This window comes from Alternaria hordeiaustralica, assembly GCF_023758085.1.
Source record: "Alternaria hordeiaustralica strain BMP 2776 chromosome Unknown scaffold_8, whole genome shotgun sequence".
NCBI classification, from domain to species: domain Eukaryota; kingdom Fungi; phylum Ascomycota; class Dothideomycetes; order Pleosporales; family Pleosporaceae; genus Alternaria; species Alternaria hordeiaustralica.
This window is the reverse complement of record NW_026056780.1, coordinates 14,828-136,723: the sequence shown is the minus strand read 5'-3', so window position 1 is coordinate 136,723 and position 121,896 is coordinate 14,828. Positions and strand designations below refer to the sequence as shown.

Here is a 121,896-nt window from a genome sequence, read left to right as displayed (position 1 = left end):
CAATGAACTTGTGTTTCAATATTCACAAGATACACCGAGGTTTACCCATACGTGATGCCTGACCGGTCACCTCCAAGCGTCAATGTATGCATCGCACCACCGCGGCGGCGATTGACAACAAGGGCTTGCTAGCTCGGTGCCTTGCTGCGCGATGCTGCACCGGCGCTGTGAACACCTGCATGTGCGCAGTACCCTGTCAATCGGTGAAGGAATATATCGAACGGGCGCGAGTAATACTCCGGCGCAGTGAGCGTTGTACCGTGCCGTCGCCGCATCCCGCCTTTTCGGTGCACTGTCAGAGAGGCAAGAGGCAACAATCCAGGAGCCCGGTAGATGGTCGGCCGGTTTCGAAGCAACCGGCTTTTCTTGCTGCTTCTGTGTGTTGCATAGGATCTCGTGCGCCGCACAGCTGTCAAGTGTTGATGACGCGCCAAAAGCTGTAGCCCACAACATAGCGCGATGCGTGTGCCAGCTCCGCCGCCAACGGCCCGCAAATCTATTGGACGAATGTGAAAAATAGAAAGTGGAGTCGTAGCCAATAGTGTCGCCGAAAGTTGCTTCTTTTCGGGTCGCCCGTGAGGCGAGGTACATAGGCTATATGCGGAGCTGATATAGCTCCGCTTCCCACAACGGCAGAGCATGGTATCTGCGCAAACGCTTGGCAAATTTCGCAAGACCCATGGAAGATGCCGTTCGTATCTTTGTACGTAAGCGAGCGCGGATGTTGTTAAAGTTCCGCAAGATAATCGTGAAGGTGGGATCACATGATCAAGGCTATCGTGAGTGTGACTACCATCATAATATGACACTTTGAGGCGCCTTTTACTAACATCATCCGCGATTTCATTACCTTAAAATTGCGGGCGACTGTCTTTTCGCTGTTTCAACTGCCGTCAGTAACCCAATGTTTTTCACCTTTAGCGTTGCTCGCGTATGCGTAATGACAGTGAATTCTCAAGGGCACGGCGACAGAGATAGCTTCTTGACCAGTGGATGTAGCATTGTTACTTCGTGCATGAGGCGTGTTGTCGCTGGTTTTACCCGATACGTGATCTAGATCACAGCATGGTTTGGCTGCCCCGGTGACGCTGAGTGATAACGAAGGGTTACAGTCTGGCGGGTGTCGACGCCGCATACATGGAGGTCGGTTGGAACAATTCGTGACAGTCTCGCTTATACATGTTTTGAACAGATAGCTCGAAGATTTCTAGGTAGGATCCATGAGTACCAGAGAGGACAGAAGCTAGACCGGCGCCTCAGGACGATTTGCTGCTTATCGCTGCGAAAAGGGGCAGCATCGCGTTCTCTCCTGAGTCTTCCAAAGTCCAGGTAAAAAAAGCGAGTACCGAAGCAAATCCAGGTTTTCGTTAAGGCGAACCACTTCGCCAGCCAAGGACATCTCACTGCCACACCCTCACCCGGAGAAGCTCGCGGCTGGTCATCAAGGGCGCGTGGGTACGATGTAAGGGTCCACGCTGACTGGCTTCAGGATTATCGGGTGCGCGTACTAGCAGACAGCGGCGTCGTGGCAGTGACGTGACGCTATTCGAGGGTACCCACCTACACTGCAGCAGCGCCGTGCCAGCAGTCAAGCCGCGGAGACCTCGCTCAGCGTCTCTTGTTCCCTATGGCACATCCGACGGCAATGAAGGCCACCACTGAGCAAACGCGCGTCCGGGTTGACCGAGACATCACTCACCGGCGGGACTGATCTGGTAGCGAGCGATCCAACACACTCGCCATCCAGTTCAAGCCTGGTCGATAGTGGCCCAACGCTGACGATAGCACAATCACGATGCGCTGTCATATATTATTCGCCGCGCAATAAGACAGCGGCTATAGCCAGGTGGCCATTCCCGTGCACGCGCTGTTGGCTGAGAGACTTAGTGATGGGGTGTTATTGGCAACGCTCGCTTCCCGTGCCAGAGTCCCAACGGTGTTGGGCTTGCGACGAATCTCCCGAGTTGATCGGCACTGTTGTGCATGTTGTTCTTGATGCGCTTCTTACAGCGTAGACTTTGGTTCCGGGGACAGCAGTGAGAGCCTCTTCATCCTTCAGGGCATCGATCATGCTGACAAAACTTCGCCTCGTTAACATCCTCTTGCTCGACTTTGGTCGCGCCCCTTCTTCCTTCTCTTTGCGATCCAGCGTTGGCTGATGCGATAGCTACCAAGAATATTCAGCCGGCTGACGGCTGCCAGAGTGGTTCAAGCGGCTCCACTGCGATCCGCGCCTCTGGTGGTATAGCCATGGTGTCGACGTACGGCTGGTGGTCGACGCCGGTAGGCGAATAGAATCTGGCATGCCTGCTGTTAGTATAACCCGCCATTGCCGTGATGCAACTGAACACCAGTTCAGATCGGCGCACACTGCTCACTCCAGGCGCAAGTCCAACTCCGTCTACAGAGACACTTCTCCAAGTTCTTTGCTCTTTCCTTTCGGTATATGGAGTAACTCACCAGGACATGTGCGAGACTTGGACATGTGCGAGACTTCCCAGTGTTCAGCTTTTGCCATAAATTATCATGGGCCGACCTTGATGCCTGAGACATCAGGCCAAACGATGGCGCGTTTCAGAAGCGGTACCGCCGGCCGATGCTGCCACCGGAGTAAGCACCCGCATCGCCTCGCCCTCTGCCCAGATACCATGTACCTTCGAGTCGCATAGTTCATCTATTTGACAAATCGTCTAGGTGCAAAGCGCTGCGCTGTGCAAAGCTTTGCGAAGAAGTTTCCGAGACGTCATGTTGTCTGTCCAAAATTTCCAGCTTGATCCGAGTCATCTCCGGATGATGTCCGTGCTTTGCATGACGTAAGAGCGGACATTGTTAGCCACTTTCTTCCAGAATCACGTTGAGGAACTTTCTTTATACGTGCGCTTGCATTTGACTATAGTCCTCGGTGTTGCTATGGTCTCCTCCACCCATTAAGTATATCCACAACATTCTTTTAAAACTGCTTATTGGTCTGTTCCTTGGCCAGCGGACCCATCATCGTGTTCTCCAGATCAATATTCAATCTCTACGGACGCGTCGTGACTTCAGAGGACATAATCACGTACGTAGAGCAACTAGCGGTTGCCTATAGTTGAGGTGCTATCTTGAGTTATTGAGCCTGAGTCTCAACACAGCCATCGCGAACGGCGAGTATTATCCGTGTGTATCTCATGGCTTCACCTTATCTCATCGCGACACCTTGCTAGCTTCCTGAACATGGCATCTTTGTCAAAGAACCGATCTCTTGAATATGCTTCAAGGCCTCGTCTTCATCATCGAGTCAACCGATCTCGTCACTACCTCTACCTCCTAAACTCTGTTCATCTTGCTACAAATCTCGTCTTTCTGTATCTTCATTTCACTATTGGTTAATTGCCATAGTACTCTCAGCATCCGCTCGACTTTCCTTCACCAATGTCACCAACGCGATCTTCCTCCTTCTTAAGCTGTGCGGCAAGGGTAAACGGGATGGGCCGCAAAGGCAGGAAGGCCTTGCTAATGCAGTCGCCATCAAGGAAGCAGTCATTTTGCAGTCGCGCTCGACACTTGCGACGCGCAATGCTGAGCCGGTGAGTCTGGTGGAAGGAGTGGCTGCACATCACCAGAGCGTACACTACCGGCATTGGTTACGATCAGCGCGGTGCAATAGCGGACAGAGGAAGACAGGAAGAGGCGGTCGGTCCTTACCTGCGGGGTTCGTGAGGATACAAACTGTAAAGGTTGCTGGACCCACTGCGCTGCTCCAATCATTGCAATGCCATATCAAGACCCTTATCTTGCGACCTTATCTCTCGGCGCGTTTCTACCACCTTCTTTAGCCGAACATCCTCACAAGACACATATTCTGGCACACAACGAGTCCGAAAGAAAGAAGATACTCAAAACCGACATCCGAGGCCGTCACCGACAGCGCGCGATGGACCACCAGCATCACCAGCCGATATGGCCTTTACTGGAAGGCGCTTTCGACTACACGATGAACCTGGCAAGCGAGCTCTGGACGATGATCTGGAAACCAGCCGAGCAGCCGCGTACGCAGCCAATGAGCGCGGTGGCTGCACACAGCTCACAGATCGAGGTCGCCAGAGTGGGTGGTTGTCTGCGCACGAAGAGGTCCAGAGAGATCGCGAAAGCTTGCGCAGCTGCGCAGAGAGAAGTTGAGCGATGACGAATTCATGCAACACGCATGGAGAAAAATACATATTTGGTAATGTGGAGCGCCTATCAGACCAGGTGAGAAGCTAATGCGAATATCAGCGAAGATTTGGCGTTACTGCTACCGACACGTCGACGACCAGAGCTGACTAAGAATGACCGCGAGCCGAAGGTGAGTGACCATGTGATCAGGAGCGGTTGATGACCGATGCGCTAATTGCCTTGCCATTATGAAGGTCACCGAAGTCGACGTCCCATGCGAATGCAAATTAGGTATCCCAGCCAGGCGCCAAGGGCAGTTGCGCACAATGAGCATTTGGACGGGGATATACAACCTATGTCTGGAGCCCGCATGCGATAGCATTGGATGTGCATACATTCGAGAGAGGATATTGGCCGTGCAACATACAATATCACTCCTCTTGTCGAGTAGAACCAAGGTATGCCGAGTTGCTCGACTTGTTCGCTGTTTCCACTGCAAAACTGGTCAAGAACCATGGTTCAGAGACTATGCGGCGACATCAGATGTGACTACTTCTTTCGGCGCACACAGCCATCTCCTACAACCATCTCCCACGTCCATCTCCCACATCCATCTCCCACATCCATATCCCACATCCATATCCCACATTCATCTCCCATGACCATCTCCCACAACAAAGTCGCCCGACGCGGCAGCATACGCGCAGTTCATCATGCGGCTTCAACCGCTATCCCCACAAAGTCTGATGAAGACCGATATCACGCCTTGACCGGCGACCTGACAAAATCAATCATGAATTCCGGCTTCGCCAACTGGGATGCATTCACAAAAGCGACCAGCCAACTCTTGGCAGACATCAACGCCGCAGAGAAAAAGTACGCTGCAGCACACCCAAAATCTACACACGAGATTTCCAGGATCATGGATCTTCAGCAACGAATTCGCGAAAACAAGAACGACGCCCTCCAAAGCGTACGCAATGGAATCGACTTCCCTCCAACGCTACTTCAAGCTCATCGCTTTGCTGCGTACTACAAGTCACCGGAAGCGTTTCTGGAAAGGAACAAGAACTTACGTGGATTTGAAGAATGCGCTAGGAACAGCAAGAAGAACCTTGCTTCCGCACTAAAGTTGGGCATACGCATGAAGAATTTCGACATTGCTACATTGGAGAAGTTCACGAAGTTGTGCGAGGAGTACCAAGTTCTCATTCCCGGTTTGAGTGGCTAGCCGGAAGAAGAAGCCCGACCCAAGGAGTCTGCCATGCTTGAGGAGGACCTTATTCCTCTTTGCGCAAAGAAGATATCTGTCGAGGACGTACATTTACAGGGTCATCGTCACGGTCGCGCGATCTGACATTCGCTCGGCGCAATATGCCATTCTGCAATGTGCATCATTGGAGTGGGTCTATCACTGGGTGGCACTACACAGCCGAGCTTTAACAGACTACGCGGTGGTCTAGACTTTGGGTACAGGCTGATATATTTCGGAATCCCCGAAGGGTTTGACTACAAGGACGTGTAGTAGTGCTTATGTATCGCGAAATCGAAGTCTCCGAACCGTCTATTTCCTGCACGTGACTAGCGACTCGGCATGGCGGTTGTGTGCTTGCGCATGGAGTTATTTCTTCCCATTCTGCTATCAATCTTGTGACTGATGCTCCAGAGATCTCGAAGGCAGTAGCTCGGCTGGTCGAACCTCCTCGACACCCTGGATAATAGCAATAAGCTGCGCTCGCCCTTGTTCAAGAGTCCAAGAGCTTGGAACATGATTCGGGTCAAGTCCGCGGAACAGATATTCGAGCTGGTGATCTACAAAAATGGCTGGTCAGCTTCGTACGTGTCGATAGCCCACGCCACAGCTTGTCCTTACCCCCCATATTGTCAATACATTCCAAAGTCTCGGGAAAACCACGAATGGGCTCATTTGTCCTCGGATTGTGGATAGATAGCAGAATCGTATGTCGGTCGGCTTGAGCATTATAGGCTGTCGCGTGTGTGTTGTGCTCCCTATCAAGTTCTAGTATGACAATAAAGCATAGCTTTATGCGCACTCACCTCGCTTTTCTGACCAACAAATCTTTGTACACAACAGACAGTGTGCGACTTTCGGCATCCATAGAAGCCCGGAGACGCAACACATTGTCGTGGAGACCTACAACCGTCCTTTCGAGGGACACAAGGCGTTGATTGAGGTTCTTGATATCGGTGCGGACAGTAGCGGACTCCATAGCAGCAGTCAAAGGGATGATGGAAATGGCTTGCAGCTGACCGACTGTAGAGTGTAGCTGCGACTCGAGAAAGGCGAGCTCAGCTTGTCTGTTGCGCATTTTGGAGTTGGTATACAAGAGCAGATGATGTTGGAGAGACCCTTCAGTGGATGTTTGGTCGACGTGAGGTAACGATTATGAGGGGATCGAAAGCTTGAACCACCCAAGAGCCGCGAAGAGAGAGAGAGCGCGTAATATTGAACATTCTGGAAAGCCCGCGAATATCCCTTCGCAGATGCACAGACGTTGCGAGTTGCTGTTAAAGGCTGATCGACCCCTCGGTGACTAGAGATCACTTCGAACTCGCCCATCGAAGACGCCAACATACCACTGCCATCATGGAGAACAACCCCTACGACATCGCATTGCAGCTTGAGGCAGCCGCTGCCCAACTCCGCGCCATCGGCACCCTCCCAGAGACTCAACGCGATGGACCCATCAAGCAAGCTATGGAATATATGCTGGGGCAAGTCTGCGATGTATGCGAAAAGGTACGACAATTGAATCACAACTACGTCGCTCTCAACAAACAGGTTCAGGCACAGTGAGTGATGTCGGAGGATTCGAAATAATCGAAACATGTATTAACAAGTATATGTCAGTATCTGGAATACCGCGATGCGCCAATATCACAGTACATACAAACTTTCTGAGATGAGAATGGGTCATATGCGCGACGTCAAGACGAATGAGCCCATCGCCGACTTTCCATTACGAGCAAAAGACTTCCGCAATCTGGATTGTACGTATGTCCCTGCATGGAACATTTTTTCCCACGCTAATCAATGTTGATATAGCCTTTGAGTGTGAACGTATCGCAAACGCGTTGGGAAGGGTGGAGAATTTAGGCGAAATTGGAGAGAGGCAGCAAACAGTCATCCACTTGGTCGGACTCGATACTGCCGCCGTTTACCACTGGGTGTAGTCGCCACTTAAATAATAAACTGTAATTCTGTTGTAGGGCGGTCGGTAGGACACTATCGTCGTAGCTTTGGCGTGGGATACGAGGCTGGGTTGGTGGTACGCGTACCATAGTGACATGTTGATCATGTCGTTAGAGTCAAGAGTGTACGTCGACGTGTAATTCACGGTGTTTGAGTCGACTGAACTCCAAAGAAGCAAATGGCTGATGCAAATTTCGTAGAGTTGATGAGACGTGCCGGCAAGAGGGCGGTCGGATGACAGTCAGCCGCATTGCTGACGTAATTAGCGTATTGTACGCGTCATTTCCAGCCCGCATCGCGCGTTGCTTGCACCTCGGTTCTCAACACTACGGGCAGACCTCGCAAAACTCATTCGAACACTGTACGGTTGCGACGTTCAGCCAATGGTACAACACCTGTTGCAACACTCCTCAACCGTGGATGAGACTCCCATAATTTTGGGCGCTGATCAATGCGCGCCTAGAATGGGCGCGTTGAGCGTCCCGAGGTCACGCGTCACCGACGCGGCGCATTTCTTTACAGATCACGTACGACCGATAGTCATGACCTGAGTCCTTGGTCAGATATCCTCGACTTTACAGGTCTCCTTCTTCCAGAGAAAAGAGATGTGAGCCACCTTGCAAACACACATCGCGCACTCACTACTGTTACCATGGTTATGCATCGATGCGTTCCAAGGTTACCACCTCAGACGCCTCCGGCAGATTAGCGTTGAATGTACACAACGATTCTTGGGTAGAGATCAGAGTCATTGCAATGTGATCAATGCGATGTGGGCGGATGCATCAAGCTCATATGAGTCATCTCAAACAATGTAAGGCGTCCACTCAGTATACCTAGGTGCATTGCTCAAAGGCTTCACTATGCATTAACGGCATACCCAACACCATGACGAGCGACGCATCTTCCACGGCGGAAAGTAGTTTCCATACCAAGGAAATGGCGACTGCGCTCGGAGAAATCGACCCCAACCCGCCCCAAAACCCCCAGACTTCATCATCTACCAAATCGAAGGCGACATCAGCACTTCGAGCGAAGCAAGAGACGCGCAAGTTCCGCGGGACTTCCACCCCCGATCCGGCGCTTGACATCGACATGGACGAGTTCACATCCTTCACACAGTACCTGCGATCATCGAAACGCGTTCTAGCCCTCGTGGGTGCTGGCTTGTCGGTTGCTTCGGGGCTTTCGACGTTTCGCGGCGATGATAGAAGATGGAGAGGTATAGAACCTCAGGAGCTTTCGAATATCGAGGCCCTGGTGCAAGACCCGGTGAAGGTATGGTGGTTCTTCAGCGATCGGATGAAGCGCGCGCATGAGGCAAAGCCAAACCGGGGGCACATCGCGCTTGCGAAACTCGCAAAGGAAAAGAGTGGATTCTTCGCAATCAATCAAAACATCGATGGTAAGCAGACCTCTCAAGGCTAGGGCCTGGAAGAATGTCGATTAACACAACCTAGACCTGTGTCAACGAGCGGGCATACCCAACGAACAGACTGCGCAAGTACACGGCACTCTGTTTGAGATGAAATGCAGCAGATACGCCTCAGACTCTACCGAACGTTGCGACTACAATACGCCCGTCTCCTATCCTGCCACCGAGGCGCTCACGATCACATCCGACATCAGCGACGCGTCCGTCCCTCTGCCTCCTCTCGATCATACCCAGCTCCCTCATTGCCCCCGGTGCGACAGCCTCATGCGACCGAGCGTTGTACTCTTCGGCGAAAGTTTGTCGAGCAACCTCACCGAGGCTATACACTCTTTCGTCTCTTTTGAACCTCTCGACCTCTTGCTGGTAATTGGTACGAGTGGCGTCGTCCTTCCGGCGGCGATGTATAAACCCAAGGCTCGGAACGCTGGTGCGAGGGTCGCATATTTCAATATAGAAGAGTATTATGACGAGCCTGGATGCGTTTGGGCGGGCGACTGGATGTTTCAAGGTGATGCCGCGGTCATGGTCCCTGAGCTTCTAAAAGGGATCGTGGGAAATGTCGGATGCGTGTGATAAGGAGTAAGTTGTCAATCAGCACTAGGTGAGAGATGTTCAAGTGATATGAGGTCTCACTTGGAGTGGCCAGGTAGCTGAAAAACGAATTGAACGTGGCAACGCATACATGGAAAAAATCCGAACAGGCCCGGAGCCTATATCAACGTTAGGTCTCTGCATGTTTCTGTATTAATGTAGGCTGCAGACCTGTTCAGTCTTTTCCCAAGGTTGGCATGACACCGGAGCTGTTAATCTCACTTGGCGGTGGATATTGTGTTTGTTTGCTACTGGCGCACGTGCCATGTGCGACTGCCTACTTGGGCCACGCAGCTCTCTTGCTCTTACTCCGAGACGACGTCACTCGGGTACCTACCTGATTCCATTTTGCACTCACTCCCGTCTTCCTCTTTCGCGCCTCTGCAATGCGGAAGTAACCCCAAACGCCAATCGAACAGACGTACCTGAACCATCCTTTCGACGAGGCCAGACAGCGCAGGCGTGCTCTACTGCGATTGCGACTGCTTCAGTACTCTCCACAGTCTTAAAAGCATTCAAGAAGGCTTTGTGCGATGTCGTCAGTGCAGCAGACAGCGCAGCGCGCCTGGACGCTACCGCCGGCGGTATCAAATGTCACTAATCCCCTCGCGGTCGCCCTGGCTTTGTATCCAATACAGGAAGTAAGGCATACTTCCGTGAGCCTCTTACTCTATGCGCCTTGCTAATTATGATCTGCAGGCCCTAGTCTCGCTCCTGGTACCGGAGAGACTCGTCACTCTTACCCAGCTCTGCCAAACTGTTCATGGCCACATTCGCATGGACAATGCGAGCGCAAAAGCCAATCTTCTTTCTAAGACACTGTGCTCCGGATTCGGTTCGTTCGTCAGGATGTCTACTCATTGCCCCTGTCCAGCGAAGACATTCCATCCTGTGATGGTTTGCTCGAAAGGTGGATTTGGAACAGAGTCACACCCGTGTGTGGGATGTGGTGTCAACACTTGCGACGAGTGCCGCATCCATGTTTTCTACAACTTCATGACAGACGATTCTGGGCTCGATCAGCGTCGATGGTGGGCAGGCTACTACTTCCTCAACCCCATGGCTGTTGCAGTATGTCCACCTAAGAACTCCGATGGCAGCGCCTGGCATCTACCTGTCAAGGAGATGCTACCTCGCCATGACCAGGGCCGCCTGCACATTCCCCTAGCGATCGGTGCTCTAGGCGATCCCGAGCCGATTGAGCCGATTCTCGATCTGAATTTGGGTACCCACCAGTTCATCAGTCCCCGTGGGCGTACACAATTCCCCTACTCTGGCAATAACATCGTCTCATTTCTCAATCTGACTGTCAACAAGCGCAAAGACCTCGCATGCCCTTCCTGTTACCTGGAACGCCAGAATCAAGGTGTGGCGCCTTGTTCCTGCACCCTACGGAAGCGCTTCCTAGACCGATGGTTGTGTATGCACTGCTACATCGAGGAGGTAAACGTTGATGAACAGCTGCGCCGCCATGTTGTGAAAGCAAGCGAGGTCGGACAAGGCCACATACATGTGTGTGGCTGCGGAACGGAGTTCACACCAGACATCATGCCAAAAGTCATGTGCAACTGGTGCAAAGGCGAGATCGCAGAGCTCGAGCAGGGCACCGAGGATGATGCCACCAGTGCGAACGCCGAAGACGACAGCGAAGAAGAAGAAGAGGAACTCGAGAACGGAGATGACGAGGAGGAACATTCGGCGGCTGACTTTGCGGGTCTGCCTCTGGACGAGTTTGGCTACGCTGAGAACCGCGACGGGTCTCTTTCGGTATACGTGAACGGCGAGTGCATCCGCGGAGAACGTTTGGGACGAGCTATGATCCGCCAGTGGAAGAGAATCCAGGGTGAGCACGTTGAATGTACTTGCTGTATCTGCGACGAGAAGGACTCTATGCATGCTCACGCGGGGGATGATTCAGGGGACGAGGACGGGGACGAGGACGAGGGCGAAGATGGCGAGGATGACGATGACGATGATCTACCAGATCTGGAAGACGTCGAGTCAGCTGCTGGCTTCGAAGATCCATGGGGACTGGACTAAAAGTCCTGAGTCTACTGCACGCTTGTCCTGGTAGAATCACGCAGGGCACCACCGGTGAATGCGTGAACTTAGTCCCGTTCGGCAAGATACATACCAAGATGATCGCCGTATGCGATGTACATTTGCTTGTTGCGTCCAGTTGTAGGAATTCTCCGTGACCGCTCTTCCTCGGGAGAAGTCTCTAGCCTATTTACATACACAGCAGCAGATCAAAGAACGTATTCTAGTCGATACACCAATAATTGAGCCAGCGATAGCTTCATGTCGTCTGTCAGTCGAACACCCAGATGACCAGGTGACGAAACTGTTGGTTCCTCCCCGCAGCGCGCACGACCACTTGCTCGAAGTGGACCCCTGAAGCTTGCCGTAGTGTCGTGGCGTGAAGCTTGGCACTGACACATGGACCAGAACACTGTTCCTGATCGCTTCGTCGCCGCATCCCCATCATCACCTGCACCTCCTCACGTCCCAACATCGTCCAATTGCGGCTTTGCCACACCGACTTCCGTTTTGCCAAGATGTGTTCGTGAATCCGCGGATCTCGCCAGACCTGCCGGCGAGGTACCGATTTGCACGCGTCGCGACTGGATATATTCACCACGCGCAATGAACGTATGAAGACGTCAAAACACTTCGAGAGGGACCCAATACTTTCGAAATGACCGAATCATGGCGTTTCAGACGCGTATCGCGTTTCGAGATGGCAGTGACAGCGGTGAGTTGCAGTATCTTATCGGCGCGACTTTTGCCAAGACCTCTCGCCCGAAGAGAACTTTCGGAACATCGGTGAAATGCTCCAAGCACAGCGCATGACTGTGCGTCAATTCAATGGATAACACGTCCCGATTCCTACAGAAGCGCTCGGTCCGTCTACTCATAACCTGGTGATTTCCTCTTTTCTCTTTGCAAACAACTTTGTCATTGTATTATATCCACGACCTCCCAGATTGGCGTACCAAGTTTGACCGGACGCAACTGCCACAACCCTTATTCTTGTTACATCACTTTGACTCGGCGTACATGCGCCTACCAATTTAAGGTCGCAGTTCTTCTCTGGTAGCCTGGTTGCATCCACACACATAATTACGGACGTCAACAGCAGGATAATGAAATATCTACCCACCTTTTCAGAAGACCGCAGCGCGCAGAGGACTTCCCTTAAAGACATAGCGCACGAAACAGTTGGCGAGACGTACATCGAAGAGGATCCATCGGTAGCAGAATGGTTCCGCGAATTCATTCCCACCTCACATGGCGCCGCACAGTATGTACGCGAACTATTTCCGAGCGCACGGTGGCTGAGGCGGTATAACTTACATTGGCTGGCTGGAGATGCTATCGCTGGTATTTACAAAACACCTGTACCCCTTGCTGGCTATAGCTAAAGAAAATGAAGGTATCACGGTCGGTCTCGTCGTCGTTCCACAAGCCATGGCATATGCTTCGCTTGCGCGGCTGTCACCCGCCTTTGGTCTTTACACTACGTTTACAGGCGCGTGTTTATATTGGATCTTTGGTACATCTAGAGATATCGTCATCGGTGTAAGCTATTCACGTCACTTTGGGGTAACCAGCTAATCCAAGAATAGACGACAGCAGTTGGGTCCTTGCTGATTGGAAGCGCCGTCAGCAAAGTTGAAGCGGAACACCCAGGGGTGTATCAACCTCAGGAGATTGCACATGCGCTAAGCTTCCTCGCTGGCGCCATTATTCTCGTCTTCGGTATCCTTCGTCTCGGCTTCATCATCGAGTTCATCCCGTACATTCCCATCTCAGCATTCGTCACCTCGGCCAGTATTACTATCATCTCGACACAGCTGCCGACTTTGATGGGCATTACAGGGATCAACACGCGTGAGTCTCCGTACAAGGTGTACGTCAACTTCTTGAAGGGCTTACCCACGGCAAGACTGGATGCGGCGATCGGTATCACATCCATCGTACTCCTATACTTGATCAAGAACCTATGCGCTAAAATGGAGGTGCGACAACCTCGGAAGAAGAAGATGTGGTCTATGATCTCCTCGCTGCGTCTCACATTCACTATCTTGTTGTACACCCTTATCAGCTGGCTGGTACATAGGACGACACCTGCAGGCGAAGAGAAGTTCCGGATCGTAGGTCATATTGAGAAGGGTTTCAGCCATGCAGGTGTACCAAAGATGGACGGAAAGCTCTTTGGCTTGGTGGCTACAGAACTCCCGGCGATCATCATCATCCTCATCGTCGAACACATCGCCATCGCCAAGAACTTCGGACGCAAACACAACTATACCGTCATCCCTTCACAGGAGATGATCGCGCAAGGCGCTGCCAACATACTGAGTCCTTTTGTGGGTGGTTATGTGTGTACAGGCTCTTTCGGTGCTTCTGCTGTTCTCTCCAAGGCTGCAGTGCGCACTCCGTTATCCGGCGTCTTCAGCGCAGTGGTCCTAGTGTTGGCGTTGTATGCGCTCACAGCTGTCTTTTACTACATCCCGAACGCAGCGCTTGCTGGTCTGATCATACACTCCACCGTCGATTTGATCAAAGGACCAAAGGACTTGCACAAGTACTACCAGCTATCGCCGTTCGAGCTATTCATCTGGGTTTGTGGTGTTGTCATCGCATTCTTCACCGATCTCGAGACGGCGATCTACATTACTGTTGGCCTCTCCTTTGCAATGCTGCTCGTCCGCATGGCGAAAAGCCCAGGCAAGTTCCGGGGTGCTGTTGAGGTGACGCGCATCGTACGCGACGACCGCTCCTGCGATCAGTCCGTGTCGACATCAAGCGCGTCGCTGTCTTCACAACCACACGGGGAACAGACGCATCGTGCTGTAGCTATGCAGGAAGCTCGGCAAGTGTATATACCCTACGACGTCACAGACAACCATAACCCGAACATCACCGTGGAGCCGGCATACCCCGGCGTCTTTATCTATCGTTTCAGCGAGAACTTCAACTACATCAACCAAGCTTATCATGTTGACTACCTTGCCTCTTACATTACCTCAAACACCCGCCGGACTCAAGCGGATGACGGTATCCGCGCATGCGATCGTTTGTGGTGCGACGCGCCACCCACGGAGAAGCTTATCGAAGAGTCGTCATGTCTGCCCGTCTTGCGAGCCGTTGTTCTTGACTTCTCCACCGTCAATATTCTCGACATTACCAGCATCGACGGATTAAAGAGCTTACGCGAGACGCTTGATCGCCATGCAGCGCCCGGTTTGGTAGAATGGCACTTTGCTGGTGTTCACAACCGGTGGACACGCAAAGCGCTAGCCTTTGCAGGTTTTGGTTTCCCTGCTTTCGTAACTGCAGAGTACACAGGAAACTGGTGTCCAGCCTATACCGTGTCGGCAAGTCTCGCAGGCGCGACATGCGAAGAGCAAAAAGAAGTTGAAGCTGCACGGAGGGGAATGGGAGTCAGGGACGAAGAGCAGGGCAAGGACTCCACAGAAACAAATGCACTTGAGGTGCAGTTGTCTTCCACGAGTGAGAAGCAGAAGTTTTACCCAATTTACGGTGTTGATAGGCCGTTTTTCCATCTTGATCTTCACGACGCCGTTGACGCTGCGGTTCGCGATGCAAGGAAGGCTGATGAACACGAGGCGCGCACGAGTTGTACATCGACTGCATGGTCAGGGATGCCAGCGGCCCAAGAAGAAGCATAGATGTCTGCGTCGTCATTTTTTCTTTTGACCCATCTCGGGTAATGGCGTTTTGCACGTCGGGCGTATTAGCGTAATTGGTGTCTAGGTCTGGCGTAGCATCAGCATTTGCATCATCGGCGCTCAAGAATGGCTAGCATTTAGAAGCACAGAATGTTCGTATCGATAATACATCTCCTCACTACCATAGCTTTCACAGACGACTGTAACCCCACCACCCCCATCATGTGCTATATTCCACCTTTCGGATACCTACTCTCGCTACCATATGCTTCACTCCTCAAGCTCCAAGCTATGATCTCATCCCGCGTCATGTTCCCCAGAGTCATTCTCATCGCCTCCCTCACAACTTTGTCGCGCTCTTGCACATCGCCCAATTTTGCATGTAGATCCCTATACTTGGTACTGCATTCCGCTTCCAGATCAGGCGTAGAAAAGGGTGCCATTGCTTCAGTCTTGTTCTTCTGCCGCTGGTACGCAAGCATGAGTTCGGCGTTGCGGCGACGGGTGTAGGCAGCATCGTCCAGGAACGGGATGAATGTGTTGTGAGACATTAGACGGAAGTGTATGTGTATATGTGTGGATCTGTATGTCTTGTACAAGTTCGCCTCCTAGTTGAGAAGCTTATGTTCAGTGCACAACATGGATGGTACACTTTGATGACGTATATGAATATCTAGATCAGTCCATGGACGCTTGCTATGGTAGAATTAGTTTGACCACAAGAAAGTGTATGTGACAAACAGATCTTGCTTCAATCGTCTGGCCTCTCCCATTATTGTTCGACTACTTTCATCGAACAATGAGTGGATGCTAGTGTATACTATAGTTTTGGAGCAGCTCCGATATACATCGTAAGCCGGACCCCTAACTTCCCCGTTACTGCTTCTCTACCTCCAATGGCGGGACCAATAGAAATCGAATTCCTCCTCCTTGCCCTCTTCCATTTTCTTTTTGTATGCTTCCATCTGCAGATGTTGCTTCCGGGTAAGCCACTCGTGACAGACGAAGTGTCGATGCAGACCACGAGGCGCGGCAGAGCCAGCAGCCACGATGGCTTGGTCAATCAGAGTGCCACTCAGATTGGGACGGTCACCATCTGGAAGATGTTCCGGCCAGGCACCCTCCTTGTCTTCGTCCTCCTCATTCGGTACAAAATCCTTCGCCTTTTCCTCTTCTTCAGTGGCCTTCTTAGACCCGGTCACCCGACCATCGCACCACTCGCATACAAGCCACGAATCTTGGTCCTGTGCATCGAATGAGCTCCCACATGGACATTCTCCTGGTTCATCTCCCGCCAGCATCTCCAACATTGCCGCACCACCAGGTTTAGCTTCGTTCTCGAGGTAGCATTCAATACACAGCCATCGGTCGAGAAACCGCTTTCGAAGTGTGCACGTACACTGGTGCTTGACCTCCGTGGCTGAGCACGTCGTGCAGAGTCGCTTAAGACGACCTGCAGTAAACGAAGACAGCGGTCCAGCGACAGGCCTGAAACCGGAAGAGCAAAGTGAACTACCCTTGGTTCTGAGGAATAGAGTATCGCCAAGATTTTGATCAAGTAGATTGTCAATCGGTTCGGCTTGGGCCACTAGATTGGAGTCAAATGGTAAGCCGAGACGGCCACAGTCATGCTGGGGTCGGCCCTTGCCAGGCGGTAGCCTCCAGGGTGGCTGTTCTTCATCGTCTTCAGGTGGGTACCGGTAGATGGGCTCGTTAGGCGGGAGAAGGCGAACGGGAGCGTTCTTCATCATGATGTGGCCTGCCCACCACCTTAATCCGTGTGGTCCATTATCCTCGGTCATGGAATGGTACGTCACATGTAACCTGCATTCGTCGCAAGTGTTCATGCCACAGGTGACACATGGACGGCTCTCCATGTCTGGGTCGTTGATCTCGCTGCCACACGATACTTGCACGTGCCATTCTCCTTCTCTAGCAGGCTTGTGCTTATGCTTGCGTTGTTGAACACCAAAGCCTGGGCACAGTACCTTTGTACGGAGATTGGTACGGCTAGCGGCGCTTGAGAAGTCCAAGTTTGAGTACACCGTCTGTGAAGTTTGAGCTAGCCGGAGAACATCTTGAGGCCGAAGGTGCTCGACAAGACTAGAAAGAATAGTGTATTGGGTGGTGGCGTATAAAAATGGATTGTCCAAGCTGTTGGTGTTAGGTAGCTGCCAGGCATGGTTCTGGGTGGCGTTGTTGTCTCGACGTGGCATTCTAGATTTCTTTTTGGGTTTCTGAGATCCGTCGACAGCGGTGGCTGGGTGGTCATCTGGTGGTTGGGACATGGTTAGTTGAGCGACGGGGCGTAGAATGATTTGCGTCGACGGTGGGACTCATAATATACAGTTCGAGTGCCTTGTCGTGTTGTGTGAAATGCACGCTTTGTCATTTCACCTTGACGTTGCTGTCACATTATGCTGATTACAAACACGACACCTAGGTAATCCGTTGTGCATTTGGCAGTGTGTGCGGATAGGAAGTTCGGCGGGCGAGCGTGCGATGGTGAAAACGTGTAAAGAACGAATGCGCACAGAGGAGACGACAATGAATGGGATCCTGTTGACTTTCAGCACGCAAAAGGAGGCTTAGTCTGGATTGATTGGGCTTAGCTTTGGACCCTGGCCAATCGGCTCATCGGCATTACGTCACCACACGCGAATGCTCCTTCTTTCTTCTCTACATCACGAACATGACCAAGACCTCGATTTCAGCATGCCAAAGGACGACATACCTGAACATTCGAACCGTAATTCACTTCCGACACCATCGCTCTCAATTTTGAGACTCACCTCACCAGCTTTATCGTACCCACCATCCGTCTGACAGTTCGTAACTCGTCCATTCTTCGCATAGCGTCCGGATCGGACCGCCTTCCGTATATCTCCAGCTCCATCAAACGTACAAACTCATGATGCACCAACATTTCCAGACACGTGATGATTTCTTTGGCTTCCCGTTCAAGTCGACTGTTTACTGCTCTTAGTTCCATGTTTGTCAAAGCCGTCGCGGCACCAGCATGAAAGTCTTGAATAGATGATAACGGAGAAGCTCTTCCGGTGGATCTGGAGTTGTTGACGCGTGATTTATATCCGTTGATGCTGGCAGACACGGTACTGACCGACGAAGGAGGATAGCATAAGTCGGGATGTCTGACAAGGCGAACGAGGATGTCGCATACGTAGTCCACGCCGGCACAAAAGGCTTGCTGGTGTGTTTGAACTTCCTTCAGTTTGCTCCACTCTGGGCTCATCACGACGAGGTGAGACCCCCTCTTCCGCTTCATTTCTTGCTTGTTCTTCTGCTTCTGCTAGTCACTATCTTCGTACGAGCAATGCTGGGTTACCTAGGTGGTGATGTCTATGGCGGTTGTGCGTACTAAATAAGATCTATGGTGAGTATCGAGCTGTTATGATCGCGCTTGATGTATTGATGTAGAAGGCAAAGTTTGCTGCAACAGTCATGCTGCAGCCCAATGGCATTCTAGAAGCATCCAGTGGGTCTACTGCACGCTCACTCAGTTACATTGTGGTATAGCTGAATGTGGAAAGCATTTTCAATAAGACGCCCAGTAGTCTGCAGCAGGGACTCTCAACGAATGTAGACTTCCCTTCAAGAAAATGTCGGCTTCAGCCGTATGTACTTGGGCATGAAACCTGTCGCAGATGATGAGCCTGGGGGTTCCAATGACCTTTACAAAATACAACATTACAACATTGCTCAACCCAGAAGCCACAGCACGCCTACGGCACGGGTAAATCACAATATCAGTATCACGGTCAATACGAGCGGAGACGCGGAGAAGAGACCATCGACCTTGTATCTTAGCGATGTACTTACTGCTACCTATAATTTTCGTTTGATCACGCGACTATGAGTGTTGATAAGACCGGCAGCTGCGCTGCGTGTAGGAAATTGGCCGTGACGACCTCGGGAGCCGGACAGGAGGCCCGAGCACACTTCCCACTTACTTACCTAGGTAGTCTTTGGACTTGCCGTGTCGCAACATCATCAATCCCTCCCCCAAGCTTGAAGAAATATTTAGCGCAAGGATCACGACTAAAGGGTCTGTTTGCGACTCCTGTTCGCGCACTGCTTCCCACTTTCCATCCCTATCATCTGTTCCGCCCCGCCTCTTCGCTGCAGCACGAGAACAAGCTATGGATTCTACTCAAGATGAAATCAACGATGCGATCAAAAATGGGACACTTGACGGCATTAGGAGCTTTGCAGAGCTTCACAAGCGCAGACAAACCTTCGAGACACAACTGGAGCTGCTACCCGATATTCATCATCGTGGCCGACTCGCTTTCGACACTGCCATCGACGTAAACGTTCCGGAGTCGATCAAAGCAGGAGTTCCAGTAGTTTCCGTTCTGCAGCGGGTGCTCGATGCTATCGGAGCGCTTTACGACGAAAACACACGTCGCAATGCAGAGTCAGTCCCAGAACGCGAAAGCACTACCGAGCACGAGTCTCTAGTGAAAGATGCGACACCCTCCCAGCGACCTGATTACCAAAATGAGCAGCCACGCGAGCATTCATATGAGATGGAAGAAGTCATAGAATCAAGCGAGCTATTAGACTATGACGAGCCAGATAGCGCGGAAGAACAGCTCTACGAATCCGAGTCGGACTACGGAAAGCCATCCAAAGGAAAAGGCAAGCTCAAGAGAGGCAGAAAGAAGACGAAAGACATCGAAGCCGCCAGAATTGCTATCGCAGTGGAAGCCAGGCAAAAGAGAATGCGCCTGACCCACGGCACGCCTAATAGCGACGCGAAGAATCCTAAGCGCCATCTCTTCGGTCTCAATTCTGAATTGGGAGACACGAGCGCTACGCTTTCACCGACACCTTCATCACCGACAGCCAAGAGTGGGAAACTGCAAAACACTGTAGCAGCATCTTCACATCCTCGTGCGAGTAGCAGGTTATCCAGGGTAAGTATGCCGCTTCTTACATCTAGATCAATCTAGCTAACGGACAAACAGCAAGCCGAAAGTACACCCAGCAAACCATCTGCCGACCTACCCTCGCCGACGCCCGACAACGTAAATCCCACCAACCTGCCAAGTCTCATCGTCAAGCTCAAGACCCGTAAACCGTCTACGCCTAACCCAGTACACGTCTCAATACCCAATTTCCATCCCAAGCGCGGACGTCCACGGAACCCGGAGGAAAAATCGAAGAGGAAATCGAAGGGTAAATACAAGAGTGGGGAATTTGTAGACTCAGATGACGAGGGCGAGGAGATGGAGAACGATGCCCCTACCGACATCGCGCAAGAGACGATGCGAAAGACGCGGAAGGCTGCAGTCAAGCCCGCTGCCAAGGCTATGAGCAAATTGAAGACGCTTGTATTTGGCAGGAAAGAAGAAGAAACCGTGAACGGAGACAAGAACGCCGATGTCGAAATGGCCGACCCAGAACCCATCTCGAGGAACGGTACGACGCGCGAGACCCGGCAGACGCGAAGCGGAATGACCACACGTGGAAAGCAACCTACTAACCTCTCCAAGGCCAAGCAAGATGCAAGGAAGCCCAAACCACCAGCGCCGTCAGTCAGGAAGATGCGGGAAAAGGCTCCGGTAGCTCCACGGCCAAAGCGGAATACTACAACACGGCCGCGAAGAGGTGCCATGTCCTCACCCTTTGAGTTGTTCGAGCCACCTCCCGCAGAAACCGCTATGCCCGCAGAAGAGAATGTCTTCTCGGACACGTGGTCAGACACCGCCGTGATACCAAACAGCCCTTCGCCTCCGCTTATCGCTGATTCACCTGATTCACGCCCGAAATCTCCATCATCTTCCTCGAAAGACGACACTCCATCCATTGCCTCTCCAACAACCCCAATCCCCCTCGCACCCCAAACCTTCGCACCCTTCCCCCCACTGACCCCCCGCGACCTCACCCCCTTCACCCGCGGCGCGCGCATCGCGCTCGAAAACATTCTGTCAGACCACCAGTCCGAGCCCTTGACCTCCCTCATCGACCTAATCGAAGAGCTAGATGACACACGACCGATTGTAAATGATTGGGAGCATGTTACGGTGATGAAGGGCGGGTGCTGGGTGTACCAGGTTATGAGGGATGTGTGGGAGGAGGTTGTGGACGAGAGTGATGAGGAGGAGATGGAGGTGGATGTTAATATTGAGGAGGTGGTGGGGAGGGTTGGGGGATGGGTTGATAAGGAGGTGGAGAGGTTAGGTGGCAATGAGGAGGGGGAGTAGGTTGGGGATGGCAGAGGGAGAGACAGAGGGCTTGTGGAAGAGAGTTGACTGGGAGTGCGATGTGGGAACAGGCAAGGGTCAGAACGGAAGGATGGACGAATTGATCATGATTGTTATACATTGTATGTGAAGGTTGTTCAGTCCAGCTGAATATCTATATCGCATGATGTCTTGTTGCTTTGAGCGCTTCCTTATGAGGCTGCATGTCATGCATCTGCCTGGCGGCTATGATCCTACAATCACATCTCTTTACAGAATCCAAGCCAGCCCTTCCCGGTCTTGGTTTTCACTGAGTCTGCGTTCCCAGCACGATGCGTTGAGTTTTCCCAAGGCTTGTACATCGGAGCTGACCGCTGGCGTCCATGGAGAACTCCAGACTTCTAGCACAAGCTGGACGTCATAAAGTTGACCGAAGTGCAAGGACCATCCCGGGCGACTCAGGATCCCTGGGGCGAAATTTTGGTTCTGGCCCCCAGAGAATCTTACTCATGCAATTGATCTGATTCAGCTGCCACCGGACGAATCTGCTGGTAAGATCGACAAGATCGGCATGCGAGAACCTTTCGTACGCGAATGCCAAGCCGGGAAATGATCCTTCGAATGCGAGAAGGATGCGTCAGATCTTCAACCATCGAGATGACAGCCGACCGGGTTGATGTCCGCTCTGAATCGCGTAGTATGTGTCTTCGTACTCCAATGCGGATAATCCAGGACCTAGTGTGTTTGATGTTCTGGTTTGATGGTCGCATAGCAACAGTGTGCTCAATATGTTTGCTGTAGTTGCGGTGGTCGGAAAAGTTGGTGGCTCTGTTCGATCATCATCTCGATGTTCTTCGCCTCGTTCATTTCAAAGTCGTGCATCAGCTCCATCTGTTGTTGCTGATTGAGCCCAGTACCCCTAGCATCCTGACTCCAGGCCGGGTTGAGATAGTCTGCCATTTCGTAGCCTTGATTCGCTGCGTACGCCTCGTTATAGAAAGGCGATGAAGCCATCTGCATATTTGTCATGTTGTAGTTGTCTTGAGGCGGCATCGTGAACGTTGGGTTCCATGTAGGTAACTCGGCAAAGGTAGTGGGTAGCGGCGCGAATTGGCCTGTAGGTGCGTAGCTGTAGGAGGGTATATTGTTGTCCATTGTGGTCTTCGGGCTCAGCTCGTTGTATGCCAATGATGGGGGCTGCTGAGGCGACGTCTGCAGTCCAGCCTGTTGTGTCGGTGCGCTTGAGAACGGGTTGGGAGGGTTCGATAGGCCGTTGCCAAGGTTGAAGAGTTGCTGATTGTGTTCCGGTAAATAGCCGAAAGGTCCAGGTACTGGTACCTTGTCGGAAGGCGTGCGAACCGATGCTGTAGACGCCGTTGCTGGACTTGTGGTTCGTGATCGATTGATACCATCGACAATGTTGCCAGTGCCGACGGATGCAGTGTCGGAAGGTGAGCTGGCGGAGATGGGAACGTCGCCATCCTTGTCGAAGATCCTCATACAGGCTTGGATCAAGTTATAGTAAAGACCGATGGCGGACTCAACACCAGGCCATCGCTCGGAAGCCTGCCTGATCGACTCCATAGCCACTTTCAAGTGGCCCTCGACCTCCTCACGGCTATGACGTCTCCGCACCTCGGAGTATGACAATGTCCAAAGCATAGTGTTGATGCACATGAAGATGGCTTGTGTGAAGATCCAGGTAACGTCGACGCTCTTTGTCTCGATCTGCTTCATAGTCATGTAGATGTTGTACTGGCAAGCGTCGTAGCAGCGGATGGCGGCGTCCAGGGACGGTCGAGGTACCTGTGGAGAAGGACGGTACATGAAGACGACCATGGTATTGTATCGACCGATGAACCTAGTCGGGTTAGTCGAGGTACTTTGCATGCAAAGAGACATACTCACCAGACCTTGTTAAGCCCTGATCCACCGTCCATCTCAGGGCTCGTGTCTCTCCAAGCTTCTATCTTTGTCTGCATCTGAGCGAACCAAGGGTGCTGGTCATCCTTTGGCTCGGGCTTCTTCCTCTGGTACAGCATCTTGCGTATCTCGAGTTGAAGCAGGCGCATTTTGTAGAAATGTATGCCGATCCACTTCTTGAGCGATGCTTGTGGTGCGGGTTTGATGCCTTCCCTGGTAATGTAGACATCGTCGACGAGCTCGCCGAAGTTGACATCGATGTGTTCCCGCCGTGTCGCGAAATGTGCGGGTCGTCCAAGACTATGCGACAAGCCGTAATCCATGGTAAGTATACTCCAGAACAACCGACGGCGCATGTCGACTTCGAGAGGGTCTGCCTGACGTCCACCAGAGCCCATGCTGATTGTCTTCTCCTCGTGTAGGCCCAAGGCTTGACACAATCGTACGCCAAGACCTATTATGTAGTAGACTGCGGTCCTCGTTGGTGTCAGGAGCGAATAGCCTGCGACTAGGCCAAAACATTGCAGGGTCTTGAGGTTCATAGGCTTGATGGCGGCTTCGAAGTGTTTCAGGGCGGCGAGATAGTAGCTGTCGGCGAGACCTGCATACTGGGTGTCCATCTTCTGCAGGCTGATGGCGATGACCATGCGCAGACAGTAGTTCTGGTAAGGATCCGTGGAGCCGTTGTAGACCTCATCAACATCTTTGGTGAAGGTTGGTTCGTGGAAGATGGGGTACATGGGGTGCACTAGTCAAGTCAGTTGATGTCGGAGTTGCAAGGAGACAGCCTTACGCGCCTTTGCAGTAGAAGAGCTCTACCAGTAGGTTGGTGAGGTCTCTGTTGGGCAGTTCTTCAGCCGCGACGTCGCTGACCATTGGGTAGATCTTGGAGGTGGGTCGCTGATCTTCCTGGGCGAAGGTATCCTTGATGTTCTTCGCCTCGGCATGTGGCACGATCTCAGAGATGCTCTTTGACTCGGTGAACTGCTTCGCCAGCTGCATCACCAGCCGGGTGATGGTGATACCGCTGGACGGCCCTAGGAATTTGGACTCGTCGGAGTCTTGGACACGCACCGTGGCTGCCCCACGCATCACATCTTCAGGGTCCGGCTCCACGTCGTCCCGTTCGAGATCAGCCAGCTGCTTCTCCAGGTCGCGCACCTTCTGCTGCAGGTGCACGACATAGTTCCGGGGTATTTTGCGTCCCTTGGTGGGGTCATAGTATTCGCAGTGGGAATTGGTGCGCTCGCATGGCCCGCATCGAGGGAGTCCGGGGTCGCATCTCGTCTTGCGCTGGGCTCTGGTCAGTGGACATTACGTAGCCAGCCGTGCCCGGGATAATGCTTACCGTCCGACAACGACAGCAAGCTGTCAGAGTGTGGGCGATGCGACTCTGGCCGGTGGTGGTGGTGCCTTCCTCAGACGGGTGCGGGGCCCCTTCCGTCTTGGTGTGTGTCGCAGTCGCGACTTCCATCGCTCGTCTCTCACCACGGGCGGAGGAGGGCGAGGGAGCTGGCTTATGATGCGCCTGGGATGTGGGGGAGATCGACGCGCACGTCCATGCCCGGGAGGTTTGTCGCGCCGGCAAGGTCTGGTCCTGCGCCCTCAGTCCGTGAGGCCGTCGAGATGGCGATGTGGGAGCGAGTTCCTGAATACGGTAGCGGTGCCTGGGTAGAGGAGCAGCCGAGCAGTACCACCGGAGTGTCGTCCGGTGGGTGTATCTTTAACCAGGAAGAAGGAACAAGGCGCGACGTCGACTGGGCCACAAAAAACGCCTGCGCATTACCGAGCGTCCCCAATCAGACGGCGCCAAAAGGAAGTCGAAGCATGACACGCCCCCGTCGCTGGTGCGGCGCAGGCTGATGGTGACAGGCCCGGCCTCTGTCCAAACTCTGGGAGCCGAAGAAAGACGTGCAGCGTGGGCATCCAGCGCGACCGGGCCCTTGATAGGCTGCCTCCTGGAATTGGGCCTCGAACGCTCGGCCAAGCATACGTCTATCCTCATCCCGTCGCTCGCAACCGCGTCACACCCGTCCCTTTCAGCATCGCTTTCTCCCTGGCCGACTCAGCGGGGCAACACCGCCGTCCGCCGCTTCTCCATTCGGCCACAGAGCCGCGGCATTACGAAGTCCAGGGTACCGCGAGCCCGCTACGCCACCCGTCAACCCGCTGTTCAACACCACGAGAGCGCCAAACCATCAAATACATCGCGTGCTGCACCGCCTTTTTGGCAAGGCTGTCCGCGGACCTGATTCTCTGCATCGTCGCGCTAGACCCCCAACGTGCATTGCACCGAGCTGGTAAGTGCCGTCCCGTCTGTATCGATCGTCAGGCAAAGGGCTTTCCATCTCCGTACCGCCTTTGAACATGTAGTCTACATCGATGTTCATACTTCGTGCCTAGTGCCATTTCATTTGACTCCGCTTTCCTTTTTTATGCCAGTCCTCTTCTGAACCCTTCCGCACTGTAATCCGCCCAGCGTCAGGTGACCACGCGATGCATACTTACTTGTCCTAAGATAGAAGGAACATGGTGCTGGAAACGCCGCTGCTCCGGGTGAGCCGACCCGTGGCTGCTTGTTCGCGATGTCGAGCCGCAAAGGTCAAGTGCGATGGAAAGCTGCCCGCATGCACCGCCTGTGAAAAGTCTAATCGGGCCTCTGAGTGCTCGAGCACGAACGATCAGTTTGCGCGCGGAAAAGAACGGAGCTATGTTGCTACATTGGAATCCAGAGTCGAGAAGCTCGAGAAGAAGATCCAGGAAGCACGGGCGAGGCGGAAGTCTTCAGGCGTTCTAATGCTAGACATGTCTGAAAACTCGACCCCGCGTAGAGCCTCTGTCGATACCGTAAAAGCAACTAGACCCATCAGCAAAAGAGCTGCACGACGGAAGGAAGCATCAGAGATTGATGACCTGGTGTCAGATTTCGGTCTTCTGTGAGTGCAATACGTCCACTTTGATGTACTACACTAACTCTCCAAGTGCTGTGAATGCCACTGCGAGAGACTTCTATGGCTTCACAACAGAAATGTCTTATGCCCGCCTAATCCGATCGGCGAGCGCAAAAGAGCCACTACCCGCAGACCTGATCAAAGCACTACCTCCAAAGTATGCAGCAACGCCACTGATTCAGCACTACTTAAACAACATCTTTACTCTTTGGCCAGTCTTTGAGGAGGCTACCCTCTACTCCTCTGTGGATGCCGTCTACCAGCAAGGTGACAATGCAAAACCTTGGGATCGGTGGAGCGTGCGCATGGTGTTGGCCATCGCATGTCTCTCCCAGTCCGAGTCGAGAGGTGACACCCACTACTCTGATGCCGTCGGACACATGAATGCTGCGCTAGAAAACGCTGAAGACGTGTTACATCCAGGCTACGTTTCTAGCATTCAAGCTTTGATACTCTGGACCATCTATGCTACTATGGACCCGCATCACTTCGATAGCTGGACACTCGTGGGCGCAGCTTCCAGAGCCATGGTCGATCTCGGTATACATCAAGACCCTTCTAAGAATGTTGCAATGTCAAGAGCAAAGCTAGAGATCAGGAGAAGAGTGTACTGGTGCGTATACTCGCTAGATAGGTAAGGCCGTGTCCCATGTTTTCTCCCTCTGCTTGCTAATCATATGGTAGATCAACATCGCTCGTCCAGACTCGCGCCTTTTCGTTCTCAGACGAGGCTGCACACGTCGGCTTTCCATTTTACAACGCCTCAGTATCACCAAAGTTTGCCTCGCCTACATCCCAAGTCTTCCAACAGTCTTTTGACACTGCGGTTGATCTCTTCAGGATACGAGAGATCCAGTCTGAGTGGTACATGGATCTCTTCCAATCTGGTCGCGAGCCTTGGCAAGAACCCTACCAATATATCTGGAAGCAATATAACAGGATGTCAGAGTGGTTCCAAGATATGCCACAGAGCACTTTACCCGCCGTAAAGTCCTTCTTCGAGCTCGAGCTTCTTTACAGCTATGTTTACATTCTCTCACCAAGCCCGCGGATACCCCACATCCACGAGTATGCGCAACGGCTGATCTTTGAACATTGCATCGCATATGCTACAAACCTCTTGGCCGTATTGGATAAGCCGTCTCACACAGTCAAACCTCCGGTCACCTTCTATGACGCCATGCGTGCGTATATGACAGGCCGACAGTTTGTCGATGTTCTGTCGCGCAACATGGAAATGATTCTTGACCCAAGAACACCAGTGCCTCCAACACCACTGGCCCCTCAAACGGAATCAGAAGATCCGCTTGCACCGCCCGCGCAAATCAGCGCACCGCCTTTTCCGTCGCCGCTGCTTCCAGAGGGGCAGACTTCGCCGTTGGATCCTACAACTCGGGCGATTAACGCTATCCACGACTACACATCAGTACTTTCTAAGTTCGGGTTGAGATTCGGCTTCACTCACTGGCGCGATCGCTTCCAACGAGAGTCAGCTGCTCTCTCCGCTCAGCTCTATCAACGTCAGCAGACGTCACCACACACTTCACCTCCTGTACAGCAACTCCCGCCACCCGTTGATTATCCTCCGCAATGGCTACCGATGCCGTCTGTGTCGCCACAAGCGCCGAATTTGATGTATCCTGGCGGCCCAACAACACCTCCCAGTCTGTTCCCGCAATCAAGTCCTTTCGCTAGCTCGATGTCTTACACTGGCACTTCGTACGACGGATCTGGTCATAGCCCCCAACCGCACGGTATGACGTTCGATGCGAGCCCAGGTCAGCAAACGTGGGCTACTCCCTCGCCTCAGCCGGTACCCGAGTTGCCACAACCTTCCGGCGGACAGAAGAGAAGGGCGATGGTGTATGGTCCGGGCTTACCGGCGCCACATCAGGGGCAAGGTCATAGTCCTGGTGCGTCGTCGATATCAGGGCAGGAGAGCAATGGATGGGCGCAACAGGAGCATCAGCAACAGCAGCAGCAACAAGATCCAAACAGTTACTTCCAAGTACCGTCTCTACAGCAGCAGCATAGCAATTCGTGGACGCAAGATCCGTCGCAAGGGAACTGGGGGTGAAATCGTAAATGTTATACAGCTCTATATAGTGCTTGATGCTTCGCAAGCTACATAAAGCAACGCCTAATCATCCCAGCTGTTGTATTCCCGATCTTCCACTGGCGCGTCGCCATCTTCATCGATCACCATGGTTGTGTCTTTCATAGTCGTAGCGCATAAGATGCTCTTTGTTTGTGATCGAATAGTATGTATGGCGTACAACTTCCTTGACGTCTCCACTTGGTGGATCTGCTGCCAAGGGGTAAATTGGAACTTCGTTGCTCGATGATGTGTGATCATGTGTTGCCTGAACTCGGCCCCTTTGCGGAAGATGTCTTGGGTGCATGTCCGTAGTTGAGTCCCGACAGCTCTGAGGACCACAATGGCACGTCAGTCTTCTGTAGCCGTGCAGCGATGTGGTGAGATGGTTCATGACGCTGAAATCGAAGACCAAGTGCGGATACGATGTCTGCCTCCAAACGCGCCTTCTGCCCCGGCTATGATTGAACGTCAGCTTCTCGCTGAGATGACATGCTCTGGAATATCGTAAACGTACACTCCTACACAACTCATGCTGTGAAATCGCTCTTGGGTGAGTCGTTTGGATCGGTTGTACTAGTTGGTACTTCGACATCAGGGTATCGAGTCAGGATAAGGTCCATGATCTCTTTCGCGTCCGGTTTCTGAACACTTTGGTAATGTCGCTCGGAGGACACCCGCAAATCGCCTTCGTGAGTTCCGTCAGACTTAGGCTCCCGTCGTTCCAGGATGGCTATGACAGCTTTGACGACGGCGGGCGGTGGTCGTACTCCTGACGCAGACTGTACGGAGTACTTTATTAGATCCAAATCCAGCGGATCCAGAAAGCTTTCCATCACGTTTGCCGTGATCTTGGTACAAGGCCCGTGCTGTGTCAAAAGCTCAAAGTTTTTGAGATTGCCAGCCTTCTTAACCATATCCAGTGTGATCTCGAGATGTGGCGCCCTTGCGAGAAGCAGTCGGAGTGTGTCTGAATCGTGATAGCCAATGCCAGCAAGTAACAATCGAATAGTCTCGGTTGTAGGCTGTAGATGCGTATTGTCTGCTAGTGCCCGCTTGCAGGCTTGGATGACAGATATCGAGGACACTAACCGGTTCAAATCGTTCTCGGTGACGTTCAACTTCTGCTCAGTCTTGAGAAGAGAGTCTATCAATCGCTCAGAAGAAAAGTAGTTGTCCTCTTGCGATAAGATTGAAGTGAGTGGAGTTTCTCCCTTGCTTCCCTGTGAGTTGAGATCAGCACCGTGATCCAGTAGTAGCTGTATTATTGCACCGTCTCCGTTGCCGGTGCAAGCGACATGAAGCGGTGTTCCATGGTTTGATGAGAACATGTTGACATTGGCGCCGTGTTGAAGGAGTATCCTGACTAAGCCGGAGTCATGGGATTTACATGCTACATGCAAGGCTGATCCCAGATCAGGTGAAACGACGTCAATGTCGGCACCGTACTTCAGGAGTAATTTGAGCAATTGTTCGTCTCTTCCTTCGCATGCAATGTCCACAGGTGTCCCCTTGCCAGGTATCGACACATTAACTTCAGCGCCATGTTGGAGAAGACATTCAGTCATTTCGAGATTCCCGTTTTGACAGGCCTTATGTAGCGCGGTCCCAGGGCTGGGAGTTACATGATTTGCGAAAGCCTGTAGCCTCTTGTGTTGCGTCTTGTATGTAGGGTAGAGGGGGGTTCCAAGGTCACTAGCTGCCGTGTTCACGTCGATGTGACGCTGTAGCAGTAACGTAACTACCTCCAAACTACCACCTTCGATTCCAGCGATCAACGCAGACCCGAATGAGTCATGATGCTGGTTGATGTCAACACCGAGCTCAAGACAGACTTGAACAACTTGTAGCATTCCCAGGTAAGAAGCTAGGTGTAGGGTGCCAGCTGATGCGCAGACATGGCTGTCGTCAATCTGCGCAAGCTTCATTATAGCCTCACTGGCAGCAATTCGAGCATTGTTGCATGCACATTCCTTGTCTGGCTGCCCTGGATACGTCCACGCGTGTCGGAAAGAATCTGTGGCCCAAGCCTCGCAGCACAGGCTCCTGGGGAACCTCTCCGTCTTCGATTTTATAGGCATGAGGCCTTCAAGCAGGGCGTAGACTGGAGACTGATATTCTGATGGGAAGGGTTGCGGGATGACTACCATCGGCAAGAGCCTGAAAAGAACGTTGAAGCTCTGGAAGTAGGCTGCTGCCTGAAGCACCGCAGGCTTCACATCAGCTGCATCGGTCGAGCTTTCCAGCAAAAGCTCAATACTTTGTTGAGCACCTAGAGCTGCAAGGTCTGCAAGCAGTCCCTCAGAGATCTGCATGGTATCGACACGGAGAACAAATCTGGCGTCCTCTTGCCAAGCGCGCGTATAAGCAGGCACCTCTTTACAAGCATGAATGAAGTCGCCTGTACCCAGCAGACGAGCAATAACAAAGTCGATGAGATCCTTTGGTTTCTCTCCTACGACAAGTGTCCTTAAGATGTTGACGGCTCGCTCAGCATCGTATAAGGTGGCTCCCGCGGCCAGTAGGATTTTCATTGTTTCGAGATTTCCAGCAGTGGCAGCCGTTGTCAGTGGAGATGAATACTGACCAGACTTCTCTTCGACGTCTACCCCATACTCGACTAATAGTGCGGCGATGTTTGCGTGGCCATACTTACAAGCTTCGTGTAACGCTCTCGAGATGTCCACAAACTGAGTATGCCGCGTCTCTGTCTGGCCGGGCTTCAGAGCGTTTTGTTCCGAGTGGGAGAGCAAGAGCTTTGCTAGATCGATATTACCGTTACAGCAGGCATGAGTCAGCATCGAGGGAGCTCCTCTGTATTCCACCGATACTTGATCAGTGGAGAAGTTGTACGATTGCAGAACACCCAAGTCTAGAAAAAACTGCACGACCGCTAGGTGTTGGCCTTCTACTGCCGCGCGTAGTGGGGTCCAGTGGGATATGCCTGCGGTCAGAGCAATCTCGGTGCCAGCTTCCACAAGCAGTTTGACGCATTCCAGATGACCGAATCGAGCGGCAGCATGCAGTGCAGTTCCATAGTGGTGAGCCACAGCCTTGACATCAACATTACGCTCTACAAGTAATTGTACGAGCTCCATATCGCCGTCCGCTGACGCCATTTGGAGTAGGAGAGTAAATCCAGTCGCAGTGGCCTGTAGGTCGGGTTGTGACTGCAAAAGGTATCGTATGACCGCTCCTGGACCAGTAGTCAACACTTGGTGAACAGATTCAGACTCGATGAAACCCTCCCTGAACGTTGAAAGCGCAGCGTCCAAAAGCAGAGTTGGAGAAGTGCGGGGCGCTGATCGGCTGGTTACATGTGCCTCAGCTTCAGTCAGAACCTCGAAAACAGCGAGTGAGTCGAGTTCTCTGTATCCAGCGTAGAATAGAGGCGTTCTGTTGTCCTTGTCGAGTATATCAATCGCTGCACCACTCTCCAATACCATTCGGACCGTTTCCACAGGACAACATACCACCGCGGAATGTAAAGCACTTCGTCCACGACTGTCGATGGCATTGACGTTTGCGTTCTCGCGCAACAGTAACTCGACCACGGCTTGTTTTTTGCTAAGAAAGTTTCGTTTCTCGTCGTAAAACTTGTCGATTCCGTTTTGCCTGCTTTTATAGATCCGATCACGTTGCGGCGTGGCTTGAAGACAGGCCTGTAATGCTGTTCTCGACCAGACTTCATTCCGTGCGTTGACATCAACTCCGCGTTCGATGAGATACGAAACCACCGCAGGATGCCCGTTTGCACATGCTCGGTCCAGGGCCTGCGACATCAAGAGCTTATAATCGACGAATTGACGTAACCGTCTTTCCCAAGTGATCACTGCGGAGGCGTAGCCTCGCTGCGCAGCTTCCACGAATCTTCGTGCAAATACTGAGTCCTCTTGCAAGTTCAATGTTTGGGTATGCAGATAGGAAATGAGTTCGCCGTGTTTCGTACTCGCTGCACCTTGGAAAACTTTCCAGTAGTCTTGCAACTGGTAGCCGTGATCGCTGTTGTGTTTGAAGAGGAAGTAGAGCACGCGAAAAGATCCATCTTCTTCCGCTTGAGCACAAGCTTTTCTGAGCACGAGTTGATCAACGGCAGGGTAATATCGAAAGAGTACCCCCAGGGCTCGTTCGCTGTCAGACCCAATCGTGATCGTCATAGCGGCCGCCAGTACATTCTGCAACTCTGATTTTGCAGCCAATTGCAGTGCAAGCTCCACTGTCGCTGGTGTATTAGCTCGACATCCTAGTAGAAGCATTCTCATAATATGGCCGTTCTCAGTCGTTTCATTCGTCTTGACCAATTGGTCCAGAACCGGAAAGTAGTTTGACCATCGGCTCTCCTTGTCACTGGACACGTGTTCAAATTGCCTGTAGCCCATTGCGAAGTCTTGTTTACGATACTTCCTATTACAGAGCCTCCTTCTCGTAGGTAAGGGTATGAGCTCCTGTTCGAATGGGGTCCACGGAGCATAATGTGAATCTGGCGGAGGACCATATGCTTCCTCACACTCGAGAAGCCGCTTCGCAACGGCAACATGCCCATACCAAGCTGCACGTTCCAATGCTCGTGGGATTTGTTTTCTTGGCAGTTCTGGTAACAAGAGAATGTGGTCAACGATGCCGACTCGACCAGCCGCAGAAGCCGCCTTTAGTACGATGCCGATGTCAAGTGACGAAAGCCCAATGGCGGAGCGGTGGTCCAACATACTGCAGACGATAGACTCTTGACCAGTCGACGTAGCAAAGAGCAAGGCCTCAGACTCATAACCTTTGTGTTGCTCAAGGTCCTCGAGTTCTGTGACGCTTTTGACTTCGACACCGTCATGGATGCTCTTGTATGCCTCTTCAAAGCTGACATCTTGTCCTTTGATCACCTTCGCTCGATCTACCTGTCGATTACGCTCAAATTGATATGCGGGTTCAAGCTTTGATAGGAGATCAACGTGTAATGAAGGACCAGACCGACTATGGCTTATCGTGTACCTACCCACCTCGTCCTCATCCAGGAAATGTGGGCTTCGGTAGCCGCTTCGTAGAAGCATATTCGCAATGGGATGATTGCCTGCCGACACCGCTGCGCTCAGAGCATCATTGAACAGACCTTTTTGACCGATAGAAGCGCCTGCTGCAAGGAGGGCTTTTACAACGTCGATGTGACCGCGATATGTGGCTGCCTGCAGCGCATTGCCGTAGTAACCACCGGAGTTGTCCACAGCTGTACCACTTTTTATCAGCATTGTGGTGATAGATAAGTGACCTCTCATCGCGGCTGCTTGAAGCGCATCGCCGAACGATCCACTTGCATTCACTGCAGCATTTATGTCGAGAAGCAAGCGCACAGTCGTGCCACGGCCCATCAAGCTTGCTGCACGAAGTGGTGTTCCGAAGGGTCCTTCGTGCTCGATGTCGAGACCCTTGTCGAGGCAAAATTCGATAATCTTGTTCTGGCCGTAGAACGCAGCCGTTGCGATGGCGTCGTTTGGCAGCGCTTTGGTTTTGAAGTAGTTTCGAAACCAATCAATTTTACTATCCTGGAAAACCCTGATCCCATTTCCGATTGAAGATTTTTTGCTCCCGCTGGGTGACTTCGATGTCGAGTGCAGGCAGTCCATGAGTTTTGTGAAGCCCATTCCCGTGGCAGCTTCGAAAACTTGGTCAAGGGTGTCTTGCGAAATCGGCAAAACACGCTTCTCGAGAAGTACCACCGCAACGTCCTCATGGCCGTTACGTAAAGCTGCTTGTATAGCCGAAACTATCGTTTCAGCTGTGGTGTTTTGAGATGGAAACTCAATGATGAGCTGCGCAATGTCTCCGTGGCCATTGGCACATGCAGCTTGAAGTGGGGTCGTGTTACGTCCCCCTTCAATTGCAATATCGGCACCCAGCTTCAGTAGGCCATTCACCACACGGATTTGACCCGTAGCGGAGGCCAAGTAAAGACCAGTAAGTCCATGCGAATTCTTCTGATTGACATCGAAACATGATCTTCCGGACAGGATTTCGATGGCAAATTCTAACCCGTACAGACATGCAGTGAAGAACGGAGTGGCGCTTTCGCTCCCGATAGCAATGAGATCCGAGAGACATGTGTGTGGCCTGGATAGGGCCTTTACTATCTCGTCAACTGTCTCGATCCAGGATGGAAAAGGCGAAATGTACTCCTGATCAGAGAACATGAATTCTTTCAAGACGTCTCCTAGACGCCCATTACGGTCATGTTCGCTCGCGGCGTTGTAGTGGAGCGGCCAGTACATTGCTGCATATACGTCGAAATCGTGAGACGGTTGAACACCGAGTGTCAGATCGGGGAGTGGGCTGTCGATACATCTAATAAGACAGCTTGAAGCGGCTGCGCTATTAGCGTCCATCATACTGAATTCCGGGAGACGCGACAAATATTCTTGAACCGAAGTATGGGCGAATCGGATCGTGTCGAGCTCATCATCGAGAACCACGAGATGAGAGCAGATTCGGAGTAAATCGGAAAGCTCCAGAGAGTTCTGCGATCCGTCTCGTGCGATGGACGCTGCGGCAAGTAGTGTTGCGGGTGACAAGGGTTCGTGCAGGCACATCATTAGCCGAAAAGTTTGTGCTGCTACCTCGTACGCCAGAGAATCGGGTTTGGAGATTTGATCGAATATCTTCGCATACAGATGGTCGACAGTAAGAGTGGAAGCTCCAGAGGGATTTAATATCGCTTGCTCGATACTGTCTTTCCACTTCAGGTCGCAGAAATACCTCAATTGGAGCTCCACCCATCGGAACCTCATCAATATGTTAGTCCATAGCAACGCATTTCAGAGGGGAAAGACTCACATCCCATCCGCTCGGTCGAGAAGATAAGACTCCAGTTTCGATTGAAGGGGAAGGTCTTCTTTACCATCAAGAAGATGCTTGTTGTTGATCGCAGTCGAGACGCAATGTACAACGAAATGTTGCATGTCAGCTTGGGTAAGCGAAGCTTGTAAGCGCATTTCCTTTGCCCCTTCCAGCCACTGGGAAACGTTGGTGTCATCTCTACTGGACAGCAGCATCTTCACCACACGGGCTCGATCATCGCGAAGCACTAACAGCTCATTGAGCAGAAGATGTCTGTCCGCGACGTCGATCTCGTCGATGGCATCAATTATGATGGTTACCTCATCGGTTTGGAGAAGTTCGGCTATCCAGTGTGTGCATTCGTGTGGTTCGAGTTTGTCCATAGTGCCCATGCCAACCTTCCCCCTTGCCTCTCTCCGCTTGAACTCCAAGTGAACTTGCTCAACGATCTCAAACGTTTCCTCGTTCTTGACAGTGAGTTGCCTTAACAGACTTCGCATTACGTCCTTCGCATCGCATCTGCCGCCGTGTCCTAGGGTGTCGCCGCAATAGTAGTACAAAACGAATGATTGCACACTAGTACCCTGCAGTGAATCATCAATTACTGTAGACATCAGATTGGTTTTTCCAGAGCCCAGAATACCGCGAAGCCACAGAAGCGATGAAGATGCACTGGTTTTCCAGTCGACATAACGGGAATCGCTCATAAGCCATTGAGTGGTACCGCGTAACCGGTGTTTTGAATGGCGAGTATGGTGCTCTCTGTATGGAGTCAATGACAGCCATGCAATGAAGTCGCTGAACGATTGCGCTTTTAGCGAAGTCATGATGTTCTCATCGATTCGCATAACGTCCGTCCGTATAAGTCGTTGGATGTGTGAGTCGCACATGCTGGCTAGCTGTCGAATTTCAGTGTCATGCTTAACTATCTGCCGAAGTCTTTCACCCTGCGAAGTTGAAAATGCGCCTTTTACTGTACGTTCTGCTGTATGTTAGAAGTCGGCGCTAAGAAGTCAGACGTGAGACTTACTGGTAACATCATTGGTAGAATAGCGTATGCTCTCCCCAAGGAAGCTTAGAATGTGGACATATAGTCCGAGGACTTTGCTGCGAATCTGGGTATGGAGTTCGAAGTCCGAGTCCATATATAGGGTTTCTACAGCAGCGTATGTAGCAATGGTCTGTGTGACAATCTCAATCCCCTCAATCGTGGCTTCCAGATACTGCTTGTCGTCGATGGCAACTTGCAGCAGGAATCGAACAGCTGCCCAGGGTAGACTAGCCGCACCTGAGTTGAACTGCACGGCGATATCGCCCACGGCTTTGAAATGGTCTATCCACCGGATGATCTTTGCGAGCACGTCACGCAATATGACCTCTTTCCCGCGGATGGTGATCTTCCATCTCTTCGCAGCGAGTGCCCTCTGTTGGGTAACGGCCTCATTCAACACGGCATCGACTACGCGACCGTTGCCTGTGTTGACGGTGGCGAGGATTTTCTGTATTTTGGGATCGAGCTTTGCGTTTGCGGTGTCCCAAAGGGATGAGGTAGAGTTGGTGCTGTTAGCTGGAGCTACAAGGGACGTAGTTCCTGTTGCGGTGGTTTGAGTAGTAGCTGACATGCTGCGGCTCTTCGCTATCGAAGTTTTTCGACGAAGTGTGCGCCTGCCCGGAGTATTGGTTCAAGTAAAACGGAACGCATCTGCTAGGCTTCCAAAGCTTATAAGCAGAAGGTGTATGGGATCCTGGGATGTTGGAGAAGGCGGAGTGCAGAGGTGCATGGCGGGGCGCAGCGTAAGCCTTCATCTAACACCCATGTCATGGACCATCTCCTCCACTGAGGACTGGATCTGAGATAACAGACCCCGAACAATGGCTGTGCAGCGCTGCGATGCAACATAGTTGCTTACCCGTACAACCAATTCTCCAAAGGCTACCGGTGAGCTACCGGTGATTAACAACCCTGCAATCGAGCGCCATTCCTTTACATGATGTGAGCCTGGTTCAAATGTTGCTATGTTGCATCGGCCAACTCATGGAAGAATGACATGAGTAAGGATCTTCAAGAACACGTGAAGCTCTACTCGTAAACCTCGTCGAAGGGATGCACACGGGGGCCATTCCTCCAGTGAACGGCTTAACGTTCGTGGCTTGATGATCGAGGCCAGGAGAGACGGAGCAGCGATGTCGTCGTTGTCCAATCGGCTGAGGCCAGCGCGTCTGCTGACGCGATACAGAGGAACAAGGTAAGGAGAACGCAGATCATGCGCAATGACGTTACATATGAGGCCGCGGAGGAAGTAGATGGAATCGTGGTGATGTCGCGAAGGATGGACACGACGCGTACGCGTCCTGGCTGGGAGGATCGCCAGGGCTGCACCGACAGGCAGGCACGACCCCCACTTGACGCGGGGCATCCGCCGCTATCTCTGCGCAGCGCCCATCAACCAATCTGACACCCGACGAAATGCCTTACATCACTCTCGCGCACGCATCGCAACACCGCGCAACACTTTTCCAACTCCCAAACCCTCCCTAGCCCTCCTTAAAACCACCACCACGATGTCCACCCCCCTCGAACGCGCCCTAACCGCCATCGACGCAGCCCACGCAGAAGACCCAAATAAAGTCAGCATCAATGGCACCGAGATGCCCTACGAACTCCACTACGCGCAGAAATGCACCTCTTACCTCGAGAAGCGCGCCCCCTCCGCCTCCGAGCCCCTCCGCATAGCCATCCGCGCCCAACACTTCCGCCGCTGGGAAGTGCCTCGCGCGAGCTACCCCATGACGCGGCCCGGCTACCACGCCTGGCGCACGTTCCTAAAAAAACGACAAGCCGAGCTCGTTGAGCAAATCTGCCTCGATGCTGGATACAGCGCTGAAGACGCGTCGACAGTCGGCAGTTTGATCCGCAAAGAAGACCTAAAAGTGAATGAGGAGACGATGGTGTTAGAGGATGTGGCGTGTCTTGTTTTTCTGGATGACCAGTTCGAGGCGTTTGAGAAGGAACATGACGAGGAGAAGATTATTAAGATATTGCAGAAGACGTGGGGGAAGATGACGGAGAGGGGGCATGAGCTTGCGTTGGAGATTCCCATGGGGGAGCGGCCGAGGGAGGTTGTTATGAAGGCGCTGGAGGGGAATTGAGATGGGGATGAAATAAGGTGAAATGAAATTTGAATTGAAAAGAACTGTGTGATGTTTTGTTCATTATGTGGGTGTGCCATTTGTTATGTGTCTGGGTATCGTTCTGAGCCTGTGATATCTTCTTCCCTCCTCTTGTAACCAATAAATCCGCGGGTTGAAGCCTAAGCTCCGCCCTCCCTCTTGGCGTACTCCTCCTCCATGGCCTCCTCGTACCGCTTCTCGGCTTCCTTCTCCTGCTCAGTCTTCTCGCCGTTGTTCGCGTTCGCTAGAGCGCGTGTAGCAGCGTTCTGTATGTCGTTTGTCGCCTGCGTAGCAGCTGAAGATTGGGTCGCTTGAGTGGACTGCGAAGTCGAGGACGGCATTGGGACGGGCATCTTGATGGTTGGGGTTTGTGGTGTTTGTAGGGTGTGAGATTGATGGTTTGACTCGAGATTGGAATATTGCTCTGAACTGGGTGTGGGAGATGGGAAGCATTGGAGGAGCGCGTGAGGGGCTATATACTACTATACGAATGACTGGTGTTGCGTCATTGTGGCGGTGCAAGTGTGGCTGGAATCTTCCACGGGCTGTGATTTGCCACTGATCTTCGTTAGGCGACTTTCGCATGTGAAGACCGCTGGCAGGTGCTGTTTGCACAACCACGATGCGTTCTTACTCTAGGAAGGTTGTCTTTAACATCATTGAAGGGCGATGCATTCAATGTCAAACCATGGAGTTGACGTGGTGGCATCGACAGAGAAGGTCGCAATACAACATCCCTTCGTCCTCTTACCACGATCGACGCTTGTTCAGTGCTTGTTCCTTACAGTATTACTGATACTCCATAATCGACATGGTGTCCTATACAAGCATTTTGCTTCTGCCTATCCTGTTTTGCGCTTCGCTAGGAGATACTACTAAAACACTCTCTGAGTCTCTCAAGCCAACACCGACGCGGCTGCACTCCCATGCACATCACCATGCCCCTACATCTACCAGCTCACCCCACGTCATGGCGAAACAAGGCCATCCTACTGAAGGCCCCGCCTATTCAAGCTGGGCCCTTGCAGCAATCTCGTCTGCACATCTCTCCGCTACATCCCAATGCCCGCCCCTCCAATCCCCGTGCGGCAGCGTCGGTTGCTACGATCCAAGCACAGAGCAATGCTGCGGCAAGAGGGGCATTTGCGAAATCACCCAAAACTGTGTCGAGGTCCAGCTAAACAACGGCACTATGGGAACAGGATGCTGCCCCGGTGGGACGTCCGCCTGTAATGGGATCTGCTTCGACGTATCCACATCCAAGTGCTGCGCTGCACCCGGTGGCACGCATGGACTTTGCTCTGCGAACCAAGACTGCTGTGGGAACATGTGCTGCGATGAAGGTGCGGTTTGTGCCAATGGATTCAACGGTCCGATGTGCTGGCAAAAGCATGATAAAGGCACGGAGGATATTGAGGGCCACGCCTTTATTCCACCAATTATTCCCGTTCCGAGTACGCAAAAGAGCGGTAGCGTGAGGATCAAAGCTCCCAGAATCTTCCACACTCTGTTGTTCTTGGCCCAGTTTGTGGCTGGTAGTTCCGAACAGGCCTTTCCCGCGACGCGCCTCCAATCGCTACCAATACCACAGGGAGCGGAAAACCCGGACATGGGCAATTCGACCTCATCCCTCAACAAGCGTTCATCCTGTGAGCCATTGGAACCTTGTGGTAACGGCTGTCAATATAAACCATCAAAGTGTTGCCTGCGGGAGGATGGTACTTATGGATCATGTAACGCAGGCGACGAGTGCTGTCAAGAGTACTGTTGTCCTCCCGATACTATTTGTATGATCTCATCTAAGACGCACAGTACCGGACCGTGGTGTTCGCCGTCAGATTTACCGAGAACATCAGCGAATGTGCCATATGATCCGTTTCCTTGGCCTCACGACGTGGATGGGGCAGGCTTCAAGAACACTCGGATCAAGAACGGCTCCACTGGAATGCGGCCATCTGGTGTACTTTGCGTCATCGTTTTCTTACTGTCGTTGGTGGTTGCAAGCTCCGCTCTGGAATCAGTGTCGATGAATATCACTACAAAGACTGTGGACGGGCTGCCGATGACTGTTCCCGTTACTATGCCGACATATCCGCCGAGTGAAGTGGATATTGACATTGATATGTCCGAAAAGAAAGGCGGTGGTGGACATGGAGGAGGAGGAGGTGGTGGTGGTGGTGGCCATGGTTCTGGTGGAGGCGGTGCAAAACCTGGTGGAGGTGCTCCTGGAGCTGTCGGGCCAGGTCATCGCAACACGGCAGCACGGCCGGCCATCCCATGGCTCTTTCAATTTCTGGTCTGAAAGATACCTTTCCATAATGTTAGCTATTATCCCGCGGTATCAGTAGCAGGCGAGTTTCGAGTCAGATCTGAAGCATGTGCAATGATCGTCACAGGTGTGTTTAGGCTGTCGGTCTAAGATTTCGAGCGAAAGGGTGGCGGATTGTCTTCTTTCTTTCCTCTTGCTGTGTGTACGATGAATGGGCACAAATATCATGCAGGTGTAAGGCTGTGGGTGGATTTGGATAGCCAATTTAAAGGATGTACATACTGTCCATCATGTCAGTACAATCAAAGTGAAGTACGCGAAACTTCGTGAAGACATTGATAGGCTCAGACTTGCCTTTTTTAATATCGAATCAATGGCACCATATGCGTAGAGGATATCCTAACTATTGCTAGATAGGAAAGCCCCGAGGATAAGCATCGGTGCCTCAACCGCTTGCTCGGTTTGTAATCATAGCCAAAGGGAAAAGGAGGAAGAAAGAGTGACTGACCTTATCGACTTAGAACATGCGTGCCTTTGGTCTTGCCCGTCTCCATTTTGGCAGTGCGAGCGCCGAATTGTATCGCACGCTTCTTCTCTGCAGCTACTCTTTTCATGCCCAATTGCCATGCCAACAAACGAAGTGCCCGCTTCCCGGGTTCGAGCAGCTGTGCAGGGTCTTCGCTATCAGTGACTTGCTCCAGGCCGAAATCGCATTTGGACGTCACCGGAAGACGGAGGGCTAATGCGATGAAGTCTTCGTCGAGGTACGGAAATCGGACTTCTCTACTGCTGTTGCTGATCACGCGATCATCACGACCCAAGTTTCTCTTTCCCAGACGACTGAAGTCGAGTTCCAGCTCTTCAATTAGGCCAGGGTACCTGCGCCGAGCAAATGCTGTAGCGTGTCGTTGGTACCCACCGAAGAGCTCATCAGCACCGAGTCCTGAAAGGAGTACGTGCGCGGTTGTGGAGTAGGGCTCAGCTTTGGCCTTGCCCACAACCTGCGACAAGCCGACTCCGCGGGAAGCGAAGTAAAGTGCGTATGATATGGACAGATCCATTTCTGTGTTGTGGGGATGCATCAATGCCATGACGGTGCTGCGATGAGCTTGTGTCTCGGTGTACGGTATGTTGACCTCGACGAAGCGCCACTCACGTCCAGGACAGATCTCTACCAGCTCTGCAAGGGATGATCGTCCAGTGATACGGTCGGGACAGAGCTCATAGGGACTGGCGTTTGGCTCGAGATTGGAGTGAATCCGAGGATTCTCAAACGCGACATTGAGCAGGTCGACAGGTTCGCTTAGTGGTAGGAGGTCGTGACACATGCGCGCGAGAATTGTGCAGTCCAGACCACCAGAGAAAAGAACGGCTACGCGTGTTTCTCCCAGGACTCCAGTCTTCGGTTCGTCAGTCACCGCCTCACGTATGTGTTGAACGCGCAGTTGGAGTGATCTTTCCAACGACGCCCTTAGTTGTTCTACTGCCCCAGCATCTTGTGAAGCAGAGTTGCTGTCTATAGTCTGATTCATGACTGGGAACGGTAGAGTCTGAATCTGTTAGCAGAAGTCGTGTGCCAGATGACTTACCTACGAAAGACAAGTCAGAGTCCTCCTCTTGATCTGAGCGGCAATGCGGAACTCTCGTTCCTGGGAACGAGTTTGACGTTGGGTCTGCCAGCTCTACGTCTACAACATAGATACCATCGGCTTCCACCTCGGCCCAAGACTCACCAGAGGCATTATCGCACACGCTAGAGAGTACAAGGGTGCCATCAGGGGTAGACTGTTGGAGTAGCGATCGCCTTCCTAGGCAGTCGCGTCCGTAGTAGATGCGTTTGTGAGATGCATCGTAAAAGACGAGAGCATATGGGCCTCGCACGACTGACAGCAGCTCGATTACGCGTCGCATAGACGCCTCGCGCGTTCCAGTACATGCGTCCAGAAGTTTGGCAAAGACTAGCTTAGAGTCATTACCATCAACTGCATGTCCAGCAACGCTCCACGCCTCGCCGTTCCAGCAGAAGACGGAGCCGGTCGTATCATCCCTAAGTGGCTGCTCAACGATGTCGTTGCCGCGGAGAGCAAGAACCGTGGACAGGAAAGTCGCGTGAAGACGCGTTGAGACGTCCTTGGCGCTGGATTCGATAATGGTCTGGTGCTGCCCTGTGCTGTCTGGCCCTCTATTCCGGAGCAGTTGCTGGGTGTTGGCGTCAGGTGTCACGTGTCCAGTCCGACTGAGCGAGAAGAAGATGCCGCACATGGCTGGGCTGATGAGATGGCGACGCAGGTTTGGTGTTGGCAGTGGCACGGCTGCAGTTGCTTGACGCGCTAGCGGCGGTGGCTCGGAGACTCGGCTTCTAGATGCCGGGAGACCATGCGGACGATTCACACACGCAGGCGCAGCAGACGTCAATCACCAAGGCACTTGACTTATATTCCCCCTGCGAGAGCTGTTGTGAGCTCTATTCCAGACCCATGGACGCTTGATCAACCACCCACAACCCATCCATAATCCCCGTCGCACTCGGTCTATGTCTCCCCCGAACGCAACTCCGCAACCCGATGCAGCCCACGACAGCCACGCCGAAAGGGAGCTAGACAAGCTGAACGACCAGCACGATGTAGCCACGAGCAACCAGAGCGCGCCTTCCGCAGGGCAGCCTACAGAGTCTGAAGCACCGACGGATGACGCGAACACGGCGACGGACGCGGGGCAGCCTAGCCATGTCGAGGCCCAAGACGAGGGGCATGCTGGCAAGGAAGAGCCGACAGATGGGGTAGAGAAGGCACCTGAAACATCAGAGGAGACGAATGCTGCCCCAACAGGTCTCGAGGAATCCCAAGAGAAAGACACAGAATCTGCGCAGCCAGCATCTACCGCGCCGATAGAGGAGCTCACCACCAAGACAGAGAACACGGCGCTGGACCGAGCATCAACACCACCGCCGGAGCTCAGCGAGAAATCAGCAGGGAAAGCGCCCATACAATCACCGTCGCCTCCTCCTCCACCGCCAAAAGACGACAAATACCTCACAACCAGCAACGTGCCCAGCCGAACCACATCCCCAATGTCGCAGGAACGATCGAGTGGGAGAAACTCGGAAGATGCCGCAGCCGACGACTATGGGACGAACCATGACGGCACAAGCGACGCGGTAGACAATTCGCAGGAGGAGATACAGAGCATCATGGATCAGTTCCAAGGGGATAGTGGGCCTGGCGAGAATGAGATCATGTCGCCTAGGTTGGAAATCGCGAACCCCATGTTGGAGTCGCCGTCGACGCCGTACCCACCGCGAAGATCAAGTCTCGTGCCGCTCGACAAGCCCTTGCCCGTTCCGGCTGACGATTCAGCTTCGACCGCCCCGCTCCAATCACCTCCTCCTCGCACATCCTCCCTACATCGCGTAGGGACGGGCACTTCATTCGCCGAACCGTCATCGCCCAGTGCACATGCCTCCAAGTACAAGCCAGCGCAGCCAGCACCAGAGCCCGAACCAGACCTACCCTTCGACTTCCACCGCTTCCTCGAACAACTACGCCATCGGACAGCAGACCCCGTTGCCAAGTTCCTGCGCTCTTTCCTGCTCGAGTTTGGAAAGAAGCAATGGATGGTACATGAGCAAGTCAAGATCATCGGCGACTTCCTCGAATTCATCAGCAAGAAGATGGCACAGTGTGAAGTTTGGCGGACCGTCTCAGACGCCGAGTTTGACAACGCGAGAGAAGGCATGGAGAAGCTGGTCATGAACCGGTTATACACACAAACGTTCTCGCCTGCGATTCCTCCCCCAGAGCCGGCATCACCACGTAAGGGTCGACGGAGGCAGGAGCCGCCGGGACCAGGCCGAAGGGGGCAGCACCAAGAGGATGTAGAGCGGGATGAAGTCTTGGCGCAGAAGGTGCGCATATATAAATGGGTCAGCGAAGAGCATCTGGATATCAAACCGGTAGGCGAGAAGGGTCGCAAGTTTTTGCATCTCGCCCAACAGGAGCTATTGAAGATCAAGAGCTATCGGGCGCCTAGGGACAAAATCATCTGCATCTTGAACTGCTGCAAGGTCATCTTTGGCTTTCTGCGGACGTCAAACTCTGATCAATCAGCCGATGCTTTCGTACCACTGCTCATTTATACAGTACTACAAGCGAACCCCGATCATCTCGTCTCCAATGTACAATACATTTTGCGGTTCCGGAATCAGGACAAACTCGGTGGGGAAGCTGGCTACTACATATCATCGTTGATGGGCGCCATCCAGTTCATCGAGGGTCTCGACAAGACGTCATTGACAGTGACAGACGAGGACTTTGAGAAAAATGTCGAAGCAGCCGTGTCGGCCATCGCTGAGCGTCACGCAGCTGAAGAGGCCGAATCTTCATCATCATCCGCATTATTGCATCCTACTGCGCCTGGTCACAAGCGTATGCCGTCACCCCATTATCATCATATAGCGGAAAAGACGACACCACTGCGACCAGAGCTTACACAAAGAAACTCCATGGAGGCAGAGACCGCAGGGCCGAGACGGTCAACAAGTCTGAAGGATCGCAAGTCCGAAGCGGAGCAGCCAGAGGAAGAGAACGCAGCCGTTGCAGGCCTACTGCGAACTATACAACGGCCGCTCAGCACCATTGGTCGTATCTTCTCCGACAACGATACAAACCATCCGTCTGGACCTGCAGCGGCCCAGAAACCACAATTACCGCCACGTGCGTCAACAGAGTTTCCCGGCAACATGAGCGAGAAGCAACGCCCGTCGCATGACGAAGACCGGCAAAGGCAGAGGTTGACGGCTGAAGACGCCGCAGCGCGACAGGCTTCAGCTGAAGCAGAGGAAGCGAGGCGCATACAACGGCAGGAACACAAAGTCGTAGTCGAGACGCTGACAGGCATGTTTCCCCAGCTGGACCGGGATGTCATCGACGATGTCGTGCGGCAGAAAGAGGGCCGGTAAGTTCTTTTTCGATTCATTCCATGCATGTTGCCAGATACTAATGATTGTTTAGGGTCGGTCTTGCAGTTGACGCATGTTTAGCATTAGCGAATCCTTGATAGACTTATTTATCTTCTCGGTCGAGTTCTTGGAGAAACTTGGCCTTTTCATAGTGAACCAAGAGCTATTTGACGTTGCTTCATCTACACTATTCAGCATTTCCATATCGTACTTGTGCTCACCGCAGCAAGAGCTCAAACATGCTATCTATTCGTCGTTCGCAGTTCTGTAGTTCGCGTGACCCTTGAGAGCACATGACTCTCCATTGGGAGACATGGCAAACGATGGAAAGATACCCTTGGTACGCATTTCCACAGCTGACGCGAGAGTATGTGATATATCTTACGCGGAAAACAAGAGCGTTTACTATGCCATGTGCTTGTTCGCGTTTGTGTGCTTTGAACTTCTCTGTCCAGTCTTCCTCGTTCTCTGATATCTCTCACTCTTTCAACATTAATTCCACATTCAGGCATTACTTCTACAGGCTACTTCTCATAAGAAAGCCTTTATTCTCTTATCAAGTACAGCGAAGTAGGTTCAGCGCCCTGCCGATAACCATGTTCGGTCACCACTACTCGCTCCTGCCTGATCCGCGCGGGCCACCGATCGAACGCGAACTGCGCGCTCTTTCACTTTCACTTTCACTTCTCCACCATCTGATCTCGAGCTCACCTGATCCAATGACGCAACACCGCCTCGCTTATTTCGCACAGCCGATACTTTGTTCCGCGATAGCAAATTTGGTGTCGCGATCCTGCGACCCTGCCTCCTTCAACACTACCACCCAAAACACCCACCTCTTCTTCATTTCTTGAACTCCTACTACTTCACTCATCTCCTGATTACTCCTGATACACTCAAGTACTTTGTTTGCGCTTCGCGCACCCCACCGCCATCATGTATTCCATGTTCCTGGTCCACGCTCTTCTCCTCATTGTACTGTCCTATCTTCCCGTCGCCCACCATGTCTCTGACGTGTTGTTTCGCCATGTTCTCCACATCAATATCTTCGAGTTTGAGCTGCAAAAGCATCCCTCTGAAGACATCGTTGCCCTTCTGTGAGTAATACCCAAGTGTGAACCATGTGTAGGACGTACACTGACTCCATAAACCAAATTTCAGGCGAATAAACGCACTCTCTGCCTTACTCGCCCCACTAATAATCTACATCTACTCCCTTTACTTTCCTTCTCGCCATTCCGGCAAGGACCGCCCATCAGATTTCTCGATCGACATCACATGGATCGTACGATCTCTTCATGGGATGCGAGTCTGGTGTTTTGGCAAGAAGAAACCCCAGACACTGTCTCTCTCCGACTGCAAGCAGTTCTACAGGAGCTTCTCGAAGATGGTAGATCTGTCAGACGCGAGGAAGAAAGCCTCCAAGATGTCGCGGAAAGACCTCCACCGGATCAACCGGAACAATGTCAGTCGTTGCCTTCATAATAGCAAGATTCGCCTGGACCGGGAAAAACTTGAAAAGATCCAGCACGCCTTGGAAAACAAGAAGCTTTCACTGTCGGTTACTGCATTGAACGACGTCATCAACTCTCTCTTCTCCGATCTCATCAATCCTTCAACCTACGATTCACTACACACTTCAAACCTGGACAAGCTCAAACAAGTACACGAGTCTGTTACACGGTCCGATACGACTAAAGATACCCGGATCCGTACACTTGTGGCCGGTCACAACGACGTGTCGGAAGATCTTCGCCACAAGAATGCGGAGCTCGACATCGCTCGGACCGAAGCATCTGATCAAAAGGATGACTGCCAACGATTGGAGGCGCGACTGCAAAAGCTGGCCGACAACAAGTCAAAAATCGAAGAGTCATTTCGCAAATGTAGGTACGACCTGCGGCAGGCTGAGTTCAATCTCACCGAGAGTTCTCGAAGAGTGGCGAATCTCGAGACTCAAATTGAGCGAACGCGTATGTCCGCACGAGATGCCGACGAGCGCGCAGAAAGTATCAACGACGAACTTCAGGATGCCAACCGCCAGCTGAGAGACTCCGAGCGCGAACGTGCAAAGCTTGAGGCCGAGTGCGATCGACTTCAGACTGAGTTGAAGACAAGCAAAGAGCAGTTGAACGGTGAAGCGGGTCTTGAGAAGAAGACCCACGATCTGAACGCTGCTCACGAGCAGATTCACCAGCTACAAGTCGATGTTTCCCATCTCAAAACTCAACACGCCAACGCCGTTGCCGACAAGGACCGTGAAGTTAGCTCCCTCAAAGAGCACCACGCAGCCATCATCTCCAGTAACGACAAGGACCAACAGGAAGAGGTCAAGAGCCTGCGCACCCAACTCACTGCGACGATCACTGCGAAGGATACGGAACTCGAAGTATCACGCGCTCGACACCTTACTGCCATCAAGCTCAAAGACGCTGAGCTCAAAGCCGCCATCGTCGCTCGAGACAGTATTCAGTCGGAGTACCTTTCCAATCAGCTCGCTCACGTAAACCTGCAAAAAGACGAAGACGCCAAGAAGCTGGAACGTCTACGCATTGAACATTCCACCACTATAACCCGCAAAAACGAAGAGCTCGGCATCGCCGTATCTCGCCATGACGATGCAATGCGTGAGCTCCGTGGACAGTTCGACTTGGTCACTCAGCAAAAGGAGGACGAAGCCAATAAGCTGAAAGACTTAAGCATCGAGCACACGGCCGCCATGGCCCTCAAAGACCAAGAGCTCGACACCATTGCGTCTCGCCATGAAAGCCAGATGCAGGAGCTGCGTGAAGAGCTCCATCTGGCTAAGGAACAAAAGGCCAATGAAGCTAAGAAGCTGCAACACTCACGCTCCGAGCATGCTACCGCGATCAATCTCAAGAACGCAGAGCTGCAGGAAGCACACTACGAACTCGTCATCGCCATCTCTGGCAAGGAATCAGAGATCGGCACACTTCACACAAAACACGCCGCCGCCATCTCTGGCAAGGAATCAGAGATTGGCTCACTCAACACCGAGCACGCCGCTACTATCGCTCGCAAGGATGCCGAGCTCAAGAAAGCCCACGACGACTACGCCATCGCCATCTCTGGCAAGGAATCAGAGATTGGCTCAATCCACACCGAGCACGCCACTGCCATCTCTGGCAAGGAATCAGAGATTGGCTCACTCCACACCCAACACACCGCTGTCATAGCCCGCAAAGATGAGGAGCTTGAAGCACTGCGTAAAGACCTCGACATGGCCAAGCTCAACAAGCAACCATCCTCAACCGATGGTCTGAAAGTCCTTGTCGATTCACAGCAAGAGACAATCCTTTCCATGACAAATGAGTGGAATGCAGTCTACGGCATCATCGAAAACGTCAACATGTGCCTGCCATCCGTCCTGAAGAGGTTGGGCAAGCCTTTGAACGATCGCCTTCCAGAGATAAGGGCCAGAATGCGACGCGACTCTGAATGTAAGCTCAGAATGTTCTTTACCAAAATACCCCTACTAATTAATTGATAGTCAGGCCTGCGGAGCACCTGGGTGACCTTGAGACTGCGATGAAGATACGTCGTGGACGGTATGAGCTGGAAGGAACGTTCGATCACCAGTGGGAGTTCTTGAAGAAGTTTGTTCCTGCACTTGTGGAGGCTCATCCCGACGTCAAAGAGCTGGCTAAGGCCATTGATGACACTTTTGACCGGCTTGAGGAGCAGGTGGTCCAACCCACCAAGGCGCCTACAATCGCGCCCGCCCCAGCGAAGGCGACCCCAGAGAAGCCCCCGAAAGATACATGTGCCTGCAAGTATCGTTTCTTGGTGACGGATAGCCAGGATGCCTGCCGCGACCATCTCGACGGGTGCGATGACTTCGCGAAATGGACCCCCGAGAAGAAGAAAAGCCTTCTGGGTAAGCTCGGTTTGACTGGCTACCAGCAGCCGAAGCAGACAAAGCCGAAGGCAGAGTCGATTACGTGCTGGCACTGCGAGCGTGAATTCGACAAAGCACACGGGCAATGGTTCCACGGCTCTCATGTCAAGGTAACATTATCCTAAACAATATCTATTCAGTGCATTGCTAACATACATGCGTTCTAGGTCTGCAAAAGGGGCGCCCCCAGCTTCGATGATGTCCCCGGCTCGAGCACACCAGGACCGAAGACTCCCGTCACCACACCTTCCAGACGCGCCCCCGTGATCGAGCACGGCTGGCAGAATACCGGGTCAGCGAAGAAGGCAGAGACATCAGACTTTGTTTCTAGTGGCATGGGAAGCAGCAAGTATGCGCGCCGATAGATTCTACAAGGCTCTAGGTCCTTGGCCCGTGGAAGGGAGCAAGGACATTGAGTAGAAAGAAAGAGACGGAGACTATACCAATCAGTGCGACACCACTAAACTGGGTGTCGTCATTGATGGCGAGGTATAGGACGGATACAGTGCAATGGACGACGATGATTTTGTTGGATTGTTTTGGGTTTGCGATGGCGTTGATGGAGCAGTTAGTGTTTCGATACCCGTAGGATAATCTCAAAGTTTGACAGCACACACGGGTAACAAAGCCTATACAAATCAATAGTTCAGGTACCTGGGATTCCGTGACTTTGGCTACAGCAGTGATGAGGGTATCGGTGTCTTCCTGGACTAGTGCGGTGTTCGATTGGGATCTTCGCGCACTCTAACTGCAAGATGCTGGTGTGCGAGGCTGGTTGTCAGACCTCTGCACTGCATTGGGCGGTAAGAGCATATTCCGTTGAGTAGCTTCTCGTCGTTAGGTAATGGATGTCAGGTTGGCCACATCGAGCAGTGGCGGTGAAGGAGAACATTGTGCGCAGCTCTTTCAAGTGGGCTCGTCGAAACATACTGAGTAGTTGTCTTCTTGTCGACAAGTACCGAACTGGCAAGTGCGGCTCCAGCCTGTCAGGCAAGCTGGCGTTGGCGTTGCCAGGCCGAGTCACGACAGCGAAGAGCCACTGTGACTATGACTCCACTTCGACTGTCTGGACGCATGGAATAGGCTTCTTCGCTGTGGAGACGCCGCTGGGAATCGACTCGCAACGAGAATAGGGGACACCCACGACGCAGGTCCGCGGCTTCGCGCGAAGGTAAGTTCCGCGTTCGATAGACCGGCCAGTCCATCTCGTCACGTTGTCACAAATCTCGTCATCAGCACCAGTCTTTTCAAGGACGAAATCGAATCCTAGCAGCTGGAATGCGATTGGCGAAACATCCAAGCATCGCCACATCTGGGTATGATGGCAGATCTCCAGGGATCCAGAACCGTAGCATAAACTTATTTGTTTGTTTGCAACGGACGACAGGGTCTCCAAACCCCAAAAGGGATGTGCCAGAAACGACGATGCGAATGTTGCCGGGTAGTTAGTAAGGAAGAGGCTCATGCGCAATTAAAGCTTGAGTAGTCGGGCAGTCCTAGGCCAAAGTCGTCGGTCGGCAAGCTCAGGTACCACTCCAAACTCTATGGCGCACAGGCCGGGTCGCTTTAGCCGGCTGCCGCGGTGTTCCTGGACAGAGGTAAGCATTGTGTAGCTATTTTCGATGCGACGTCTCTTCGTTATCGCAGCTGCTGATGAGAATCTCTGTTGGGAGAGGCGGAGGATGACGGATGTCAGTCGCGACGGTGCTGGTGGTGGCTGAAACAAGCCTAGCGGCACTCCTGGAACGGCGGATTCCACCACCTAACTGCAGCCAAGATAGCCGACCTCACGAACTCCTGCTTGCGCTACCACCCACATCGGTGTGCGACTCGACGACATCACGAATAAAGGATGCGCTAATGCTACTATTTTCCCCTCGAACGACCCGAGCTCAATCCACTTTAGTTTCAAGGCCGCAAGGCTGCACATTCGCACGGTGCGGAGAAGCCAGGCTAACCTTCCCTCCCTGCGCACATCGGGGCATCTCCCGCAACTCTAACCTGCTTTACCCTCACTCTACCCTGCGCAGCTCAGGCATCTCCCGTCTACCTGCCGTCGATCCCGCAGCAGATAGCGTGAAACCGACAATCTAGACAACCCTTCATCACTCTTTCAATAGAGTCACTATGTTTCGAAACGAAGCTACTGTGAGGCTCGCCACCATCATGCTCAGGGGCCACTCTGGTCACTGACTACGGCTGTCTACTACCTACGAAAGGTCTACCATGCGACTCAGAACCCTCGAGTATAAGACCTCATGTTCCCAGCGCCAAAAGTAAAAAGGCATCAGCTTTGATCTCATCTACTTCACACTTTCGCTTTCAGCAACCAACAACACTTTCGTTACTACTCTACTCGACTTTATTAGTCCTTACTATCGTTTGTGCAGAGCACTTCACTTCTATCACATTTTTACTCGATCTCATATCGCCAATCGTCCAATACTCGACTTTCGTCAAACACATCAACAACAACAACAGCAAACATGAAGTTCCAAATCGCTCAGGTTCTTGCTATCGCTAGCATCGCTACTGCTCTCCCTACCAACTACGGCTCCGGCTCTGGCACCACCCCAGCTGCTCCCATCACCACTGGAACTTCTCCCAGCTACGGATCTGGCTCCAGCTCAGGCCCCAGCTACGACTCTGGTGCTTCCGATGAGACTCCCAGCAGCGGCAGCGGCGGAAAGCCCAGCTACGGCGGTGGCATCGGTGCCGGTCTTCCTGGACTTGGTGGCTCATCTGGTGGCAAGGGCGGCCTCGGTGGCATGATCGGTGGCTTCATGCCCGGCGGCGGCAAGCTCCCTGGCCTTGGTGGCTCTACTGGTGGCAAGCTTCCTGGCATCGGTGGTGGCCTTGCCATCCCCGGCATTGGCGGCGCTGCTGGTGCTGGAGGTGCTGCTGGTGGCAAGGGTGGACTCGGCGGCTTCGGTGGCCTCATGGGCGGACTTGGCGGCGCTGGCAAGGGCGGACTCGGTGGCCTCGGCGGCCTCATGGGCGGAATCGGCGGTGGTGCTCACGGAGGTGCCAACGGCGGCGCTCACGGAGGTGCTGGTGCCGGTGTAGGAGGAGGAGCTGGTGCTGGTGTCGGTGGCTCCGTTGGTGGAGGTGCCCACGGCGGTGCTGGTGCTGGCGTTGGAGGAGGAGCTGGTGCCGGTGTCGGTGGCTCAGTCGGTGGTGGAGCAAACGGCTCTGTCGGCGGTGGTGCCAACGGCGGTGTTGGTGCTGGTGTCGGTGGCGGTGCATCTGGATCCGTCGGTGGAGGTGTAGGAGGCTCCGTTGGAGGTGGTGCCAACGGCGGTGCTGGTGCTGGCGTCGGTGGCTCTGTTGGAGGTGGTGCTTCCGGCTCTGTCGGAGGTGGCGCTAACGGAGGTGCTGGTGCTGGTGTCGGTGGCTCAGTCGGTGGTGGTGCTGGTGTTGGCGGTTCCGTCGGCGGTGGTGCCAACGGCGGTGTTGGTGCTGGTATCGGTGGCGGTGCTCACGGTGGTGCCGGTGTTGGTGCTGGCGTCGGCGGCGGTGCTCACGGTGGTGCTGGTGCCGGTGTTGGCGGCTCTGTTGGAGGCGGTGTTCACGGCGGTGCTGGTGTCGGTGCCGGTGCTGGTGGTAACGCTGGTGCTGGTGTTGGCGGCTCTGTTGGTGGCGGTGCTTCCGGGTCTGTTGGCGGTGGTGCTGGTGCCGGTGCTGGTGGATCTGGCTCAGTTGGAGGTGGTGCTTCCGGCGGTGCTTCTGGCTCTGTTGGAGGCGGTGCTTCCGGCTCTGGATCTGGCTCCGGCTCTGGCTCTCACTACTAAGCGGTTGTAGCTGAAGCATCACGCATGCTTCTCTGTACATTAGACTCTGGATTGGACGAACGTTAGGATTCGAGATATGACTTTTAATTCATCACTTTACTTAAATCTTTTACTCTTTTGCAACACTACTTTGACTCTCTATTTTGCTTGACTCAGACGAAGCAACTCCTTCTATCAGTGATCCTCATAATCACAGGTAAGCGGCAGACTCAAGAAACAATACAGCTCCGTTGTTGCCACTGGGTCGGACCTTACTCCAACATACCCAGCACAGCCTCCCAAGGCCTCAACTCCAGCTTCCCACTCTTCGCCTTCTCATCCAGCTGCCTCTCGTCATAGTTGCCAGCAACCCACTTCTTCACTTTGAGGTCACCCATCTTCTCCCACACTGTCTGCTCTCCACTGAAGTTCAGCACAGTAATAAACGCATTCTTCTCACTCCACCGCCGATACGCAACGACCTTCTGATCCTCCATATCAAGCATCTCGAAATCACCGTACACGAAGACATCCTTGTTCTCCTTGCGACACTCGAGACCGCGCTTCCAGAATGCACGCACGGAGAGCATACCGGGCGAGGGTTCAAGATTTGCGAGTTGAGCTGCGGCGTTGATGCTGGGATAGTCGTCGTTGACGCGCATCCAGGGTTTTCCGCTGGTGAAACCGGCTTGGGCGGATGAGTCCCATTGCATGGGTGTTCTGGCGCTGTCGCGAGCTTTGCGTTGCTGTATAATTAAGAATAAGTAGTCAGCTTATGTCTCATTCCCTATCTTACACACTGGGCTTACCATGATCTTGGCTGCTAAGGCCTGCTTTTCAGCATCGCCGGGGTAGAGGTCGCGGTACTTCTTGAAGAAGTTTATGCTTTCAATGTCCTTGTACTCCTCGGGTTTCCACTCTTTAGGCACGTTGCGCATGCCAATCTCCTCGCCCTGGTATACGTATAACGTTCCGGCAAGGGTAGTTTGCATCAAGCACAACAATTTTGCGCCATACTCGCGCCACTGGTCGCTATCATCGGTGAACCTGCTTACACTTCGGGGCTGGTCATGGTTTTCCACGTAGAGCGAGTTCCAGCCGTCGCGCTCGAGCATAAGGCGCTGCAGCCTGTTCACAATCTTCTTCAGATCACGCGCATCCCATGGCTGTAGAGTGTACTTGAAATCGCCCGGTACGTTGTCGATGTCGACCAAGTCGAAGACGAATATCATGTTCAACTCTTCGTTTTCGGCACCGACGACTTTGATGACTTCGTCGTCATCGCGGACGAATGGCATTTCTCCAACGGTGAGCGTATCGTATTTTGAGAGCACGTCGCGCCGAAGTTCCTTCAACCATTCGTGTAGTCTTGGGCCATTGGCGTAGTATTTATCGCCAGGCTGGTACTTGTTGTCTTTGACCGAAATGGCCGCATCAGGGAACGTCTGTACCTTCGATATCATGTTGATGACATCCATGCGGAATCCAGAGACACCCCTGTCGAGCCAAAAGCGGAGGATATCGTGTACGGCTGCGCGTACATCAGGGTTTTCCCAGTTGAGATCCGGCTGTTCGGGCGTAAAGAGCGATAGATAGTACTCCTGGGTCTTCTCGTCCCAGGTCCACGCAGAGTTGGCCTCTCCTAGGATCTGCGCCCAGTTGTTTGGAGGCAGGCGATTTCCATCAGCATCGTACTTTGCAGGCTTCCAGATATACCAGTCGCGTTTCGAAGATTGCTTTGATGAACGCGAGTCCAGAAACCATGCATGCTCTTCCGATGTATGGTTGACGACAAGGTCCATGACGAGCTTCATGTCACGCTTTTTGACTTCTTTGATGAGGTTGTCAACATCGGCCAATGTGCCATAGCTGGGATCGATGTCCTCGTAGTCTGCGATGTCGTACCCCATATCCGCTACAAAAAGTCAGCATCTGGTTCACACACATCTTCCGCACACAGAAGTTACCTTGTGGGCTCTTGTAAATCGGCGAAAGCCATATCACGTCGACACCAAGGTCTTTCAGGTAGTCAAGCTTTTGGGTGATGCCAGGGACGTCACCCCAGCCATCACCATTGCTGTCTAGAAACGAAGCAGGGTAGATCTGTTATCCAGTCAATGTTTGCATTGGCATAATGGTGGGTCGTCCATACCTGGTATACCACCGCTTCTTTCCACCAGCGGTGCTTGTCGGTTCCGACATATAGGTCTTTCTTTTGTGACATCCTGGCAATTCTGCGCGATGAAAGGAGACGTGATGTCGTGAAGTTTCGTTGTTTTTAGCATTGCGAGATGCGGTGCATAGTGGTTCACGTCATAGCCGTATGTGGGCCGAGCCAGTCGCGATGGCCAACAGATGTAGTGCATCTCAACGCGTGGATTCTACGTGGGGCGCGTCAACCCTCCCGATGTCGCGGGGTAGCCGTTGTGCCGACACCCAGCCACTCAGACGGAGACACCAGCCTCCCCCTGGTATTCTCCATTTCGATCCATCTGCAAATGTGCTTTCAGCAGCAACGTGCATCGTAGCCTAGTGTCATTCGCGCAATATGGTAGATACTGTGAAGATCGCGTTGGCTGGCGTAGCTCACGCGCCAAAATACGTCACTAAGCGGCTGCACGGCTAGGCACGCGACCTCCTACCCTCCACAGAAACCGGATGAATGCTACCGTGCAACACGTACCTACAGCAACACTCCATGTTGCCCTCGTATTCTTAAAGCTTCAGGAACCCCACCGAATCCGGTCCGATAACACGAACGAACAGCTTACATCCAAACCAAGAGCACTCAGGAGCTATGACGTACGATAACGATGCTGAGGAAAGAGGCACGTCCGGCTCGCGCACTCCGCTTCTAGGAAGATCAGCACACCAGAGGATAGGGCAGGAGAACGAAGGCCCTAGATGGACCTTCACGAGTGTGCTACAGTTCTTTGGTGGTGGCATCTATGCTCCTGACTCCACCACGTATGACCCCCTGGAGATATTGCTCAACACCGAAGACGCAGACGAGAAGGACGAACTCACCACGCTATGGCGAGACAACAAGCTCAGTGAGCTCAACTTCGTCGGTGTTGTGGTAAGTCTCGATCTATTTTCGTGGTTAATGCACTCGGGGACGCGCCTTCTACATGGCGCATGCTTCACGCCCAATCGCGACATGGTTAGGATGGGCACCATCCGTTGCATTGGCTTTCCTCAATCAACATCAACCCTCTCGATAGCATCCGACATGCTAATACATGACAGGCCGCCCTTTTAGCTGGCGTTCTCACGTCCACCGGAAGCTGGCCGAACATCTTGCCAAATGGGAAGGAATCGCCATGGTCTGTGCGCACATCGTGGTACTGCGGTATCATATTGTCGCTTTTCAGCATCCTTACAGCTGCTGATCAGACCGTACGGCTGCACCGCCTTTCATCACATCGCGATGGATTGGCCAATATTCGAAAACTGATTGCCAAGACGAACGGCGAGAAGAGCCACTCATCCAAGACTGGACGTCGGACACCTAGCTTACTACAAATCGTCACATGGCAAATGCCAGTGATGTTTTTGACCTCCGCTACTGTTTGTATGGTCGTTGGAATGTTTTTGCATGTCTGGTCGGCGACCACGCACCTGCACCATCCAACACTGTGGGACGATAATACCAAGGTACGTTCTTATGATATCCGTTCTACATAATGTTCTGACTCGTCCAAAAGGTTGCCGTCACGTTCAGTACTGTCGCTATCCTCGCAATGACGCTGTTCTTCGTCGGTCAGATTTCGCTTTACTCTCCAATTCGACAATGATGTCATACCCACGGACAGATGTTGAACAGATCTGAAATTTTGGGGGAGCCCATACTCGGCTTAGGCCTTCGAAGGCCTTCCTTCATACCACTACAAAGACGATTTTCAGCGATTTGGTTCCAATTCCACAGGTGTTTCTTCATTACTCGATTACTAGCAATCCCCATTCTGATTGTCGTGATTGCGCTGGCCTCCGCAGTGCCGTTTGCTCAGTGCGCCTGACCTAACCACACGATTAATTCAAGGGTATAAAGCGACGGAAAGCGCCTTCTTCAAGACTTCTCTAGCCAGTCATTCTGCACTTCGTCAGGCAAACGCATTATATAACGCTGATGTCCACCTGTTTCACTACTCGAGCAAATTGGCCTCCGTCATTGCGGGGTTTCTCTTTCTACAGATAGGGCTTGGCTCGTTAAATCCCACGCGACCAATACAAACTCTCACATTAGCTCACCGCATTTGTTCTATACGTTGCTCACAGACTCAACCACGACCTTTATACCACAAAGTCTTCCCCCACACCAGCAATTTCCTATATACAATCCGCTCAAGCAACATCTCATGGCGACGGTATCAACAGCGGGCTCGTACGAGCAGTACAAGCTTGACACCAAGCGCTTCATCTTCTGGCTCATCGACACTGCGAAGAAGCGGGACTACGACATCGCTGATCCAGCCGACACCCAGCAACCCTCGAGACGGCTGAAAGGCCAAGCGAGGAAGCAAGCAAAGCAAGTGACCAACCGAGCGACCGCGTCGAAGACCAATTATGTTATCTCGACGGAAAAGATCCTCGACTTGGCGAAACATATCGCAGACCATGAGGAGACCTCGACAATGCCCAAGTTTGTTTGGTACTCCTACAAGCGGGCCGTGAGAACGCGCCAGGCCTACGCCGACCGCTATGCCCAGGAAGAACTGTCGGAGACGGCTTCAGACGATGGCCACATCTACTTCCTGTGGCTGTTGAAACACTGCCACACGATCCTAAAGAAGAAGATCGCAGTGCAGGCGGTCAGCCGACCGGAGACTGCGGCACCTGCGCAACTTCGATTTAACATCGCGACTGAACCGACATCAGCGCCACCTCTCCTTCCAGTACCTGGATCCGCACCGCAGGCTTTTGGTGATAGTCAGGAGACCGTACCGGAAGAAATCGCGGCTGCTGAGGCCGAGCGAGAAGCAAAAGGTCATAAGCTGGATGAGCTGGCTCGGAAATTTGAACTCGACATGAAGGTCAAACAAGACGCGGAGGCTGAACTCGAAACGAAGAGGAAAGCCAAAGACGAGATCGCTTTGAGGAAGTCTTGCCTGGCGGACGATATGCGCATCATCGTCGAGCAGTTGGAGTCCGACTGGAACGACACTCACAAGGCCGATGGCGATGAAGATTACTTGGATGAGACCCGAGCTACTCTCATGACGGAAGCTGCGTTCCATCTCATACGCCACACGGAAGAGGCCTTGGTAAAAGAAGCTCATGAGAAAGGGCTGCCGCCATTTGATCCCTCTCTCGATGATGATGACTTCTTTGGCAAGACCTCAAAAGCGCTCAGAAAGATTGAGGCGGAGCGACGTTCACAACCAGGGGAGTATTTGTTCTTCGCATCGCGGTCGATCATCCAAGATGATGTCGCGAACCGGCATTCAAACGAGGACTACGACTTCCTAGTACACTACTTGTTTGAAGCCGCACTGGAACCAGTAAGTCTTCCTTGGTCTACCAAAAGTCTGTTCCATATCCCCACTGATTACTGACCATTGTATAGCAAGCTAGAAGGTCACATGAGGAACAGTACCAGATGCCACTACTAGCAGGATCACTAGACGCTTTGTCTCGCGCATACGGTTCGCTAGGCTCTTTCGGCTTCATCTCAATGGTTTTCATATTCGCCGCCGAGTTGATGATCAGAATTCGAACGAAAGACCAAAACCGTTCGCTGAGGGATTACATACCAATGTCACGACGGGCGAGGGGTGAAGAAGCCCAGTTCGCATCTTGGCATGAACGGGGAATCCGCTTCCCACATCTACTTCAGCAAGTCACAGACTCAGGGTATACACACCGAGGTCTGATCTTAGACCGGCCATTCTCTCATGCCCGGTATGCTAAGATGTGGAAGTTGGCGCCTGAGCATCTGTTCTGCGGTTTGCAGAACGACTACCCGTGGCCGGTGTTCAGGACTACCGAAATTGAAAAAGAGTGGATGATGAACCTCAAGATGAGGAACGTCAGCAATGGTCATGGCAATGAGTCTGCGCGTCAAGCGGCTGCCGCTCGGCACATTCTTCCGCCACAGGACGGAGACTTCTTGCGTAACACCATTCCGACTCTGAGAGCGAAGCTTTCCCTGGTTCACCTTTTGCTGCGCGAGGAAATGGGACTCGGCTTTGCCAATCTCAGCCCGCAAATGTTCGCCATAGCCCATTTGTACAACTGCTTCCAAAAGCGGGGCTGGATCAGCGGGCGCTGGCCGGAGCTTGAGCTCATCATGGACCGGCATTCGAAGAAGATCTTCTCCACCGCAATACCCACGAAACCAGATGAATTTTACTCGCGCCTGCTGCTTGTAGCCGGGTACTCAACCACGTTCATCAAGAAAACTCGGAATACAGACAAGGATGTTTACAGTCGCCGCGATTTTGGGAAAGGCACCCACAAGACGTGCGAGTTGGAACCGCTTCCGATGACGAAGATTCTCCGCGACTATGTCCACCAGAGGGAAACGGGAGTGCGCACCTGGTATCGCATGGATGAGGAGATGGCCAAGCACAGCAAAAGCTCTTCGCGGACGCAAGGTTCTGGCGACCTGAACATCTTGTCGTTCATCCAGGAGCTTCGCAAGTCGGCAGAGCTTCCTCGCGTTCTGGACCGCCTGGAATTTGACTACATCAGTCTGACGTTGCAATGCAACGAACTTTGCGAGAAGATCGATACCGAACAAGCACAGCTTAGCGCTACTGGAGGGAAAATACACAAAGAGGCGGACTGGAAGTCGCCCACCAGCGACGGGTTCATGATTGTGGCAACGCTCCTTGGAGATCTCGACCGCGTTGTGATGAAGAAGAAGCGCAATCCCAAGGGAAACATGGACATGGCAGATACGACCAATGTCGTTGACGCAGCTGTTCGAGTGATGCAAGGCTTTCTGGATGGGCTGAAGTAGGAGAAGAGGCGGACGGTCTGATTAGGCAGTTGACTTGAACAATGATACCCCAAATAGCATCTTCGCGGAGTAACTCGGATGGACCGTGATTGGAAAACTTCCCGTATAGCAACGATGCATCAAATCTCTGACCCCACACCATCTTCGCTTCACGGCTGGTTCACTGCACTGATATCAGACCGGCTCCCCACCTGTGTAACAATTCAGCTCATCTCATCTGTCGTGTAAAACTTACTCCGCATCTCTGCAACCCGGTTGAGATCCCAAAATGCACATCCGCCAATCACATCGAGGCACACGGGCTGCGGCTGACTGATGGCTCGGGATCACAACGCCACTAATAAAGCTTCGTATATGCACTCCAGATGTACTGTACCCGTGGAATGGTGTGATAGTTTCCCGCACCGGCTGGAATGCTGGGAGCCAGAAGTATCGAGAAAGCTTAAGACCGAGCTAGAGTCTCGTGTGGTAGTGCCAGTGAAGTGTCTCAACCTCAACCTTCTGCAACATGCGTCTTCTCGACCTCTATTCCGCTAGTCTTTTCTTGCTCGGCGCAGCATCTGCGTACGGCTATCCAAGCAGTTCATGTGAAGACTTGGCCTTGGTACTTCCCAACCGCACTTTCTTCCCCGCAGCATCAACCTACAACGCATCTATCCAATCTTATCCATTCCTTCAACTTCGGCTGCATCCATCATGCATTGTCCGTCCAACATCCGTAGAAGATGTAGCAACCGCCATCAATGTTCTGCGAGTGAGCAATAGCACCAAGTTTGCGATCAAATGCGGTGGTCATAACGCGAACGTCGGCTTCAACAATATTGATGATGGCGTCACAATCGACATGCAGAGCATGAACAAGGTCGAAGTCGCGAGAGGAGATCAGGTTGTGAGGGTCGGTGCGGGAGCGCTGTGGCAGGACGTTTACGACGAGGCTGAGAAGCGGGATCTGACGGTACTTGGAGGTCGCATTGGCGTCGTGGGTACAGCTGGATTCCTGACTGGAGGTAAGCTAGGATTCTTGTAACCAATCTTTGAAACTAGGAGACTAACCAACAACGCGCAGGCGGGATATCTTTCTTCAGCCCAGAGCGTGGATGGGCATGTGACGGCGTCGTCAACTTCGAGGTCGTACTCGCAAGCGGGAAGATTGTCAATGCCAATGCAACATCGCACTCTGATCTCTTCGCGGCGCTCAAAGGAGGGCAGCTCAACTTCGGTATAGTCTCTCGCTTTGACTTGGATGCCTTCCCTGCTGGTCCCATCTATGGTGGAAGAATCGTTTTCGGGCCCAATGCCACGACGCCTTTGCTTTCTGCATTTACCGAGTTCAAGCTCGGGGAATATGATCCATATGCAGCGGGCTGGATCACTGTGCGATACAACCATACGGCAGCGACGTTCACCCCAGTGAGCATCATGTGGTACACACGGCCAGCGCAAAGGCCTGGGGCACTGAAGGCGATTTTCGAGACCAAGCCGCAAGTCATAAATGGCATGGTTGAAGCTCCCATTAGTGAGCATACTAGGAATGCATCGAGACAAGTAGCCGCGAATCCTCAGCGCACCATCTGGGCAACGACCTCTTTCGCCATCTCGCCAACGATCATTAATCGCATTCACACCTTGTGGAAGCGGATCGTACCTGAGATTGCAGCACAATACGCATACGCCAAACCAGTCGCGGAGATAACGTTCCAAGCTCTTCCTGCACCACCTCGCAACGGCGCATCGCCCAACAGCTTGGGCTTTGAACCGGAAGAGACGCCAGAGAAGGATCTGGTATTCCTGCAGATAATCTTCACATTTGAGGACGCTGCCGCTACCGATGGTTTCGAAGAGGCCTTGAAGGATCTGGTAAAGCTAGTGGAGGGACTGACGAAGGAAGAGGGTGTTTTCCATCAGTACAAGTACCTCAACTTTGCAGCATCGTTCCAGGATCCGCTAGACAGCTATGGTGGGGTTGAGTTGGGGAAGATGAGGGAAGTGGCGAGGAAGTACGATCCAACGGGTATTTTCCAGACGCAGGTGCCGGGAGGGTTCAAGCTGTTTTGATACATGTGGGCAGGAATGTATGGAGGAGGGACGGGCGTGGAGGCATCGCGCGGGCGCGTCGGCGAGGTGGGACGCGTCCACGCCCGCGGGTGCGGGCGACATCGTCTAACCCCAAACCGGGTAGTGCAGGGGTGAGTTCCATCAAACCTACGCAACCACGACCGCCGTCATTTCGTTAGAAACTTGCGTCCAATATATCGAATGCTTTGCTTGTTGCTATGAACTCTGGGCGATGTATCAGTGTCATTAAATATGGAAAGTTCCAAAGAAGGCGGATGTCAAGGCGTTCCCCGCTGAGCCGCCCGCGATGCTGGCGATTTAAAACGCAAATGGGTACGTGTAACTGCTCCTGTGCTCTGAGTTCGCAAGACGATGGTTGATCGAGACCTCACAAGGACTACCTTTATCAATGATCGCGATTAGTATCGCTTCTAGCCTTGCTTTGTTACCATACTGAACGCTTTCCCGAGGGCCTCAGATGGCACGGTGGACATCTCGAACGACACGTTCCATCAACTCTTGATACCACTTGCAGGATCGCTGGCAACCTACCGCTGTCCGTCTGCCTAGATTGGTCAGATCGAGAAGAAATGGAGACAGTGAAGGGCCCATGGAAGTGGCGTCTCACATTCACTGTCATGGGAATCGCCTTGCAAATAGTCTCTCACTGCAAGTAACTTGTAGCACGGCCACAATATCTATACAACTCTTGGGAAAGAATTTGCCATAAGCAGCCGTGTTGCGCATCAAAAACTCTTCTTCTCGCCGCATCAACCCAGCTGTAGGTACAAAACTTCAATCACAGTCAACCTTGGAACACATCAACAATCACCTCACAAAGTCCACGGGTTATCAGTATTTACTTGGAACCCTCGATCAGCCTTTCAGTACTTCGAGATCGGCAGTCACACCCATACCTCGGCAGTTTACTACACCAACACCGCGCATATTCACCGCGTCAAGATGGATCCTGTAACCATTGTTCTTTGGGTGTTCGTAGCCCTGCTAGAGATCTGGCTGGTCTTCGCACTCGCCTACGCCGGGCTGCAGAGATACGATGGACGCAACTTCTTCGAACGATTCGTGGCCGCTTTGCTATTCCGGTTGTAGACGACGGAGTGGAACGAGGTTGACGCATGACGCTGGATGGAGAACACACTTGGTGGGAATGGGGCGTTGCGAGAAATGAAGTGGATTTATCGGAATGTCACGCAGGGTATACGACGACGAAACATCACGCAGTATGGCCAGAGATAGGCTGGATGTGAAGGAACTCTATATTTGTTACATGTCCCTACAACTGCAGTTCGTTCACCATTTCCTCCCCTGACAACCCTGCGAGCAAATTCTTGACACTCTCCGTAGCCATCTGTACCCGTGTCTCAATCGTAGCGCTGCCAATATGCGGAACAAGCACAGCTCTCGGCTGTTTCAGAATCGGGTGATCAGCTGTGATGTTGGGCTCATTCTCAATCACGTCCAGCCCAGCACCAAATATCTGCTCTTGATCCAGCGCCGTTACCAGTGCATCGGTGTCGATGATGGGGCCTCGCGCGATGTTGACGATAACAGCGAGCTTCTTCATCTTGGAGAAGAAGTCTGTGCTTACGAGATGCTTGGTTTCTGGCGTGAGGGCGCATCCGACAACGACTACGTCGCTTTCTTGTGCGAGCTGGTCTGTGCTGTTCGCCGGCTCGATGGGGATGGTAGCGTTCTTGATCAGACCGAAGTGGTCCTCTTTGACGGGCTTGCCAGGCTTGGACGTGAGATAAATGACCTTCTTGATGCCGAATGGCAGCAATCTCAGCAAGGAAGCCTGCGCAATCCTCCCGAATCCCAAGAAGCCGATAGTTGATCCTCGGATCTGCGGGCCAGTCATGAGCAGTGGATGCCATGGCATCTGAGGCCACTCGCCCTTTGCGACTTTCGTCATCGACTCTCCACCTCTTCTTTGGGCCATGAGAATAAGCATGATCGTAAGGTCTGCTACGGCGTCGGTGAGACATGTTGGCGTGTAACCGAGACGTACGTTGCGTTTCTTCAGCGCATTTCGGTCAACGTGGTCGGTTCCGACGGAGAATGAAGCGATGGCTTTTAGTTGCGATCCGGCTACTTCTAGGAGTTCTTCATCGATTTTATCTGTGAGCATGACTAGGATTCCGGTTGCACCTTTGGCATTTTCAAGAAGCCATGGGCGCGGACATGGCTGCATGCACATCGTCAGCAAACCGTCTTCTCGCCAGTGATAGAGACCTACCTTTTCGGATTGCCATTGCACAACTTCCAATTCTTCCTTCTTCGCATCCAAGAGTCCTTGAGCCTCGTCAATCAATTGTCGCGTTACAACGACTTTGGTCTTCGCCATGTTGGTGTTGATTCGTGCAGCTGAGGGGTCACCGCGATCGGCGTTGGGCGGGGTAGAGCTCGACTTCGTCGCAGTAGCACCGTCACGAGGAGTTGGTGAGATGTGCAGAGAAACTTGCGATAATCTTTGCATTGGAGTTGGATATGTGTGAAGCGGTCACTGTCTCAAAGAGTCCATCTTTACAACTTTGCTGCCGGGCATCATTGGCCCGAAGCATCCGCCAATGAGCGTTAGAGCAGGAGAAGCGAATCCACCCTCGGATGAGTCGTCTCCTTGCTTTCCAATGCTATCATGAACCAGGAGATGGAGAGTCGCTTATCAGACGTCGTGGAATTCAGAACGTCGAATTGGGTATATTTGAAGCAACGCCCGTCGCCGCCCACGTATCGCGCTGGAAAGTGACGCTCCCAAAGTAGCAGGTACAGCCGATGCGCGCCCCACTCTCACCATATCACCTCTTCTCCATCTCTATCTTCGTTGTCAAATGTCTTGTTCAGCGTTGTAACTGTTACTATTCATGAAACTTGACACAAAGTAATCCCTCGAAACCCCATTGAGACCAGAGACAGGAACCACCAACCCGAAGTAGCCATGGAGGGACGAGCGCGCATCCCCGTCGCGCCACCCATCGCCAATCCACTGCCTTCGTACTGGCACGACCCCAAGTCTCATCTTGCAAATGTTACTGAACCAGAAGCCACGACTTCTACACATACCTACGACTATGTAATCATCGGTTCCGGTATCTCAGGCACAATGACCGCCTATAATGTCCTCAAAACCTGGCCAGACGCGCGCGTGGTGATGTTGGAGGCACGTGAAGTCTGCTCAGGCGCCACGGGTCGCAACGGCGGACACACCAAAGCGGCAAGCTACCGCAGCTACACACATCATGTGCAAGAGCTTGGTAAAGAAGAGGCATTAAAGATCGCCAGGCTGGAATATGCCAACATTGTTGAGACGCATTGCATGGCAAAGGAATTGGGCTTGAACTGCGAGAGTGAGTTCTGTAACACGGTCGATCTTATCTACGATAAGCCTACTTTTGAAGCTGGCAATATGGCGATTCAGATGCTGCGAGTTGATGCGGAAGAGCAGGAGAAGGAAGTAGGGAATGCTGCATGGTACCAGATCCATGAAGATATTGTGGATATACAGAGCAGATTCTCTGTTGCAGCGGAAAACAGCAATCCAACGATAGGAACGAAAGAGAAGCTGGCAGGCGCCTTCGAATACGTAGCTGGTCAAATCCACGCATATCGCTTTACGACAAATTTGCTCGCGGGGTGCGTCAAGAAAGGACTGCAGCTATGTACGAACACGCCAGTCCACGACATCCGTCCCTCGGCGAAATCAGAAGGCGAGAGCAGTAACCGCTGGGATGTGTGTACCCAAGAAAGTACCATCACATCCAAAAACGTCATCATCGCAACTAACGGCTACACACCCTACATCATGAAGGAGCTTCAAGGAGCTATCGTGCCAATGCGTGGACAAATCACCGCACAACGACCAGGAACCTCGACAAAGCTGCCAGACCCATTACCGACAACATACTCGTTCATCTACCGCGATGGCTACGAGTACATGATCCCTCGGCCCTTTTCAGGAGGAGGACAGCACATTGTTATTGGTGGTGGTTTGGGCCGTCTGCCTCAGGCCGGTCCGAGCGAGTACGGGACGGTTGACGATAGTACCTTGAACCCAGAGATCTCCAAGTACCTCAACGAGAGCTTGACTGGGTATTTCGGCGCCGAGATTTGGGGTGAGACGTCTAAAGAAGAGGCATCGCGCCGCGTGGTACAGGAATGGACAGGAATTATGGGCGCGACGGCTGACGGACGACCGTTTGTGGGTGAGGTGCCGGACAAAAAGGGCTTGTGGATATCCGCGGGCTTTAATGGCCACGGTATGGTGCTATGTTTGAAGTCTGCGGAAGCGTTGGTGAAGATGATGGAAACTGGAAGTATGGATGGGAAACCAGAGTGGTTTCCTGGGAGCTTTTTGATGACACAAGAACGATTAGAGAAGTGCAGTTTTCGTGGTCGTACCGATATGCAGGTATCTGAATGATGAATCTGATAAATCATCCGTTACAAGACACTCTGATTTTACTACAACATACCCAACGATAGTGCAGATATAATGTTCTGTTGTGCGATGACACCTCAACGTAACACAACTCTCGGTAACACACTTCTTTTTCTCTTACGATCTTTCCAGTCCTCCCTTGCCTGTGCTGGTAGGTAACAGCAAATGCAGAAGACTAAACCCCATGCAGCCCCGATCAAGTGTGCCACAGCATAAGCTTTCGGCCTCGATCGCTTCACGATGTCTTTTCTTTGTGTATGTCCAGGTCGTTCCCGCCGGAACCATTGGCACTCTGGACCTAGAGTTCCTTTCAGCTCTTTCACCCATTTTTTCTCAGTATAGAACATGTCGCGTTCTCCGTCTAAGCATCCATACGTCGTGTATTCCGGCCGAACCGAGCTGTGAACTTGTCCCGGACGCCTGGTGGCTATCGTAAAGTACACTTTTGCACCCCGTTCCTCGGCTTCAATAATCCAAGGACGCATTATTTGACAGATCTTGTGTATTTTCCGTGCCACACGAGGTATGGCTCTGGCTTTGAAGATGGAGATGCCTAGCTCGGTGCGGAAGGTAATGTCGAGTCGGAAGTTTGGGGCCCAGATGCAGTCCGAAAGGGCTTTCAAATCGGATGCGAGTGTTTTGACGTTGATAGAGTCGGAGCTTCCCTTGTCCAATGATCCCTTGATAGTCAAATTAGGAAGCTTCGCATCGCGTGGGGTACGTCCCGCTCCAAACATGTCCGCGCTGAGAAATCCTGGGAGCTTGGTCGGCGTACTGATCTTGAAGTGCGGGTACTTTTCGTAGAGTATGTCAATCATTTCCGCTGCGAAAGGCGGGTAAAAGAGCGAAATCCAGGGCGGCTCCCAACGCTTAGGTGAGCTGTACTCTACCCAGGCTATTGTGTTATCCCCATAAAAGCGGCCATGGAATTCCTTGAAGTCCTTGAATTCATCGCGGAACTGCTGGACGTAGATTGTTTCTCGATAGTCTTGCGTGAGAATGCTAGATAAGACCATGTCGCGTATCTCGCGTGGCAGGCGCGTATACGCGGCTTTGGTGATGCTGTACAGCCTGCGCATTGTCAGTAGTTGTTGGGGAGGACGGCTCCATGGACACATACTCATGATCATCTTGCATCACCTGTGCATCGACTAACATATTCAAGCAGAATACGAATGTGATATGAACGACAGTAGCAGCTCAAGAGACTTCGAAAGAGAAAAGATGGTGCCGAGACACGGCACACGGCGAGAGTGGCTGGATGCCTGATCGGTGGCGCAGCAATGCAAAACCGGCAGCGATGGCCGGTTAGGTGTATGGAATGCAGGCATTGCTTTCGAGCTTATCGAGAGCGGCGACTGTCTTTGCGAATACTACTAGAGAAGTTGTTGTTGACATGGTACACAATGTCAGCTACGACAGGTGGCCTATCGAGTCTTTAAGTATACAGCTGGATGGAAGATGCAACAATTGAAGCTCGAACATGACTGAGAAGGAATCGGAGTGGTGACTTCAAAGAGGTATTCGCACACTTGGGATGAAAGTGAATGCTGGAGGTCTGTAGGGATAGCTTGGTCGAGTTGATGGTGCCCCACTTGGCGCGAAACGTCATCAGTGGCAGTGGAACATTCCAAGCCACGACTGCGCGGCATTCACGAGCCCAGAGCTTCAACAACCGCGACTGCCTCTACAATCACCAACGAACCGCAAATTACTCCCCCTATACAAAGAAATACGACCATCATGTCTGAGAAAACTAGCACGGAAAAGGTAAGCGAAAAAGAGACGGATGAGGAAGGGAGCCCCCACTAATAGCTGCAGCCTCCAGAGAGCCCGACTACGGCGCGTGAGCTCGACTTCGACGATGACAACGATGCACCGGCAGCTGCGACCCAAGACAATGCTACTTCACCCTCACCAGCCTCCAAGTCGCCCAAGCCTGGCGTGCGCTTCAACGAAGAAGCCACAGAGATCCCGCCCCAGAAGCCCCCGCGACCAGTCGACCCGCAGGTGCAGGCGCAGAACACGCTGATTGAGGCTTTCCCCGACGTCGACCCCAATGTCGTTAAGGCGGTCCTGGTGGCCAGCGGAGGCAAGGTCGAGCCTGCCTTCAATGCGCTGCTGAGTACGTGGCTGCCTATTTGGTTCATGGTTGTGAGGGGTATAGCTAACCAGCGCAGGCATGTCGGATCCCAACTTCAAAGCCGAGGAGGCTCCTCCGCCCCAACCGCCACGCCCACAACCCCGTAGTCAGCTCGAGCAGGACGAGATATATGCGCGACAACTGGCTCAGCACTACCAAAGTCAAGGTGGTCCAGAGGGCCAGGGCGGTTACGGATCGCGTGGCCAGGGGCAGCGACAACGGCCTGGTGAGCCCGAGCGGGAGCACAGCTTCTTCGATGGTACGATCATGCGACGTCAATATATGTGTAGCTACTAACACTCACGCAGACGACCTCCCCGAGATTCGCAAGAACATCGAGCAGGGCTTCGAGGAAACAAAGCAAACTGTCACAAAGTGGATCAGCAACTTCACCAAGAAGCTCGACAGCGGCGAGATGGAAGAGTACGACAGATACGGCAACGTCCAGTACACGGGAAGGCAACCACCACCACAGCAGAGGCAGAACTTCGGCCCATCGCAGTCAGACCAGATGCATGGCATTCGCAAGTCAGCGGAACAGCGACGGTCGGCAGACCACAACCGCTACGACGCTGACAACCGAGTCATTGGCGACGACTTTGCAAAGCTCGAGTTGAGAGACAACGAGGGTATGCTGGAAGCACCACGCACGTGCAATAACTGCTAACAACTCATAGGCCCTGGCCCACGATCGTCAAGTCGCCCGCACGCCAACCCCGACCTCTTCAAGCCCACGCCCGTATCTCCGCCCCAGAGCGGACCCGTTGACGAAGTCGATGCCCTGTACCGTAACCCATCGCCGAACAACCAAGGCAGCCAGGGTAAATCGAGCGGCAAGAAATGGCAGCCTCTCACCTCAGTCGCACCAAACCCAGAGCCCGATGACCACGACCCCTTTAGCCTTGGCGACAGCGACGATGAGGAGAAGGACGTCAAGAAGCAGGACACAAACCCTGAAGATACCGAGCGGCTAAAGAACGCCGCTCAAAATAGCGAGGGCCCAGCCTCTGGCAAGCTCAAGCCTGCGGAACGAAGTGGCAGCGTCAGTCAGAAGGACGCTACCATGGAGGCATTATTGAAGGAAGCCAGATAAGAAGCCACCTTCCATCGCCTGATGGCTATGGGATGTGCAATACGCCCTGAGCATGGAAGCTTGGCATTCCCGTTGTCCGCTGCGAATCAGTAGGTAGGATGAGAATTAACTTTACTTGTTCTATCGACCACATGTGCTTGTTGCAGTAACTTTCCTAGTCATGTTCTTGCACATCTAGAAAATCAGCGGTCCCCCTCCATCGTACATCAACATCAGGAGATCTGGTGAGGTGGAAATTCTGTCCTTTGTGTGGCCAGATCAAGATCTGTGGCGGACCGAGATGCGTCTATGCGAACGCCTCCTCTGATACGACCCTTCTGCTGTGCGCGGAAGTTCCCAAGGAGTTGCGCGCGCCCACTCACGTGTGTACCACGCTGAGGTAAGCCTTCGTGTTAGGCCGGGTTCATGGGTTCAAAGGTCAGATACACCGCCCCTGGATTCGCGACATAAGTGCTAGATACTGTCAGGTGCATCGCGACATCCTCTGTTGGTACATTGCCTTCAGCCATGGGGCGTCGGACGAACTTTTGTGCTGAGCTGACCACGTTAATCAATCCGAGGTGTTTGACTGTGCTAAGCGACCTTCCCTCAGCCCTACCGCCAGCAGTCAACCCAGCTGCGATTAACCATCACAGGCAATCACCAGGGTTGGGTTTCTTTAGATTCCTTCAGCCAGGTTTCTATATGAACAGTATTGCTGTTGGACAGCATTCGTATCGAGTTCAAGTCCAAAACACTGCCACCGGAGGCTTCCATCGCATATGTCATAGCCCAATGGTACGTTAACAGGCACCAGAGTCACAGCATACACTCTGGGATATATACTGCTTAGCAATACCTTTGGCGATTTTGAGCTTCGTAACATGAATGCATTGGCTGAGAGAATTGAGAGGCTGGATCACGGACCCCCTTGTCAGCTGAAATGTACGTCAGATCTGACCACCAACCGCTCACAGCAGCCAAACTCAGCCTCTCCGCAGCGCGTCGGTAAGCAACTTCACTCGTCACAAGTAGTTCGCGCCAAGTGTAATCCTCCCGCCAGTGGCTGCATGGCGCGACAACTTCATTGACTCTTGGCAGTATCTCTACTCCACGACAATGGTCCTTCGCATCGGTTTGTAACGGCGTGGCTCAGAGTCTGCCTTCTCGTCTGCCTGAATGTAGCCAGGTTCCTATTGTGGAGGGTGTTCACCTGATGGTCAGCTGGGTTATTTTGGGAAAAGAAGAAAATAACCCAGGTATGGACAGATCTCGCGGGCGATGAGGGGACCTGGGGTCGTTGGGTATAAAGTATCAGGGTTCATGTCACATTCATCGCAACTACAACTTCCCCAAATTCCACATCCTCCTACACCAACATATTCATCATGGCGACCTTCATTCCCGTTAAGCTTCCACAGCAGGTTGAAGACGAAGCGGACAACCAGAACTACATCCTCTACTGGAACCATGTCGGCTTGGATCTCAACCGCGTTACACACACCTTCGATGGCCCCCAAACTGGACCCCCAATCTCCGCCAGAGCTCTAGGCATGCTCCAGCTGGCTGTACACGACACCTACTTCGTCATCAAACCTTCTTCCGACTTCAAGACTTTCCTGTCACTCGACGCCGAAGATGAGAAGTACCGCCTGCCCGATCCAGCTGGCGCAGACAATGCTGAGCAGGCGGTAGCAGGAGCAGCTTTCACGATGCTGTCCATGTTGTACATGAGGCCTACTGTGACTCCTGTTCCCGCTTCCATTGCCAACAGCACCTACGATCAGCTCGAGTACATCATCCAGCAGTCGATAACCAACGCGCCCGAGCCCGTCGACCCGGCTTCCCCCAGTTTCACCTTCGGTAAGGCAGTAGCCATGAAGTTCTTTGAGCTGCTTTTCCACCCTGAAGGTGCCAGCCAACAAGGCTACCACCCCACAGTCGGCCCTTACAAGTTCGACGATGAGCCCACCCACCCCGTTGATCTCGTCCCCCAGGATGCCAACGACCCCAATGGTCCAAAGGTCCCCAGACGCCAGTACCACGGCCCCTTCTATGGCACGAGAGCCAAGCGCTTCGCCACTCAGAGCGAGCACATCCTTGCTGACCCACCAGCCATCCGCTCCATGTCTGACGAGCAGGCGGAATACGATGATGCTCTCCGTGAAGTTTACACCATGGGCGGAGCACCTGCCCTCAACTCCACCAAGCGCACTCCTCACCAGACCGTCCAGGGAATGACGTGGGCCTATGACGGCTCAAAGTTGATCGGCACCCCACCCAGACTGTACAACCAAATCGTCCGCAAGATCGCAGTTCGATACAAGAAGGATCCCGCGTCCCTGACTAGCGAAGCCAACAACGCTGACTTTGCTCGTCTCCTCGCGCTTGTCAACGTAGCCCTGGCCGACGCAGGCGTCTTCTCCTGGAAGGAGAAGTGGGAATTTGAGTTCTGGCGCCCGCTCTCCGGTGTCCGGGACGACATTCTTCGTGACCCTACGCGTGTAGACCGTGGCGACCCATTCTGGCTTACCCTCGGCGCCCCAGCTACAAACTCAGATGCTCTTCCCTTCAAGCCGCCTTTCCCCGCCTACCCCTCTGGACACGCCACATTCGGCGGTGCCGCCTTCCAGATGGTGCGCAGATACTACAACGGCCGTATCGGAAGCTGGCAGGACGACGCGCCCGACAACATCGCCATCGACTTTGTATCCGACGAACTCAACGGCATCAGCCGCGATCTCCGCCAACCCTACATGCTCGAACGCGAGATCACCGATCAACCCGGTACCGTGCGCACCCGTGTCCCCCGCCAGTTCTCTTCGTGCTGGGAGATGATGTTTGAAAACGCCATCTCGCGCATCTTCCTCGGTGTGCACTGGCGCTTCGACGCTGCGGCAGCAAAGGACATCTTGGTGCCTACCACGAAGAAAGACATGTACGCCGTCGATGACGCGGGCGCTGCTCTGTTCAAGAACCCAGAGGATATCAGGTACAAGACTAGGGGTACGAGGCAGGGTATCGAGGGTGACTACCCCATCGGTGGTGTGCCTCTGGGGATGGAGATTGCGAATGAGATCTTCGCCAACGGACTCAAGCCTACGCCGCCCAACTTGCAGCCTATGGTGCCGCAGATGCCGCAGCCGCCGCAGGATCAAAACCCGGTGCCGGAGGAACCGCCCAGGAAGAGGCAGGGGTTGGCGGAGGCGAAGAATGAGGATCAGGTTCCTATGATGGATGTGGAGCCCTAGATGTAGACATGTGAGTACGTAAAGATTGAGAGCGTTCTCGTTAGTTCAGAACTTCAGTCCTTTCCTGTATGGCACAATAGTATCGGAGATTGATGTAGATTGCAAAATACACATATTGTTTTACTATCATGGTGGTGCTGCACCGGTTGCTCAAAGCTTGATGTCGTGAGAGAAGAGAGGAGGCTGGGACGTGTAGACGGCCCTGCCTGGAGGACTCTGATAGGTTGCACAGGGCCGATCCTGGCCCTATCTGCCAAGACTGCCGCGATCTACAGATGCTGCAGAACCTTCCCAATCAGGTAGCTAGCCCTACCTGGCCAATCAGCTTCCCGCCCACAGGGACAGCAGACCCACAGAGCCCTCCCCGCCGCGATCAACAGCTTTTGTAAAACTTTCCCAATCGGGTATCTAGCCCTGTCGGGCCAATCAAGTCCTGTTCCACGGGAGCAGCGACCCACAGTGCCCTCTCCACCGCAGTCCACGGTTTTTGCAAAGATTTCCTGATTGAGTAGCTGGCCCCACAGACAGAGCTCTGGTTGGTCCGGCAGGGACAGAGCCCTTCCTGCTGTGACTGATGCAGTCCTTCCCAAAGTCATGCCAGTTCGCGTGAACAAGAAATATCAGACTCCTGTCTTTCAGATATCTCTATTTAGACGAGTTCCTTGCATCGTGCGCATGGGCGCGCAGACTACCCATCATCCGACCAAATGCTATGTTCTATTTCTCATAGCAGTGGGATGTTTCCGCCACGCTGCGAGCGTCGCCAGGAGGGCCACACCGCTGATAACTGCGCAAGCCACAAGAGTCTCGTTGAAAGCATCTGAGTATGTCTGGCGAATAGCAAAAACTTTGTTGGGAGGAAGGGTCCGCATAGACTCAGCAAGTGACTCTAACTGCGCGCCCTCTACAATCAGCGAGTCGAGAAGCTCTTGACGCTCTTTAATGCCCAGGATAGCTGTTGACGCGGCAATACCAACGCTACCCCCTAGCACACGCACTTGCGCCATTAGGCCCTGTGCGACTGCGGTGTCGCGTGGCTCCGATTCAATGCCAGCTAGTAGAGTCGAATTGCTGACTGTCAATCCGAAGCCCAATCCGACAAAAACCTGTAGACCATAGGCTCGAGCTTGCGGGGCGAAAGTATTATCGAGTGTAGACAAGGTTGCGGTTCCAATAAGCATGAGGGCAGCACCAATGACGTTGACCGCAAACGTGTTATTCTTCTTACTCGACGCCGCACCAGCGAGAGTCGATCCAATGGCAGAGGAACCAAGCATAGGCAGCAAAGCAACGCCCGATCCAAGAGCACTCTTCCCGTTGACGACCTGGAACCGTGTTGGCAGCGAGTATATGATGACGAAGTAGGGGAAGCCTATCAACAACGTCGTAGCGAGTGCAGACATGTAGACTCTGTTCTTGGCTAGTCGCATTGGGAAGAGTGCAGCAATCGCGTCAGGCCAACGTCTTGCAATAAACCATTCCCAAGTGAACAGTGCGGCAAAGCAGAGCACACCAACGATGAGCGGGGCAACGAAGAGCGCAGAAGACCAGATGGAGCTGTTCATGAGGACGTGAATGCCGGCTTGCTGGAACGCAATGACAAAGGGCACGGAAGCAGCGACCAAGAGAAGGAAGCCTAGGAAGTCGACCTGTTTGAATCTGCGACGACTAACGCCGTGAATAAGGGCGTCGTTGGACCAAACAAGTACGAAAAGGATCAAAGGAATGATTCCGATCGGGGCATTGATCCAGAAAATCCACCGCCAGGATGTGTAGCTGGTGATGACACCGCCCAGCACTGGCCCCAAGATTCCCGACATCGCAATAATGGCTCCTGCCATAGCGCCCAGCATACCAATCACGCGCGGCGGGCTGATCTCACCCAGTATGACGAAGCCCACTGAATACAAGCCCGAGCCACCGACTCCCTGTAGCGCACGCATAGCGATGAGCTGCTCGAGGGATTGAGCGAAGCCACAGCCGACTGAAAAGGCGAGAAAGATGACATAGGCGGCGAGGTAGGCGTTGCGGCGACCGATTACATCGGAGAGACTTGCGAAGATGGCGGTGCAGCCAATGTACGCGAGTGTGTAGGACAAGGCAATCCAATTCACCTTGGATAAGGACTGGAAGTCGACCCCGATTGTGTATATGGCAGTTGCAATGATGGATGTGTCCAGAAACGAGAGGAATAGGCCAATGCAGATACTAGGTAGTGCGCATTAGCTAGATGAACATGGTGAGATTTTGCGGTACCTCTACCTGATATACAAGCAGACCAACTTCCATGTTGCAATTCCGGGCGCTGTAGTAGGACTGGAGGTGGTCTCGGGTCCAATAGTCGACTGAGCCCGCTTTTCTTCATCGTCGGTGATGTTGAGCGGCTCCAGAGCCATTGGCGTACTGGAGGGTTTCTCGACGTCCATGTTGGTGTGTCTGGGTAGTTCGCGACGAAGGTTGTGGGGCAGTAGTCGCGTGAACTAGGCGAGCTTCTGTTTACATTCGTCGACGTGGAAGGGGGACAAAGGTCAGGCGCGAACTAGCACGGGATAACCAAACGCAGAAGTGACGATACACCCGCCCCTCTTATGCCATTCACTTCATCATCGACACTTCCCGATTCTCTATTTTGGTGCGTGAAGCGACTCGAGGTGAACGCATTCTGTGCCGCGTGGTAGCATTGCTGCGCCGACGCCGAGGTATGTTAACGATGCTTACGGCCGTTGTCGTTTGGATGAGAGATCTTGCAAAGGCGTCATTTACCCGCAGCCGATCTGGCCAAAGTTGGGGCGTACGCCTTGCATTCAACGTTTTCCCGTGCGTCGCTTACGGCTTCCTAACTGGTCCCCTACTGTCGCACAGCTTACATTGTAGCAACCATGAAAAGCAACTAATGCGCCAGTAATCTTTTGGTGGTCAGAGAGGTGACGCTTGCATGTCTAATTCGATTCGGCTCGCTCAGAACTTCCAGATTCCTACAAGAGCGTTTTGGCGGGGTAGCGGTGGTGGTGATTTGTTGTTCGGATTCCGAAATGGTGGTTCGACTTGTCAACGCGCGCGCCAGGACGAAGCACATGACAGCGTCTCGACGATTTACTGTGCGAGCTAGCATTGCTTTTCTGGTGAATACGAACATTTCTGTACGCTCAAAATTGTTTGATAGCGGCCTGTCAGGCCGTACGAATGGAGAGACAGTGTATTGTTCGCGCGATTTAGTCGTCAACGCTCTTCTTCCCGCCTCCACTTCAAATATGGTATCAGCTCTGCAGAGGTAGGGGTACGAAGTCAGTATATGTCTCACATGCACTTCGTACAGTCAGAACTTACCCTTGTCGGTCGGCACAACTCTTTTCCATTCGGGCTCAACACCGCTCGTAGATTCGATGCCCCTCAGGCGGTCGCGATAGAAGATGCGATAGCTGTCAAGCGCATACGCACCCATGCCCGGCAGGTGCGCAACCTCCCAGCCTTCTCTATCGTCGTCAGGCCCTAAGATCTCTCCTGGCTTGACATCTGCACCACATCCACGGTCAGGATAATGTAACCTCCTGTATCTCCTCTCTTTACATGGAGGAGCGGAAAGCCAGGCTTCAGCCAGTGCTATAAGGCGGGCTGCTCGAATCCGGTGGAGGCCTATGGGCTGCAACATCGTCGTCAAATCTTCGAGAGGTGCGGTGGAGAGCTCATTCGGCGATGGATAGGCTACGAGTAAACTGAAGAGCACTGGACGTGCCATTTGGCCCCGAGTCTGGTTCCATAGGATCGCTTGGACTACCAATGCATACAAGCTGTCGCATACACGCTCTTGAATGAGGCCATACTTTGCAGGCTGGAGCTCAAAAGGAAAACCGGGGGGTGTTGAGATGACGACTGGGTGGTCTTCGGTATCTACCCGGGTGGGCGTCCTTGCTGAAGGCTTGCGTGTTTTAGGTGCGGCATTGATCTTTCGCTTCGCTCGTGGAGTGTCAGAAGTCGTTCGACGGCTTCGCAAAGTAACTGCCATAGTCAAGTATCAGATTTATCGTTTGTATGGATATCACTGAGCAGTCAGACATGCACCTCAATCAGCATACTTCTGGGAACCAAAGGCTCTGTGCGTGAAGCTTGCAGCCGGTTCCATGACGCTTATAGAAAGTCAATGATGCAATGCGTCATTGAAACACGGCGTCCAGCTAGATGGGCCCATTCTGGTACTGAACGGAACATGCTTTATCTTTTTTGTAGGGTGTTTCAAAAGGACAAAGAAGTTCCTGGTGCAACGCAGCTTCCCAGCGCAGAAGAAGAAGAATGAGGCTCCTGGCATGATAAGCCTCGTTCTTGGAAGCCGCCCCACCACCCGCGACCCACTCGGCAAGAGCCCGGCACGCATCGGAATCGTCAAACAGCCAGCCCTCTATCCAATGTGACTCTCGAAAACCCTAACAACAAACAAATATGTCTTTTAATGACGACCTCGACGATGACGACACGCTCGTATCCAGCCCGCGCATCAAATACGAAGGCGAAGACACGAGCCCTACTACCGATCGCGAATTGAAGGCTTGGTATGCGTACCCAATCGCAGCCGAAGTCTTCGCTGTAGTCGCAGTCGGTACGTCATAGCCTTCTCTTCCACCCAGCCCACACAACCACCACCGTACACATGTATCGATTTTCGCGTCTTACTTACGAATTCAAGGCGCATTCCTCCCAGTAATCCTCGAGCAACTCGCACGAGAAAATGGCGTCTTCTTCTCCGATCACTCAAAACCATGTGTCGACCATACCGCATCCGGAAAACTCCGGATACGCGACGATGCAGACCAGAAAGCCGGAGGAGACTCTGAGCAATGCATGGTGAGGTACCTGGGGAGAGACATGTCGACGAGTAGTTTCGCCATGTACACGTTCTCTACGGCTGTATTACTTCAAGCAGTGGTCTTGATATGTTTCAGTTCCTTCGCCGATCATGGTAAGTCATTGTAGTCAATATCTCACATCTTTAACAAGGACTAACATATTACCAAGGTCCATACCGCAAGAAGATGCTCATGTTCACATCGTACATGGGCTCACTGGCCAGCTGTCTTTTCATCTTCATCTCACCATCACTATACTACCTTGCTCCCATTCTAGTCATCGTCGGAGTTTCGAGTCTAGGTTGTTCATTCGTCCTGCTAAACGCATTCTTACCACTGCTCGTTGCCAATCATCCAGACAACAGCACAATCGGGAAACCATCCTCTTCCGACTCCGCCTCAGATGTCGAGCTGGAGTCCTTGAACCCAGCCAATGGACTATCTTCCAACCACGCCCGTTTTGACCCCGATCGGTTGAAGCGAGATCTAGAACGAAGCGCGCAGATCTCTAGTAAAGGCGTGGGATATGGCTACATGGCCGCGGTCTTCGTCCAGATCTTGAGTATACTGATCATAGTCCTCTTCAACAAAACCGCCCTTTCCAAAACGTCGCCCAGTCTCTCCATCCGTATGATTCTGCTAATGGTCGGCCTCTGGTGGGCTATATTCTCCATCCCGACACTACTGTGGCTACGTCCAAGACCAGGTCCACCACTACCCACACAGACTGCGCAGAGCTTTGCCGGGGAAAAGTCATCGTCAAGGTTAAGAACATTTTTGTTCTACACGTCCTTCTCTTTACGCAGCTTCTACGGTACACTCCGGAGAGCCATAAAGCTACGCCAGACGCTCCTTTTCCTAATCTCGTGGTTCCTACTGTCGGATGCCGTGGCGACAATCTCTGGAACGGCTGTCCTCTTCGCACGCACTGAGTTGCACATGGGCACCATTGCCATCGCGCTACTGTCCATCACATCTATCGGATCTGGCATCGTAGGCGCGTTTGCATGGCCGCATGTGCAACGGCGCTTCGCACTACAGCCCAAGACCGTACTACTGTGTTGTGTAGCGGGCATGGAGATCATTCCTCTCTATGGCTTACTCGGATACATACCCATGTTCAAGAGCTTGGGGTTCATCGGTCTGCAGAAAGCATGGGAGATCTACCCCATTGCAGTCATTCATGGGATAGTCATGGGTGGAATATCTTCTTATGCGCGGTCCGTCTACGCGCCCTTGATACCCGAGGGCAGTGAAGCAGCGTTCTTCGCGCTGTATGCTGTTACGGATAAAGGTAGCAGTGCATTCGGCCCAGCTCTTGTCGGGTTCATCGTTGACCAGGCGGCCACAATACGCCCGGCTTTCATCTTTCTGGCGGTCTTGGTGGTTTTGCCAGCACCGTTGCTGTGGCGGTTGGATGTGGAAAAGGGGAGAGAAGATGCGCGCGCGATGGCAGACGGAGATGCCCAGGGACGGGGAACGTACGAGAGGGTTCGTGAAGAGTAATGAGCCGACAACTGAAGTCGGTGGGTATGGTATTCATGTTCCGTAGTTGCTAGTACGCCGCCCAATGCTGTCAACGCCAAAATGATAATGATCACACGCTCTAAGCCCGCTCTTCCATCTTCGGGCGCTTACTGTCCCGGTCGTGATCGTCGCCGAACCTCTTCCTCTCGCCAAGTGGCTTCGCGTTTGCGCCAGAAGGGCCCTCTCTATCCCGATCTCTTCCGCCATAAGCATCAGGTCTGAATCTCTCATCGACACCGAAATCGCCCTTGTCTCTCCGCGGCCGGTCATCACCGAAGTCACCCCATTTGCCGGTATCTTCGGTCTTCATGTCCCTATAGCGTGTCCGACCCTTTTTGCCCAGTTTTGTCATGTCTCTGATCTGCATGTACTCGGGAAGAATCTCGCGATTCGTCTCGTCTTCGAAGCGCGCGTTCATGAGGTTCCTTCGATCCACACCCAGTTCCTTCAGCTCGTCTGTGAAGAAGGCGCCCTTGTGGAAGTACTTCTGCATGTACTGCATTTGCCCACGATCGCCCTTTTCTTCTTGTTGTTGTTCGATGAAGGCGCGGTCTTCGGCTTCGCGTTCGGCGGCGGATAAGTTGCGGCGGCGCTCGATCTCTGCGCGCTCTGCTTCGGCTTCTTCGATCGCGAGACGTTCGCGCTTAATGCGCTTGAGCTCGCGCAGCTTCCAGGCGGCATATTCGGCGTCGGGGTCAACACCGTCAGTGTCGTCGATGGCGTTGATGTCGGCGTCTTCCACGTCGTCATCCCAGTCTTTCTTGCCCGCCGCCTTCTCGGCTATGCGCTGCTCGACCTGCTCTTGTACAAGGGCCCTGTTTTGCTCCTGCCGCCGCGCTTCCTCTTCTGCCGCTATCTCCTCTGCTGATTTGACAGGTGCGACTTTGTTCCGCTCGTTCTTCTTCAGAAACACTGGGCGCAGTAGTTTCTTCGGTGCCTCTTCTTCGCTACTTGACTCCTCCTCAGAAGACTCTTCTTCACTGCCGCTGCCGCTTTCACTGCCGCTGCCATCTTCGCCGCCCTCCTCTTCCTCGCTTTCTGTTTCGAACTCGTCTTCTAGCGCCTTGCGCTCTGCCTCAGATTTCTGCCGCGACGCAAGTTTTGCTTTGAGCGCCGACTTGGGAAACGACGATGCGATGGGCGCGGGCTTTGGTTTCGCGAAAGGTTTTGGCTTTGGCTGTTCCTCCTCCGACTCTGATTCCGAGCTCGAGCGTTCCTCGGGTTCAGGTGCAGCTGTGGGTTTGCCGGCGAATTGGCGCGTTCGCACGGGTTGCGCGGTGAGTTTCTTGGATTTTGGTGGCGGCATAGTTACGGTTTGTAGAGGTGGGACGGAGTATAGAGGAAATGTGCAAACCTAGAGTGAACCGTGAACGCGCTGCCGCGGCTCTTGCAAGCGGCTTGGCGCGCGTAAGGCTGTACGACACACTTCGTACTGTACCAAGTTTCTCAAAATCACTCCGTAGGCAACAATCTACATGTGAACAAGTCTACGAACGACTGCAAACAATCTGTGCCATTCTAATACACATGATGTCTCGATTACACTCCACTATATCTGTTGGTTGCGTTGTTATGAATTTAATGCGCAAGTAGGTGTTGTGTTTTGCCTTCCTAAAATTCTACTTCCACATCTCCCTCCCAATGACATCCCCCACCCAACAAGTGATTGCCAACCAGCACAGCTTTTGGGGATGAATTCATTGGTTTCATGCCATAAACTTGTACTTTGTCTTAGATTCTGCTACCAAGTAGACTACAACATCCAGAGAAGGACATGTACCCGGCCACATGCACCGAGCTTGAGCATGATGGTCTACCAGCTTTTACCTGGATAGCATATGAACGTCCACTCAGACTATCTTATATCATACTCATGAAGCTACGCTCTTTAAAGCATAATCGAGTCAACCCAATGGTTCGTACGTGGATCTAAAGCCTTGCAGAGGTGACAAGGTGCCCCCACAGTTGCCAACAGCCGTAATATGAACCACAAGCCAAGGGGACTAACGATGTCACTTCGCCGAACTACCCGAGGGAAATGTACGATTTGAGAGTGAGGTAGTTGTACTTGATTTTGGATTATACACCCTTTGAGGGTTTGCTATTCTAATGCATTGGTGCTTTGCACACAATAATCCGTTGACTCGGGCCTACACAAGTCGGCCTCTCGAAACGCCATCATATCAAGCCCTGTAAGACGAACACATAAAGTGTCGACCAGGCAAAAGACTACATATACAATAACGCCTGTTGATGCAGTGGTAATGTAAAGAAAGTGCTGATCAAATCTATTGATCAATGAAATGCTCACCGAAAGAACCACCCAATGCAATGCACGCTCGAACGCAGCAAATATCATGTCCTCTGGACTAAAGGATGGGCAATCAATGTAAGCCCAGAAAATTCGTAAAGTTGTTACACGAAGGTAATGAGTGGCCGTTCACCTGAACACAGGTTGTTGGGGAACAGGAAGTTGGTTGAACTGGTTGGTCTCGGGCCATGCACTCCGGTCCATGTATGGTAGGAGGCCGGAACGACGGTCCGTCATCGGTTGACCCAGAGGCTGATACTGCATTTGGTCGTATCTGATGTTCCTCGCAGGGTTGTGAATAGACGTCTGAGGTGGAGGCACGAGTAGTGTCTGCACGGTACGAACCGGTCGGTAAGGAGACTGGCGCTGATTAAGGAAATGGGATGGCGACAATTGTCTCGAGCCCGTTGCAGGGTAGGCGCCTACTGGAGAGGAACCCGCGGACTGTGGATAAGGACTCATATGACGAGACTGGTCGGTAGAGGGCGTGTAGTTGTGGGCGAAAGGCGGCGGGGCCGACGATGTTGGTGTGCTAGTCGGCTGCTGCCATTGGACGGGCGGAGGGTACACCATGGCCATAGAGCGGCCACCCGGAACTGGTAGCGGAAGGTCTGACCAGTTCTTCGTCTGGGTCGGCGGCATCTGCTGAGGTGGAGGTATCGAAAGACTTGGCAGAGGGGGTAAGCGATTCACGGATGGTGGTGGCTCGAATGACCTATTGACGGGCGTCTGCAGGGTCGGAATCGGAGGTGCATTGCTGTAGGGGCCAGGTGCAAATCCATGGGCCTGTCGCTTCATTGGGGGCTCGATACTGTAATCAGCGCTGCGTTTGCGTTGAATGGGTCCGAGTTCCGGAAGTGCGCCGATCGGGGATACCGTGGCCGACGTGGCCTGTGGTTGCAAAAGCGGGGTATTGGAGAATGCCATGTGGCTCGGGGAGTACATCATCGTAGTCGGTGGTGACGTTTGCTGCTGGGTTGGTGGTGAAGGAACAAAGTTCTGCGGGAGGCCTAGCATGTTCTGAGGACCGACTGGGCTTACAGCACCGGAGGCCGGAATCTTGGAGGCTCGATCGAAAAAGGTTCCGAACTTGCCCAGAATGCCGTGCCACTCGTTCCACTTCTCCTTTGATGTGAAAAGACTGTATCGCATGTTGCTGAGGAATTCGACCTCCATGATGTGCACCTCCTGTACGGAAATACCTGAGACCTCGGCCCATGTCTTGTTCGTGTACGTGTTGTCGTCGAGGAACTTGTTGCCGAGCATGAGAGCTACAGTCAGCAGGCGGTATTCGCTGCCAGGTTTTCCCTTGACTGTGGGGTTGGTCTGCTTGAGCCTGTAGATGAAAAGCAGTGCCAAGAGAATGACATTTTGGGCAACCTGTGTGGTCGTCAAGATGGTCGCTACCCACTTCCTGAAGCCAGTTGTAGGATGTGCGTCGGGAACGAGCGGCTGCATGGGCTGGCGTGGTGAGGCGGTATCAAGTACTTGCTTGAGTGTGGCCGAGCTCTCGAACCAGAAGAGGCATGTCACCTGGATGGATGGTTAGTGGTTACCGGTGAGATGATGGGACCTGGAATTACCTCTGCTGCTAATTGGGGCAGACCCTCTTGTGGCGTGCTGATGGTCGGTGGAATCTTGAGGTTTGGTGATATGGTGTACTTTTTCCTCGGTGTCTGAGCCATCTCTTGTGCCTGTGGTTGTTGCCTTGGCGGGCTGGGACTTCGTGGAGCTGCTGCTGATCTAGAGTTGCCGATTGCAGGCAGTTGGTAGCCGTATTGATGCCCTGCACCTTGGTTCGGCGGTAGTGAGACCACCCTCACTGCTGAGCCGGGAAGTTCTGGGGGTGTGAGGGGAGCTCGGGGGGCTTGCTCATAGCCGTGTGAGAGACTTGGGTAGGGAAGGTGCATCGTGGCGTCGAGCTTGGAGGAGCTGCGAGGTGCCGTGGCATACAGGTTGAAGGGAGGCTCCCGCGGCAGGGCGTGAGGCATTGGGCGAGGGAGCTGTAGCTCGAGCATGTGGACGGCAAGAGGACGGAGACGGTGAGGTGAGGTGAGTGGTGAAAGGCGGCGAGGTCAATGTGAGCAGGCGATCATGTCCAGCAACTATTGTTTGCACGCTATCCTCTTCACTCAACCTTGGTTTGGCAGGAGGATGTCGACGACGGAGAGGTTGGCCTGTGGACGGGAGCAGGAGCTAGGCCAATCAAAGCCAGGCTATATCCGGGACACGGCAACGACGCTTGCAACTAGACTTGTAGGAGGAGAGGGTTTGGCAAAGGAGAGTGCAGAGGGACACAATAAAGAGACGTCAGGCCCGGTGAGCGTCCTGGCCGTGTGGTGCTATACCGGGAGCGGCTTGGTGTTGGGTGTGGGTAATGGTGGTGAGTGATTGTGACTGTAGGGAGGCGGATTGTCGGGGGCCCGCACGCTGGCATGGCAGACATGGCTTGGGGCCGTTGGATTTGAATAAAACATAGGTAATTCACACACACGGAGTCGTGAAGGCTCGGAAGGTTCCAGGCAGGAGCGAGCAGGGTAGGAGGAACGCCCCAAGAGGCTGATCCAGGACCCAGAAGGAGAAGCCGCGCTCTGACATCAACCGCGCCTGGAAGGAGCTAGGGGCGCACGGCCGCCAGCACAAAGCAACCGCGACCGGGGGTTCGCCGCGAGGGCAGGAGCGACCGACGCGACTAGCAGCCAAGCCGCGCGGGCTAATTACTGCTACTACAACAAGTCCAGCACGAGCGTCGTGAATAATCCATCCCTGCGCCAAACCACCCCAGCACCAGCTGCGCCGCGCGATACAGCCTCAGCACTCCCGCGCGCGCTGATTGGCCGGGAGCCCCTCAGGCGATGCATGGTGCGCGTCCAGAGGGGCTTCAGCCATGATTCCCCCCACCACACACGACCTTGCCCAGTGCGCACTGCGACAGTGGGACACCATCCGGCCACAAACGAAGAAACGATAGCGCTGGTGGGCCTCATCAACTCGCTGCAGCCTACATGGTAGGCCTGCTGCCTCCACGGAGCGCTGCCGTCTCAGACACGACGACTGATCAGAGATGGTGAGATCCCTTGCGCATCGCGGCCAGCTGCACCGGCCAAGGCGGAGCACCCACCACGAATGGTGGCCGCAGACGGCACCTCCAAACGCTGCCAGCAGCAGCAGGAATTGCCGTAAGCGGCAGACCTCCATCACGATCCTTGAGACGACCGGTAATCGCCAGTGACGACCCCCAGCCTGGGCGGTCTGGAAGGGCACTATACGCGTGCAGCGTCCCGCCCATGCCGTGTTTGACCACCTGCTGCCCGCTTGCCGCCCTCAGGCATCTAAAAAGCATCTGCTGCAAGCGCACGCATAGCAAATGGCGAGACTCAGTGTGGCAACCTGGACGGCGCCGCTGTGCTGCCAGACTGCAAGCGACACGAACCAGTCGCCCAGCCAGCCCGCCCTAGTTAGCCAAATCGCCGTCTTACCTTTCCCTAAGCATGCTCTATATCCGAGCCCGAACCCTGTCCAACGCGAAGCTTCCCATGCTGAAGTTTGCGCGAGCGCTGCTGATCAGCAATCCTCTTTTTTTTTGCAGATGATTTTGCTGAATGACTTCCAATCATGTGGAGCCCGACCGCTGCAGCCCTCGGTTCCGATGCTTCCGGCGAATGGCAAGTATGAGGCACCCCGACGCTAGACACAGTGTTGTTATTGAGACCGGCCGGCGACGTGTTGCGTGCACTCCAAGTTGAGGCAATCTGCACTGCAGAACCGCCTTTGCAGCGCCCCTGACGAAACACGATTTCGGGTATTGCGCGCGCCTCAGTTGCTGCATTCCATCACCTTGCGCGTCCATCAGGCCGGCCATAGCTGTTGCGGGGGCCTGCGGCTTGCTGGGTGCATCCACCTGTCCCGGACGCCTGTGTTGCAAGTCTTGCAAATCTTGCAATCCGCGTCCAGTTCCAAGGTTGCCTTTGCTGACCCGTCCAGCTAGCACAGGCGTCGTGAAGCATGATTGCTTATCGAGTCGCTTGCTTGGCCAGCAGCGCTAACCGTGAAACCGTGACGGAATTACACATGGCCAGAGCAGCAAGGGATACGCAGCCCGTAATCTATCGATAGCACTGAGCAGAGTCTGTGCCGCCGGTGATCCTGCTTCGCAATGCAATGAGGTTGTTGTTGGAACGGTGGAGCTTAGCAAAGCGAGCGCCGTCATACGTACAGTACATGAGCAGGGGTGTGGGTCGTGCTCGGTCCGTCGTCACTCTCTGCAAAAAAAGATGCCCACGTAATCACCTCTATTAACACATGGATGGCGATTGCTTGCAACCACCCGGCATGGATGCATTCCACATGCTGGTTAGCCCTCCACCGCCCGTCAAACTACTCCTATAGCATCGGTACGATGTCGGTGTGAGGGGCGACATCTCAAACACGCCCCTTCGTTGCTCCATGCCAACGGGAGGCTCGGGATGCCTGGACGACTCGGCTGGCGATTCGCTGATGCGCGTGATACGACCGCCCAAAGTCCTCCACGGCGCTGCAATAGTCATGGCTCTATCGAAACTAACTTCGCCGCTGTGCATCATCGCCTGCAGTGTCAGTACGTCCAGAATCCACGTTCGACAGCGATCCCGTCTGACCGAGCGTCCTGACCGTCGTGTGGAGATGAATGGTGACTATTTTGGCGCAGAAAGGGCAATAGCTCCTTCCACGGAAGGCTGGGGGGCGTAGTACGGAGAGGACGGACGATACTCGGCACCGCTTTCCTCACCATTACACGATTATACGAGCCCCAACGACTCGTTACCGTCCTGCCCAGCCTATACCATTCACGGCACATCTATTAGCTTGGCCATGGCGCGCTGAGACGTACCGCGCTTCCACCACGCGTACATTACACCATGCATCATCTATCGTCGATTGACTCCATCGTTTGCCTTTCAACAACTGACCCTGCCGAGCAGTGCAGCTCCATGGATGTGTCTCTAGTGCATTTCATCATGCGCAGCAACCTGGCCACAAGACATCTGCGAAAACCACTCAGCCGAGACCAGCATATATGGTTGGCGCCAGCGTGAGCACGCAAGTCCTTGGCTGGCGCGCGATATGGCAGACTTTTTTTTACCATGCTCTCACGACCCTGTGCCCGAACGGTCGCGATCACGAAGTGCGATGGATGCAGCTTGGCTACGGCTCATTAATTCCGGTCTGCGACCGGCCTTAGCGGCCCAGCTGCAAAAGCAGAACGCGATAGACGCACACACTGCAACAAGTCTTATGCCGACTCAGGATCTTGTACCTCTTTGCCACACGAGTCCAGTGGGTCGAGTTTAGCCTTTCGACACGGCTTACGGCGTCCTCAGATCCATATCCAGTTCCCCGCTCTCTTGTGCTGAAAGAAGTAGGTCAGACGGTTCCCAACGAATGAGCACTGCGCAACCCCACGCTCTAGAGCGAGCACGCCGTAATCAACCAGCGACCCAACCTCAAGGCCTCCGTACCCGGATGATGGATCCCTTGCTATGCCTAGACGTGATCCTCTCGACATTTACCAAGGTGTATTGTGACGCAACCACTTTGCACTCGGGCTGCAATACCGCTCGTCTGACAGTGTTACAGCATGCTGACCGGCCAGGACGTAATGCGGGAAGATAGGCTCTATCCAAGGGGTACCGATACTTGCTACTTCCCACCGGAGATTGAATGTGAATATGTACAAGGGCGTTGGTACCGATCCACGAGGCCATACTAGTCTGCCCGATGCACAGCTGACCCGTATCATCATCTATCCCGCGGCTGACACTGTCATGAAGGACAACAAGTCCCGTATGCGTTACGCCACAAGCTTCATTAACACATTAGCGAAGCCACTCACGCGCCAGTCAGCCAATTAACTTTGTGTGACCAAGTTGCACCTTATTATTACACCCCATGCTACCAAAGTATCATGCAGGAGGCTCCATCTATTTGCGCCAAAGACAATGCTTCCGAGGTCGGTAAACCCTCGCTATCTTTTCCAAATACAATACGTCAAACTAGCTCGCCAAGCTCAGGCTCTTCTTTACTTTATTGCCGGGCGAAACTCCTTCAAAGGCAAACGACTTGCAATTCGTCGGCTGCCTAGCGCTCGATTCGCACAACGATGTTCCAGCTTGGACATCTGGCGGTGCTTTCGACGCACGCGGCGAGTCATCGTGCCACCATCATGCAACAACCAACAAAGGCAACCGGCTAACACACTCCACACCTCCTTCCGTGCTCAGAAGCAACTCTGGATTGCCGTTCGAGGGGCCGATTGCAGCTAACCCTCTCAGACAATGCAAACGAACTCTGCGTCCTGTACGCACCTGCCGGAACGGATCCCAGGCCGCGCTTGCCCGTCTAGGTGCTGCAGTACATCGCTCAACACATACGGTTCAGCTGTCTTTGGAAAAGCGACGCATCGCTTCCTCACCTCAACGCGAGACATCCTCTACACCACGTGCATGTCACCGAGCGGATTAGGACACCTTGGCTTGCGCCACTATGTGCAATCACAGTAGTGCGCGCCCTCCGGATCGACCTGTCGAGTTCTCGCTGCGCATCCCAAAGTGACTACTCAGCCTTGTGCAGGGACCCAAAGGATCCGTAAGACGTGCAGACAGTCTCACCGGCTCGCACAAGCGGAGTGCCGACCAACTGGATTCTATGCTGATTACGGACACGTCGCGGGGATTGACCACCGACACGAAGGCTTTTCATGTGCATCATCACCTTCCATCGTTCGTCTCTCACTGCAGCTACTAGTGTTGTGGCATGCTTTCAAAGGGATCACCTTCCCCGACTGCACTGCCTGACAGGTTCGGACTCCACACAGCTTATATCCCTGCCGGCATCCATCTATTCATCATGGCTTCATTGGACGACAACTCCCTGGTGCGAAAACGGATATGTTACGGGACGCATGCTACCTGGTCAGGATTCCCGGGTTCCAACATAACAGGCATTGCCGTCGCCGATGGGTTCGAGATTGGGCTCCGCTCTGTGAAAACGACCGTTGCCTGGGCTAGGAAGCTCGTCGATTCGAGCGTGTCGTAATAACGAAGTGCATCTTGGAAGCATGTCTGATACATTTGATGTTGGTGTGCTAATGCAGTAAGATCCAGAGCATCTTCACAGCATGCTTCCCATTCGTTCGGGACCATATCTTGAAAGATACAGGTAACGAAATGATAGAACACTCGTATATTGAAGAAGGAAACACAGCCCAAGAAGGAAGGTAGCAGAATGTAGACGTGGTACAAATCCATGTACACTGTGCTAGATACTAGTCAGCTTCACTCATCCATCTTTCCGTGAACACAGCTGCACCACTCTAGTCAGACAGATAGTCCCATATATCCAAACTTTCCACACACCAGTTTCCACACATGATGATGCATCAGCGACTTTCCAAAGATACTTACTCACGTCACCTCATGCACCAACAACCGTCTCCACCACATGACCATCATCTCAGATCTAACAAGAACCCCCATGTCTCAGCGCAAATAGCATGCTCGAGCCACGTCGCAAACTATGTCGATGCTCGGTCGTGCCATGAAAACAGTGCGACATGTTTCATATGGCTGCGATAGTAGTAGATGTTTGAAACGGGTATCGCATTGGCACCGCTGGTTACGTTTGCTTCACTAACAAACACACCGCCACGGTTCTTGGGCTTGGTCTGGATCTGCGCATAGATACTGACGTCTTTGTTGTCCGTGTTGACGTTTGACTATCTAGCTCTGCATTCGGCGTTGCTGCGCAAGAGCTGATGCCGAACTGCACAGCCACGGCCTTAGGTTGCCCACCGGATGACGACTTCATCCTCACGATGGCTCAGCCCCTCAATGACACACATGTGGCGGGGAAACAACGTGTTGGTCAGCAAGGTAGGCGTCCAGGTCATCCTTGATGATATGTTCATGACGGATATGAGTCAATTCATGGCTGAGCACTGTGGGCCCACGTATTGTAGTGGTATATTTGCGGGACCAACTCAGCGTTATACACATAGTATGATACATGCTTCATCGCCCCTCTCTAGAACAGCTTGTTGTCCGCACTGGCCTTGGCCGCGTCTCTCCTCGCGCTCTGCTTCTTCCTGTCCTTTGCCTCGCCGGGCGGCTTGAAGAACAAAGACGGGCTCTCGCCATCCTTCATTGTGTAGTTCAAGTATCCTCTATGCGCTGGATCGCGGTAGTACTCGATGTCCTTTCTTGCCGTCGCATCAGGCAACCTGTACTTGTACTTCGATCCGATCTGCTTCATGACAGCAACCATAGCCTCCTTCTTCTTTTCTTCGGCGGCCGTCTGGAGCGCAGTGATGATGGGAGATGGTATCTTGGCGGCTGCGGAGCGAGCAGTGAGAGAGACGAGGTCTGGCGAGGCTTGGATGGAGATGGTGGGGTGTGAGTCGCCGCGGAGGACGCGCTTGATGGATGTGGGAGAGTAGAAGCGTGTGGTCACGCTGCCGCCGAGGGCTTCGATGCGTGCGATAGCGTCGGCAGAGGCGCGTGAGACGACGATGTGGATGGGTGTGGTCAATTGCTCTGGATTCTACGGCCACAATTAGCATTCGCGTAGCCATCATTGGTTGGTCTTCTCATACCCTCGCGAGCAGCTTAACGCCATGCCTCTTGACACCGTGCAGACACCTCGACTTGGCCAATTCTTTCATGGTGATGGGCTTCTTCGGGTCCAACCTCCCCTGGTCAATCCAGCTCTGTATCCGGTCCAGATTTATGGGTGACATCTCGACCTTGAACGGGTTGTACTTCCCCCGCCCTCGCTCGGGGTTGGTGATCCATTGTGGTGTCTGACCTCCCTCGAAGCCCGCGGGGACTTTGCCGTGTGCATGCTGACCCTTCTGACCGCGTCCACCAGTCTTTCCCTTTCCCGAAGCGGGACCGCGACCTCGTCGGATCTTTTTATTGTAGGCGCCTGCGTTGTCGGAGAGCGAGGAAAGAATGGATGCGCATCTCTGCTGGGCGGGCACGAGGAGGGGGGCGACCGATGTCGCTGCGGGTGCTCTCGAGCATATGAACAGGAGAGATGAGGCGGCTCGGACCGCTCTTAGCCGTGGTGGCATGGCTGTGGATGGCTATCTTCCTGCTGGCGACGAGCTCGTTGGTGTTGAGCGAATGCGAAGATTCGATGATGAGTAAGCGGTCATGTCCGCGGGATCTAGCCTCATGCGGATGTTAACTTGTGCAACCACGCCGCATCTCCAATCGCTCCTCAACTCCACGCGTCAAAATGATCTTCCAGCTCCTTCGCTTCAGCTCATCCTAGAGACAGGCTGAAACCTGGTCTGAAATCAGCGAGAACCTCATTTTAAGGTCTATGACCGTAGATGAACCTTGACAATGGTTCGTCTTTTCCCGCCTCAGGGTGCAGGTGAGTTGACGACTACATCGAATTTTGCACACCAAATATGTTCTCACCAATGAAAAGGTCTACATCCTGCTATTCCCAAGACAGAAGAACCTGGTGTTGCAAATACTGCCACTGCATTGGTCTTATTAGCGCCAACAGCGGCAGCGACTCTGCTTCTGGGCCGGACGATCATCAGACGCCCTTTGCTGACTTTGCCGACGAAATCTGCGTACTTTGTTACCAGAGCAGGCTTTTATTCTCTTGCTCTTGCTGCGCCTCTGGCAGCTTGGTTGACGCACTGGGAAAGTCAGATCAGAAGAAGCATCCTTCATTATGAAGGAATCAATCTCCCAAAATCTCAGATATGGCAAAGCAGTCAGGGGTTTACGAGGGATGATTCTAATATTATTGGTGGAATAGGAGGTATGCTCCTTTCTTTCAGAATGAGGAGCTTACGGAGTCTCTCCATTGGACATCGCCTACTTGGTCGGCTCGGAGCCTTCTCGACTGGATTCTCGACTCCGCTCCTTGTGTCCGATATAACAGTATCGGTATCGGGAACATACCTCCAGGAGCGATCTGCACAAAGATCTCATTACGAGAAGGCTGTGGCATTGCGTAAACTCAACAACGACCCTAACTTCATCCAATCTTTACCCCCCAGGTCGCTACTCCCAGAGCGAATTTGGAAGAAGACTGCTCGAGCTGAACGGGTGGCAATGTCATTCGACACTCTAACTGATGAGGAGAAGGCCTTGTTGCAGCCTACTATGGTATTCAGCTGGCTGGACACTTCGACCTACAATAATATTCACAAGACCCCGGGGGGCGCTATACCTATGGACTGGAAATATCCAGAGGATGCATCAGCGGCAGAGAAGCGGGAATATGTGCTCAAAGAGCTTCAGTTCGTTGCGAATATGCTCAAGCCATATGCACACAATACCAGCTTTGCGCTCCAAGGGAAGCTCATTCCGCGTCACGAAAGCTTTGATGTAGAATACGCTTCCTTGACTAGGACCTTGGTCACTCTCATGTATGGGATGCTTATACCAGAAGAAGGAAAGCCTGAGCCGCGGATGTACATTCATGATTGCTTAAGCATAATTGATGCAGAGAAAGGGGAAGATCATGTTCCGGTGGAGACTCTCGATTGCCTGCGCACGCTCAAGACGTTTTTCGAGAAAAGGAACCAGCCTGAGTATGTTGCGGGAATCGAAAACCTCATACGGGAATGCGAAGGGCGTGCTGCAAAGAATAAGGAAGCCAGGAGTGGTCGGAATACAATTGAGGGGTGAAACAAAGGAAGACAAGTCGTTGAAGACCATCGCGCTTTGTCATAGGCAGCCGACGTTCAGCAGAATCAAGATATGTAGTTGTCTAGACTGAGCTTGCTTAATCCAGATGTTCGCTGGCGGTTGTGATGCATAGAAGACTAATGTCGTCGGGCTGCGAACTGCACTCATCACACATGCCCTAGCATCGTTCGAGCAGTGAATTTACCATGCCTAATGCTACCCTTCACTACTGTGATGCGCACGAGATCAAGCCACATCTGACTCTTTCATTGAGCTACTCGCAATGTCCGTTCTCTCGTCGTTGATCGTAGCCACCACTGGAAGATACTCTCCAACAACAACTATCGCAAATACAGGTACGTATACCCACGATCGCACACCATATATGAGTTCTATACCCCACAGTCTACTCAACCAGTAATAGAAGTAAACCAACGCCTACACAACAACCGCGATGTCTGGAAACAACCCCCCCGAAGATTGGCGGAAAGTCACAGGTATCGGCCACGGCAAGGACTGGGGCGCGCCAACCGCGTACCCCAAGAATGGGACTGTTTGGGGAAAGGCATTGAACTCATCAGCCGACAACAACAACAACAACACCAACAACGACAAGGCTTCGCCTGCTACACCTGCAAAGGGCTTGAACGCCGCGGCTCCGTCCTTCACTCCTGGTGGAGGAACTGCGAAGAAGTAGTCGGTACGTCTACGAATGGAACAAGCCTGACTACGATATGAGCTGAGATTTAAGCAAGAGAAAACAGCGTAGATGTTGGCGGCGGATATGACGTCGACACAACAGGCATGTGAGGTGTAGATGTTACAACGTAGACTCCAAGGTTACTGTTTGGGTATATACTTGGAGGATGGTGTATTCATGTATTGGCCAAACGTTGGTATATTGGAATGTGAGCAGTAACATGTCGAGCGTTCAATGAACGAAGGCCAGCGTGAACATGTCTGTGTATAGCACCAGAACTAGACTTGCCAACAGTACATATACCCACTACATCTCTCTATAAAGCTTCCTATCCTCTTGCTTCTAAGCTTCGCATAACACATCTTCCCGCACATAACAACCCCCTCTACAACAACAACACCAGAAAACATGAGCAACAACCCTTTCTACAACAACGACCCTTTCAACGTCACCGGTCTCGGCCACGGCGCAGACTGGGGTACCAGACGCCCCTACGACGCTCGCTCTCACTCAGCCTGGGGCCCAGGCAGCGGCAGTCTCCAAAGCTCATCTATCCCTTACCATACATCCTCAGACATGCGATACTTGGGTCCGTACATGTCATATCCTTTGGATCCAGACTCACCGCGCGGAGGCTCTTGGTATGGCCCGTATGGGGGATCGCGATGGGGCGGAGGCGGTCGGGATGTAAGGTCCCCATCTCCACCGCGAGGCCCGGGCTACTATGATGATGTCGAAGAATATGGGGGATCGCAATATGGTGGAGGTGGTTGGGGTGGGCGGGAGAGGTCGGGCTCTCCACCGCGGGGTGAGGGTTACTATGATGATTTCGACGAATGGTGGTAAACGATGGTTCCCGTTGGGAAGTGTATTCATCATGGTCTGACGTGTGGTACTCTTATATTAGCCAGAACTGTACCATCGAGGCGATAGTTGCAGAATCCACCGTGTCAATTATGTGTTCGGGTCACCCAATGAAGCGTGAAGGAGAACACGTGCTACGTTGTTGAACGTGAATTTCAACCATTCCTGGCACCTACTGATATCAGAATTGCCCCTGTGGAGACCAGGTGTTGCAGGATGCAAGGAAACTCTACCGAGAGTTACCTTGGGCATGAAGTAGGGATATAGGTACCTTCATTTCATAGCATGAAAGCCAATGGCCATCTCATGAAACTATCCTGGCTTCGTAAGCTTGCGGATGTCATCTCTTAAGTCCATGCATTTAAGCCTTTTAACACCGAGGGTGTTGTTTAGCGCCGTCGAAACGCATCGGCCAAGATCTTGTCGTGCAGTGGGTTGAACCTGCGGTTGCCTGGAGAAGTACATCATATAGGACGCCTAAACACAGCTTACAAATGTCGCCTTGGCAGAGCTTTCGCGACAATGTGATGCTTCGTGCCTGTCATCATTATTTGAAGAGTCCTCTAGGGTGTCTGTAGGCGAAGTACATAAATATGGCCACGCATCGGATAGAAACAGCATACTTTGTCTTGCCTAGTAAAGCTCGCGAAATCTTCAGTCTGACTTCGACACGACCACTATGTCGAATCTCCAGTACTTCAACTATCCCGGCTTCGGCGAGCGATCAAAACGAGATCTGAACTACAGCCAAGCGGTCCGCATAGACAACCGCATTGAGGTATCCGGCCAAGGTACGTCGCCCACAGTGTATAGGCTATCCAATGTTGACCACATCCAGGAGGCTGGGATCGTACCACCGAGGAGTATCCAGACGAGCTTTCGAAGGAGGTCGACCAAGCCTTCGACAACGTCGAACATGCCATTCGCCAGGCTGGTGGGGAGGGCTGGGACCAGGTCTACAAGACGCGCATCTACGTTACCGTGCCGATTGATGAGATTGCGGAGCCGATCATCCGTAATATGAAGGAAAGATGCAAGAGACACGGGCCTCTTATGACTGTAGTGCAAGTCGTGGCTTTGTACAAGACGATGAAGATTGAGATTGAAGCGGAGGCCCACTTTGGGTGATTTGCGCAGCAACCTTTAAAGATTGGAGCGCCTTTCGTTCCTGGTAGAAATTCAGCGTATCTAAAGAAACCTACACGCGTAAAGAATATGAAGCCCATAAGATGTGAGATGTGTATGTGAACGGCGCGCAAAGAGAAAGTCAGTGTCTCGTACTCCCTGTGGTCCCAGTACGTCATCGTCATCGTGGCTGCCCGCTAAGTGGGGCCATGACTGCGCCACAGGTCACAACGATCACTCCCGCAAGCCTCTCTCTTCCAGTCTCGACGACGACTGAGACGCCGCTAGAGTAGCATCGACAAATGAGAAGAGCTTCTTGTTCATCATTCGCGGCATTGCAGATGCCAGAGAGCTTTCCGCGGACATTCACCCGCCTGCTCGTGCGCCACGGAAGTCGCCATCGCCATCGCCATCCTTGACGACTGTCGCGACTCCTTCTCAACGCAGCAATGCCAAATCGATTCCGGAGCAAGCTGGAGAATGCTGGAAGAAAGACGGGCAATTGCCTACGGACAGTGGCATGGCAAACATCCAAATGCCTCATGTGGACAGTTTGCGCGCCTTGCATCTGTTGCTTGCTAGTATTTCTGAGCCCTGGTCGACATGGAAGAAGACGAAATCTTTCACACGAGATAGTACTACCAACGATGCCGACACCTCGCAGACGCGCACTCTCCATGTCAGGGGACTTACAAGAGGACCAAAAGACGCTGGCCCAGCCTCGCTCAGCGCTTCTGAGCAAACTACCGTTGGAGATTCGGCGCATGATCTATGAGATGGCTCTGGGAGAACAGACCATACATGCGTCAGTTTTGGACGGAAAACTATTGACGCGAAGGTGCATACTTCGAAATTGCCTTTGCTACATGCCTTGTTCACCAGGCCAGAAGCTACAATTGGCACTCCCTCTTCTAAGAACGTGTCGGCAGATGTAAGTTGAGTCAGATACAATTGTAGTTGCACAGTCGCAGTACCAGTACAAGACTAACATACAACCGTTCTTAGTTATTCTGAAAGTATCGAATATCTCTACAAAAGCAATGAGTTCTTCATGTCCACGGACTTGGAAGACTTTCCAACGGCAGGCTATCTCTGCTACTTCTTTCAGCCCCAACGTATCATGCAAATCAGCAATCTTAACATCGAATGGGACCTTGATCGCAACCAATACTTCCAGGTCAACCTGATGCCTGTGCATCACCGAGTTGAGTGGTACAGATTATGGGATGGGTTGAGCAAGATGACTGGTCTCAAGAGATTACACATCAAGTTGTACTTCTGTCTCGACCTCTGGCAGGGATGCTATGGTGAATTCTGGGAACAGAACAGCAAGGAGATTCTGCAGCCTGTCAAGAAAATCACGGCTCCAAGAGAATTTGTCATCAATCTTCCGAATTGGCGATGCTCGACTGAGATTGATACCGGCGAATCCAACTGCGTCTTCCAGCTACCAGAGAGGGACGACCAGGAAAGCAGCGCGTCCTGACGCGTCCAGGGACGACTCTCGGACGATCTTAATCATACGGACGGCAGCTTCTCGGGAATGGCTGTGGAGCATTGCGGATGCTCATAAGACCTATGGGGCTTCTTCAAACTCAAGCCGAGAGGATACAACGACCTCGCAAAAGCCAATCAGATTGACGATGGGCCAAAGTCACCGCCTGGTGGAGTACAAGACTCTAAGAAGCAAAACGCAGCCAAGACACAACATGACGGTGACGCACAGGAACCATGCACCCAAGCTCCCACGAGCGGCTTGAACAGGTCTTGCTCCGCCCGCTGTGCCGGCGCGCGTATCTTATCGCATCGTTGATCAACGTGACAGGCGGCGTGGACTTGGCAGCTTGGCGAGCTAACTCGTCCCGTATAGCTTTCCACAACCATCTCGTTCTCCGTCCGCCATCATGCACAGCCAAGAGCTTCGAGCTAGGGTAGCTCCACCACGTGCAGTAGCTGAGCAGCTCAGCTCGAACACCTCGAGCCGTGCGGCGTCCTGTACTTCGGCGTCTTTGATCTATCCGAGGTGTTGTACAGCTCTGGCCTTTTCCCGGCGCAGATAAGAAGCGACATGGCCGCCAGGATGCTTGTCCTGCAGGAACCGTTCGCTCTTGCATGTTCCCGGATACTTCGGGGTTGAGATCTGCTCACGATGCGCTCTTTCATTGCTACCTCCGTCCTCGTCGGACTCGCGTCCGCTGCCGCCGTACCTGTTGTTGCTCCCCGTGGCGGAGACGGCTATGGTCATGGCCATGAGCACAGCAAGTTCAACGTCCAAGTCGGCGTCCGGCCTTACTATCTCGTCGACAACATGGACGAGAGTCCGTTGAAGGAGAAGCTGGAGAGCTGCTCGGAGCAAGAGTTCAAGACCTCGGACTTTGTCCTTGCGCATCGTGGAGCGCCGCTTCAATTCCCTGAGCACACTCTTCAGAGCTACAAGGCTGCGCACCGCATGGGTGCTGGCCTGATCGAATGCGATGTCGCTTTCACCAAAGACAAGCAGCTTGTCTGCCGCCACGCCCAATGTGACTTGCACACGACGACGAACATCCTCAACACTACACTCGCCGAAAAGTGCACGACCCCCTTTTCGCCCGCCGCCAATGGCACTGCTGCGTCGGTCAAGTGCTGCACCTCGGACATCACTTTGGAGGAGTTCGGTACCCTATGCGGCAAGATGGATGGCTTCAACCCCAACGGCACCACGGTAGAGGAATACATGGACGGCACACCCTACTTCCGTTCCGACTTATACGCGCAAGACTGCCCCAAGCTCATGACGGTCGACGATTACATTCCCCTGGTCGACAGCTGGGGTCTGAAGTACGCGCCCGAGCTCAAGACCCCCGAGGTCGAGATGCCTTTCGATGGATACACACAGGAAGCGTATGCTCAAGATCTGGTCGACAAGTTCCGCGAGTACGAGATCGATCCGAGCCGTGTGTGGCTGCAGTCTTTCCTGCCCGATGACGTCTTCTACTGGATCGATAACGAGCCTGAATTCGGAATTCAGGCTGTCTATCTCGACGAGCGCGTTGATACTCCCGAGGGCTACGCCAATGCCACTGCCAGCATCCCTGAGCTCGCTGCTCGTGGCGTTAAGATTATGGCGCCCGCTATGTTCGCTCTCACCAAGTTGGACGACGACGACAAGATTGTGCCGTCGGAGTATGCTATTGCTTGCCAGGAACACAACTTGGACATCATCGCGTGGTCATTTGAGCGCTCTGGATGGTTGCAGATCGATGGTGGTGGATACTACTACCAGTACGTTGCCAACCGGACCAACAACGATGGCGACATGTACGACGTGCTCGACGTGCTTGCCAAGGATGTGAATATCATAGGTATGTTCTCAGATTGGCCGGCCTCAGTAACCTACTATGCCAACTGCATGGGGTTGTAGGCGACACAGCCTTATATAGATCCTAACAAGTTTGAAATATATCATACATTGCTCAAATGACCTCGCTCGCAATAAAGCAAAGTGATCATGTCTTACTTAGTATCCTCCGAAGCATCACTTGCGTTGCCGAATATCCTCAGCTTTACCGTACTCTCCCCCATATCCCAGTCCGTCCTACAACTCGGATACGGCAGCACGACAATAGCGTCGCGCGGCTTCGTCACCATCCTCACGCTATCCAGCAGCATATTCTCTAGCTCCATCCACTCGCTCTGCCAGAGCCACTGCGGGCTGGGATCCATCAAAATCACCCGAAGATGCCTCAGTCCCTGCATATTCGCTATTATCGTCCACGCTTTCTCCCAATTCGCAGTATCGTCGCGGTACACGACGCGATTTGAAGGACCGCGACTCATATAAGGCAGTGCGCGGATAGCCCAGCGCAGATGTAGCGTGCGAATCGAATTCAGGCGCGGTTGTGGGATCGAAGCGGGGAGGTAGAGTAGGTGCGTGATATGGAGGAGGGAGAAGGTATGCGCGCGATACAGATACGAGATCGCTTCCGAGTACCTAGATTGCAGAATACAGTCAGTCTCCATAATACCATTGTGATTGTGATTGCCATGAGAAGGGGAGGAGAATACATACATTCGCCTACAAGCCCTCAGCACAGTCGGCCCACCAGGGTACAACCTCGCGCCTTTCTTACCAAACACCAGCACGCGACACATGTACTCCCTCCCGCCATCTCCCTCGCTGTCGCACAGGAAATGGCCGAACCGCTTCTTCTTCGTGCTCAGTGTCAGATGCACGATCTCTGCGCCCATGACATGTTCGTATACCAATTGTCGCAGCTCAAGCGGCAGTCGCGTGAAGAAGTCGCTCTGGCCCTGCGCGTGCGTGCGCGCCTCGATATCGACATCCGGCTCAGACGTCAGGCTGATGGTGGATGCGCGCGGGCGCACAGTGCCGTGCTCTGGCGGCGCGGCTTTGAGCGAAAACGGGTTCCGAGATTTAGTAGGCTTCGAGGTCGACGGGGAGGTCGACGGGATGTCGGAGGGGGTCCAGCGTATGCCGGGGAGGCGGCTGAGGAGGGACTTTGGGGGCTTCATCGTGGGATTGATGGGGTGGTGATGGGGAGAAGGCGGTGGTAACCTAGGGAAGGGTGCAATGAGAGAGATGGCATGGCACGACGACGGCCCCCTTGCGCGGGCGCGCCAGCATCAGCCGCGGCGCAAAGTTGGGCAGAGTGGTGATGGCGATAGGCTGAGGGCGGGTAAGCGTGCGGGGTCTTGGCCGCCAAGCTTGTTTCGAGCAAGCTTCGTCTGGGGGAGTGGGGGAGGTGTAGTGCCCGTGGGGTAGTATATGGTCTGCTACTTTGGCATGCTAGCCATCGATATGAACTTCTCGATATACGCGTCTGTTCTTGCCTTTATGTGCTCAGAGAGCGATACCGACACCCTGGCCTGCTTTCCGATGATCGCGTGAGAGGTACCGTACGCACGGAAACTCGCATTCTATCGCTCAATCAAGTATCGCGTACTTCTCTGTCTTGATCGATCGTATGTACTAGCAGTGCCGTACATTCTGGCAGAGAGCCATTGCTTTGGTCATACTAACAGGCAAACTTCGACAATGCCATGATGATGCAGTAAATCCGTCTATCTCCATGGCAGAATTGGCAAGACCCAATCAGGCAACTTGTCCGCCTTCTGCAATTTCAGCTGACCGGCAAGACCATGCCGAAAGATGGCAATGAAAGGTACAATTCTCGAGGAACAGCTTCGAATGCTCTCATCCAGCTCTAACCTCCACTGCATCTGAAACAACTGACATACCGGGCCATCCGGGCGAATTCCCTCTCCAAAACGCCACGCTGTATTGGTAGTGGTATACGGCACAGCCACCTGCAGTCATGAACCAAGCGCGCTTTCCCGGGGCGTAAAGTCACTTTGTCATAGACAGAGCCCCACGATAGACTACAGCTAAATACCTCTATCATGGCTAAACAAGAAGACAAGACCATGAGGAAGCGTCTTCGCGCTTGTGAAGAGTGCCATCGTCTAAAGATCAAGTGCGACATTAGCACCAATCCTGACGCGGCAAGCTGCGAAAGATGCACCCGCAACAACCTGGAATGCGTCCCTGCAGCACCGCGCCTTCAGCGCAACCGCATCCAAGAACTAGAGGCGCAGATTCAAGAACTCAACAATCTACTTCAAAAACAGAGCAACAACAGCCCAACGCCAAGTCGCTCCCCTGGCGGACTCTCCACCAACACGCTAGGCCGGTCGCCCGGTAGCCTAACAGACAACCACTACGAAGCCATCTTGTCGTTCCTTGACGCGCGCATCTCACCTATCCAGCAACAACACCTTATCCAACTCTATGCGCACCAAGCAGGGTCGGCATGGCCCGTCATACGCCTTCCCGGGGATCTCGAATATCTCCGCACAAAAGCTCCCATCCTACTTCTCTGCATTATAGCATACACAACTACGCAAGAGGCGCAAGGATTAGATCTAGAAACGCACGATGAGATAATTCGCGAATCGATGCACGTCCTCGGCGAAGAGGTCTTAGGCAGAGGACAAAGATCGCTGGAACTTGTGCAGGCGCTGCTTATAGCCACGTACTGGAACAAGCTTCCGCGAAGAGGTCTAATGGGGAGTTGTTACCAGATCCTGCAGCTAGCCGCAGACATGGCCATCGATGTGGGCATCGCGGGAAACTCGCTGCAGCCCACTCCCCCAGCCTACTTCTGCCGGCATCAGGACGCGGGATCGCTGGAAGCACGACGTACCTGGCTAGCCTGCTACATGGCACTCTCAAGCTCTTCGATCAGTACGCGCAGGCCGAATCCATACCCATGGAACGCTTACCACGAGGAGTGTCTCCTGTACCTGGAAAGCCAAGGCGATGCTTCCGACATGCTACTCTGTCAGCTCGTTCGCATTACGCAACTAGACCAGGAGATATCGAATCAACTATACCTCTGCGAGATCTCTACTTTTGTAGACGGCAACGATTACAACACCTATGCCGTAATCGAAACCATGAAGAACAAGCTCGAAGCATGGGTCGCTCATATCCCACCTAGCCTTGCAACGTCTCAGACGCTCAAGGTGTGGTGGCACGCAGCCATGGTTCACCTGTACGAGCTTGTTCTGCACACACCCACGAACAAAGCTTCCTTCGCAGCGCCCTTCATCCCAGGCCGCATACCCGTCAAAGACTTCCCCAAGCCAACCATCATCATCGCCCCGCTCAAAGCGAGTCTCGAAGCCCTCGTCCAGAACTGCCATGCCGTCCTCGATACAGCCGCAGAAATGGATCCAGCTTTGCTTGTCAATTTCCCATCATTCTGCTTTGCACCAACGGTCATATACTCGCTTTTCGTCCTCGTCACCGTCATGGTGGCTTCGACCGACCCCGCCAACACGTACGGCCAATGCCTACCGAACAACTGTTTTCGCATTGAAGAGTTCGGACTCAAAATGCGCAATCTGGTCATGTACATGAAGGTCCTGGATCCTACCATGAGTTGCTTCACCACACGTATGTTCGATGCGACGAGTTGGTTGGAGCAGTGGTATAACGATTACACTGCTATTCTGCAGCGGTACGAGGCAAATCTAGTTAACTAAATCGCCATTACGAGAGTATCTTATAGAATTGCAACGGCTTCTGAAGTCAGATGGGACGGCGAACTTTGGCCGGTGGTGTCGATCAATTCATCCGTCGTGTTACTGTTGATTGGTGCATACATCCATGGATGCTTGCTGCCGCATGTCGCATGCATAAGCGTGGTCAGCCACGTTCTGGCTTTCAGCCATCGGTGTTTTTTCGCCTGATGCTTGATGAGATGACGTTTCAAACACATGGAAATGTTTCTCTATGGTTTCGATTTGGTGGTCTGCTGTCTGATGATGTAGTTATCGCGCATACATGTTCGAATACACATTCAGCTGACACGCAATCTCGCAGTGGGCGGAGTGGCTAAAGTCCGCTGTCTCGTCCGCGTACGCTAATGACGGTATAGAGGATTCTCCGTTCCTGCATGAGAAAAACGCCTTGCGATGATGCTTGTTGCTTCACCATGTGTCGCGGTGATCTGGTGCTGCTCTCGTTCAGCAGTTACCTTGTGTATATGTCCCTCAAGGTCGCAGTAATATCCAAGTACTGTGAACAGAGCAGATCGAAACGACGGTCACCAAAGAATGCTACTCTTTGTAGTCTAGCGTCATCAGGCGAGCAGTGAGCTATAGCGAAACCTAGTAGCCTCTCGCTTACATCTCCACCCCCCTCACTCTCTCCTCCCATCGCAACCCTCGCCTTGCACGAGCAACCGACAACCGACACCCACGACGCCACAACGTTATTTTTGGTACCTCCACAAGTACATTTACCCACGACTTCTGGCGAGTTCCTGCCGTCCATCCTAGCCCATCTTGTGTTTAGCGACGGTGGTTGCAGCACGACAAGTGGATACCGGCATGCACGCTCCCGCACTGGCCCCTGCTGATTCGCCACATCGTACACTGGGAAGGAAGGCATAGGGCTGGCAGATCAACCAGATGCTTGGCTTTCGATGTCAAGAGTGCCTAGGTGTTCTAGTAAAGCCATCACGATGCCTACTGTGGATGATGATGCTATATTTGGAGCATGCTGCCTTGATCGTGCACTTCTGGATACAAGCTACCTAGTCATTATGAGTCGACGACCTCAAAAGTGCTTGTGGCTAGATGTTGTGGTTTCGGTAGAAGAGGGCGGTGCTATATTTGCCACAGGTTGCATTGATCGTGCACTGCCGGATACGAATTGTCATGTCTTGGCTGGCAAAAGTCGAAGATGTCATGGAAGTAAGCACGCAGGAAAGGGTAACCGGTGAGTGAAATGAGGGTGTAGCCGTGGGTGGAGAGGTTGGGTGTAGGTTGGATCATGGGGAGGGAAGATGTATAAGAGAGTCTGTTCCTTGGGGTTGAGGACGACATCACAGCATCGCATCTTCAACTTCAGGGCCTTTGAGCAGTATCTTCTCCAGCACCTCCTTATCCTCTAACTATCACTATGCGTCTATCTCAAGTCTTCTCCTACGCCATTCTGGCCGGAACCAGCATAGCCCAAGGCGACATTGGCGCTCTCCTGGCCTCACAACCCGACCTCAGTACTCTCCTCGAACTAGTCGGCCTTGTAGACGGGCTAGCAGACACGCTCTCTGCCGCTTCCAACATCACCATCTTCGCTCCTACAAACGATGCCTTCGCAGCTGTACCCCGCGATGTACCCGAGGGCCAGGCCATTGAGAACAAGAACGATACCATTGCCATCGGTGCTCTGCTCGCCAACCACGTCTTCAAGGGCGTCTACCCAGCCAGCGTCATCACCGATATCCCAACGTTTGCGCAGACACTCCTCGACAGCTCGTATGTGAACGAAATCCAGCCTTTCTCCAACTTTACGGGTGGAGCCTACAATGAGCTCGTCAAGAATGGAGAAGATGTCTGTGTTATCTCTGGAGAACAAACTATTTCTACCGTGACTGAAGCTGTAAGTGTTTATCATGACACACCCAATTCGTCGCCAACGATACTAACCCAAACTCCCAGGACATCATGCTTGGCTCAGGCATAACAATCCACAAAGTCGACACGGTCCTCTCCTTCGGCGCGCCCTTCCAACTCTTCACCTACCGCTCCGGCTACTTCGCCATGAACGCCGCCCTCGAAGCCGCCCGCCTCGCCATCGACTTCGGTCTCTCGGACCCCTCATCCACCGGCCTCAACATCTCCGACTTCACCATCTTCGTGCCCACCAACGAGGCCTTCGAAGCCATTGGCTCTGTGCTTGAGTCCGCGGACCAGGCCATGCTGCAGGAGGTGCTCAAGTACCACATCATTCCTAGCAATGTCATCTTCTCGACTGCGCTGGGTAATGTTACGGTGAAGAGTCTGCAGGGCAAAGAGTTGGTGTTTACGGTGCTGGAGGATGGGAGGGCGTGGGTTGATGGGGCGGAGATTGTCTATGCTAATAGTATTCTTTTTAATGGGGTGGCGCATGTTATTGATGGGTTAGTTCTTCTCCTTCCCCCCCATACCAATTATCACACATACTAACTCGACTCACAGTGTTCTCAATCCTCTCGCTCCTTTCGACCGCGCCTCTCTAGAGCCATCTGCCTCAGCATCCGACCGCGTTGCTTTCGAAGGCGCATCTTCCGTCTCTGAACTCCCCTTCTCTAGCGCTTCTCTCGCTTTTGGAGGCGATCTTATGACCTATACGACCACACCTGAGCTTCTCAAGACTGTTGCTGCTGTTGCTACATCTACCTCGGGTGTGGATGCTACTACTACTGGCTCGCCTATGGAAACTTACACTGGAGCTGCCATGGCGATGCTTCCCGGTGCTGGTATGGCTGTTGCTGGTGCTATGGGTGTTGCGGCTGCGCTTGTCTAGAATAAGAATGAGGGAGTGGGGGAGAGGAGGATGCGACGGTTATGGGTTGAGACAACAGTCTGCATACGAATGCGCACGCATAGATGACATACCACGTAGATTTCTTTGAGGTGTTTTCCTTAGCAGGCATAGTTGTAGTGCTCTCGAAATTCCATAATGAGCAAGTGCTGGAGCGTAGCTAGTGACCACTTTCTAATGCGATAATTGTTTCCAGTGTCCCTGTCTTGTTGCAAAACATCCTTGCTTCGTGGTCATCGAATCTTTGGGCGCAATGAGGAAGAACGGACGACTTCGCAGCGTCAGAACCATGACGTTGAGCCAGAGAACGTTGCACAGTACCGCGGGGTTCACTTTGGTGCAGGGCGTGGTAGGGCGTGCACTGGGAAAATCGTTATCGGTGCGCTTCTAACCCCCTGCATCCAATCTGAACGGTAGTAACGAACTAGTGAGGTCTCTCAGCAAGCAGCAATACGAGGCCGGAATTAAGAACATCTGGAGTAGCAGTGTCATTCACCAGCTGCAGAAGGTGTTGAACCAGCGGGATAAAGCTTGAAAAGCATCCAGGAGGCATTTAACATCGTTTTCCAATCAGAATGGTATAGTTTCAACCTGTTTTATGTGTATAAAGGTATCGAATTGTTGATGCATCTGATGTTGGAGTCGAGGTACAATTCCGGCCAGACCAATCACAGCAGTTGCGTCAGACCCGCCGGAGGCGCATGTTGGGCCGATTCTGCGGCTCTCCGCGGCCCTTCTTTTCGGTGGTTTTTCTGGTTGGCTCCCAACCGAGCCGCTGTTAGCACTCGTGATAGTCATCGAACACCATTACAGAGGCATGTCGTGTGTCATCAAATAAGCCCTGGGCGGTGATTTGTTGTAGTTGTTGCGAATCGTTTTCATCGCGACTGCACCTGTGTTGGCCATTCTGGTGTGCGATGGTGTCGATCGGGCCGACTTAAATGGTGTTGTCACCGCCGTAGTCGGCATCGTGATGGTTGCCTTTGAGAACTGGCAGGTAGGAAGGCGTTGAAGTCGCCTGGAATGGCTGAGAAACTGTGTTTTATCTTTTAAAGAGTGTCGAGTGTCGCAAAAGATTTGAACCCATCGTGATCTTAACTTCTAGTCGATAGTAATGCGCTGTAGACTTCGTGAATAGAGACTGAATCATCAGTTGCGCACCTCCTTTGTTGCAAAAAGATAATTAACAGCATGATGGCAATTTCATTCCAATATCCCAATGGCATCTCAAGTAACAGGAAAGCAGCCTCCGTTGCGCCGCCTTCGCCCTCTTCCTCTGCTTGACCCAAGTCTTGGCGGCGACGAGACTACCCTCCCAACTCATCGAGGACATCAGGGGGAACTTCTGGATCGAGGCCGGGCATCGCAGGATGTCTTCGGGTCAAAGTCTGCTGATGGAGATGAGTGATCCAGCCATTACGTACGTCTTATCTTGACGAGGCCGGTGGTTTTCCGTGGCCGGTTTTGATTCCGGCCTCGTAGGATATAAGCTCGTGGTCGCCTTCGCTGTTGACAGAAGTTTCAATTCATCCCAACTCCAACATTCGGCGCTCGGACCAGATCTCCAACATCAAAGCCTGAATACCTTCAGCATCTTTGACTTCTCTCTCTATTCAATACCTCTTTGCACCATGTCTTCTTCAACCTTTGACTTCCCTATCATGAAGGACACCCGTCCTGATGACCGCACCCTCCCCGCCTTCATGGTCTCCACCACGCGAGGCTTCCTACCTCGTCAAGAACCCATCGTTGAACTACCAAAGGAGTTCGCTGCTCTTGAGTCTATCTTGCAACGCATGCCCATCAAGACACTGTCAGGGGAGCCAGGTCTACTTGCCAACTTCACCTTCGGCGACACCGTACTCAAGGAGCTTCCTGACCTTACCCCAGAGGTAGAGAAGTATCGCGATGACCTGGTTGTCATGAACGCCCTATATCGTGACTACTCTTTCTTGGCTTCAGCATATCTCTTCGAGCCTTGCCATGAGAGGCATGTAAGGGGAGAGGAGTATGGTCTAGGTCGACAATCGCTACCGAGATGTATCGCACTACCCATCGTCAAGGTTGCTGAGATGTAAGTGGCAATACCTTCTCCTATCGTCATGTGGTGCTGGTCTTATGTCCTGTCTCCTTAGTTTGGCATGGCAACTTCCAGACAGAACATGGCCACGAAGTCACTTTCATAATACATTATAGGGTAGATGACATGGCTGACATTACCGGTGCACAGTGCGGGGTTCAAGCCCTTCATGGAGTATGCTGGGTCGTATGCGCTCTTCAACTATCGTCTGGAAGATCCATCCCGGGGCCTCGAGTACGACAACCTTCGCCTGATCCGCGCTTTCGAGCATGGTTTGGATCCCACTTCGTCCGAGGCAGGCTTCGTTCTCGTCCACATAGCTATGGTCAAGGAGTCTGGTGCCCTTGTCACAGGTGCTTCCGAGATGCTTGAAAGCTGTTTGGCCAAGGATCGAGAGCGGTTCAACGACGGACTTCGTACTCTGGTGGGCGGTCTCAGGAACGTCAACGCCGTCATGAACAGTAAGTGCATTGCTTAGGTGCGTGAATTCGCGACTGACCAGATTAGCCATGTGGAACCGTAGCAAGCCGCAAGGCTACACCAACTTCCGTACGTTCATCTTCGGCATCACCTCACAATCCATGTTTCCCAACGGTGTCATATACGAGGGCGTGAGCGAAGAGCCAATGTCTTTCCGCGGCGAGTCTGGTGCCAACGACAGCATGATTCCCATGTGCGACAACCTGCTTCAGGTCCAGATGCCGGAGACACCCCTCACAGACATTCTGAAGGATTTCCGCCAGTACCGCCCTGGCAACCACCGCGAGTTCCTGGAGGCTGTTCGTGATTGCGCTCAGCAGTCGGGCGTACGCGAGTTTGCGAAAGGCGATTCTGTCTCTGCCGCGCTCTATCTCCAAGCTCTTGACCAGGTTCGCGACTTCCGCTGGCGGCATTGGTGCTTCACCCGCGAGTACATCCTCAAGCACACTTCGCACCCGACTGCGACAGGTGGCAGCCCGATCGTGACTGTAGGTGCTTCCTCGACTCGACTGTCCTTACTCTTACTGACGCGCAATAGGGGCTACCCAACCAGCTGACAGCAGTACTCATGCAAATGGCGGAGACCTTTGAGTACTGCAAGACGATTAATGGTGTCAGCGATATCATGGATACAGTCAACCACCAGCGCGAGTCGCTGAGGAAAGAGGTGGAGAAGTACTGCGGGGAACGAGGTGTTGCAGCATCATGAGGAGATACGCTTCCCTCGTCGACAGCACTACCCGTTCTGTTGTAATTTATAGCCAAACCATGAAGCATTTACTTCATGCCTTCTTTATCATGTGCGCCTTTGTTGGAGTGCTGCCTAGTCGCGACATTTTCGTGTTCCGCCCTTTTTGATGATGACTCGCGTAAACTCAGCGATACGAGGGCGTAAACACGTATCGTATGACTGTAGCGACAACACTACGGATGACGCCGCGGTGATTGTGGACCACGGAGGCTGTGAGTGGTGTACTGGTGGTGGTTCTGGGATGAGTCAAGACGCGCTGTGCATACAGTCTATCTGACCAAGGGCGCGCTAAGACATGGCATGCGCTAACGCAAACAGGTAATTTTTAAAATATAGCATGCTAGCGTTATACTACCTAAAAGAATTAGCGTACTTAGTAATAAAATTTTTAATTTAAATAATTCTTAGATTTATTCTAAATTAATTTAGACTAGATTATACCTATATTATAATATAGAGCCTTCTTTGCTTATATTTAACGCTAAGCCTAAATTTCTTAACTTTAATATATTAGACTTAGATATCTATAAGAGATTTAACTTATATTTATCTAGCTCTAGTAAGAGTAATAATAGTAGTATTAAAGACTAAGTTAAAGTATATAGTTAAATTAATTCTAGAATAATTCTAGACTTATTTAAACTAAAGTATAGTTTAACTTACTTCTAAAAATAGTAGCGCGCCTCTCTTAGAGGCTAGAGTTATTAAGTATACTATATATCTACTCTAATACTCTAGTATAAACTCTAAAGGCTATACCTATATTATTTAAGTTTTAAAAGTAAATAAGTAATATTCTTTAGTTAAGAGAGTATTATAAGATACTAAAAGTGTAAGTAGCCTACGTAGACTATTTCTAGATTAATTTAGAACTAATTTAGTATAAGTAGTTTTAATACTATAGAGCTAGTAAGATAGAGAAAAAGAAGACTTTTAGCTTCTTCTTAAATTTAACTACCTTAAGATAGGTTTTTAAGTACTTTAGTATTAAGATATATAAATATATTTAGAATTAATTATAAAATTTTACCTACTTATAAGTAGATAAAAGCTTATATAAGATACTTAGATAGATAAAGATATCTATAGGCTAAATTAAGTAGAATAAAGAGAGAAGAAAGACTAGAAGCTACTTTAATAAGCTTTAGTATTAGTTTAGAGATAGTATTTATACTAATAGAGAGAGTTTCTATAGTCTAGAGTTATTTTAGGTAAAATTAATAGTATATATAGTTAAACTATTTCTAGAATAATTTCTAACTAATTCTAGTAAGTAATAGAGTCTGCCTCTTAGTTTATTACCTATAGTAATTACGCTCTAGATAATATAAAGTACTATATCTAGAGAGTACTACTAAGAATTAATATTACCTATCTATAAGCTCTTTTAGATAGTAGAGTAGAGAGCTCTTATAAAAACTATAATATAGTTAAGCTTTAAATCTTACGTCTAAAAGACTATAGTAAGTTCTTAAAGAATATTTCTAGATTAATTCTAAACTATTTTAGGTACTAACTATACCTAGAGTTAAGGCAAACTTATTTTATAAGACTATAATATAGTAATTAATATTATTATCTTCTTGTATTTTAAGTAGGTTCTATACTTTATAGTAGTTTTAACTAGTATACACTAGTATATACTCTTTCTATCTTAGTAGCTAGATATAAAATTAGTTAAGAATATAGTTTATATATTCTAATTAATATTAATACTAAACACTATAAGATATAAGCTATTTTATAAATATTAATTCTAAATTATTTCTAAACTATTCTAGCTACCTTTTTATAGTCTAACTAGTTTACCTTCTACTTAAAGTAGCGTAGAGTTTTATTAATTAAAAAACTCTATACTACTTAGGTAAATAAAAACTACCTTATAAGAATAGCTACTACTTAAAGGTTAATTATATTTTCTTTAAGCGCTAGCCTAGAGAAAGTTCTTTTTAAGAAAAGAGTAAACTATTCTAACTCTACTACTATAAGCGCTATCTAAAATATTTTCTAAACATTTCTAAATTAATCTACGCAGGTATATATCTACTAAATCTTACTAGCTAGTAGAGGCTATATTATTATCTAAGTGTAGAATAAGTAAGCTAAACTACTTATAAAATAAAAGATTTTCTAGATAGATATATTTTTTAAGCGCTACTATAATAGTTAGAAAGAAATTCTTTTTACTACTATACTAAAGAGCTATAAAAAGAGTATATAAATTACTTCTAAATTAATCTATAACTAATCTACGTAGTTATTATATTTAGGCGCTTTACTACTAACGCTAAGTTCTCTAAAATATACTAAAAGGTATTTACTACTTTCTTCTAGACTATTAAAAAGCGTTTAGATTAGCTAGTATAATAGTAGTATCTCTACGCACGTAGTTTCTATAGTATTACTATTAATATAAATACTAAGTAGATAGCTAGTAAGTTAAATTAATTTATAATTAATCTACGCTTATTTTAGCTTAGAATTTAGAAGGTACCTTACTAGCCTTAACTAGCTTAATAGAGACTAGAAGTACTACCTTAGCTACTATATAAGATTCTATATTATTTACTTTCTTTGCACTATTAATAAGACTTATTCTAGTATACTATATATTAAAGATTCTTTATAGAGTAGAATAAAGGCGCTACTTACTATAGTAAGCTAAGCTAAGTATTTTAAGTTATATAATCTACTTATTAGTAAGTAGTCTAAATTAATTCTAGAACGTTTCTAAACTATTCTAAGAAAATACTCTAATACCTATAGCTAAAGAATAGGTAAAAAATAAGAAGAACTCTATTATTACTATAGAATTAAATATACACTATAGTAGTATATCTAGAGCTATCTAGAATATACTAGAATTCTATATAAATGCTGTAGAATAAGTATATACAAAGAGCTATTACACTAGTCTAAGATATAAGCTTCTAGTTAGTATTAGACTATATATTAAATTAGTTCTAAATTATTTTATAACTAATTTTATACAGCGCTATATAGATAGACCTATAGAATATATAGAAATATAAGATCTATAAAAAGTATTATTAAAGTTAGAGAGTAGTTGTAATTATCTAATTATAGATACGTAATTACTTAGCTCTTAGGTATATAGCTAGAGACTTTATTCTAACTTTCTTTTATAGATAATAATTATAATATACTTAATTATCTCTAATTATTAATTATCTCTAGCTCTAATAGTTATAAGCCTAGCTACTTAATTATAGAACTAATTTCTACTACGTATTAAAGCTTACTAGAAGATAGATTAATTAATCTTATTTCTACTCTACTCTTTCTAAATATTCTGTAATTAGAACTTCTTCTACGTAATTACTTAGCTACCTACTTCTTTATTATTCTCTATATCTCTATATTAATTCTACGCTCTAACTCTATAGATATAAGTAATTATAATATAGCTATTATAGCTATAGGTGTACTTCTTAAGAAGTAATCTAACTAGAATACCTAGTTTACGCTTCTTAAGTAATACTATAATAAGAAAAGTATCTAGAAAAAGATTAATTCTAATCTTCTAGATATTAAATATATAGATACTTAGAAGCCTAAGTTTTCTAACCTTTTAGTTCTAGAGTCTATAGCTTTAGCTTCTCTCTCTATAAAGCTAACTAAGAATTAAAAGAATAAGTATAATAAAGCTACCTATAAGTATAATACTCTTTTATAAGATTATAATTATAAGACTAAAAATAGTACTACGCTTATAGCTATCTAGAACTATAAGTCTAAGTAGTAGTTAAGAAAGAGTAAGAAGATTAATAATATTAAGAGCTAGATTATACGTACTATTATACCTAAGTATCTATTACTTATAACTATAAATAATAATAGAAGAATAGTCTAGTCTTTTATAAAGACTCTTAAAACTATACTTACTTCTACTAATTAGACTACGTAATATATAGTTTACGCAAAGTATTACGCTTATTTTAAGAAGATCTAAAAAGAAACTACTAAAAAGTAGTTTAATAACTAGTTAATACTCTACTAGAAAGTAAAGATTTTTAAGCTCTTAGAGGTTAAAGAACCTTTTATAATTACTAACTTTCTTACTATAATTAAGAAGTTTAATTCTAAGTAGGCCTACTAGTAGTAATATAATTAATTATTTACTATAGCTTTTAGAAAGAATACGTTAAGCCTTAATAATCTTAGTAAGGTATTTAGTATTATTCTCTAGAAGATATTAATTACTACTAGAAAAGAGAAAGCTAATATAATCTTTAACGCTATTATAGATTAACTCTCTACTTCTACTAAGTTAGGTAAGAAGTAGTTAAGCTTACTATCTAAGCCTTATCTATATAAACCTAACGTAAAGTATAAGTAGAAGCCTATCTTGTATTACTAATTATAGACTATAATTACTAGATCTAGGTTACTAGGCGTTCTACTAATAAAACTCTTAGCTTAAGATAAGTAAAAGATCTAGAAGCGCTATTATAAAAAGAAGTAGAGCAGCCTACGTAAGAAGGTTAAGTAGTTTAGCTAAAAAATAAGCGCTCTAGCTTCTAAGTATCTAGATAATATAGTTTCTATAATTATTTACCTAAAGAAGCTAATTACTAAGTTTAGGCCTTCTATCTTTAGTATAGGCTTTAAGTCTTACGCGCTCTTAGCTAGTATAATTCTTAATAGTAGAGCTATAGTCTACTTAGTTAATAACAAAGTTTTAATTAAGCCTAATTTCTTTATTAAGACTAATAGAGAAATAGTTAAGGTAGGTAGCTAGATTCTTCTAGTAATTAGTATTAGTAATTACGTACTTTGTCTTATTCTTAGCACCTCTAAAGAATCTAGAAAGGCTAATCTTACGCTTACTAGTATTAAGATTATCTCTAGTTTCTATACTAATATTATCTTAGAAGAGCTTCTTAGAAATAGTAGTATATAGTATATAAGCTATAATTATATAATTAGAATAGGCACGCTAAAGGCGTCTATTATTCTTATAACTCTTAAGTATAGATTTAACCTCTTATTTATTAAATATAACTCTTCTATCTATTCTCTTAATTCTATTATTGTAAATACTATTACTTACTTATAAGTTCTATAATTACGCACTAGTAACACTAATCTTTAGCACTAAAGATTAAGCTACTTAGATAAGTAAGCTCTTAAAGCTCTTGCTAAAGCTATCTAAAATATAGAGATTACTAGTATATAGTATAGTAAGTGCAATAATTACACTATTATCTATATATCTTAAAGAATCTCTTATTAGCCTTATAAGCTATTACTACGTCTCTTCTTTAGAGTATTATAGAACCTATTTAACTTTTCTATAAGCTATACGCTTAATAAATAGGCTCTAATTATTAAAGAGAATTATTTAGGCAAGCTATATAATTATAACCTAAAGAACAAGACGCTAGACTTTATAATAGAAGTTATTATAAGCTTTATAGCTATAGTTAAGCGCTGCTATTAGTAGAAGATTATAGAAATCTATTAAGATAATAATACTATAATATTACCTTAGAGAGAGTACTTAAGATATAAGAAATAGGCTAAAGAGAAGAGAATTATAATTATAACGCCTCTACTATATACCTATAAGCCTAATAGCTTAGTAGAGAGAGCTAGCTAAAAGCTTATTACTAAGTTAATTAAGATGCGCACAAGCGCTAATCTTCTAGCTAGGCTCTAGCTAGTAATTATAAATATAGTAGCTTAACTCTATAGAATAAGTCTATTATAGCTTTATAGCTATTAATCTCTAGATTAAGTATTATATAAATAGTTTAGAAAGTATTTCTAATATTATTAGCTACCTAAGATTAGGTACTAGACTACTAATCTTTGTCTAGATTAGAGTAGAATCTATGCTTATAGCTATTAAGCGTATCTACTTAATAGTAATTGCGTAGCTAGAAAGCACTATTAAGACTTTAAAGTTAAGCTTTATAGCTATATAGAATATCTTATTAGCTATTAAGCTTCTAATATATATTATATATAAGTACTAGTAATTAATTAGGTAATTATAACTTGTAACGTTACTTTTAATAAGTAGAAGTTCTATTAAGATAAGCGTAAAGAGAAGCTAACTAGAGATTAAGCACTTAAGTAGATTAAAATACTTAATAATAGTAAGCTTATTAATTCTATAGAGAAGTTTAATATTCTTTCTATTAATTAAATAGTAAGTATAGTAAAGCTATTAACTACTAAGTAGAATCTTAGAAGTAACATAGACTATAATTAAAGTAATAAGATTAGCTTATCTATTAAATATAATTAAAGCTCTATTAATTTAATAGAGATAGAGTATAAGGCTAGTATTCTATTAGAAATTCTTAATAATTAGTAGCTTTCTACTAAGCTTACTACTCTAGAATCTACGCCTAAGTGTAAGATTTTAGAGATAAGTAATTAAAGTAATTATAGAGTTTCTAATAGTTAAAAAGTAGTGTATACGCCTAAAAGAGCTAACCTATTAGAGTCTAGAAGTAGAGAGCCTTCTATATATAGATTAGAAGATTTAACTTTATCTATTAAGTCTATTGTAATAGACTCTAGTTCTATAGAAATAGATAAGAGACTAGCTTAACTAGAGTAAGCGCTAAAGAGACTAAGAGGTAGACTATCTAAATTAGTAGTCTTCTCTTAATAATTAATATAGCTATAGAATTAGCTAGTAGCTAAGTTCTCTAGAACGCGCTATAGTAGAAAAGTTATAAGTAAAGAGTCTAAGCGCTCTCTTTCTATAAATATCTATTAACTATTAAAACGCTCTAAGAGTAAGAGTAAGTAGCCTACTTAGCCTAGTAATTAACTAGAGAGTAATAGCGTAGGTAGCGTAAATATAGTAATTATAGGCTTAGTTAATAAGTAAGCCTAGATTAACTTTTATAAGACCTACCTCTCTAGTTTTTAAAAAGACTAGAATAATTAAGCTAGCTATAAAACTATAAACTCTATTATTATAGCTACTACGCTTAGTAAGTATAAGCTAAAGACTACTTACTAACACTATAATAATTTCTAAGAGCTACCTAGGTTATAGAAATAACTAATCTAGTATCTAATATATACGCTTTTTAAAGATGCCTCTAAGAGAGAGATTAATTAGCTAAGTAAGAAAAGAATCTAGATAGAAATCTATAGATTATAAGCCTAAGATTAGCTACTTCTATTAAAATAGGTATAGACTTATAAGTATAATTAGAATAGCTATCTTTTTAAATATAAAGCTTAAATTATAGTTTATAGTAATCTCTAGAAGAAGAACTTAATTAACTCTACTTATATAGTAACACTTACTATAAAGTTCTTTTACACTATAATAGTAATTACTACCTAGAGTAATCTAGAAATTAAATAGTTTAATATTATAGAAGCGTTTCTTAACGCAAAGATTATAGTAGAGAACTTAGTAATCTATAAAATACTAGATAGCTTTAGAAAGCTAGAATTATGCGTATAGCTTAACTACGCGCTCTATAGATTATAAGACTCTCTACTATTATAGTATAAGAAGTTCTTAGAAACGCTAAAAGCTATTAGTATAATAGCTTCTTAAGAAGAGCTCTACTTTTTCTTTAATTAAGAATATAAGATTCTTATTCTCTTCTATATTAATAATATTCTATTACTTTATTATAAAAGTATAGAGTAACGCGTAATAGCTATATAGGCTAAGATCTCTAGTAAGTATAAGATCTAAGATTAGAAAAATATAGAGTAGTTTCTTAGTATTTATATAATTAGAGACTAATATCTAAAGATAATTATACTTATTTATAATACGTATATAGATAAGATACTTAAGAAGTTTAAGCTTAGAGATAGATCTTTTTCTCTAATATCTCTACTATTAGAGAAGTTAATTAAGAACACTAGAGAAGTAACTAAACCTAAGATTAAGAGATATTAGAAAATAGTTAGCTCTATTCTCTATATAGTAATTATACTCTAACTAGATATAGCGTATACTACTTTAAAGCTCTTACACTTTCTTATAAACCTAAGTAATAAGTATAAGAAGGCTATAGAGTAAGTAATTATATACTTTTATTATACTTACTATAATATAATCTAGTATAGTAACTATAATAGGTCTAATCTAATAATTACTAGAGACGTATTCTTTACTAATAATCTAGAAACTTGCTAATTATCTTATAGCTATATTACTATATTATATAAAGACGTAATCTTCTAAAAAGCTATAAGGTAAAGTATAGTTACTATCTCTACTATAGAAGTAAAGCTTCTTACTCTTAAGTATACTACTAAGAAAGCTATAGCGCTTAGACGCTTCTTTAAGAAGCTAGCGCTTAATCTTAGAGAACTCTAGACTATCTAGTATAATAATTAGTAAATAATTAGGCTAGTTATTAGAAAGAATAAGCGTATTAACACTTAGCTTAGGTATATTAATATCTAGAATATATAGCTATAGTAAAAATATACTAAAGAATTATTTAAAGTTAAGTATTTAGAAACTATAATTATGCCTATAGATAGATTAACTAAATTACTTATCTAATAATAGTTTAAGAAGTTTAAATAGCTACTTAACTTATAAGATTTATAATATTTAATTCTTAAGAAGTAGATAGAGTAGAAAGATCTTTATTTAGACTACTACTATAAAGATTAATTATATCTAAGCTAGATTTTAGTTACTCTAACTAGCGCCTAGTTATAGAGAAGTAATTACTAATAATTAATATAAGTATAAAGTAGACAAATTACTAAACTTTTCTACTAGACTAACTTATATAGCTACTAACTTACTAACTACTATAGCGCCTATCTCTCTAATTATAACTCTTATAGTTACGCTTATTAAAGGCTAGCTTATTATTCTAGCTATTCTTAAAATTCTTAATCTAAGCTCTTAGATAAGTAGTCTTAGTAGCTTAGTTTTATATACAAATCTTAAGCTATATCTAATTATACTTAGTACGTAGTAACGCCTTTTAGTGCTTAGCCTTAGCTAGCTAACACTAAGTATAGTAATAGAACCTATTACTTATAATACTAGATATAGAGCTATTAGACTAGTAACTACGTAGCTAAGAATTATAAGAATTATAATACTAAGAATAATTATTACGTAGCTAAGACTAATAATTATATTACTAAGACTAGAGGTTACGCTACTAAGACTAATAATAACTATACTAATTCTACTACTAATTCTATAGTAGCTAATTTCTAAATTAAAGAGCCTATAGCTAGAAAGTTAGTAGTAGTGTAGTAGAGTAATTAGAAGTATCTCTATTAGAATAGGTGCTTAATGTAGTTAATTATATTATGTGTATCTAGTTATTGTTCTTGTCTAAACGCTGTTTAGACCTAGCTTTCTCTAGCATACTAACTCTTAAGCCTAATAGCTATTTAGCCTATTATTATATTACTAGTTTTACTACTATATCTCTTCTACACTTAAGAAGAAGGCTTTCTCTTCTTTCTAAGTATAAAAGAGAGAATAGCTCTTAGATATTCTTTTCTACCTATTATATTACTAGATTCTATCTACTTAATCTAAATATACTATGCTCTAAACTTCTACCTAGAAATCTAAATGCAAAATCTCTTTAGGCTATTTCTATTCTAGTACATCTCCCTCTAGTACTCTTCTTATTTTAATTTAATCTCTTCTACCTATCTACAGCCTCTTTCTTTATTTATCTAGTATATTTTAAACTTTATCTTAATTACTTTTAATATTAGTAGCTAATAATCTTTTAGGCTTAAATCTATATCTTTCTTAGGTTTAACCTTTGCTTTTTTATAGCGCCTACCTGTTTAGCTCTTAACTCTTTATAATATTAGCCTTTTCTCTAATAGATATTCTACTATCTCTCTTATATTACTAGTATATTTATAGAGATATTCTAGAAGGTTTGCACGTACTACACTAGTGTTAGAACCTATACGCTAGTTACTCTACTTTTTTACCTAAGAGCTCTTTAGCGCTTAGTAACTAGGCTATTAAAATAATAATATTATAACTTTTCTTCTTATACATAGTAATTACTACTCTTAATTCTACCTTTACGCGCGTAGCCTTCTACTATTCTCTCTTTATTTTCTTCTTTTCTTCTACTCTACTCTACCTTAACTTTCTTTTTTTACTATAGCTTTACCTGCGCGCTTTAAAGGTAAGTTAGCTACTATAGATACTCTACTAATTACTATATCTACCTTCTATACTTAGAAGCTTACTACTAAGCTAGCTATTATATCTAAGGCTAATAATAGCTCTACTACCTCTACTACTATATCTACTCTTAAGCCTACTATAGCTAAGCAAGCTACTACTATTACTACACACGCGCTTACTCTTTCTAAGCTAACTCTTACTAATAAGATAACTATTAAGCCTAAGGCTATAGATAATTCTACTACTATTACTGCTTAGCCTATAACTAAGAGTGCTAGTAATAATACTACGCTGTTATTCTAACCTTTATGTGCACCTAAACAGCTATTAGCTAAACCTACTCTACCTACTCTACCTAAGACTACGCTCTTAATTAAAGCTAAGACTAGCGCTAGTGTTAGCTAAACTAATACTATTATAACTAACGTGCCTAATACTGCTCTACTACTCTCCTCTATCTATAATATTAACTCTACTAGCTATTCTTAGCCTAACTTAGCCTTAATAAAAGCTTCTTAGACGCTTATATCTTACCTTTCTAAGAAGTAGAAGAACTAGAGTAAGTCTCTGCGCTTTTCTATCTTTACTCTAACTAAAGCTATTAAAGAAAGTAGGCGTAGTATATATATAGTAAAGTTATATAAGTATAAAACTTCTAACTCTAGTTGCGATTAGTATATTACCTAGCGTAAGTCTTTTCTCTTCTCTAGAGTCTTTTAACTAAACATTATTCTAATATCTTCTACCTTATTAGTAACTAACTAGAGAGCCTATATTATTACTCTTAGCTTTACTATAGATATACAGAATTACTTATATGCCTTATAAAGCGTAGAACGTATACTTAGGTCTTCTCTGTCTATTCTAGCTACTAATTAGAAAAGCTATTAGTCTAATATATAGGTTAACGCTTATAGTAACTTTTACTTAGCTAATCTAGAGATAACTATTAGCAAATTCTTTTAGTTAGATAATAAGTCTGCGCGCTAGCTATTTAACTCTAATATAAAGGCGCTTATACTATCTTATTACTTTAGCGCTAAGTTAGTTAGTGTAATTAATTCTTTAGTTAAGAATTCTTCTATTAAGATTATTATCTATAGTTAGTGTACGTTGTTAAATTATAAAAAGATGTTTAGCTAGTATATCTAGGTCTATATTAATAGCTAGCTAATAAAGAGTAAAGTTTATACTAATTACTTAAAGTATAGTAATTATTAAGTCTACTCTTTTTGTAGTAAGTCGCTAACTATTCTTTAGACACTTACTTTCTTATTTCTAGTATCTTTGCTAACATGTTCTTCTAGAGACCTAAGTAGTAAGGCGTAGTCTTAAGTCTACTATAGCTACTAAGTCTGTAGTTACCTCTAATATAATTACTAGTCTCTCTAAGAGCGTTCTTACTTGTCTTAAGGCTAGTAAGAAGCTAACTACTATATCTAAAGAGAGTAATAAGGCTTTATTTACCTAGGCTAGTAATAGTATAGCTACTTAGTATAGATACTATTTAAGTAATGTTAACGCTAGTTGTAACTTAGCTTTCTAACTAAGCCTAAAGAATCTTAGCTGCAATTTGCCTAAAGAGGCTTCTAATGCTAAGGCTACTTCTACTTCTACTAGCGTAACTTATATTTAGTTATTATTACTACGCTTAAAGATTCTTAGTAAGAGTAATAATAAGTCTAGGTTAACTATCGCTAAGCGTTAGAGCTAACCTACAAAGTCTAATCTATCTACTAGCTAGCCTGCTCTAGACGCTGCGCTTTCTATTAGGCCTAATAGCTATTTAGCTACTAGTGTTCTTAAGCCTATTACGCTAACTAAAAAATCTTATTATTATGCTCTCTATACTATTTCTTCTTCTATCTAGGTTCTAGATAGTAGTTATAGTTAACCTTATAAGCAGCCTAAGCCTAAGAAGGCTATTACTAATAAAGTAGATGCTATTAGTAATAATATTATTAAGTCTAAGGCTTCTACTATTACTACTTCTATTACTACTTCTACTAGAACTACTAAGCCTGTTTCTTCTTTAACTTTTACTAATTCTATAACTTCTAGCTCTGCTAGCTCTTCTATACATAAGTAGTTCTCTAGTCTCTTTTCTCTCTAATTAACTCTTAGGTCTATCTATTCTACTCTATAGTTATAGTAAATAAAATTATAATATACTTCTAAGTCTTCTCTTATTACCTTATATTCTTACTTCTATAATATTATAATAGCTAAACCTATATTACTTCTTTTCTATACTTAAAAGAAAGAAAGTCTCTTCTTCTTTAGCCTTAGGTTCTAAACGTTGTTTAGACATAATCTTTCTATTACAACATTCTTAGATTTCTAGTAGTTATTATAATAATACTAGATTCTAAGCTGCAATTAAAAAGTACTAATAGTAATAGCCTTAGTAGCCTTTATAATTATATAAGAGATCTTCTAACATCTTTCTAAATTAAAATAATTCTTCTATAAAGTTAAGATCTATTTCTAAGGTTCTTAAAGCTGTTCTCTAGCCTGTCTAAAGGCCTTTTCTTATTAGTAGATACTAATCTAAGCGCCTACTTAAGATGTCTAGTTAGAGTTTTACTACAGCTCTAGCTAAGCAGCCTTTAGTTAAAATTCTAACTACTCTAAATGTATTATATTCTATATTATAGTATTATAACATTCTTCTTACATCGCTAATACATTCTAAGAGTATTATTACATGCTAGCTAGCTTTAAAATTCTAGTGTTATAATCTAGTGTTGCGTAGTAGTTCTTGTAAGAAAAGTAAGTCTATTACTATAGGCTTAATAGCTCTTTAGGTAGTAAATATATTAAGTAAATTCTTCTATAATATCTCTATTACTACTTTCTACTCTTTCTACGCTTTAACTACCTTATACTCTTCTACGCACTCTTTTACCTCTTCTTACTTTTTACTTTACTACTACTACTATTATTCTACACGTATTCTTACTATAGCTTTTAGCTCTATTAATACTACGCCTAAAGACAAGACTATTAGATAGCTTCTTATTAAGAGCGCGTCTATTATCTTCTCTAACTTTAATAACGCCTACTCTACTACTTTATAAGCTCTTCTACGCGCTATGCCTAAGTAAGCGCCTACTATTACTACGCCTAAGGCTACTACTTCTAAGCTAACTTCTACTAATAAGATAACTACTAAGCCTAATACTAAGAACTATTTAACTACTATTACTACTTAGCCTATACCTATAAGTGCTAGTAAGGTTAATAAGCTAGACACGTAGCCTTTTAATAACTTTAACTTCTTTACTTTAGATAATAAGAGATCTTTTCTTAGCTTTTAAGAGTAGATTAATATTAAGACGTTCTTAGGTATTATGTAAATAGATTTTAACCTTAATTACGCGCTAAGTACCTCTTAGG

The 121,896-nt window shown here is 50.1% G+C and overlaps 36 protein-coding genes across 36 annotated transcripts; 24 read left to right on the top strand and 12 right to left on the bottom strand.

Annotated features, from left to right (window-relative positions):
- Positions 1–4,927: 4,927 nt before the first annotated feature.
- J4E84_004914 (uncharacterized protein) lies at positions 4,928–5,365 on the top strand (the record flags this gene model as incomplete). Its single annotated transcript, XM_049387514.1, has 2 exons — positions 4,928–5,010; positions 5,053–5,365. 2 exons carry the CDS (start codon positions 4,928–4,930, stop codon positions 5,363–5,365), a joined length of 396 nt encoding a protein of 131 aa, XP_049244492.1.
- Positions 5,366–8,236: 2,871 nt separating this feature from the next.
- Positions 8,237–8,776, top strand: J4E84_004913 (uncharacterized protein; the record flags this gene model as incomplete). Its single annotated transcript, XM_049387513.1, has 1 exon — positions 8,237–8,776. One exon carries the CDS (start codon positions 8,237–8,239, stop codon positions 8,774–8,776), a length of 540 nt encoding a protein of 179 aa, XP_049244491.1.
- Positions 8,777–9,907: 1,131 nt separating this feature from the next.
- On the top strand, positions 9,908–11,414 carry J4E84_004912 (uncharacterized protein; the record flags this gene model as incomplete). Its single annotated transcript, XM_049387512.1, has 2 exons — positions 9,908–9,916; positions 10,074–11,414. The coding sequence occupies 2 exons, from the start codon at positions 9,908–9,910 to the stop codon at positions 11,412–11,414; spliced, it is 1,350 nt and encodes a 449-aa protein (XP_049244490.1).
- A 1,106-nt stretch (positions 11,415–12,520) lies between these two features.
- Positions 12,521–15,073, top strand: J4E84_004911 (uncharacterized protein; the record flags this gene model as incomplete). Its single annotated transcript, XM_049387511.1, has 3 exons — positions 12,521–12,758; positions 12,811–12,956; positions 13,004–15,073. The coding sequence occupies 3 exons, from the start codon at positions 12,521–12,523 to the stop codon at positions 15,071–15,073; spliced, it is 2,454 nt and encodes an 817-aa protein (XP_049244489.1).
- Positions 15,074–15,960: 887 nt separating this feature from the next.
- On the bottom strand, positions 15,961–16,824 carry J4E84_004910 (uncharacterized protein; the record flags this gene model as incomplete). Its single annotated transcript, XM_049387510.1, has 1 exon — positions 15,961–16,824. One exon carries the CDS (start codon positions 16,822–16,824, stop codon positions 15,961–15,963), a length of 864 nt encoding a protein of 287 aa, XP_049244488.1.
- Positions 16,825–19,233: 2,409 nt separating this feature from the next.
- J4E84_004909 (uncharacterized protein) lies at positions 19,234–21,303 on the top strand (the record flags this gene model as incomplete). The annotated part of the gene is made up of 2 exons (XM_049387509.1): positions 19,234–20,013; positions 20,065–21,303. 2 exons carry the CDS (start codon positions 19,234–19,236, stop codon positions 21,301–21,303), a joined length of 2,019 nt encoding a protein of 672 aa, XP_049244487.1.
- Positions 21,304–22,065: 762 nt separating this feature from the next.
- On the bottom strand, positions 22,066–24,679 carry J4E84_004908 (uncharacterized protein; the record flags this gene model as incomplete). Its single annotated transcript, XM_049387508.1, has 4 exons — positions 22,066–23,143; positions 23,191–23,953; positions 24,003–24,498; positions 24,554–24,679. 4 exons carry the CDS (start codon positions 24,677–24,679, stop codon positions 22,066–22,068), a joined length of 2,463 nt encoding a protein of 820 aa, XP_049244486.1.
- Positions 24,680–25,734: 1,055 nt separating this feature from the next.
- J4E84_004907 (uncharacterized protein) lies at positions 25,735–28,233 on the top strand (the record flags this gene model as incomplete). Its single annotated transcript, XM_049387507.1, has 3 exons — positions 25,735–26,141; positions 26,188–26,790; positions 26,841–28,233. 3 exons carry the CDS (start codon positions 25,735–25,737, stop codon positions 28,231–28,233), a joined length of 2,403 nt encoding a protein of 800 aa, XP_049244485.1.
- Positions 28,234–28,781: 548 nt separating this feature from the next.
- J4E84_004906 (uncharacterized protein) lies at positions 28,782–36,692 on the bottom strand (the record flags this gene model as incomplete). Its single annotated transcript, XM_049387506.1, has 3 exons — positions 28,782–35,016; positions 35,068–35,965; positions 36,101–36,692. The coding sequence occupies 3 exons, from the start codon at positions 36,690–36,692 to the stop codon at positions 28,782–28,784; spliced, it is 7,725 nt and encodes a 2,574-aa protein (XP_049244484.1).
- Positions 36,693–37,632: 940 nt separating this feature from the next.
- J4E84_004905 (uncharacterized protein) lies at positions 37,633–38,220 on the top strand (the record flags this gene model as incomplete). Its single annotated transcript, XM_049387505.1, has 1 exon — positions 37,633–38,220. The coding sequence occupies one exon, from the start codon at positions 37,633–37,635 to the stop codon at positions 38,218–38,220; it is 588 nt and encodes a 195-aa protein (XP_049244483.1).
- Positions 38,221–38,381: 161 nt separating this feature from the next.
- J4E84_004904 (uncharacterized protein) lies at positions 38,382–38,594 on the bottom strand (the record flags this gene model as incomplete). Its single annotated transcript, XM_049387504.1, has 2 exons — positions 38,382–38,561; positions 38,589–38,594. 2 exons carry the CDS (start codon positions 38,592–38,594, stop codon positions 38,382–38,384), a joined length of 186 nt encoding a protein of 61 aa, XP_049244482.1.
- Positions 38,595–41,019: 2,425 nt separating this feature from the next.
- On the bottom strand, positions 41,020–42,772 carry J4E84_004903 (uncharacterized protein; the record flags this gene model as incomplete). Its single annotated transcript, XM_049387503.1, has 2 exons — positions 41,020–42,060; positions 42,104–42,772. 2 exons carry the CDS (start codon positions 42,770–42,772, stop codon positions 41,020–41,022), a joined length of 1,710 nt encoding a protein of 569 aa, XP_049244481.1.
- Positions 42,773–43,043: 271 nt separating this feature from the next.
- J4E84_004902 (uncharacterized protein) lies at positions 43,044–45,565 on the top strand (the record flags this gene model as incomplete). Its single annotated transcript, XM_049387502.1, has 2 exons — positions 43,044–45,463; positions 45,520–45,565. 2 exons carry the CDS (start codon positions 43,044–43,046, stop codon positions 45,563–45,565), a joined length of 2,466 nt encoding a protein of 821 aa, XP_049244480.1.
- An 838-nt stretch (positions 45,566–46,403) lies between these two features.
- J4E84_004901 (uncharacterized protein) lies at positions 46,404–50,100 on the top strand (the record flags this gene model as incomplete). Its single annotated transcript, XM_049387501.1, has 5 exons — positions 46,404–46,564; positions 46,629–48,928; positions 48,979–49,496; positions 49,554–49,735; positions 50,037–50,100. 5 exons carry the CDS (start codon positions 46,404–46,406, stop codon positions 50,098–50,100), a joined length of 3,225 nt encoding a protein of 1,074 aa, XP_049244479.1.
- A 1,772-nt stretch (positions 50,101–51,872) lies between these two features.
- On the top strand, positions 51,873–53,177 carry J4E84_004900 (uncharacterized protein; the record flags this gene model as incomplete). Its single annotated transcript, XM_049387500.1, has 1 exon — positions 51,873–53,177. One exon carries the CDS (start codon positions 51,873–51,875, stop codon positions 53,175–53,177), a length of 1,305 nt encoding a protein of 434 aa, XP_049244478.1.
- A 251-nt stretch (positions 53,178–53,428) lies between these two features.
- Positions 53,429–55,380, bottom strand: J4E84_004899 (uncharacterized protein; the record flags this gene model as incomplete). Its single annotated transcript, XM_049387499.1, has 4 exons — positions 53,429–53,902; positions 53,966–55,071; positions 55,124–55,259; positions 55,309–55,380. The coding sequence occupies 4 exons, from the start codon at positions 55,378–55,380 to the stop codon at positions 53,429–53,431; spliced, it is 1,788 nt and encodes a 595-aa protein (XP_049244477.1).
- Positions 55,381–55,953: 573 nt separating this feature from the next.
- On the top strand, positions 55,954–56,953 carry J4E84_004898 (uncharacterized protein; the record flags this gene model as incomplete). Its single annotated transcript, XM_049387498.1, has 3 exons — positions 55,954–56,235; positions 56,406–56,813; positions 56,864–56,953. The coding sequence occupies 3 exons, from the start codon at positions 55,954–55,956 to the stop codon at positions 56,951–56,953; spliced, it is 780 nt and encodes a 259-aa protein (XP_049244476.1).
- Positions 56,954–57,514: 561 nt separating this feature from the next.
- J4E84_004897 (uncharacterized protein) lies at positions 57,515–60,120 on the top strand (the record flags this gene model as incomplete). The annotated part of the gene is made up of 2 exons (XM_049387497.1): positions 57,515–58,657; positions 58,723–60,120. The coding sequence occupies 2 exons, from the start codon at positions 57,515–57,517 to the stop codon at positions 60,118–60,120; spliced, it is 2,541 nt and encodes an 846-aa protein (XP_049244475.1).
- A 508-nt stretch (positions 60,121–60,628) lies between these two features.
- J4E84_004896 (uncharacterized protein) lies at positions 60,629–62,175 on the top strand (the record flags this gene model as incomplete). Its single annotated transcript, XM_049387496.1, has 2 exons — positions 60,629–61,127; positions 61,187–62,175. The coding sequence occupies 2 exons, from the start codon at positions 60,629–60,631 to the stop codon at positions 62,173–62,175; spliced, it is 1,488 nt and encodes a 495-aa protein (XP_049244474.1).
- A 1,294-nt stretch (positions 62,176–63,469) lies between these two features.
- J4E84_004895 (uncharacterized protein) lies at positions 63,470–64,672 on the bottom strand (the record flags this gene model as incomplete). Its single annotated transcript, XM_049387495.1, has 1 exon — positions 63,470–64,672. One exon carries the CDS (start codon positions 64,670–64,672, stop codon positions 63,470–63,472), a length of 1,203 nt encoding a protein of 400 aa, XP_049244473.1.
- A 459-nt stretch (positions 64,673–65,131) lies between these two features.
- Positions 65,132–66,613, top strand: J4E84_004894 (uncharacterized protein; the record flags this gene model as incomplete). The annotated part of the gene is made up of 1 exon (XM_049387494.1): positions 65,132–66,613. The coding sequence occupies one exon, from the start codon at positions 65,132–65,134 to the stop codon at positions 66,611–66,613; it is 1,482 nt and encodes a 493-aa protein (XP_049244472.1).
- A 1,761-nt stretch (positions 66,614–68,374) lies between these two features.
- Positions 68,375–69,867, top strand: J4E84_004893 (uncharacterized protein; the record flags this gene model as incomplete). The annotated part of the gene is made up of 5 exons (XM_049387493.1): positions 68,375–68,401; positions 68,453–68,756; positions 68,812–69,033; positions 69,083–69,403; positions 69,452–69,867. The coding sequence occupies 5 exons, from the start codon at positions 68,375–68,377 to the stop codon at positions 69,865–69,867; spliced, it is 1,290 nt and encodes a 429-aa protein (XP_049244471.1).
- Positions 69,868–71,234: 1,367 nt separating this feature from the next.
- J4E84_004892 (uncharacterized protein) lies at positions 71,235–73,097 on the top strand (the record flags this gene model as incomplete). The annotated part of the gene is made up of 1 exon (XM_049387492.1): positions 71,235–73,097. One exon carries the CDS (start codon positions 71,235–71,237, stop codon positions 73,095–73,097), a length of 1,863 nt encoding a protein of 620 aa, XP_049244470.1.
- A 710-nt stretch (positions 73,098–73,807) lies between these two features.
- On the bottom strand, positions 73,808–75,523 carry J4E84_004891 (uncharacterized protein; the record flags this gene model as incomplete). The annotated part of the gene is made up of 2 exons (XM_049387491.1): positions 73,808–75,305; positions 75,381–75,523. 2 exons carry the CDS (start codon positions 75,521–75,523, stop codon positions 73,808–73,810), a joined length of 1,641 nt encoding a protein of 546 aa, XP_049244469.1.
- A 2,008-nt stretch (positions 75,524–77,531) lies between these two features.
- On the top strand, positions 77,532–79,441 carry J4E84_004890 (uncharacterized protein; the record flags this gene model as incomplete). The annotated part of the gene is made up of 3 exons (XM_049387490.1): positions 77,532–77,688; positions 77,776–78,048; positions 78,105–79,441. The coding sequence occupies 3 exons, from the start codon at positions 77,532–77,534 to the stop codon at positions 79,439–79,441; spliced, it is 1,767 nt and encodes a 588-aa protein (XP_049244468.1).
- A 100-nt stretch (positions 79,442–79,541) lies between these two features.
- Positions 79,542–80,768, bottom strand: J4E84_004889 (uncharacterized protein; the record flags this gene model as incomplete). Its single annotated transcript, XM_049387489.1, has 1 exon — positions 79,542–80,768. The coding sequence occupies one exon, from the start codon at positions 80,766–80,768 to the stop codon at positions 79,542–79,544; it is 1,227 nt and encodes a 408-aa protein (XP_049244467.1).
- A 1,134-nt stretch (positions 80,769–81,902) lies between these two features.
- On the bottom strand, positions 81,903–83,764 carry J4E84_004888 (uncharacterized protein; the record flags this gene model as incomplete). The annotated part of the gene is made up of 2 exons (XM_049387488.1): positions 81,903–83,306; positions 83,357–83,764. 2 exons carry the CDS (start codon positions 83,762–83,764, stop codon positions 81,903–81,905), a joined length of 1,812 nt encoding a protein of 603 aa, XP_049244466.1.
- Positions 83,765–89,834: 6,070 nt separating this feature from the next.
- Positions 89,835–90,882, bottom strand: J4E84_004887 (uncharacterized protein; the record flags this gene model as incomplete). The annotated part of the gene is made up of 2 exons (XM_049387487.1): positions 89,835–90,350; positions 90,403–90,882. 2 exons carry the CDS (start codon positions 90,880–90,882, stop codon positions 89,835–89,837), a joined length of 996 nt encoding a protein of 331 aa, XP_049244465.1.
- A 2,039-nt stretch (positions 90,883–92,921) lies between these two features.
- Positions 92,922–93,164, top strand: J4E84_004886 (uncharacterized protein; the record flags this gene model as incomplete). The annotated part of the gene is made up of 1 exon (XM_049387486.1): positions 92,922–93,164. The coding sequence occupies one exon, from the start codon at positions 92,922–92,924 to the stop codon at positions 93,162–93,164; it is 243 nt and encodes an 80-aa protein (XP_049244464.1).
- Positions 93,165–94,710: 1,546 nt separating this feature from the next.
- On the top strand, positions 94,711–95,159 carry J4E84_004885 (uncharacterized protein; the record flags this gene model as incomplete). Its single annotated transcript, XM_049387485.1, has 2 exons — positions 94,711–94,822; positions 94,870–95,159. 2 exons carry the CDS (start codon positions 94,711–94,713, stop codon positions 95,157–95,159), a joined length of 402 nt encoding a protein of 133 aa, XP_049244463.1.
- An 863-nt stretch (positions 95,160–96,022) lies between these two features.
- Positions 96,023–96,642, top strand: J4E84_004884 (uncharacterized protein; the record flags this gene model as incomplete). Its single annotated transcript, XM_049387484.1, has 2 exons — positions 96,023–96,087; positions 96,162–96,642. 2 exons carry the CDS (start codon positions 96,023–96,025, stop codon positions 96,640–96,642), a joined length of 546 nt encoding a protein of 181 aa, XP_049244462.1.
- Positions 96,643–97,305: 663 nt separating this feature from the next.
- Positions 97,306–98,559, top strand: J4E84_004883 (uncharacterized protein; the record flags this gene model as incomplete). Its single annotated transcript, XM_049387483.1, has 1 exon — positions 97,306–98,559. One exon carries the CDS (start codon positions 97,306–97,308, stop codon positions 98,557–98,559), a length of 1,254 nt encoding a protein of 417 aa, XP_049244461.1.
- A 92-nt stretch (positions 98,560–98,651) lies between these two features.
- Positions 98,652–99,671, bottom strand: J4E84_004882 (uncharacterized protein; the record flags this gene model as incomplete). The annotated part of the gene is made up of 2 exons (XM_049387482.1): positions 98,652–99,129; positions 99,208–99,671. The coding sequence occupies 2 exons, from the start codon at positions 99,669–99,671 to the stop codon at positions 98,652–98,654; spliced, it is 942 nt and encodes a 313-aa protein (XP_049244460.1).
- Positions 99,672–100,559: 888 nt separating this feature from the next.
- Positions 100,560–102,206, top strand: J4E84_004881 (uncharacterized protein; the record flags this gene model as incomplete). Its single annotated transcript, XM_049387481.1, has 1 exon — positions 100,560–102,206. The coding sequence occupies one exon, from the start codon at positions 100,560–100,562 to the stop codon at positions 102,204–102,206; it is 1,647 nt and encodes a 548-aa protein (XP_049244459.1).
- Positions 102,207–103,629: 1,423 nt separating this feature from the next.
- On the top strand, positions 103,630–105,015 carry J4E84_004880 (uncharacterized protein; the record flags this gene model as incomplete). The annotated part of the gene is made up of 3 exons (XM_049387480.1): positions 103,630–104,109; positions 104,169–104,629; positions 104,688–105,015. 3 exons carry the CDS (start codon positions 103,630–103,632, stop codon positions 105,013–105,015), a joined length of 1,269 nt encoding a protein of 422 aa, XP_049244458.1.
- A 1,679-nt stretch (positions 105,016–106,694) lies between these two features.
- On the top strand, positions 106,695–108,302 carry J4E84_004879 (uncharacterized protein; the record flags this gene model as incomplete). The annotated part of the gene is made up of 4 exons (XM_049387479.1): positions 106,695–107,107; positions 107,264–107,574; positions 107,621–108,081; positions 108,132–108,302. The coding sequence occupies 4 exons, from the start codon at positions 106,695–106,697 to the stop codon at positions 108,300–108,302; spliced, it is 1,356 nt and encodes a 451-aa protein (XP_049244457.1).
- Positions 108,303–121,896: the final 13,594 nt, after the last annotated feature.